Source organism: Gopherus evgoodei, chromosome 19, assembly GCF_007399415.2.
Source record: "Gopherus evgoodei ecotype Sinaloan lineage chromosome 19, rGopEvg1_v1.p, whole genome shotgun sequence".
Classification (NCBI taxonomy): domain Eukaryota; kingdom Metazoa; phylum Chordata; order Testudines; family Testudinidae; genus Gopherus; species Gopherus evgoodei.
In genome coordinates this window covers 21496861-21610554 of record NC_044340.1, presented here as the reverse complement: position 1 = coordinate 21610554, position 113694 = coordinate 21496861, and the positions used below count along the sequence as shown (strand labels likewise).

General features: G+C 51.5%; 6 protein-coding genes across 11 annotated transcripts; 5 read left to right on the top strand and 1 right to left on the bottom strand.

Annotated features, from left to right (window-relative positions):
* The first annotated feature begins 2177 nt into the window (after positions 1-2177).
* On the top strand, positions 2178-11625 carry LOC115637181 (T-cell surface glycoprotein CD3 gamma chain-like). Of its 2 annotated transcripts, none has more exons than XM_030538179.1 (6): positions 2178-2423; positions 4063-4092; positions 6736-6924; positions 7932-8063; positions 9137-9180; positions 11251-11625. In XM_030538179.1, exons 1-6 carry the CDS (start codon positions 2369-2371, stop codon positions 11311-11313), a joined length of 513 nt encoding a protein of 170 aa, XP_030394039.1. In that variant the 5' UTR covers positions 2178-2368; the 3' UTR covers positions 11314-11625. The 2 variants fall into 2 exon arrangements, with proteins under 2 accessions (XP_030394039.1, XP_030394040.1); XM_030538180.1 differs by having other exon boundaries at positions 2179-2423; positions 6739-6924.
* Positions 11626-15957: 4332 nt separating this feature from the next.
* CD3E (CD3e molecule) lies at positions 15958-28693 on the bottom strand. Of its 2 annotated transcripts, none has more exons than XM_030538177.1 (8): positions 28598-28693; positions 28365-28481; positions 26799-26822; positions 24800-24820; positions 20540-20746; positions 19330-19482; positions 18478-18524; positions 15958-18046 (listed from the first exon to the last, which is right to left on the bottom strand). In XM_030538177.1, the coding sequence occupies exons 2-8, from the start codon at positions 28411-28413 to the stop codon at positions 17990-17992; spliced, it is 558 nt and encodes a 185-aa protein (XP_030394037.1). In that variant the 5' UTR covers positions 28414-28481; positions 28598-28693; the 3' UTR covers positions 15958-17989. The 2 variants fall into 2 exon arrangements, with proteins under 2 accessions (XP_030394037.1, XP_030394038.1); XM_030538178.1 differs by having other exon boundaries at positions 20585-20746.
* A 10703-nt stretch (positions 28694-39396) lies between these two features.
* On the top strand, positions 39397-56219 carry MPZL2 (myelin protein zero like 2). The gene is made up of 6 exons (XM_030538604.1): positions 39397-39673; positions 48340-48506; positions 49707-49917; positions 50178-50325; positions 52728-52820; positions 53376-56219. Exons 1-5 carry the CDS (start codon positions 39577-39579, stop codon positions 52786-52788), a joined length of 684 nt encoding a protein of 227 aa, XP_030394464.1. The 5' UTR covers positions 39397-39576; the 3' UTR covers positions 52789-52820; positions 53376-56219.
* Positions 56220-60111: 3892 nt separating this feature from the next.
* Positions 60112-75212, top strand: LOC115637158 (myelin protein zero-like protein 3). Of its 2 annotated transcripts, none has more exons than XM_030538126.1 (6): positions 60112-60229; positions 64856-65022; positions 66706-66916; positions 68350-68515; positions 69257-69320; positions 71404-75212. In XM_030538126.1, the coding sequence occupies exons 1-6, from the start codon at positions 60127-60129 to the stop codon at positions 71428-71430; spliced, it is 738 nt and encodes a 245-aa protein (XP_030393986.1). In that variant the 5' UTR covers positions 60112-60126; the 3' UTR covers positions 71431-75212. The 2 variants fall into 2 exon arrangements, with proteins under 2 accessions (XP_030393986.1, XP_030393987.1); XM_030538127.1 differs by having other exon boundaries at positions 60151-60316.
* Positions 71529-98647, top strand: LOC115637157 (junctional adhesion molecule-like). Of its 3 annotated transcripts, none has more exons than XM_030538122.1 (9): positions 71536-71617; positions 76088-76288; positions 79113-79167; positions 81498-81661; positions 87999-88224; positions 88756-88894; positions 95605-95665; positions 97213-97308; positions 97697-98647. In XM_030538122.1, exons 3-9 carry the CDS (start codon positions 79119-79121, stop codon positions 97937-97939), a joined length of 978 nt encoding a protein of 325 aa, XP_030393982.1. In that variant the 5' UTR covers positions 71536-71617; positions 76088-76288; positions 79113-79118; the 3' UTR covers positions 97940-98647. The 3 variants fall into 3 exon arrangements, with proteins under 3 accessions (XP_030393983.1, XP_030393982.1, XP_030393984.1); XM_030538124.1 differs by having other exon boundaries at positions 71539-71617; positions 76111-76288; XM_030538123.1 differs by lacking the exon at positions 76088-76288 and having other exon boundaries at positions 71529-71617.
* A 4024-nt stretch (positions 98648-102671) lies between these two features.
* Positions 102672-110985, top strand: SCN2B (sodium voltage-gated channel beta subunit 2). Its single transcript, XM_030538260.1, has 4 exons — positions 102672-102919; positions 107498-107664; positions 109010-109220; positions 110364-110985. Exons 1-4 carry the CDS (start codon positions 102850-102852, stop codon positions 110561-110563), a joined length of 648 nt encoding a protein of 215 aa, XP_030394120.1. The 5' UTR covers positions 102672-102849; the 3' UTR covers positions 110564-110985.
* Positions 110986-113694: the final 2709 nt, after the last annotated feature.

Below are 113694 nucleotides of genomic sequence, written 5' to 3'. Positions count from 1 at the left end.
TGTGTTAGCATGGCAAATGTTGGGGGAGGTGGCAATAGAAAAATTCCAGAACAAGAGCTCAGTGTATCTCGAAAGCCTGTGCTTTTCATGGCTGTGAACTTGGTAGGACCCTAGTTATAAATCACTTTTCATCCAAAGGGCTTTGTGAACTCTCTATATCTGTCTGGTTATGGATCCCCGTATACACAGCACTAGGCACCTTGAGCTGTACTTCAACAAGGATAGCAGTTACCATTACAGTGTGGCAAGGTGTTGTTAATAATATCAAGTGGTAAGGTCCCTATCACTTAGGGCTAGATTTTTAAAGGTATTTAGGCAGCCATTGGAAATTAAGTGCTTAGGCACTTTTGAAAATCCCACTAGGTCCCTAGCTGCATCTTTAGGTGCCTAAATAGCTTTGCAAATCTGGTCCTTGGTTTTTACATTTCACCCAAATTAAGAAACTCAGTCCAGCATTCCCTAGTACTTTGCTGGATCAGTGGGTTCTCTATTAACTCAGGTACCACATACAGAGCTAATCACAAATCCGATATTCTATAGTGCATGGGTTTTCCTTTAACAGACTTGCTTCAAAGCACTGACCTCACACAGATTGTTTTAGCTTGTCAAAGCTGAGATCACCTGCACAAACTGATTATTTTTTTTAATAATTGTGTAGCAGCTGAAAAGGACATAGGGAAAGTCCCGTACAGCGCTTTCACAGAGTTCTCACTCTCTGGTTTAAAAATGATTCCCCACGAGGTGGAACTGTTTCAACATAAATCATTTCTAATAAAACACTGGCTTGGTTTGGAAATAAGTAGGTATTCTGTTCATTTGGAGACACAGACATGATGCCTGGGAATCACAGGAGCAGAGTGAGAAGAACCTGCACTTCAGTATTGTGTGTTTCTACTGGAGTCCTGCAGGGATTGTTTCTTATCAGTGACCTGAATGAAAACATAAAATCACTGATAAAGTCTGCAGATGAGACAACGATGGGGGAGTCATAAATAATGAAGAGGACAGGTCACTGATACATAGTAATTAGGATCTCTTGGTAAGCTGGTCACAAACAATATTTCCTCTGTATTTGGCACTGGTGTGACACTGCTGGAGTACTTTGTCCAGTTCTGGTGTCAACAATTCAAGAAGGATGTTGATAAATTGGAGAAGGGTCAGAGACAAACCATGGGAATATTAAAAGATTAGAAAACCTGGGGTGGCTTGCTCACAGATTGGAAGTACCTACAAGGGGAGCAAATATTGATAATGGGCTGCTCAATCAAGGAGACGAAGTTATAACAAGATCCAGCATGTGGGATTTGAAGCCAGACAAATTCGAACTGGGAATAAGATGTAATTTTGAATAGTGAAGGTCATTAACCATTAGAGCAACTTACCAAGGATCGTGGTGGATTCTCCATCACTGACCATTTTAAAATCAAGACTGGATGTTTTTCTGAAATCTATTCCAGTTCAAACAGTCATTATTTGGGGGGAAGTTACACAGGAGGTCAGAGTAAATGATCACAGTGATCCCATTTGGCCTATGAATCTATGGATATTCCTGCAAAGGGCTTTCTCGGGAATCACTGCTGAACCCAAAAGTGGGCGACGATAACATTAACGCAAACACGTTTGGTGGGAAATGGCTACACTAATCCTAAAGCCAAAGGACCAAGTTAATCATGTGCGTACGTAGATACCACCAAAACATTGTATGAGCTAGCTAGTGTGCATATGCACCATTCCCGAGTGCTGGATAGAGTAGGAACTGCTCCTGCTTGTCATAAGTTATACCCTTGCTTTTAACAGCAGTTCTCCTTTAGCTCCTTTCTAGTCTGTGCTTCTGGAGCAGCAGGACCTGAACTCTATCCCTGCTACAGATGAAAAAGTTGGAGTGGCTGAGCTGGGTATTAATCTTGAGTCCGAAGTGGCCACAGATTTTTTTTATAGTACTCTTATGTAATTCAGCTCATCCTATACTTGAGAAAATGCCGTTGGGTGTATTTGGACCTAAAGAAGTTAGCTGCAGTGTGGCTAATTGTCCTTCTTTGTTTTCAGTGGGGGAATCTTTTATTTGCAACTGAACACTATATTCTGATCTGTGTTGGCAGCAACTTTGGTGACCGCGAAACAACTTCGGTAACAACCCTGACGTCTTTAAGCTGACATTCTTAGTGGAAAGAAGACAGACGCTTCCACCCCTAGGCTTCCTGTTGCCAACATCTGAGAAGGCTCTTGATACTGGTTTCACATCTCTCTGCTGTTTAGAAAAGAGAGCTTTAATTATATATATATTTTTAAACTGAGTGAAGTACAGTAATTTTTCCTACACTAGTGAGGAAATAACTGCAGTTGCATTTTAGTGTTAAGGAAAAGGACCATGGGGAGACATGGGTATCTGGTCAGTTTAATAATGGTCGGATTTATCATCAAAGGTAAGATCTTCAATTCTGCATTATTAATAATTAATTACTATTTTATTACCATAATGCCCCAAATGTGTTCAGTGCTTTAAAGACATTGTAAGAAGACAGTCCCTGCCGTAAGGCGCTAAGAATCTGTAATACTAAACACAGACAAATAAATGGAGGGGGAAGGCATATAGCCAGATAGATAGGCAGGCAAAGCTGTGAGAGTTAGGGCTGGCACACATCTTGTTGGCTCCTTATTAAGAAATACATTCTTACCTGTATTATATAGATTTGGTTTTGAAAGTTGTTTTTTGGCTGGGAGACGGACTCAATAAGACCTAATGGGCCTTTTCCATTTCTACTGTATGTAGTTTCCATGAACATTAAGCTCACTCACAAAGTTTAAGGGGGGGAAAGACCATGTGGTGATATAGTTCAGTTTGGCAAGTAACTAAAACGTGACCACTTTAAATACTCTGTGAGACAAACTCAAATACTGTGACCAAGAATAATTGTTTGTAGCAGCCTTGTACCATACTGCGTTGTATCATTTTAGGTAAATAAGCCATACAATGTTTTAATCTGTTTTAATATTAGATAGTGTGTAAAGTTTGTAGAGCTCACTGGAAAGTGCATACATATAACAAAGGGAAGCAATCCTTTTTTCCCAAGTGTTCTTTGCCTAATGCAGCCTCAGTTCTCTTCAGATGTATTCTGTAGGTTTGTGATGTGTTTTGTTGGTGTTAATGGAACTCTGGGCCACATTGTGCCCTAAATGACACACTATTCCAGTCAGAGGAATTGCACAGAGTGTGCGTTGGGTATGTTTTGCCCCTTTGCGTTATCCGTTCTTGTTCATGGCTCTAAACTTGGGACACGATTGCTGAACGCACCCCAGAGGATGGTGAAATTTTAAGATTTAGCACCTCTGCTGAGTGCAGGTAAAGATTAAAGGTTATTTCAAATTAATTAGATTAATTAATATTTGTATCTTTGATTTGTGCAAAGTGTGTTTATATGTTTGAGTTTGAAGAGACATCTGTATTTTATTTCATTTGACTTATAGAATACATATGTTTGACTGGCTCTAAGTGCCCATACAAAGAGTAAAAACAAATAGTTCCTTATTGCCATATAAATAGATTTCCCCTACTCCAAAAAACCTTGGCATGCTCCTTCCAGTAAACCCAACCCTGGAAAAAAGTTTGAGTGGATTGCTGAGCCTTTACCCGCAATGATGAAGGAGTTGGTCTCCATTGTGCCGATTGGGTAGCGAGTTCTAGAATCACATTTTAAAACACAGCCAATGCATTTGGGTGACTCCGTTTTTGGGTGCCCAGTTTCAGCCAACCTGAGCCTGATTTAGTATCCACAGCTCCCATTAATTTCAATTGGAAGTGTGGGTACTCAGCACTGCTACAAATCAGGCCCGGGGGAGCTCAAATCAGACACTGAAAATCAGTGGCCACTTTTGAAAACGTTGGCCTTTATAACTAAATGGAATCAGGAACATAGGACTTTCCAGGCCTGGTCTGAGCAGGGTCCAGATCACCCTGTATCCTCTCTCTGAGACTGGCTGGTTTCTTCCTGTGTCCTGTCGTTATTCCTTGAAGCAGGAGGGTTTGTGGCACTTCTAAATTACATTTTTTCTTTTTCCCCTCAGGTGTGGTCATGCAGAGCTCTTCGCCTAAAGGTAAAAAACCCTGCAGAGCTCATTTAAACTCCTTTTTGGTCAAGGTTGGATAGAGGAGACATTTTGCTCTTGAAAGTCACAGAGGGTGGCTATTTCACCGATAACCGTGGCAGCCAGAATCTGCATCCCGTGTCTGTGTTAGAGGTCACTGGGGAGGGAGGGGGACTTGGAGGGAGCACAGGGGGTCATTGTTTATGCCCCGCTTGCTCTGGGGATAAACACAAGACTTCAGTCTCTGGGATGGTCACTGTTGTACCTTTCACCTGTGCAGCATGCTCACTTCTGTAGTAATCATTTTGAATAGCAGGGGATCGATTCACGTCCCAGGGAAAGAAAGCACGTTACAAGAGACATACATAATAAGGTCAGCCCATTATGGTGTCTTACTGGCTTGTATAGCGCCTGTTACAAGCCCAGCCTGTCTTACAGTAGGACCAACTGCACCTGGATTCACATTAGGCCCTATCCTGCCCCCCCAGTGACATTGATGGCATCACTCCTATTGGCTTCGCTGGAAGCAGGACTGGGCCCACGACTCTCAGCACTGCCTCCCTGAGGGTGGGTGCGGGGCAATACTAGGCAGCAGCTTAGAGCAGGGAAAGCAAATAACGGAAAAGACCCAGTTCCTCACTCACGGGATATGAGGCCTTGGAATCCAGTCCAGCGTGTGAATTGTCATCATGAGGCTGATGGACAAATCGCTCTCAGTTCTCTCCAGTGGGGAAACCAAGAACTGACAATTGGCCAAACTGGTCCAACGACAAATGTAAAGGTCTGGCTTCTGATCCCTGATCACCCCAGTGCGGATCAGTAATAGCACCACTGAAGTCAGCAAAGTTACTCCAGGGCAAAACTGATGCAAGTTAAATCAGAATCAGGCCCAACATTGTGGTAATCAGTGCAATTAACAGGAAAAGCACTGGACTGCAGAATGAAGCTGTTTGGGCCAGTTATGCCCCTGTTGCCATGTGAAAGATGAAGAGGAGAAACAGACCATTAAGGCCCTGACCCTGCAGTGAGCCCACTACATTCACACAGGACCTCATTGACTTCAAACACTGTAAACTCACTGAGGTGAATAAAGCTCCCTAGAGAAGTGAGATTTTTGAGTTGAAGCTGTCCCTTTAACTGCATGTCTAGTTTGCGGTTACCGTTTGATATTGCTTTGTTAGTAGCAATTGTATTCTTGTTATTCAATATTTGCTTTAATTGTTCGTGTAGTTCCTCAAAGCCTCTTTCTGAGCTCTTTTAAACATGAAATTGTCATTATTTTCTTTAAGCATGGATCTCCGGGCACAGAAAAGGGAGTGAACAGAGTCTCCACCCCAGGCAGTTTAATATCCATTAAGCTATTGATTAATAATTATTTTAGCAGTAAAATGTATTTCTCTCATAATAATTTAGAATATAATTGCAATCTTAATATAAGCGGTTAATGATACATATATAAATATAGAGACAGACCTCAAGACAGCCTGTCTTTGTGCAGTCAAGATTTTGCACCTCCAAATAATTATGGATGCGTTTTTGAACTGGTGACAATTGAGTGTGCAACTAGCAGACACCGAACTACCTGATTTATAAACCCAAACAGGTACAGGAATTAGACACCGAGACTGGAGGTGACTGAAAAATGAGGTGTGTGTGGGGGGGTGTAATCCAAATTCTCAGCTGTCTCTGTGTTGCCGAGGCTTTGCAGTATGAGCTGCACTGCTCTCATTGTCAGTGCTCAAACAACAACAATCTTCATTTTGTGTTCTGAAGCTGGGGAGTGACCCCCATGGGCTCGACCCTGCCCCCATGGGAAACACATTTTGTGATTTTTACAGTTTTCATTGTAATCAGTTTTCATTTAAATTTGCTCACCAGTTACAGAGCTGACCACAGAACTATCTTTCGCTAACCGGTTTGGCTGATCTCTCCACCATTTTTACTTGTTACAAAATTCCAGCCGCCATCACTAATTATTAATAGCCCGGAATCTGCAAACCCTGTCACTTACCATTCAGCCTGTGTATAGTGTGCAGGATCAGGGCCTCACATCCACAGCCAGGATTTACTGCAGGTTAAAGGATTCTGGGCCCAATTATTCTGTGCCAGAGTGAAAATCTCCCTGATAAAATGTCAGTTGCAGTATTATATTAATATAATATATAATTATATTAGATGCTGCTAATCAAGGACCTGCTCTTACAAATACTTCTTATGGATGTACAGCTTATTCTGAGCATCACTAGCTCCATACGGGTGAATAGGACTGCTCCCAGGAGTAGGCATTGTCCTAGGAGTTGTGCTGGCAGAATCAGGCCCAGAGTTATTTATTGCTAATAATTGACACACTATAACAACATGATTAATTATTAATATAATCAATGGTTATGTATATCTATATCTATCTAGCTATAAACTGAATTGTATTCCTGAATATTATACCTATCACTGTATTATCATGGATATTTTCTCAGTGAGAACACCTTTTATTCAGGGGTTTCTATGAGACGCCATCTCTGTCTCACTGGGAAATGGCTCCTTTCTAACTGCCTGTGTAAGAAACCTGAGTTCTGAGCCTCGGTTACTGATGACAACTCAGCCTCTGGGCTTCTTTGTATCTGTCACCTCCCAGCCTTCATTTTTGTTTTACATCAGTTATAAAGGTGGAAACACGTGGCCGTGACGTGGTCCTGACGTGCGGCTCAACTACAACAGACTGGCTGAAAGATGGAATTTCTATATTGGAAAACAGCACAGAGTTGAATTTGGGTGCAGAAGCGGACGACCCAAGAGGAGTTTATAAGTGCACTGATAGCGATTCTGTACAGGTGTATTTCCGAAGTACGTTCACCAGTCAGTTTGCCTCTGGTCTATAAAACTAGAGCTGGCTGGAATTTTTAATTCCAAACTTATTTTTTTTGATGAAAAATGGCCCTGTTCTGGAAATTAAAGTTTTTTTAAATGTTCTGTGAAACACAGCTGCCATTTCTCCATTGGCTCTCTGTAAAGCTGCAGCGGTGGCAGATGTGCGTGTTTCTTTGTTCCCAAATTTTCCCCACAGGCTGCGTGTCTTGTAAGCAACCATCCTGCATTGGCCCAGAAAGGGAGAGAGGAGGCTGGATGATCTGCCTGGGCTCTTCCACCTCTGAACTCGAACTTTCAGTGCTCAGACAGAAATCTCAGCACGCTCAGACTGGGACTGGTGGTGGCACGGGGACCCCAGTGTTCAAAGCTGGCCCCCGGGCAGCAGGCACTAAGATGTGCACTTATGCCTGGGCGGGTGCCTGTTTGCATGGGCGGTTCCTGGATCGCCGTGCACACATGCATGATTGCTGAGCTGACTCACTCCACACCCATTTTGCAGCTCATTCTGGGCTGGCCCTGTGGCTCATGAGGAGCTAGTGCTCTGCGCTGACGCACCAGAGACCCTGCTCCCTGCCCTATCCCAACTTTGCACTCCCACCACCAGTTGCTCTGAGCAGGCACCCTGGGCTGGGTGCACCGAGCCCTGCCTTGGTCGGGGAATGGGAGTTGCTGAGCAGTGACGGTTCTGTTTGGTCAGCGTTGCGTTGGTAGGCTCCCTTGGGGGTCCTGTCCAGTTGCCTTTGGCTGAGCGGGGCCTTGGAGGTGGGAGAGCAGAGTGACGTGTGTGTGTGTGTGTGTGTGTGTTAGGGGGGCTATATTTCTAACTGGGCGGCAAAGAGGCCTTGTAGGGGGAACAAAGAAATCCTCTGGGGCTCTCCTGCTGGCTTGCTTCCTGTGCCGCTGAGCTGGATGTGTAGGAGGTATTGTGGGTGGAGGGTTGTGTCCTGTTCTCAGTACTCTGTGTTGTGTCTGTGGCTTTGCAGTGTGCCAGAATTGCATTGAGCTGGATGCAGCCACCATCTCGGGGATTGTGGTAGCTGATGTCATCGCCACGGTTTTCCTGGCAATCGCTGTGTACTGCATCACCAGCCAAGAGAGTGGCCGTCACTTACGAGGTGAGACGGGGGAGGCCCCTCTGTGCAGCTCAGGGGAGGGGTTTCTCTGTTGCCCAGTGCAAGGACAGGGAGTGTCTGGTCATCTTCATTAACACCAGGATGAAGGATGGCTGGTCGGACAGCACTTGCTGCGCAGTATCCCTGGAGTCTTTCCATCACACTCACCCACATGATGCTGGGTTGGTGCCTGGAGCCCCTACGTGACACCTACATGCATGACTCAAGGACTGCATGTCAGCCCAGGGGGAGGGAGTGTGAGGGTGTCTGCATGTGTGATTGTGTGTCTGCATGTTGCTGTGGGAGACTGTCATCTGTGAGTGTGGGTATCTGCCTGAGCAAGAGGGTAGCAGCAGGAGACACTATTTTGCAGGACACCCACCTCTGGGCTGATTCTCTGTAACTTCTTCACAAATTCCCATAACTTTACAAACTGCATAGTCAGCATGTGAGAACACAGCCATACCTGGAGTGAAGGGCAGCAGCCAGCACGGAGTGCAGTTGGGGAGAGGTGAAATTTTGGGCAGAGACATCAGGGTAAACCTCAAGGGAATGCCTACATTTGGCTTTTGTGCAAATAGTTTCCCACCTTTGCTACTGGTAGCTTAGCTCTCCAATAGTCGGGACAGTGGGAGCCCTAGTGTAGACAGGGCTCCTGTAGCTCTCAGCATTTTAAGCACCATGTTATTGACCTAGTGACACCAGTAGATGTTGGTTCCTTCTTGACAACAGTGCCCCCATTGGCGGGGCTGAACCAGTGGCAGCAATAAGTGAAATTTTAGCAGAACAAGCCTAGTGTGACCAAAGCTCTATGCTTAGCAAAAGCAACATGTGTTCCCAGCTGTCCATAGAGAGCAGAGAGGGGCCCTGGGCCTGCTGCCCTGCACCTGGTGTCGCTGTTAGCACCCATGCCCAGGAAGTGTGGAGTGGGTGTGAAATGCTAGGACCCCGTGCTGTGCAGGTGTAAGTGGTGGTACAAGCTGCAGAGTGGGAAAGAGAAAATCACCACTTGGGGGCATTTGAAAATGCTGCCCTCCCACCAAGCTTCCCACTGACCTTTGCTTGATTTATTGTAGCTTCTGACCGACAGAACCTGATCGCCAATGAGCAGCTCTACCAGGTGAGTGACGAGTGGTCGCTGGGCCAGCCTTTCACAGCACTCAGAAATCTGGACTGCTGCATGGAGGCATCACTCAGGGCCTGGAGAGGCCCCAGGCCTTGCTAGTGATTTAGATCTGTACAGAACAGGTGTAGAACACTCCCACCAGGGTGAATGGAAGTGTGGGGGACCTGACTTGATGGTGCTGCACCCCCACTTTGCCCGGTGTAATGATCATCCTGGAGCAGCCAGCCCCAGTGTACATACTGCAGCTGCGATGCCCTGTGGCTGTGCCCCTTCCCACCTCCTGGCCTGCAGCTGGAACAGGGTGCCCGAGGCATTGGAACCAGACTGCAAACCCTGTGTGTGAGGGAAACCCCGCCAAGCCCGGGGTGCTCCTGCACCCCACAGCGCTGGCTGCTTTGGGATTTCCCCGATACCCAGGGAGTGCCTAGCTGGCTGCTTACGCCACAGTGACAACCTCCTGAGGGTTGAGCCCTAGATGCTCCTCCCTCACTCTCACACTTTCAGGCAGAGATTAAATACCTGCCTTCTAACCGAAGGAGGCTGATCTGTGCAGGGCACCTGCAGCAGTGAATGCAGGAGGGGCTAGAGCAGCAGTATGCTCCCAAGTGCCTGTCTAGGAGCATCACAGACACACCCAGGTACAGGCTCTCCCCAGACATATGTAGGGTACAGGTCCCCAGATGTGCACAAGCTGATTCATTTGCCCTGTAAGCAGGGTGGTTGGGGGGGAGGGATAGCTCAGTGGTTTGAGCATTGGCTTGTTAAACCCACGGTTGTGAGTTCAATCCTTGAGAGGACCACTTAGGGATCTAGGGCAAAAAATTGGTCCTGCTAGTGAAGGCAGGGGACTGGACTTGATGACCTTTCAAGGTCCCTTCCAGTTCTAGGAGATTGGTATATTTCCAGTTATTACCTTTAGAAAAAGGGAAAAAAAAAAGCAGGGTGGTTACCTGCTTCTGCCCTTCAGGGCTTAAAATAGCCCAGGAGAGGGCTGTGGCTGGGACAAGAAGCCTGGGCTGATTGGGGGAAAGTAGGCTCAGCTGGGGCCATGCCCCAATCAGGCCCAGCTGGCCCCTATAAAAGGCTGTGAGCCAGAGGCCCAGGCAGTCTTCCTGTGTCTTAGAGGGAGAAGGGCCTGGCTGCAGGGAGCAGGGCTGGGGAAAGGCAGAGGTGCTGGGGAGCTCCAGCCTGGAATGCCCCAGGCTGTGGCCTAGCATTGGGCTAATAGGTACTGGGGGTTGCAGAGGCAGTCCAGGGGTAGGCCAAGGCAGCAGATACAAACCCTCCTTGCCTGTGATGAATGGCTGATACTGCAGTCTGCCCCAGGGCGTGGGGCTAGATGATGATTGGAGTAGCCTGATACTGAGGTGAGGTGGGGATAGTGGGTGGGGGTTCCCCAGGGAGGGGAGACCCTGAGAGGAAGGGGTTACTGCCAGGGGGCAGCACCCCAGGTAAAGGGTCCTGGGTCCTGGGACGGACACGGGGGACCAAGAGGCAGCGGATCTCCAACCTGCAGAGGGTGCTCCAGAGGCTGGAGAGCTAATTCCCAGAACAGACCAGCAGGAGGCGCCGCAGGAGTGAGTCTGCAAGCTCACATGCTTGTATAATTTTATTTTGTTCCCCCCCTCCCCAAACTGGTGCCAGCTACTTTGCCCTAGCACTGCAGGAGAAAGCAGGGAAAGGCCAGAAACAGTAAGATGAACTAGCATATGGAGAGGTGAGCTGACCAGGTAATGGTGGGAAATGAGCACTGGCTGTCGTCCTTCTCCCGGCTGGTTCTGAGATGAGTAACTCTGCTCATCGGAATGTCCTGCTCACTGGGAACTCAGTGGCTGGGTTGTGATATGTGGGTGCAGGCAACATCTCCTCTGTTTTGAGGCTGCCTGTTTTGTACTGAAGCTTTGAATGCAGAGGATATGGGAGGATAAATGGGCACAGACAGCACCTATCAGAACCCCAGGCTCCCAGCTCCTGAGGTCAAGTACCACAGTGGTGGGTGAAGTGTGACCCTCAATAGCAGAGAAACACTTTAAAAAGCAGCCTTACTTTCTCCCTTCCTCCTAGCCCCTTGGTGAGCGGGACAATGAGCAGTACAGCCGCCTAGGAGTTACCAGGACCCGCAAATAACAACGGAGAGCACCTGTGACCCTTGGCCCTTTATCCTGTCTCTTTTCCACATGGGAACCAGCAATAATGGGGAATCCTGCTGCTTTTGAAGCAGTCCACAAAGCCTTCACGCTGCAGCTTGGTGCCAGAAACCACGGTGATGGGCGTCTCACTAATGTGTCTAAGAAATAGATGATCTCTGCTCGTGGGTGATCCTGGGCCCTGCTTGTCTGAAAACCCTAAGGGTGCTCTTAAAGCTCTCTGCTCTTTGTGATGCTTTTGCTTTGGCAATAAAGAGGCTTTGCCCGGGCTGCTGAGAAGAGCAGAATCCTATCTAGTTGTCCTTGTTCCAAGGTCACCATTGCAGGCAGGCCTGCAGCTGATGGAGGGTCCTGTCCGACATGACCCCATGTGATCAGTAATGGGCCCTTCCTGAGTGCAACAAGCCAAACTGGTGGGGGCTTCTGCCTGGCCCTGAGCCCACCCTGCTGGGTGTGGAGACTAGCTGCACTGTGCTAGCTGTTGGTTGTTTTTAACATTGTATGGGAGAAAAACACTGAGGCCAGGGGGCAGGGGCAGGGCAGAGACACCCAGCAACTATAAACTGCTTGCGAGTGCCTGTGGCAGGAAGGGTGGCATTGTGGCTCATCAAAGGCTGGAAGCCAGAGCCCAGGTTCCCATTCCTAGCGCTGGGAGAGCATGGGCAAGTCATTTACCTTTCATTTCTGTGCCTTAATCCACCGTGGGGCTGATGATATTGGCCCACCATGCTGGGGTTTAATCTTCATAAATCCTTGGGGAGGCAGGGAGGGGAGAAAGGCATGGTCACCCTTCCCCAGGCACCCACAACACAGCAGCGGCTTGTTCCACGCTGCTCTCCTAATGATACCCCTAGGCCTGCTCGTGCCCTGGCACAGCTCTTGTGAGTGTCAGTAACACCTGGGCCTCCTGCAGCATCTTCCGTCAGAGGGCTGCAAAGTCCAGGACAGCCTCTCCCCCTGTGAACTGGCTGGGCTCGGGGGGGGAGCTGTTTGTACCAAAATAGATGTGGTTTTACATGTGCTAGTTTCTGCTTTTAGCTGCCAAGGCCCAGAGGGCCAGTCCCTTCCCCCAGCATGCACCCACGCTGCGAGCCGGCCTGATCACTTGGTGGCAAACCATCAGCAGTAAACCTGGAGATGCTTTGCGTGGGGCGTGCTGCTGCTGGAGAGGGGCTGACACAAGCTCTCCCCAAGATCAGATACGGCTCTGCTCTGACCGAGGAGGAAATGGAAACAGCAAGAGCTCGGAGCAAAACAAGCTGCAGAGGAGCTGCTGGCTCACGAGGGGGGCAGGGCAGAGCACGCTCTAGCAGCAGCAGGCAGGGATGATGGTGCAAAGTAAGCCAAGTCCCCTCAACCCCCCTCCACCTTAGGGGCCACTGGGCAACCTGCTCCTCGCATTGCCCACAGAGGGTAACGCCTAGCCGGGCCCTTGTGCTTGTGTGACCAGAGGGGCGCTGCCAAAGGGACAAGCCACAACGCAGACTAAGCTCTTGGGGAGGGGGGCTGCCCCACTCCAGCCCTGCCTCTCAGGGGCGGCCCAGTTGTCAGTCTGCGATGGGGGGGGTCTCTTCCAAGCTGGAGCCCAGCTCTGCCCTCTGTGACCCTAAATAATAGTGCAGTGCTTCAGGTGGGCAAGGGCTGTAAGCCCCATTCTTCTGATAGGGAAACTGAGGGGTAGAGAGAGGCAGGGCTGACAGCAAGGCCACTGGGGTGTCAGAGCAGAAGGCAGGTGTTTGTCTCCCCTGCACCAGTCACAGGGAAACCCCTGCCCAGTGCCCCGTCTGGTTGAGCAGAGGCCTGTTTCCTGCATTCTGGCCTGACACTTTCTGTGGGCTGTGGTGAAGGGGTGGAATTGGCTGGGGTTTGGCTGGTCAGCGAGTGGAGGTGACTGATGGGCTGGTCAGTGCAGTATGAACCCACCGCAGTGCTTCCTCAGAGCAGGAGACAAGCAGGGCTGGCCTCAGCCCAGTACGAATGAGTCCAAAGTCAGTGTCCTGTGTGCACATTGTTAGATCCACCCCCTGGCTGGTTTGTATCCTCCCCCAGCACCGTCTGGGGACCCAGCTGGGGCAATTAGGTTCCTGAGCAGTGTGCCCCCTTAAGAGCTCTCCTGCTGTGCTGGAGCCAGTTGGAGTCTTGGGGATTTCTCTAGGATCCCAGGAGCAGATGCAGCAGGGAAAATCTGCCTGCCCGGAGCAGTTGTTTCACCTCTCGGTTGCCTGTTCTTGGGGAAGGTTCGTTGCTCTTGTGACACGATTACAGACTTCTGGCCAAAGGGTCAAGAGCCTGAGGCTAGAAAACAAAAGGTACCGAGTGATGGAGCAGAAAGCAGCTGAGTCCCAGCACCTGCACTCCCTCGACGTCTGTACGTGTTGGCCTTTGGAAAGCAGCCTGGAACATACGGGCCTCATGTTAGCAGGGCCTCTTCAACCATCAGCGCAGACAGTTCCTGTCCCACTTGCCACACCTGCAGTGTGGAAAGGACATGAGCAGGGGAGGGAATCATGCTGCCTGGTCGGGGAAATGCTAATGAATCATAAGTGCCTTTCTCCTCCTTCCCAAAAGCACCTGATGGGGTGTGAAGCAGGGAGAGGCAGATTCCTTGGCCCTCCTAGGAAAGTCTGGGAGGCCTGTGTCTCAGGATCTGAGGAGAGGGCTCCTTAATGTCCCAGGGGTTAGTTTTCTGCATGCCGGTACAATGCAGCATCTGGACTGACAAACATGCCTCCGCCATGCGATGCATTAGATGTAATCTGTGAAGTCTTTTCCATCTCTCCTGTTGGCTACAGTTACTGGAACACTGCTGCTCAGCACCAGCTTTGACTTCCCCAGGTCCCTGGGGTCCTCTCCTTCCAAAGGCCCTTGAATAGAACCGTCCGTTATTACAGTTCTTGATGTCTGGGCAGAAGGGGTGGCAAGTAACAGATGGGAGCAGCAAGCAGTTAAAAACCTCAGAAACCAGGTCACCCTCCCTGTGCGGGTCGCAGGCAGCTGTGAGTCGTGGTCTCCTCCTGGCTTTCTAAGAATTTGGGTGACACATTTTAGTGAGCACCAGAGAGCAGCTAGTTGTGTTAACATAGGCGCATTTCCTCCATGTTAATTCGGCTGTTCTAGGGTCACATAGCGGATCATGTAATTACTTGGCACCACACAGTGGTACGTGGGTAATTATGTGGAGCCACTAGAGCTAGTGTAGGAGACAGATATGAGACCAAAATGCCAGGAGTGAAGTGGTGTTATTGTGGGGTTAGTAGATGCAATTTACTAATAAGTGGCAGGATTCAAATGTTGGTCCCTAAGTTGGGGACCACATTCAGCTGCCCTGCTTGTGCCAGAGAAGGAGCAAAAATGGCCAAGGCAAAATCACAGCTCTTGAGACCATCCCATGCTTTGGGAAGAGACTTCGGTCACCCACTGCAGACCTGCTCTGTGTCTGTAACTTGTCCAGGAGTGAGCCTGGTCCTGCAGGGCATAGAGAAACCGTGCAGCTCTGAAAGGGTCAGCTCCCTTATTCGCTTCTTTATGGCACTGTGGTTTTCTCTGTGCAATTCTGGCCTTAGGAGGCATTATGCTGATGATGTTTGTAGGCACACGTGCAGCCAAGCGAGGAGACAGGGCTGTGTAGGTTTGTAGATAGCTGTGTGGAGACACTGCAGTGAGCTGACAAGTGGGGAGGATGATGGTTACTCATGCTGGCAGTGCTGGGGAAGGCAGTTTGAGCACATGGGTGTGGCTGGGAGCAGGACCTGGCCAGCTGTACATCCAGAGCAGCTGTTCCTGTCTGGGCTGTGCCATGAATCACATCCCTGGTCTGACCCCAGCCATGGCTATGCAGCTGCACCAGGGGGCTGAGGTCAATAACTCTGCTACTGCATTGACTTCAGTAGAGTGACACCCATTTATACCAGTGGTGAACCTGGCCCTGGGGGGTTTCATGGCTGTGCGGGGGTGGCTCTGTTTGGCTCTTGCTTGCAGACTCTCTCCTCTTGACATGTAGGGCTTGCAAGGTAAACCCAGCTGTGCCTGCCTCTGTAACCACATCCTCCAGGCCAAGCACACTGATCTGAGGCTCGAAACTGGCTGGGTGCTCACTCCTCGCTGTGCTGAGACCCCAGGGCTAAACCACAGCCCACCCCAGTTACTGCTGCTTCCTCTCCAGAGCGACATCTCCCCTCTGAGCAATAGAAAACTGACTCTGCTCAGCCTTGGGCTAAGCCAGACTCTGGTGTCTGCCCCAGCTGCCCATGTGGCTCTAGGGAAAAGGAAACAAGTCTGAATCCCACTCCCCACATTTACTGTCTTGCCACCTTCACAAAACTGGATCATTTTAACTCCACTGGCTTTTGAAAATGGCTTGTTAAATGGAGTGTAAGTGACCACAACCTTGTTATCTTGCCTCAGGCCTGATCTGCAGCCCCAGCTATTCCAGGCCAGCCCCCAGCTCTGCTGATGACATCCCTCCCCTAGCCTGGCCATTGCACTCCACTGTTTGCTGTCTGCCCCTCATCCCCTACCAGTGCACGTCAGCAGTGACCCCAGCAGCTTTTGCAGACCCAGGTCTTTCCTGCGCAGAGTCCTCTGAGCAACGATTGTGTGGAGAAAGAATGAATTGGAAACGCCCTCCAATGCAGATCCAGGGGCAGAGCCCTCTCAGTTTATTGGCTGCATAATGCACCTTTTAGAAATACGCATCATAAAAGTTCAAGCAGGCCTTTCTCAATACAGACAAACTCGCCATCTTGGTAACAGACACCATGGAGCCCGGACGCAGCCTGAGAGCCAGAGATGGAACAGGAGAGGGAGGGGGACAACAAGGAAGAGGGTTGGAGTGAGGTGAGCCAGATGACTCTCTCAGAGCAGGGGGTTTGTATAGCCCTTATGGGAAAGTCCTCGCACCATTACTAGAAAACACTCCTATTTCTAGATGCGGTTTTGGACCACGCTATAGAACTGAAGCAGGAATGGGGGTCCCTGCTATAGAATTCCACAGGCTGAGTAAAAACAAAAAACCATGGAAAGGGTCTCATTCTGTCTGCAGTTATCTATGGTTTGGGATAATTTCTACACAGCCGAATGGGTTTTGCTGCTCTTAAATTCTATAGGACTTCTCCAGAGGGAAAACATCCTGTGGTTGCACTGGGGGTCAGGAGCCCTGAGCTCAGTTCCCTATCTGGAAAATGGTGCCAGTCCTCTCACGCATCTCGTCCCCCTGAGACAGTGACGTCTCTGGGGAGGGACTACGTTCCTCAGCAGAACCCAGCCCAATGGGGCCTGGATCTTAACCAGGGCTTCCAAGTGCTACTGGAATTTAATAATCAGAGTTAAAGACTCAACCAGCCACTTAAGCGCCCTACTGGGGGGCTTACAGATGACACTTTGTTACAATGTCTAGAGAAGGCTTGGGGGAGAAGGGGCACGTGCTGAAGAGTCCACACGCCCAGCCTTCTATTTAGGTACTTTTCTGAGAGAACCACCGGGTCCTCCAGCAAAATCAGGTGGCTCCAGATGTCCATCGCTGATATTTAAATCCCCTCCTTCCAGGCTGTCTTTACCCATCCCAGAGATGCAAGAAAGGACTCAAGCCTATTTTCCTCTAGGCAGGTCTCCGGAAAGGGGTGTTGGGGCTGGGTGTGACCCCACAGCAAGGACAGGCATGCTGAGCATGGCTGGAAAGGGCAGCCGGAGCTGTGTTTTCAATGAACTGCTCTGTCAATGCTGAGACAGGACCAGGTGAGCAAGACTGACACTGCACCCGGGCCTGGAGCTCGCAGCATAGGCACTTACACCCCGAACGCTGGTGGTGGCCAGAAGAACACTGCAGAGCACAAACTGGACAGGGATGGTGCTGAAGGAGGAATATGGTGGATGTGCACTTGGCCACTTCTCCCCTTAACAGACCATAGTGACCATCGCATCTGCCTTTCGAGCCCCAGGGAACGTGGTGACAGAATCATTACTATCCTAGGCAGGGAAACGGTATCTAATGTAAAACCAGAGGAATAGGAGAGAGCCAGCCAAGCCCCAGTGCCCCGAGAGGGTCTTCCCTTTACTAGCACTATTTAACGCATCGGGGAAGCGGGTGAGTCTTTGTCCATGTGATACAGATGGGAGAGCTGAGGGGGAGGGACTTAGTCGTGGTCACAGAGGGACTCAGTGTCAGAGCTGGGGTCACAGCTCAGGTGTTCCTGGCTCCCAGGCAGGTGCTCAGGACACTGGACAATGTCTCTCCTTGCCCTGCGCAGGGAAGAGGCCATCTGAGTGTCAGGGTGAGATCAAGGGTGCTGGAGAGAGAAATCAAAATCATGTGACTGAAATAAATAAAACTGAAGAGTGAAAGGGTTTCCCCAGGAGTTTGGAAAGGGTGATCAGGAGAGCCCAGCCGTCCCAGGAGGAGCCCGAAAAGGAGAAAGCTACAATTATTTAATGGGGAAAACCTTTTTTTCTTGTTTCTTTAGTCAGTGTCTGTTCCCTGGGGTCAAATTGAAGGCAGGAAGGAGATGTCCAAGGAGGGGCAGCGTCTCCCATTGCAGCTGCTGGGCTGGTCCCCAGAATGTGCGGCTGCCCAGCACGGACTGCAGAGAATCTGTATCACATGGGACAGAAGCTGGGGGACTCTCAGCTGCTCTCCTCCACCCTGCCATCCGCAAGGCGATTCAGAAGCCCCTGGACTGCAGCCCGGCGTACACATCCCGCTGACCCTTCCGGATGGGCTGTGGGAACAGGAGCAGATGTGAGCAATAGGCTGTTGCGTTAACATAGCACAGTGACAGCACTTTGTACAACTGGGCTCTGTGCCAGGGCTGGGGCACCTCAGTGCCACCACCAGGTGTGACGTGGGCACAGGGAGCGTGCAGCTCTGGGTATGCACCCAGTACCCTGTATGCTGTGATGATCCTTCTGTTGATGACTCCTTGTCGTATGGATAAATAACTACCCTAGGAAGCCACATGGCCCTGCTCTCAGTCACTCCTTCCCCTCCACCCAGATGAAGCCTGGAGCTGAACAAAGCACCTGGTGGAAGGGGGCCAATGCTGTAATTTCTCAGCTCTCATCATCCACCAAGAAGACTGTGACCCCATTTCCAATAGTTCTGCAAAGACCAAGAGAAGAGAAGGAACCCGCCCCCCATGGTTCCCGTTACCTCATAGTCTGGGTTTGGCACAGGCGGGGGGCGCACCATCTTCGGGCCTGGAAGGCAAAGCAGGGAGAATGTTCAGGTGGAATACTACCATTCTTAGTGCAGACACAGAGCTTCGCAGGCATGACTCATCTCCGGGTCTGTTTCAGGAACAAATGGCACAAAACGTCCACCAATTTTGGGGACCCAAGTGAGACACCTCGGCCCTGAGCACCTGGCCTTCGTAGCACCCAGAATGCAGGACTGTCCTCTGAGATGCAGGGCTCCAGCCCCTGAATCAAATGATCCTCTGCCCAGGGTGCAAAATGCAGTGCTGTCAGCTCTTGGGAGTGTCGGTGATTTGTGGTGTATATCTCAGTGCCCCCACTGCGGGAATCAAGAGACTGCACAAGAATCTCAGCTTCCATTTTAAAATAAGGCAGTTTCCAGCAATCCTGGTTGCAGAGAAAGGCCTAAAAATTTGACCCAACTGACGGGCTCAGAGAGCAGAGACAAACCCCCCCATCTTTTTCATTTAAATAAAATGTTGTGATTTTAAAGCCAACTCCTTGAGGTTAGGGGCTGACTCGTGGTGTGAATGCTTGAAGGCAGCTGTGCTGTGATACCGGCAGGGAGGCAGCAGTGCAGCCCTTCCAGCCAGCCACACCCTTCCTTTGCCCTCTCATGGCTGCTTCACCGTAGCCTGTGGAAAGGGTGCTTTCAGCACAAAATGGCAGCTGCACCTTCCCCACATGAAGAGTGGTACGGCTTGTGGTAAGCAGCAGGAGAAGCCTGACGTGAGCTTGACCCCAGTGTTTTCCCCAGTTGCGGGCACTCAGCCACTTATTGATAGGAGAGATTCAAACCGGCTCTTACCTCTCGGATGAACTCCGGCGCTGCCACCCACTCGCCCCTTCCGGTTCTTACTGAAGTAATAGACCAGGATCAGCACCCCGAGGGTGATGAGGAGATCTGCGATGATGACCCCAGCCACTGTCAAGACATCCAGCTCCTCACAATTCCTGCACACTGCGGTGGGAAGGGACAGGGGCTCAGCGAGAGGGAGAATGGCAAAGTGGGGGAAAGGGGGACAGCTGGAGGTGGGAGTCACAAGTCCCAGCCCAGAGACACTGCTGGGTAAATGCCCCATGTTTGGTCTGCCCAGATCTCACCCACTTGCTTTGCATGGGTGGAGACTGCACATATCATGAGGGGGGCAAGAACAGTAAGCGGAGAAGTGAAGGGGGAAGAGAGAGACCTTTCTGTTCCCCCCTTCACATGCCTCACTCTGCCAACACTGATGGGATGGCTGGACCGGTCAGTGACTGAAATGTCCCCTGGTTTTTCTGCATGGCCCTTGGCAGCAGGGTGCAAACATCCCTGGGTTGTAACAGCTCGTTCCATGCTCCCTACCCACTCCTAGCCTTTCTGTCTCTGCCAGAAAGAGCACAGAGATTCTCAGGCTCTCCGAGCAGCTCCCCAGACCCCTGAGATAGTGCATGGGCTGCCGAGGGCTTTGTCAGAATGGAGGAGAATTGATTCAGTTTCCAAGGGGGACTAGGGAAGCCGGGCTGTGCCCTCTCCAAGCCTCTAGACCTGGAGTCTCCTGCCAAGATCCTGAAGATTCATGATTCTCTGAAACTCGAGAAAGGTCACTGGTCTTGGAGAGAGATAATAGTCTCACATTTATAAACCCTCTCCCATCCCAAAGCAGCTCCCAAGGTAGGTGTGTAAAGCGCCTTTGAAATGCAGCCACCTCTGGGGTGGAGGACACAGCAAGGGCAAAGCACGGCACACAACAGTGCAGAGAGGGGTAACTGAACCACACATCCCATGGCAAACACATACTTTTTTGAACAGGGCCCCATGGAATTTCAGTGCTCATGGGGGCCCAGCTGGACCTCAGAGCAGCTGAGTGTCAAAGTCAGTGCCAGCAATGCCCCTGAAAATCAGGCCTCTGCGTACGTTATGGCACGTGAATCTTCTGGGCAATAAGGTCACAGAGTTAATCACTAGCCTCTGTAGCCTCCCATGACATCTCATGTTCCTGCATATTCCCATGGAAGGCGCGCTCTCTCCCATTTACCTTTGGCCTTCAGGTGAAGTCTGGCGGAGTTTGGCCCGGACTTACACATATAGTCCCCATCATCCTTGGGACTCTTGTACTCCTCAATCACATAGACTTGGTCGCCACCTTTTTCCTGTTCCTCGCCTTTCTTCCATTTTATGCCTGAGCCTAATTGAAGGGGGCAGGTGATAGTCACCTTGGTCTTGGAGATCACCACCTCGAATGCTGCAAAGTGGGAAGAAAGGACAATGGAAACACAGGTATTCAGTGAAACCAGTGCTTAAAATGAGCAGGGCAAGGTGGGTCCCAGATGCAGCAAAAATATAACTAACAATGGAGCAGTGTCACGGAGGGGCTCACTTTGAGCACTGCCTTACCTGTCGGAGGGACTCTGGAAATGGGGTGGTTCGGTTAAATGTAAGAACTCTAACCTCGTTATCAGTTCGGGGGAGTTGTGGTGTATAACACTCTCCGCAGTCACAAGCAATAATGGGAAGTAGCTATAAAAGGCTTCAGGAGCTAAACACTGATCACCATTATTACGTAATCAATGAACTCACAAAGTTGAACTGGGAGTTGCCTCTCTTGTGCAGGAACACTTGTTTTGTCTGGGATTGGGATAGATGCCCCAATCTTTTCTCAGGCCACTTTAAGCACTGAATAAACCTTGCTGGAATCAGCTTCTGTACCAAATGACTGGAGGACAGCTAATGTGACACCAATTTTTAAAAAGGGCTCCAGAGGTGTCCCTGGCAATTACAAGCTGGTAAGCCTGACTTCAGTACTGGGCAAACGGGTTGAAACTATAGTAAAGAACAAAACTGTCAGACACACAAATGAACATAACCAAACTGTACCATAGAATCTCTATGGATAGTAATTCCATGCTCGAATAATAAGAATATAACGGTAGTGATATATTACCAACCACCTGACCAGGATGGTGCTAGTGACTGTGAAATGCTCAGGGAGATTAGAGAAGCTATTAAAATAAAAAACTCAATAATAATAATAATGGATGATTTCAACTATCCCCATATTGACTGGGTACATACAATCTCAGAATGGGATGAAGAGATAAAGTTTCTTGACACCTTAAATGACTGCTTCTTGGAGCAGCTAGTCCTGGAACTAAAAAGGGGAGAGGCAATTCTTGATTTAGTCCAAAGTGGACTAAGAGGTCAAAGAGGTGAATATAGCTGGACCACTTGGTGATAGTGACCACAATATAATTAAATTTAACATCCCTGTGGCTGGGAGAACACCACAGCAGCCCAACACTGTAGCAGTGAATTTCAGAAAGGGGAGCTACACAAAAATGAAGAGGTTAGTTAAACAGAAATTAAAAGGTACAGCACCAAAACTAAAATCCCTGCAAGCTGTGTGGAAAGTTTTTTAAAAGACACCATAATAGAGGCTCAACTTAAATGTATACCCCAAATTACAAAACATAGTAAGAGAACCAAAAAAGAGCCAACATGGCTAAAAAACAAAGTAAAAGAAGCAGTGAGAGGCAAAAAGGCATCCTTCAAATAGTGGAAGTTAAATCCTAGTGAGGACAATAGAAAGGATCATAAACTCTGGCAAATGAAGTGTAAAAATATAATTAGGAAGGCCAAAAAATAGTTTAAAGAACAGCTAGCCAAAGACTCAAAAAGTAATAGCCATATTTTTTTAAGTACATCAGGAGCAGGAAGCTGCTAAACAACCAGTGGGACCACTGGACGATCGAGATGCTAAAGGAGCACTCAGGGATAAGGCCATTGCAGAGAAACTAAATTAATTATTTTCATCGGTCTTCGTGGTTGAGGATATGAGGGAGAATCCCGCACCTGAGCCGTCCTTTGTAGGTGACAAATCTGAGGAACTGTCCCAGATTGAGGTGTCATTAGAGGACGTTTTGGAACAAACTGATAAACAAAACAGTAATAAGTCTCCAGGATCAGATGGTATTCACCCAAGAGTTCTGAAGGAACTCAAAGGTGAAATTGCAGAACTACTAACTGTCATCTGTAGCCTATCATTTAAATCACCTTCTGTACCATATGACTGGCAGATAGCTAATATGACACCAGTTTTTAAAAAGGGCTCCAGAGGTGATCCTGGCAATTACAGGTGGGTAAGCCCAACTTCAGTACTGGGCAAACTGGTTGAAACTATAGTAAAGAACAAAATTGTCAGACATATAGATGAACATAATTTGTTGGGCAATAGTCAGCATGGTTTTAGTAAAGGGAAATCATGCCTCACTAATCTACTAGAATTCTTTGAGGGGGTCAACAAGCATGTGGACAAGGGGATCTCTCAAAACTGAGTGACTGGGCAACAAAATGGCAGATGAAATTCAATGTTGATATATGCAAAGTAATGCACATCAGAAAACATAATCCCAACTATATGCATAAAATGATGAAGTCTAAATTAGCTGTTACCACTCAAGAAAGAGATCTAGGAGTCGTGGATAGTTCTCTGAAAAGATCCACTCAATGCGCAGAGGCTGTCAAAAAAATGAACAGAATGTTGGGAATCATTAAGAAAGGGATAGATAATAAGACAGAAAATATCATATTGTCTCTATACAAATCCATAGTACGTCCACATCTTGAATACTGCATGCAGATGTGGTTGCCCCATCTCAAAAAAGATATTTTGGACTTGGAAAAAGGTTCAGAAAAGGGCAACAAAAATGAGTAGGAGTATGGAACTGCTTCTGTATGAAGAGAGATTAACAAGACTGGAACTTTTCAGTTTGGAAAAGAGACGACTAAGGGAGGATATGATAGAGGTCTATAAAATCATGACAGGTGGGGAGAAAGTAAATAAGGAAGTGTTATTTACTCCTTCTCATAACACAAGAATGAGGGGTCACCGAATGAAATCAAGAGGCAGCAAGTTTAAAACAAACAACAGGAAGTATTTTTTCACACAACGCACAGTCAGCCTGTGGAACTCCTTGCCAGAGGATGTTTTGAAGTCCAAGACTATAACATGGTTCAAAAAAAAGAACTAGATAAGTTCATGGAGAATAGGTCCATCCATGGCTATTAGCCAGAATAGGCAGGGAGGGTGTCCCTAGCCTCTGTTTGCCAGAAGCTGGGAGTGGGAGACAAGGGTTGGATCACTTGATAATTGCCCTGTTCTGTTAATTACCTTTGAAGCACCTGACATTGGCCACTGTCAGAGGACAGGATACTAAGCTAGATGGCCCTTTGGTCTGACCCAGTCTGGCCATTCTTATGTAAAGGAAACCACCTTTTCTAGCTCACTGGCCAATCAGAATGCAGATTTCAGAAGCATGCACACTGGGTGGGATGGCTCTGATGAGTGAAAATGGACTGTGGGTGGGGCATAGGTAAATGGGGGTGAGGAGACTGTTTGCCCATAAGGGATAGCTCAGTGGTTTGAGCCCTAGCCTGCTAAACCCAGGGTTGTGAGTTCAATCCTTGAGGGGGCAATTTGGGGACTTAGTTGGGAATGGGTCCTGTTTTGAGGAGAGGGTTGGACTAGATGACCTCCTGAGGTCTCTTCCAATCCTGGTATTCTATGACTGGAATTAGATGGAGAAAAATTAAAGTTAGAGAGAGTGAGTGTGACTGATGCCCCAGGGGCAAAATGCAAACAGAAAGCAGGGAAATAATTCAACCCATCCAAGTCACCTGTGAGGCTGTTCTTAGACTGTGAGCTAGTCAGGGCAGGGACTGTTGTCCTATGCCTATGTGCTGAGCACAGCCCCAGAGGGTCCTGCTCCCAAATATGGCCTGGGTGCCACCCCAATGCCACTATTATATAGTATGATACCTAGCTCTGTCCTCGGTCGCTCTCAAAGTGCTTTATTCCCCACGTTACGGGTGGGGAAACTCAGTAACTGTTGTTAATACAGTAATAAGACTCCCCGACTGACTGCAAAGGGAGCCAGCTGGAAACATGTGCAGGTATAAAGTTTTCTGGATCTGTATTTTTAAACAGAAGAAGTAAAGACATTCTCTATGACCCAACACACAGAGAGGCTGCCACGCAGGTGGGGCTGGGTCAGCACCCACTGGAATCAATGGAAAGACTCCCATTGGCTTCCCTGGGTTCTGGGTTAGGCCCAGATGCACACTTGCACATTCACACTCATATGGGCGCTCAGACAAATGGGCATATGCTCTTAGTGGTTAAAGACGCCCCAGTTTTTAAATTCCCTCTGAGTGGTTAGAAATGGCAGGATCAATCTTAGCAGTAGCAATTTTGAGATGTTTATTATGCTAAAAACATTGATGGTAAAAATCAACTTACGGTTCTCTTCCAAACTGTACTCTGCAAAAAAGAAAACAACAAAAGCTATTAGCAAATCTACCTCTCTCTGCTTGGTTCCTCTGTTTAAAAATATCCTTTCCCCTATGGTTAACAATCTGCCTGGAGGGAGTAAACACAAAACACGAATCAATAATAACGCTGCTTTGAAAGCCAAGCGCCTGGGGGCCGTGCAGGCATTGGAAAACCATCACCACAGCATTCATGTTTTAACCCATGTTATCAAACTTCCCAGTCCTAGAAACATAGACAAAGAGGGGATGGGGATGAAGGCAGGAAATGGTGTTGGAGGCTAAAAACCCTTCAAAAACTGAGGAGCTACTCTGAAGACTGGGCACTTGTTCTAATTCCCCTGCCCCTGCCTCCAGGTCTGTAATTCCTTCCGTCCTTTGTGGCCCCCTAGTCTTTGATTTTGTAACAAAAATGGAAACTTTCTCTCTTTCCCCTAACATCAGGTGGTTCTTACACTGTTCCCTTTGTACCCCAAATCACAGTGTCAGAACACCAGGGTGGCACTGTTTATTTTAGCTGGCCATACACCACTGATCAATCCTGTTTCTCCATGTGCCTCTCCGGTCTCTGCAGGTACCCGATCCTGCTTGGATGGCACTAAAAATGGTTACTTGATAATTCATATTGCTGATTTTTCAAGTCAGTGTAAATAGCACCAGTGAATTGAAAGCGGATATTTCCAGTCCTGTAACAGTCACCAAACTGAAATGCATCTCCTTGCAGCTTAGCCCTCCCTTGTGAGAACTTTTGAACCGCACCACTCTTGGGGGATGCTTTAGAAATGCGGAGGTGGCTAGAGCAGATTAGCGAGGCAAAGGTATTTTCAACCAAAGCTCCGTCCCCCCAGCTGTCCTTTTCAAAGTGCAAGACAGAAATGAGGTGCCTGGGTTTGCTGTGATCTGGTTCATTGCAAGGTGTAAATGTAATGGCACAGCTACTGTGCAGCGTGGAGAGAGAGCCTGCTGGGGCCTGGGCCCTGAGCCTGCCACGAGAACTGCAGGGCTCTGCGAGGTTCTATGGCTTTGCCTGTTGCAGGATCAGGGCCTGGGGTTAGAAATGGTTTTGTTTAACTCTGTAGAGCAATGTGTGAGCATGCGGCACTCCACTGAAATCCCAAAAGCTACAGCCACGTTAAAACATGCTAGAGAGGGGCTCAGAATCAGACCCACAGTCTGTACCAGAGACACAAGACAAAAGAAAGTTGCAAAAGCTAATAAAGGAAAGATCTGTGTTCCCATCTGTGATTACCCTGCCCTGGTGTATGGTCTTAGACAGCACTTGCTTTGCAGAGGCTGGGAGCTCACACTCACCAAAACTACAGAGATGGAATCCCACAGACAAAGGCTTTTATTTGAGGGGAAGCTGATCAGCTGCTTTATCCCCACACAGAACGTTGTTTTAGAGAAAGGGAATAAATACTTGTGCAGTAACACAAACCAATTGTGACCCTGCTCCTAAATATGGCCTGGGTGCCACCCCAATGCCACTATTATATAATATGATACCTAGCTTGTTCCTCGGTCGCTCTCAAAGTGCTTCACCCAGATCAGAATCAGTATCCCCACGTTACAGGTGGGGAAACCAAGTAACTGTTGTAAACTGCAAAGGGAGCCAGGTGGAACCATGTGCAGGTATAAAGTTTCTTAGATCTGTACTTTTAAAAATAAGAAGTAAAGACATTCTCTATGACCCAACACACAGAGAGACAGACATGCAGGTGTGGCTGGGTCAGCACCCACTGGAATCAATGGAAAGGCTCCCATTGGCTTCCCTGGGTTCTGGGTTAGGCCCAGACGCACACTCACACTCATACGGGCGCTCAGACAAATGGGCATATGCTCTTAGTGGTTAAAGATGCCCCAGTTTTTAAATTCCCTCTGGGCGGTTAGAAATGGCAGGATCAATCTTAGCAGCAGCACTTCTGAAATGTTTATAATGGTTAAAAACATTGATGGTAAAATCAACTTACGGTTCTCCTGTGCCATGGTGTCAGCTGGAAAAGGAAAACAACAAAAGCTATTAGCAAATCTACCTCTCTCTGCTTGGTTCCTCTGTTTAAAAATATCCTTTCCCCTATGATTAACAATCTGTCTGTAGGGAGTAAACACAAAACACTATTCAATAATAACACTGCTTTGAAAGCCAAATGCCTGGGGGCCGTGCAGGCATTGGAAAACCGTCACCACAGCATTCATGTTTTAACCCATGTTATCAAACTTCCCAATCCTAGAAACATAGACAAAGAGGGGATGGGGATGAAGGCAGGAAATGGTGTTGAAGGCTAAAAACCCTTCAAAAACTGAGGAGCTACTCTGAAGACTGGGCACTTGTTCTAATTCTCCTGCCCCTGCCTCCAGGTCTGTAATTCCTTCCGTCCATTGTGGCCCCCTAGTCTTTGATTTTGTAACAAAAATGGAAACTTTCTCTCTTTCCCCTAACGTTAGGTGATTCTTACACTGTTCCCTTTGTACCCCAAATCACAGTGTCAGAACACCAGGGTGGCACTGTTTATTTTAGCTGGCCATACACCACTGATCAATCCCGTTTCTCCATGTGCTTCTCTGGTCTCTGCAGGTACCCGATCCTGCTTGGATGGCACTAATAATGGTTACTTGATAATTCATATTGCTGATTTTTCAAGTCAGTGTAAACAGCACCAAAGAATTGATAGGGGATATTTCCAGTCCTATAACAGTCCCAAGGTGATAGGGTGTTTTATCCCTGCACAGAACTTTGTTTTAGACAGGGGGAATAAATATAGGTGCAGTAACACAAACAGACCATGGCCAAAGAAAACCCGAACTCTTTCAGCTTACATCAAAGCCAGCAACTGGCATTTGCCGCTCACAGGCAGAGTGGCTGCAGAGTTTATTTTTAAATTTCTTTTGCCCATTTCTCTATGGGCATATCGATCATGGGATAACGCTTACACACGCTTTGCCTTTCATCTGGGTGCCTTTGCACATACTAATCAGTTAACCCTGACAATACTATGGGGATGGCATTATCCCTGCTTTACCCATTGTGAAGCTGAGATCTAGAGAGTGAAGCAATGGGCCCAAAAACACACGGTGATTTAATGTAACAGCAAGCAATAGAATAGGGGAGTCCAGATTCCAGAGCACTCTGCTGCCCAAAGCACTGCCCCTCCTGTACCCTTCACCAGCCTGTTCAGACCATTGGGGAGGGCTTTGGAGGTTACTGAATTTGCTGATAAATAACAAGGATCTTCTCAGCAACTGACTTCTCTTTTAAAAAAGAATATGGAATGAAGTGCCTCAATTCCCTCTCTCTCAACTGCTCTGATTCTGCAGGGTGATTCCTGCTCCGCTGCCCCTCATGTCACTGCCAGTGGGGGTACATTTCTCATCAGCAAATGGCAACTTCAGTTTTACTGTAAGTCTTTGTGGCTGTGTGAGAACACCTGGCTGCCGGTGCACCGCAATGTCCATCGGCACACGCCAATACCCTCCTTGCCTGAACGCTTGGGGGTCACTTTTCTGATACCTGGTGGTCTCTAACCAGCTGTACTCACCCACACAGAGCAGGAGCCCCAAAACTGGCAGGGCAACCTCTAGCTTCATCCTGGCGGTCCCCCAACTCACTCTCTTTTCTGTCCTTTCCAATCAGATTGGCATCACCCAGTCTGGCTCTGCAAAAAGAAAGAACCCAGGCGCTTTCAAGTTTCTGTTTACGAGAAGGAGGCCTGGGATTGTTTCCCAGAATTGCATCTAACAATCGGTTCAGTGGCGCACAGAGGAGACTCACTGTTTCCAGCATAACATGCAAGCGGCTCAGAGAGACAGCAAATATCTATGATAAAACAACCCCCTGCCAGGAAGTGCAGAGGCTCAAGATGCCTGCATTTCCGAGCGTCACTGCGAACACGAGGGGGTTGCTGGTGCTGCAAGCACCTCGGTGACTCTCAGGCCAGCCCAGGGAGTGTCCTGGAGAGAGCAGCACACACAACCTGGCCCCAGCAGATTTGCTTTCAGAATCTCCCATCATTTTTAAACAATATTTTCTGAGTTAAGTTCAAAATGTTACAGTTAATTTAGCAAAGTGATGGCAACAAACATAACCACTAGACAGACTGCAAGAAATGCAACAGCCAGCGGCAGACAAAGACACCTTGTGCAACGAGCATAAAATAGCCTGTAAGCTCTTCAGGGCAGGGACTGCCTCTGCCAAAGCTAGGGGTTTGCACAGTGCCTAGCACTTTGATTCCCGCCCCTTGGCGCTATTGTAAAACAAAACATCAACAACAATAGGGACAATAATACAAAGAAACAGGTGTTCAAGTGCTGTGGTGACGAGTGGGGTACGAGAGAGAAACCTCAGTAAAGGGGAGCTGAGTAACATGCCTGGAACCAACAGACCAGAACAAAATTAAATGGAGTAACTCACTAATTCTGTGGCTTTGGTGCTGGGTTTACGCTGCTCGAGGCCCCTCTGCCAGCCTGGGTGCCAGCTGTTATGGTGCTTTTGTCTTAGGGAAGCCACTAGGGACTGCATTGCAGCCACCAATTTTATTTCTCACCAGACACCAAGGAGCCATGTGGTGGTTTCCAGTCACTGCAGGCCTGGTTTGGAACCATCTTTGTCTCACAGCCCATGTGTCAGCTTCTCACCCTGACATCTCTGGGCTCCTTCCACGCTACCCCTGTGAGTAGAACGTTCTCCCTGTGCGCACTGGAGAGGCCACTACTACCCTCCACACAATTTGCTGCTAGGAATGACAAGCTAGAGGAATGACCTGAGAATACTTTATGCACCTGCTTGAAAATACACAGACATATTTGTTACCATAACCATATATATGCCTTCCCAAGTCCTGTCTTTTGGCCAGTCTGTCTCTAGACAGCACGCTCTCTGGAGCAAGGATTCTGCCTTTAAAGAACCCAGTGTATGGTGGCCCATGCCAGAGGTAAATAAATAGCTAGTTATAATGCTTAGTTGTGATGGGGTGGGGCAGGGCTCTGTGTCCATTTCCCAATCTCCTGGCCTGCTGGCTCATTACAGAATGAACGGAAAGTTCAGCATGAGCTGGAGATGGTGGCTCTTCTCCCTCTAGTGGTAGAATTTGTGACGAATAGAGCGGCAGCTCCTGGCCAGGAGCAGAAAAGCAACAAACTTGGGCCCTGATCATGCATAGCATAGGGATGTAGATAGGGTGACCAGGTAGCAAATGTCAAAAATCAGGGTAGGAGGTGGGGGGTAATAGGTGTCTATAGAAGAGAAAGACCCCAAAATTTGGACTGTCCCTATAAAATCGGGACATCTGGTCACCCTAGGTGTAGCTAACTTTTTTATTTGGGGGCTAGAGTTAAACAATTCATATACTAATAGCTCCTGAATAGTGCTGCAAAGAGCAGCTTTCTACCAGATTACATTTGTTCATTTTTAATGAAGTGAGATAAAGGAACTTCTGTTCCAAACACACAGTGTTTCCTTTAGTTACTAGTGCAATCCCGAAATCGGTTCTGGTTTTTAGCCCCCTCAAGTCCCTGTTGTCTATGCACATGATTCAGCTGGATCCCCTAGTGACAGCCCTGTGGCACCTGGGGCAGGACAGGGGAAGGGGTTAAGCATCTGATCTTGGGTTGCCAACCCTCCAGGATTGTCCGGCAGTCTCCAGGAGTCAAAGATTAATCTTTGATTAAAGATCATGTCAGGTGATGAAACCTCCAGGAATACGTCCAACCAAACTTGGCAACCCTAATCAGATCAGACCCTCAGTGTCTCCTCGCTCCAGCTGCCAATAACCCTGCCCATGGAAGCAGAGTGTCCCCCCACCCAAAGAAGTGAGACTGGAGAACAGCATTGAGCCAGCTAAGAGTGAAATGTCCTGGCTGATGCTTTAAATGAAGCTTCCCCAAGTGCATCCATTTATCCGGTGCTGATAAAATTATTACTGATGAACGATCACACACAGGGGGAGGAGAGCACTGCATTCAGTAGACATTGTCCCTAGGCAGGGTTCAGGGGCTCAGCCTCAGGAAGGGGGAATTCCACTGGGTTATTTAACATGCATCAATTGTTTTATTAACTGTAAAGAGGCTCCTCTTCCATATGCAACAGCTCTGGCTTTGGTCCCTGTGACAGTCTAGGACTCAGGAGCGTCAAGACTGGAATTGCCAATCTACTCCAAAGAGGGACTTGTTTGACTGTTTTGCTCATTGTCTCATTTTCACGCAAGCGGCTCGGTGTGGGATTTCAAAGCAAACCTGTATTTTCATTTGGTATTTAAACTTCTCTTGCAAACCTGAATTTATATTTGCCCATTTCCAGTAACATTCATTTTTCCTGTATACAGGGCCAAACAGCACCAGCACAATGCAAATGGAAGCGGGTGTTGGGATAAACCTCTTCTCCTGTGAAATCTGCCAAGGGCAGCTGGGACTTCAGTTTGTAAAATCTTATCCAAAAGACCGCCCGCCCCCCCACGTTAAAGAGCCTGGAAGCTGATTTATGGTCTGCCTGGGAGGGATAGAGCCAAGCGAACAAAGCCAGCATTGGAAGCTGTGGTTTTGGGGAAGCTGAGATGTCTACTGTCATCCCCTCCACCATGCTGCTATGCAGGGTGGACGGCTTGAATTGTCTTTTGAAAAAAATCCCCATAGGTGGAAGCTGCATTTAAATGGATATACTGGGTTTTATCATCAGTGTAAGAGCCACACAATTCCACCGGGGGGGTGCCTACCTCTTCAACATCCTCTCCTCTCCCCTGTAGCCTGCTAGGGCCCTGGGAACTCACTTTCTTTCCAAATTTGGACATCCCCCGGGAGCCCCCTGGAGCTGAGTTCTCCTCCTCCAAGGGCTGGGGAGAGGCCAATCCTCAGGGTATGTGACAGTACAACAGCAGAACTGCAGGGATGCAGCCGCGCCCACTGTAGTACTACAGTGTAGATGCTTCCTACAGCAAAGGAAGGGTTTCTCCGTCACTCTAGTAAATCCACTGTAGCTAGGTTGACTGAAGAATTCTTTCCTTGACTGAGCTGTGACTACGCCGGGGGGGAGGTTGAAATTGGTCACAGTTCTGAGCAATGTAGCTAGGCTGCCCTAAGTTGTAGGTGAAGCCCAGGCCTTCTAAGCTGACCTTATCACCTTGACATTTCCCCTCCTTGTTAACACTGTAGCAGCTACACCTTTGGAGGCGTTACTGAGGGCAAGAAGCCGACATCTTTATGTGTCCCCAGGACCTGCTCTGAACAGAGTTACACGGTACAGGTCTTCAAACATTAGCACTCTCTCTGGCTGCCCCTGGTGGAGCTGCATGGGTGCTGTGAGGGTGCAAGGAGATTGTATGGAAAAGGCTAGTGTAGACACACCTTTAATGGCCACGGAAGCCAGACCAGGGGATGTATCATATCATCAGGGGCACAGAGACCAGTTCATAATCTCCTCTTGCAGCCCGTTCCTGTATCTGGCTTTGCTCCTCCTCCCAGCAGATATGCCCAGGCTCCAGCCCCTGCTGGCTGGGGAAATCCAGCTTAGATTCTTCTCTTATTCTGGAAATTCAATATTTAAAGGCTTCAGGTAACTATGACTATATTGGACATGAACTACATGTAATTAAATGCTATTTGTAGCTAGTGGAAATTTTATTTATATCATCTTCTTTCAAAAGAGCATTCAGGGCTTCTCTTTAACCAGCAGTGCCTGGGGCGTGGTCCTGATCAGACATGCCGAGCCAGCGAAGGGTTAGACAGGAGACATTGCAGATTAAGAACTGACTCTTCCCGTAAGCTTCCAGCCAGGCCCGGCTGCCCCCATTGGCCCAGGGCGGCTGTCTGTGATACTATACTGTGAATTGCCTCTATTGCGAGTACAGACAGGTGAGCTAAACTCCTGGCTTTCAGCCCCTCTGGACACTGCGCAGGCCAGGGGAGGCTCCATGTTTTTTGCTGCCCCAAGCACGGCAGTCAGGCGGCCTTCGGCGGTGCGCCTGTGGGCGGTCCGCGGTCATGTGGATTCGGTGGCGTTTCTGCAGGTGGTCTGCCAGTCCCGCAGCTTCGGTGGGCCCACTGCCGAATTGCCGCCGAAACCGTGGGACTGGCAGACCTCTCGCAGGCATGCTACCAAAGGCCACCTGACTGCCACCCTCACGGTAACTGGCAGGCCGCCCCCCGCGGCTTTCGCTCCCTGCGGCTTCTGCCCCAGGCACACGCTTGCGCTGGTGCAGGCTGTTGGAGGTTAATAAGAGTACTGCAAGAGTCAGAGTTTAAGGCCAGAAGGAACCACCAGATCATCTAGTCTGACCTCCTGTACGTCACAGGCCACCAGTACCACCCGCACGCTGAACCCAACAGCTGAAACGAGAACAAGGTATTACAGCCCTCAGGAAAAGAGACTATTACGTGCCACAGGCAGAGAACAGGAGGGACTGAAGTGCACCAGTGCCCAAGGCCTCTGCAATGGCAGGGAAATGGGATACACACAGATAATCCTGGCAAGTGACCCGCATCCACACTCTGCAGAAGAAGGCGAATACCCCCCACCCCCAAGGTGCTTGTCAATCTGACCGAGGGGAAAATTTCTTCCTGACCCCTGTTATAAGGATCAGTTAGACCCTGAGCATGTGAGCGGGAACCAGCCATCTGAACACCTGACAGAGGATGCTCAACGCCACCTCAGAGCCCCGGCCCTCCCTGATCTATATCCTACCTCCAGCCATGGCCACCCTTGATGCATCAGAGGAAGGAGATAAAACTAACAACAATATCCAGAATATAGTGGAGGTGGGGGGAAATCCTTTCCTGACCCTTGCAGGTGGCCAGCTGAAGCCCTGAAGCATGAGCTTTTAGGCACATAAGACATAAACTGGAAGTAAGCCCCAGGACTCCTGAGTCCCACCCTGACCACCACAAGGAAACCTGTCATACAATCACACTCATAAATTTGTCCATCTCTTTCTTAAAACTAATCCAGTTGTTTCCCACAACAGCTCCTACTGGGAGGCAATCCAGAACCTGACCTCTCTGATAGTAAGAAACCTTATAATTTCCAGCCTGCATTTGTTCATGGCCAGTTTATATCCATTTTGTTTCTGTACCAGCGCTGTCCTTTAGCTTAAATAGCTCTCAGTCTCTCTGATATTCACCTCCCTAATGTATTTATAGAGAGCAATCACATCCTCTCTGAGCCTTTTTTCTAGGCCAAACAAGCTGAGCTCTTCCAGGCTCCTCTCATAAGACAGGCCCTCCATTCCCCTCATCATCCTTGTAGCTCTTCTTCACACCGGTTCTAGTTTAAATTCTTCTTTCTTGAGCATGGGTGATCAGCACTGTGTGCAGGACTCCAGGTGAGGTCTCACCAGTCCTTGTGCAATGATATGAATACTTTTCTAGCTCTACTGGAAGTGCCTCACCTGATACAGCCTCGCATCACATTTGCCTTTTTCAAAGACACCTCACACTGGTGGCTCATAGCCATCCTGGCATTGACCTTGTGATGGGGTGTGTACCGCGCTCAGGCCCTGAAGCCCTGAATTGGCCTGAGAGGCCAATTAATGTACCTGGTTGGAGAGAGCACTTAACTGATGGTGAAGCCCAGCTGAGGAGGGGCTGGGTCATAGTCATTATATAGCTAGGAAGTTTGCAGTAGGAAGGAGCTGTATGATGAGGCTGCTGCATCCATAATCAGCCAAAGACAAAGACAGGGGTTGCAGTCACTCTATGGGGAACAGAAGAGGTGGAAGCAGCCTAGGGAGGTACCAAGGAGTCAGGAGGAGACTTTAACTGCCAGCTATAGGGTCCCTGGGATGGACCTCAGTGTAGAGGGAGGGTGTGAGCTCCCCTGCCAGCCTCTGAGGCATGTGGGGTGAAACCCAGGGTAGTAAGGGGTGTGAGACCCATGAGACAGAGACAGGACTTGCTGTAAAGTTATTGGACTAGAGCTTGTTTGGCCTCTTTGTTAGACTGAAGTGTGATCTACAAAGGGCCAAGTTGTGGGAAGAGAGGCCACGGCAATGATGGAGAGACGGTCAGCAGGGGGTGCCATACAGTGAGGCAGCTGCTATGCCCCTCCTGGCCCCAAGGAGACTCTCTGGCGGTGAGCAAGCCCCTTTACACGCGCACCCCTCCACTGTCACTTCCCGCTGACGAGCCCCCAGCAATTCTTACAGTCACGCCCCAAATGCCTGACCTTGTGCTTTGTACTATTGAATTGCATCCCATTTCTGCCCTCCAGACTTCCCACTGCAATATGCTGATCCTCCTCTGATCCTCCCACCGTGGTATGGTCAGCAAACTTTGTTAGCACGTGCCCACTTCTTGTGCTGAGGCCATGAACGCAAATATTGAATCAGCTGGGTCCTGACACCGTTCCTTGAGGAACTGCCCCAGTAACCCTCTCCAGTCTGATCATTCACCTTTCAGCACAACCCACTGCCCTTGTCCCTTTACGGTTCTTGTACTGATGGTCTCTGACAGACGGGGTGGGCTAGGGGTGTGTGAGTGTCAGTTGACAGGGTCAAAGGCTGGCAGCGAAAGGACACGCTACTGTCAGTCATTAGGCCCAGATTGTCAAAGGTCACTGATTCTGGGAGCCTAGCTTGAGACCTCCTTGGGCTTGGCTGTCAGAGGTGCTGTGCACCCACAGCTCCCATTAATCTCAGCTGGAGCTGTGGGCGCTCAGCACCTGACAGGTGGCACCCCAGACCAGTGTCTGCTTTGGAACTGGAAAAAGCTATATGGATGCTATTTATTAAGGGATAATGAGCCCTGTTGGACTCTGGGGCGGGAAGCAACTCACAATAGAATGAGGAAGAGAACCCCAGAGTCCTGCTTTACAATTCCCTGCTTTCATCACAAGACCCTGCTCCCATTTGAAAATTATTCATGTGGCTGATCCCATGTGGAGTTCCTCGGTCCTGCGCTTGCTAAGTGAGCAAAGAGACACACTCTAGCACTGGAAATGTATGGCTGAGTCCCACCTGCCTCTCAGGAAATACAGGAAGAGCAGGGCCTTGACTTTCATGGTCTGCAGAAAAGGTTAATTAATGTTGGGGCTCTTGTGCTTCTCCCACAAAGTGTGAATGAAACACTTAAGGGCTGGCCAAGGAGGGATTCTGCCCAGGAACAGAAGCTGAGAGGGGGTGAGGAGCGGGTTAATCATCTGCCATTGTCCAGCCTTCTCTGAAGGCTCTTAGTTGGGTTTGAAATTCAGTCTCTTAACTAGTCATTGTCTCATAATCTGCCTTGCACTCTTTATCTGTGGGACATGTCCTGCCTGCTGGAGACCTGCCTGGACACAGTGCCAGGATTTCCCTACTCTGTTTTAAAGGACCTTTAATGTCTCAGTCAAAGGCAGTGGAGTCCAGTTGCTTCAAGGAGCAGGGAACCAGGAATGAGGATTCCTGGGCTCTGTTCCCAGCCATGGGAGGGCAGCAGCGCTGACTTTTTTGAGCAGGAGCTGATGGGTTATCTGCATGGACATTAAAGATTCCACTGGGCAGTATTCATAAGAAGAGAAGGGGTCTTGCACCAGGATCCTAGGTCAAAACATCTCATCCTTCCCACTGCGGTGTTCCTAGCTGCTTCACCACACCCCAGAGGTGGCTGCATTTCTGTAGTGCTGTCTTTATAGGGTTTGTAAAGTGCTTGGATGTAAGGTGCTATAGAAATATGACCCAGGACTCATAATCAAGGGGCTAGTATGTTTTTCTTTTTCTAGAAAGAAAAAGCTAGAAAAAGCTAAATTTCCAGGGACATGGTGCAAAAGCATCAATTCCCAAAGGGAGCGTGGCCTCTAAGAGACATTGTCACGGATTGTCTTATGCTGTCCACACCGTGGTTCTGTTCCTGCCCTGCCCAGTGCTCCTCCCTGCCTATGTGAACCCAAACATCTACACTGAACCACTACCCTGGGATCCCCATGGGTCAGCACCCTCCAAAACGGGAAGCCAGAGTGTCTGTGGAATAGGAGCGGACTAGCTGCCTCTGCCTGGCAAAAGTGAAGGGTTAAACTGCTGCAAGTTCAGGCCTGAGTTCAAGCCACATTCCTCTGCACAGTAATTCTAGACCAACCTGTAGAGGTATCGGGAGCCTAGGTGCTGGGGGTTCTGCAGAACAAACATGAAGGATAATGACTGACCCCGTCTGGCACATCCTATCCTATGAGGTGTCCTGCAGTAATCAGCTAATCCACTAGGTTGGTGGCTCCAGGTTGGGGCTGGGCAGCAGGTGTGTTCAGTTTCCCCTGCTGCTGCCTAGCTGTGAATTGATGACTTGGGTCTGGAAGAACAAACTTGCATGCACATGGGTAAAGCTGGGCCTCTTCCTATGCCCTGGCACACACTTCCTCACACCAGGGAGGGCTATGCAACATCTATCAAATTTCCTCTTCTGGCACAACACTCTGGGCACACCTGTGAGGCCCTGCATGGGAGCTGCTGAGGAGAGCCATACATGTACCTGAGACAGACACAGATCTGGAAGGACTCCTCGGGACTGCACCTCAAACAGCAGGTGGGGGCACAGCCTGCCCTCTCTGACCCAGTAGTGAGCAGAGCATGTTTAGGATCATAAATAACCCTTGGCACTAATATAGCATCTTTCCTCCAGGGATCTCCAAGCATTTCACAAATAGTAATCAACTCCCACAATCCCCAGAGGCAAGTCAACATGATCTCCCATTGTAGAGGGGAAATTCAGGCACGGAGGAGGGGAGTTGCTTCCCAAGGGCATACCCTGAGCTGCAGTGCAGGAAATAGGACCCAGGAGTTTTAGTGCTTGGCCCCTTGCTCTAAGCAGTAGATGTACTCTCCATAGTGCATTGGAGCTAGGGAAAGGGTTTCCCTGTTGCCGGTTGTCATCTTTCCTGCCCTGTTTCTGCTCATGCTCATTTTCATTTCACCTTCTCCAAGGCCTTGCAGAAACTTTCCCCCAGCTTTGCAGCTCATTATAAAATCACTGCTCTGTATTTCACTTGAGTTCTCTTGAAAATGACTCCCTTTCCACTTCCTATGGCAAACAGGAGCCAAGTCATTTTCATGGACCCTTTGCCTTCCAGCTTGCTTCTGCCCAAAACGCTCCTGTGTGCTCTGTCGCAGGACATAACTCGTAACTGTTGTGTGTGTGATGCACCTATTCAGCCACACACCATCTTCAGCACATTTTCTGACAGTGACCTAAACTGAGTGTTTGCACTGCAGCAAGGATGGTGGCAGGAAACAAATGTCCCATCATGCAAACAAACGAAAAACCACCAATAAATGTGGTTTGTAGAAGTGAGAGAAATGGAGAGAATATTCTCAGAATAGCAACTGAGGGAAAGTCTGGTGACATGCTGTGCAGAGTGGACTGGACAGGGGGTCTTTGAACTAGAAATGTACTGTGCTTCAGGACTGAGGACCTCTAGATCAGCTATGCTGTTGGTCTGCAGAGAGCAGGCTGGGCACATGATGCTGGGATTCTCCCTATGTTTCCAGATGTTCAGTTTCATAAAAGGTTTAGTCATTTCCAGCAAGGATGCTTGGGGATGGTGATGGGGAGGAGTCCCCAAGAGAACCTCTTGATGAGGTGGCTCCTACTATGGAAAAATCTGAATGCCCCTGCTCCAGCCCTCTCATTATCAACCTGCCTAGTCTCCTGTCTCCTGCCTCTAGTTCTGTCCTTTCAGGGAATGACTACGTTATGGCACAGGCACCAGGTGGGCAAGGTTTCCCTCATGCTGCCTCTGGCCAGAGCACTGAGCTAAAGGGGCTCCCCCTTGGAGCAAGAGGGGAGTTTGGTCTCATGGTCCATTCAGTCCTGTGCCTGTCAGCAAGTCAGTGCCAGTCGTGACTGAGATTTTCGCCTGCCGTATGGAGGATTGGGCACTGGGAACTGGACTGAGACATCCAATTGACTTCTCGCAGGCTGTAGAACATCAAACAGTAACAACATCTGGTCCCAACCGCTGTGAGTTGGAAAGTGATTTACATTCCTCTAATACTGACAAGGAGGGAATTAGTGTTTGTGTCAGTCACGCTTCTTTGAGATGTTGCTGGGGAAAAAATCTCTTCCTGTTACCTTGTGGTGTTTGTTGAGTGCCAGGGAAGGATGCCAGAGCCCTGTCCATGCAAGCCCTGGGCTGGGGTGGTTTGGAAAACGGTGTAATCTCTGGTTTAATGAGAACACTTTTGGCTAAGGAGCTCAAAGCCCTTTACAGACATTAATGAACTCAGCTTCACAGCCCCTAGTACAAAAGTTTGAGAACCAGAGGCCTAGCGGGATGGGTACACATAGACCCATTTTGTAGAGGGACCCAATCCCTCTGAGCAAAAGGAACAGTGGCAGGTCTTGTGGGGCTCTGTATTGCTGCCATGGACACTGCACCCTGTATATTGACTCTGCTTTGCCAGGGACACGCTCTCCTGCTCTATGCTGTATGTAAATATCCTGGGCCAGACTTTCTTCTAGGAGCAATCTGCCTAAAAAAACAAAATAAACAAAACAACAACCAAAAAAAAAAAATAGAGGGCTGGTTCCCAGTGGGAGGAGGAGGGAAGCTGGGCGGAGTGATGATTGCTACACAGAGGGGAAAGGAAAATCCGCCTGGTTTGTGCACAGAGGTGTGGTGTCTCCACTTTTAGTTCCCAGGCTGGGTCCACTCTGAGAGTGACTCAGGCAGGAGCAGCACCCCGTGTTGAGAGCCTGCCCTGGCAGGGAGGGAAGGGCAGGGCAAGGAGTTCTCGCTAGTGGCGTGTCTGGCTGTAGGACTCCTGGGAGCTCCCTTCTCCCCTGGTTTGGAGAAGTTCTCTTATGTCCCTGCTCAGTCTCTGGACTATGGACTTGCCTCCCCCTGTGCATGGCCCCAGCTGGATGGGGGCTGTGCTCTTCCTTGGAGGACAGCTCCTAGGTAAGGAATTATGCGGGCATTTCCCCCCTTGGCCTCAGCTGCCTCCTTTGCTTTACCTTCCTGTTCTTCCGGTTCCCTCCCTCCTAAAGCCAGTGCTTGTAGAATTCTGGCATTTCTTTCCGTGGCTGAGTGTCTTTTTGGCTGATTTTGCTGAGAGCTACATGGAGTGACTGTGCATATGGACACAGGTCCTGGACAAACAGATTCAGGTGTGTTCCAGCTAGAGACGGAGGCCTGAGCATTCTGAGATTGGGTTACGTGCTCTTTCCTCTCCTCTGGCCTCTCAGTCCCTGCTCCAGCCAGGACAGAGGACTTTACTCTTGAATTGGCTGCTTTTACCACTTTTGTTAAAAAGAGGATTAAAGAGGCAGGTCAGGTTTCAGATCCACTGCAGCAATGTAAATCTGGAATACATACCCTGACTTCAGTGGAATTTTACAGGGTTTACATTTGCATAAGAGATCCAGAATTTGGTCCATAGACCCCACGTGGTCTTACATTGCTTCTGTCACTTCACTTCCAGCATGCGTGCATGCACACAGGCTTTTCTGTGATCTGTTGTGAAAAACATTTACACTTACAGACAAAGTTTGTACTAAGGTGTTTTTTCAAAATGGTGGTTTTCACTTTGATGTGAAAGCTGATCTTTGCCAAAAAGAGATTTTCAAATGCAAAACCATGAACAAATATTTGAGGTGTTCCTTCTTTTGAATGAGGTCCTGATTTCAAGAAGATGAACATCACTGTGAAATGGCATGGGATTTTTTAGGCAATTGAGTGAGGAGGATGCCAAGAGCACAGATTCCAGGGTTTTGAATTACATGCTGGATATTTCAGAGCCTCAGCAGATACTGCCGAATATGGTAGCATAGAGGGTAACAGGAAATAAGCCCATAAGGCAAGGTGAGTCTGGGTGATCAGCTGCAGGTAAAGGCAGCTGCTGTGTGAAGCCCGCCGTGTTGTACTGTATGGGTATTCCGGATGAGTAACACCTCTTTCCCTCAGCTCTAGTCTCGCCCATCTCCCATCTCTGGCCATTTTCCCATGCTGCCCACTTTGGGGGGAGGAGTCTCTGTTCCTCCTCACAAGCCACAGTCTGCCCTCACTCAAACCCTCTTCTTCCAAGGTGCCCATAACAAGAGTGTATAATTGTTACGTAAAGATGTAAAGCAAACTCACCCCCCATCCCCCTGCCCTGGACTTCTGGTTTCCCCAGCATGTCACAGCATTGCCAACCACATGCATGTCAGGCCTTGGGGAGAACCATGAGATGTAAAGATCAGAAGTGTGGGGTGCTTTTACCTGCCTTCTGGTGCTGAGGCAGAAGGGATCGTGTTTGTCAGGCTTCTCTGTGAAACCACAAGGGCTGGAAAGTTTTTTTGTCAATGAAAGCCGAGATTTTCAGGTAATAACCTGATTCCAACAGTTGGGCCTTTTCCAGAAAACAAAACAAAACGTATAATGAGCCTTGAAATAACATTTCCAGAGTTGGCAGCACCATGTCCTGCCTGCTCAGGATCTGTCCTTTGTGTTCTCCGGGGCAGGGACTGACTTTCTTTGTACGCTGTGCAGGGCAGAGCATAGTGTTGGCACTACATGAATTAAGATGGGAGTAACAATGTCCGCACAGTTCTCTCACATTTCCCCCTGTGCTGTGTGCCCAAGTGATGGGATACATTGGAGGCGAGGGGGTTGATGTCAGCCTTAACTCAGAGTTTCCTGATTGGTTTTATTGGTGTCACTGTGCTGTCAGGGAGGTGTATTTATGAAAGGGGTCTATTACAGGAGTGGGTGGGTGAGATTCACGGCCTGCAATATGCAGGAGGTGTTTGAGTGACCAGTCACTAAAGTCCTCTCTCCATGGGCCAAAAATGGTGGTTTTTTGCTTTTTCAGTTGTTCAGCTAAACCTATTGCGCTAACTCAAGTGAAATCTCCCTTAACACCTCTATTGACATAGCTTAACCCTTTTAGCTTGATTCTAGCAACTAGCTTGATTAGATTCTGATATCACACTGGTGTAAATTAGAAGTAATGTCACTTGGGCCTGGTCTACGCTTAAAGGTTAGGTCAGCATAGCTCCAGTGCTCCAGGCTACAGAAAAATTCACATCTCTGAGCACTGTGCAATACAGACCTAACCCCGCTGTAGATGTGGCTAGGTCATGAATGGGGTGGAGAAAGTGAATAGGAAAGTGTTCTTTACCCCTTCACATAACACAAGAACATGCGGTCATGCTATGAAATGAATAGGCAGCAGGCTGAAAACAAACATAAGGAAGTACTAATTCACACAATGCACAGTCAACCTGTGGAACTCCTTGCTGTGGGATGTTGTGAAGGCAAAAATATAACTGAGTTCAAAGAAGAATTACATAATATCAATGAGGATCATTTTATCGATGGCTACTAGCCAAGATGGTCAGGGTCACAGTCCCACACTCCAGGTGTCCCTAAGCCTCTGACTGCTAAAAGCTGGGACTGAACAACAGGGGTTGGATCACTTAATAATTGCTCTGTTCTGTTCATTCCCTTTGAAGCATCTGACACTGGCCACTGTTGGAAGACCAGATAGTAGGTTAAATGGACCATTGGTTGGATCCAATATGGCCTTTCTTATGTTCTTTGTCACGGAGTCCCCGGGCGATGCTCCAGAACTGCTCCCCACCAAGCCAGTCAGGACTTTGGGGAGCCTCCTTTCCCTTGGAGCAGACTTGTTCAGGGCAAGAAGCTCACACGTCTTCACCTCCTGGGTCTCTCCTTGGAGCATTCAGCATCCTCTGCCCCTCCGTGCGCTTCCCACAGCGAGTCCACCCCAGCGGGGTCCTGGGGAAGCCACCGGGTTCTGCACCCCCACTTTGCAGTCAGACGTGACTCTCAGCCAGCCAGTAAAACAGAGATTTATTCGATGACAGGAACAGGGTCTAAAACAGAGCTTGTAGATACAGCGAACCGGACCCCTCGGCTGGGTCCATTCTGGGGGGCAGTGAGCCAGACCCCCAGGTCTGCCCTCCACCCTCGACCCCAGCCAGCTCCAGACTAACACCCCTCCCTCAGCCCCTCCTCTCTGCTCAGCCCCTTTCCCGGGCCAGGAGGTCACCTGATCCCTTTGTCTCCAACACCTTCAGCTGGCACCTTTGCAGGGGAGGGGCCCAGGCCATCAGTTGCTAGGAGACAGAGGGTCAGGCATTTAGGTGCACTGGCCATTGCTCTGCCAGATACTTAAGAACTGCCATGGGGACACTGAGGCACCAACACAGTGTTCAGAGAAAACATTAAGAACTTTCCCAGTTCGTCACATCTCTCCCCCCTTCGAGACCGAACTGAGCGAGGTCACTCCAGCCAGTGACCTGGGGAAGTTCGAACCCACCAAGGTTCCCATGGATGCCCCAGCATCTCTCCCATCCCTTGGTCTCAGTTACACCAGGACAGTCCAGTCTTACGCCCTCCCTTAGGTCGGGTGTGCTTGATGGCACTTGCAGGCCGCATGTGGGAACGTTTATGCAGCCCACACCCTTTGCCACCCCAGTACCCCTGGGCTTCAAGCTGGGATTGGGTCTTTTCCCAGCCCTCTGGTCTGTGATTCGGGCTCCCTTGGTTAAGAGCCCCCATCTTGGCCTTTGCCAGCTCTGGGCTTGGGCAGCCGCTTCCCACTTTGTGGCCCAGACACAACACCTCTGCCGTCCCCCCTTGCACTTTCCAGCTTTTACCGTCAGTCCCACCTCCTTGAGGCAGCCCAGCCCCCTCTTCACCTGGGACACCTGTTCCTCCCAGGTCTGGCTAAAGATGCACATGTTATCAGTGTCTGCCAGGGCCAAGTTCTCCATCCCTCTCAGCTTGTCTAGAATCTCCCCAGGCCTAGGCATGGGGTCGGCATCGGACACTGTGATGGCTTTAAGCTTCTGATAGCCCCCATAAAACCAGATCATCCTGTCTCGCTTGGGGATCAGCCCCACGGGTGAGGCCCATGGGCTGTAAAATGGCTGGATCCCATCTAAAGCCAGCATATCCCTGACCTCTCTCTCCAGGTTCAGGGGTCCCCTCACTCTCCTCCCATCCAGCAGCTCGAAAGGGAAGAACCCTGTGGATTCCTGGGGCACCACCAGCTGTCTCCCGATTCCCCCCAGTTCTACTTCCCCTTGGGGAGCCCATTCCCGGTACAGGAATCCCGTCTCTTGCAGGACTCTGTCCCTGCAGCCTTCCCCAAGGGGGTTTGCAGCGCTGTGGCCAGCAAGTTCCCTCAGCTTCTCCAAGGAGGGATTCCTCTGCAGCTCAGTCTGGGATTCAGCAGCTGGGGCAGGGAGTGGGACCTGCTCCCTCTCGCTGGCTGGGCCTGGGGTCACAGCCCCCCTGAGCCCTGTCCCTGGTAGCTCCCTCCCTGCTGTGTAATCACTTCCCAGCAGCACGTCTGGACCAGGCAAACCTGTTTGGCAGCTGACCTGCCCTGCCTGGGTGTCCCCCACTCAGCTGGGGTCTCAGCTCCCCCCATGCTCAGCGCTGCCCTTGCTGTCCCACTGGGGGCAGGCAGCGATCTCTCTGCTCTGGTCACAGCATCAGAGCCAGCGTGAGCCCCCTCTCCGGTGTGCAGGGGGGCGGGGAGCATCTCTCCCTCCCACTCAGCCCCAGGGGGCTGGTTACAGGTAGGCAGGTATCCTGAGCCCAGCAGCCCCTCCCCCCTGCCAGCCAGGTTATTTGCATTTTCACTGACCATTTCCATACTAGCCAATTGGTTCCCTGGATTTGAATTCAAACCCTCGGCCGTTGCAGGAGCGGGGCTTGGATCCTGTCCCATGGGGAGACAGTCACCCCCCAACAGGGCCTCCCAGCCGATATCCTGGAAAACCCCAACCACCAGCCAGCCCGACACCCCCTGGGTCTGCACAGGGATCTGGGCCATAGGCAGGGCGAGGGGCCTCACCCCAGGGAACTTCACCCAGGTCCCCCAGTCCCTCAGCATCTGGGGCTGCACCACCACAGTTCTCTCTGTCCCAGGGTCTCGCCCTCGCAGGCGTGTTTCCCCACTGACCCCTGGGCAGCCCCCTATGTCTCTCTGCTCCACCATCACCAGTCCACGCTGCTGCTGCTTCTCCTGCAGCTTTTCCTCGGGCTCTTGCTCTCTCTCATGGTCCTCTCGCTCTCTTGGGCTCTGCTCCCATCCCATCCGTCTCCAGTCTCCTGATGGGGAACCCAATCGTGAAGACCCTCGTCTGATTGGGGACCAGACTCCCGGGGATGCCTGGCTGATGCTCCAGCTGCTCTCAGATCCTCTTGTAGCCCCATCTGGGCCAGGAATCTGCTCCTCAGAGCGGTGCTTCTCCTCCAACTGCACGATTAACTGTGCCTTGGTGAATTTCCCCATGCGTAATCCTCTCTTTGTGCACAGGATCACAATGTCCTTCTCAAGGAGATGGTGATAGACCATCACTTCACCGTTCCCAAGTGGCTCTGGACTCACAGGCCTGTCTGTGTGCTCTTGGCTCCCCCATGGTTTCCAGGAAGAACCCCTGGTGTGCCAGCCCTTCTCGTGATCACCACCTCTTTGCCAGGGTCGAGCTGCAGACTCCTCCGCCCCTGGGACTGCTCCTGCAATCCCCCGGGGAACCCTGCTACTGCAAAGATCCTTCTCTCTCCCAACGTCCAGCGGCAAGCTCCTCCGCCCCTGAGACTGCTCGCTGCAGTCCTCAGGGGGACCCCGTTACTCCAACAGTCCTTCTCGCTGGTCACACACTCCCAGAGGTTAACTGCCCCCTGAAACCGTCCCTCTCTGAGCCTTCAGCACGCCTGGTCCTCATTATCCCTCCTTTGTTTTACTGCTCCCCAGTCACTTACTGCAAGCAGCGCCATTCACGGGGTGCAGTACATCCCACCGCTGCCACCAGTTGTCACGGAGTCCCCGGGCGATGCTCCAGAACTGCTCCCCACCAAGCCAGTCAGGACTTTGGGGAGCCTCCTTTCCCTTGGAGCAGACTTGTTCAGGGCAAGAAGCTCACACGTCTTCACCTCCTGGGTCTCTCCTTGGAGCATTCAGCATCCTCTGCCCCTCCGTGCGCTTCCCACAGCGAGTCCACCCCAGCGGGGTCCTGGGGAAGCCACCGGGTTCTGCACCCCCACTTCGCAGTCAGACGTGACTCTCAGCCAGCCAGTAAAACAGAGGTTTATTCAATGACAGGAACAGGGTCTAAAACAGAGCTTGTAGATACAGCGAACCGGACCCCTCGGCTGGGTCCATTCTGGGGGGCAGTGAGCCAGACCCCCAGGTCTGCCCTCCACCCTCGACCCCAGCCAGCTCCAGACTAACAACCCCTCCCTCAGCCCCTCCTCTCTGCTCAGCCCCTTTCCCGGGCCAGGAGGTCACCTGATCCCTTTGTCTCCAACACCTTCAGCTGGCACCTTTGCAGGGGAGGGGCCCAGGCCATCAGTTGCTAGGAGACAGAGGGTCAGGCATTTAGGTGCACTGGCCATTGCTCTGCCAGATACTTAAGAACTGCCATGGGGACACTGAGGCACCAACACCGTGTTCAGAGAAAACATTAAGAACTTTCCCAGTTCGTCACACTTAGGTAAGCGGAAGAATTCTTCTGTTGACTTAGCTACCGCTGCCTGGAGAGGTGGATATCCTAGAATGATGGAAAACACTCCTGTCATTGTAGGAGGTGCCTCCTACAATGTCGCTGCAGTGCTGTAGCTGTGGAGCGGTAGTTCATGTAGTGTAGACATAGTGAGGCTGCGTCTACACCACAAACATTACAGTGGCACAGCTGCTGTAGTGCGGACAGTTGCTACAGCAATGGAAGAGGTTTTCTGTCACTATACTGACACCATCCCCTTGAGATGCAGTAGCAAGGTCAATGGAAGAATTCTTCTGTAGACCTTCTTTTAAAATGTCTGTCATGGAATTGCAGTGCTGTATATTGCTGCTCTGCAATCAGATGCTATGCACACACAGAAGTCTCTCTGACTTTAGGCACTGCTGGGCAAGCACTGTTGTCTATAAATGTGGAAAAAGGGATCATTTCCAGTGCTCTCAACTACAGCAGCCCATGCTTCTTCAGTACAAAGCACTCGGGGCCCAAAGCCATGTCTGGAGCAAGCTCTCCTGCATTCCCGTAGAGAAGTGCCGCTAAGCCCTACCCAAGGACAGAGGGAACACGTCCACCCTGAAGTCATCCTTGTGCAGTGTTTGTGTATCAGCTGATTAAGTCTGTGAAGCACTTTGGGATCCTTCAGGTTCCATACATGCAAGATCGTTGTCAATTAAATCTATCCCTTGCGATTCTTGGTGTAATTTATTAACAGGAGCTGATAGGGCAGGCACTAGCTCAGACTGAGTGGATAAGGCTTCTGGTTTTTGGTTTTAACTGATAAACTTTGATAAAAGACCCCTGACACACACAGAATGAAATTGGTGTTTATTCACAAATATGGAAACACACTGGAAATGGTTACCTGTATCTAGGGGTGGTTACTTGTATCTACTTGTATTACTTGTTACTTGTATTAATGGGCAGCAGGTTTAAAACAAATAAAAGGAAGTTCTTCTTCATGTAGCGCACAGTCAACCTGTGGAACTCCTTGCCTGAGGAGATTGTGAAGGCTGGCACTGTAATAGGGTTTAAAAGAGAACTAGATAAATTAATGGAGGTTAAGTCCATTAATGGCTATTAGCCAGGATGGGTAAGGAATGGTCCCTAGCCTCTGTTTGTCAGATGGTGGAGCTAGATGGCAGGAGAGAGATCACTTGATCATTACCTGTTAGGTTCACTTCCTCTGGGACGCCTGGCATTGGTCACAGTTGGTACACAGGATACTGGGCAGGATCAGGGCCGGTACTACCATTAAGGCGAACTAGGCGGTTGCCTAGGGTGCCAAGATTTGGGGGTACCACAAAGTGGTGCCCCCAATTTTTTTTACAGTGGTTCCTCCCCTAGCGCGTGGTCGCTGCTCCAATTTTTCCTGCCTCCCAGGCTTGCAGCACCAATCAGCTGTTTGGTACCGCAAGCCTGGGAGGAGAATTAGAGCGGGGCAGCGTGCTCGGGGAGGATGCGGAGCAGAGGTGAGCTGGGGTAGGGAGGTGCTTCACGGCTCCCGGGGGAGAGGAAGCCTCAGGGCAGGGGGGGAGCTGCCGCGGCAGTGGGGGTGCCTCAGGATGGAGGGGGAAGGGGTGAGCTGCTGCAGGGCTGGAGGAGGTGGGGGGGACGCAAGGCAGAAGTTTCACCTAGGGAGCGAAACTTCCTTGCACCGGCCCTGAGCAGGGTGGACCTTTGGTCTGACCCAGTACAGCCATTCTTATGTGAGGGCTCGTCTACACAATAGGGTAGTGCGCTCTACACAGGTGTGCTTCCTAAAGAACATTAATGTGTTGCACATCATTAGATCCTGCCAGGGCACACTAAAGGTTTCCTAGTGTGCTTTAATGTAGTGCTGTTTAACTGTATTAAATTAAAGTGCACTAGGGAACATTACAAAGATTACTCGTTATAGTATATACACACTAAGAGAGCCCTGAAACCCCTCCCCCCTAATTTTTGGACATCTACATAAAACCCAAATTGCTAAAAATACCTCCCCCCCCCATGACAGAAGCCCTGAGTGTGGACCAGAAAGAGTGAGGTGCTATCTTATAGACTGTAGCTGCTTTTTTAAATGTCCATCCCCTGTTTTCCCTGCAGCACTCTGGCCTGTGGCAGCTGTGGACGTTCACACTTCCAGGGAAGTGGAGGCTCTGAATGGGACCAATGTGCGCTTAAAATGCACCTTTTCCAGCTCCAGCCCTGTTAGCCAGAGAGTGACGGTGACCTGGAACTTCCAGCCCCAGGGAACGAACTCTCCTGAGTCTGTAAGTGGGACCTTTATGCTCCAGTTGAGCGATAAGGTATTGCTCAAACAAGCCTCTCCCCATGCATAGAATTTGCTGCAATGGGAGTGTAACTAACAATAGAGGGTGTGAGTGTGGGCGGGGACTACAGATTAGCAGAGGCATGTGGGGTAGGTGACTGTGACTAACCCCCTCTGCGGTGAATTTTGGTTTCAGGTCCTATCTTTGCTGGCCATCTAACCTAGCTGGAGGAACCATTTTTAGGTCGTTCCGGCGTGTATGGTTAAACGCCGGGGGCCAAGTGCAACTGCACCTGCTCATATCACAGCCTGATTTGGTCCTGTGTCCCTGCCAAAGTCACAGGTCTGGCTTGTGACTTTGCCTGGCCCACAGTGGGAGGGGAAGTACATCAGGAAGGGCCATGGTTCAATGCACGTAACACAGCTTCAGCACTGGTGTTAGGAGAGTGCCAGCCTGAACCTGGTGTGCCCCAGGAGGGATCCCCCCCCCCAGGGGTCAGATGGTCTCTGAGCTCTGCTGGGAGCGACTGACGCAGCACAGCTCCTGCCTGCCTGAGCCACACACCTTCTCCAGCCTGTGCTACCTTGGGGCCTTGCTGGCTCCCTACAGGCCCCTGGTGGATGTGAAGTTGCAGCTGCTTTCAGAGGTGAGAAAATGGGGTCAGGGTGCAGGGCATCTGCAGCCATGGTGAAGGAGATATCAACAGGGGAGGGAGAATTTAAGGGGGACGTGTCCCCTCAGTCCCATCCCACCATCAGGGCTGGTTCAAGAGTTTTTGCCTCCCCAAGCATCCCCCCTGCCCCCCTCCCCCAAAAAGCCGTGATCTGTGGGTACTCTGCCACCACCGCTTCAGTCTTCAGCGGCTGGTTCTTCACTCCAAGAGGGAGTGAGGACTTGCCGCTGAAGATCCAGACGTGTCGCTCCTTCCCCGTGGCTGCCCCAAGCACCTGCTTGCTGGGCTGGTGCCTGGAGCTGGCCCTGCCCACCATGCTTGTCTAGGCTCCTTTGCGTGGCTGCTTTCCATCCATGCTGCCTCTCTTGCTCCCCAGCCTGAGATGGAGACACCGGGATCCCTGTCCTGCTTTGAGCACTTGCAGAATGGGCTTGAGCACAATTCCAGACAGGCAGGTTCCTCCTCCACAGGGCAGGCGCCGCCTCACGCTGCACAGTAACGATGAAGCTTCCTCTATGACCCTGTAGGTGCTCTACTACCATGAGGAACCCTATCCCCCAACCAGTGGGCGGTTTAAAGAGCGAGTTACTTGGGATGGGAACATTGACCGGAATGATGCTTCCATCGTCGTCTGGAACTTGAATCCCACTGACAATGGGACGTTCACTTGCCAGGTGAAGAACCCGCCAGATGTTGATGGCACGATTGGCGAAATCCAGCTCCGTGTTGTGCAGCAAGGTATGTGGCCTGGGGCACTGTCGTGGTCAATATGAAGATAGCTGTACAGGGAACTGCACAAGTGGATGATCTCCCCCCATGTATGGGGGAATGCACGAAGGGAAAGGGATTACCAGGGAGAGGTACCAGGAAAGTAAATTAATGCGATAAGGGATGTGGGTGAGGAAGGACTGAACTCGGGAGTTCCCGACTCCCAGCCCTCTGTTAAGTCCCCTCCCAACCAAACCCCCCTCTCTTTCACCTGTTTCTCTTCTGTGCAGTGCATTTCTCGGAAATCCACATCCTGGCTCTGGTCATAGGGTCTGCCTGTGCTCTGATGATCATTGTGGTGATAATGGTAGTTGTCTGGCGACACTATCAGAACAGACGAGGGCAAGAGAAGAGCACTGAGATGGTGGAGACAGAACTGTAAGGACAGAGGCTTCTGGGAAACTTCAAAATATCTTCATAGGGGTCTGGCCGGTGCCTAGCATGGGGCAGCCAAGAGTCTCTAGTGCAAAACCTACCATCAGCCGGCAATAATGGACCCCTTTGTTGGGAGTCACACCAGGGACTCACAGAGTAAATGAGCTCCTCTTACCCCTGGAGGGGGTCCATCAAGTCAGGATAGAAGCCAGCTGTGGAGGTTTCTGTGTGGGGGAAGCGTGCTCTGCGTGTTCTAAGGATAAGCACAGCGCCATTGAGTAGTGGCTGATGCAGAGGATATGTCCTGTGTAATTAGGAGAAACACTAGCTTCTATTTGCTAAACCAAGGGGTACGTCAAATACTCATTACTTTCTGATCAAGTGTAACTACAGCTCTGAATGAATTTAACTAGCTTGTTTGCTAGAAGGGAACAGGAAAGCTTTACAGCGACTTAGAACCAGGGGCGACTCTAGACATTTCGCCGACCCAAGCAGGGTGGCATGCCGCGGGGGGCGCTCTGCCGTCACCAGGAGGGTGGCAGGCGGCTTCAGTGGACCTCCTGCAGGCGTGCCTGTGGAGGGTCCGCTGGTCCCGCAGCTTCGGTGGTCCACCAAAGCTGCGGGACCAGCCTGCGAGAGGTCCACCGGAGCCGCCTGCCACGCTCCCGGAGACCGGCAGAGCGCCCCCCGCGGCATGCCGCCTCCAAGCACGTGCTTGGCGTGCTGGGGCCTGGAGCCGCCCCTGCTTAGAACAGAACAGCTACAGGTTGGTAGGAAGGGTCAGTTTCAGAATGCTGTGAAAATGAGCTGGTGGCCACAGCATTTGCTTGTCTCATGGCTATCAAGATATTCTGTAGTTAAAGGTTTCAGGGCTTGGCTACACTCGAAACTCCAAAGCGCTGCCACGGGAGCACTCTTGCGGCAGCACTTTGAAGTGCGATTGTGGTCACGGCGCCAGCGCTGGGAGAGAGCTCTCCCTGCGCTGCAGGTACTCCACCTCCCCGAGGGGATTAGCTTACAGCTCTGGGGCACTGTTTACACTGGCGCTTTACAGCGCTGTAACTTGCTGCACGCAGGGGGGTGTTTTTTTCACACCCCTGAGGGAGAAAATTGCAGCGCTGTAAAGCACCAGTGTAGCCAAGGCCTCAGAGTGGGAGCCGTGTTCATCTGTATCAGCAAAAACAACGAGGAGTCCTTTTCATGTGCTATAATATATATTCTGCTTACTATATTTTTCACTCCATGCATCTGAAGAAGTGGGTTTTAGCCCATGAAAGCTTATGCCCAAATACATTTGTTAATCTCTAAGGTGCCACAAGGATTCCTCATTGTTTCTGTAGTTAAAGGCATTGCAGCCGGGTGATGTGTTTGGGGTTTAGTGAGCAGTTTGCAGGAGGACCAGAGTGAAGGCTGAATGCAGAACAGACAATGTTACGGGTAGTGGCATTAAAAGACTTTATCACAATGGAGCCATTGTCCAAAAGGTTTAGATGGTGAAAGTGGGGCAGTGATTGGGACCATGTCTAACCAGTTGTGATTGAGCTACTGTGCAATTTACAGGAACATACAGCTATGCTGTAGCCTAAACACATGTAACCAACTAATGTAATGAACTTGCCATGCAAATAAAGGAGCCTACAGGAAACCATGTCTTCTAGTATATAGAGTTAATGTACCCTGTGCACTCCCCGGCTGGCTAGCCAGCTGGGGCACCTGGGCAGATGCGTTGGGAACAAATTTGGGGCACCAGTGGAGATTAGTGTTGTTTTGTATCTCCAGGAGTTGTTGACTGCATCCCCGCTATTCACCTCCATCCCTCTGGGTGGGTCATGTAGTGCTACGACTGGTATTTTCTTTTCCAGCCAAACACAAGCTGGTGTTTAGCAGAGTGCAAACGGGTCAAAGATACATCAAGAGGGCTGCTGTGCTGACAGTGGGACTGAGGGATGAGTGTCACCTATGCAGGGATACCTCTGGGAAAGGGGTCACAGCCAATTAAAATCCAAATGATAGATTTTCCCTTCTGCCCTAGTGCAGACCCCAGGAGCTGTCTGTGGACCTTCCACTTAACAGGCTTATTGACAGGGAGTCTAGTTTTCAGTGATAAAAACCCCAGAATTCTCCTATTTAAAAAAAATATAAAAATCCATATTTTTCTGTGCTTAAAATTAAATGCCCTGGGCAGCGGGGCTCCTGCTGTCACTTCACTAAAATTTAATTAATAGTTTTTATTTTTTTTAAATGCAAAAAATAAAGATTGTTTTAAAAACAAACAAACAAACCAACCAAACTTCATGTTTTTCCAAGGCAAATGTATTTCTAGAATCTCTTCTTATTACCTCCTTGTGACTCAGAACCCAGGGCAGCTGGGCAGGGGGTCTGATGGCTGCTTTTGGCTTTTCTAGAACAGAAAAGGAGAAGCTGAAGAGTACAGAAGAGAAGGTAGCTGTCCCGTTAGAAGATTAAGGCTCTCTGACTAAAGAGTACATACAGTGCAGGTAAGTGCTTTCCAACAGCTTTCTGACCTGCTGCAGGTTTTGAAGAGGGTTTTTTTATGTGACTGTTCCATGACCTGTGTGAAATGAGTGGGTAAGTCTCAGGTAAGTTCCTAGCAGACAGGTCATGGTATCCACATTATAAAAACTGCTACTGCCGTAGTCACCGTTAGTACTGAATGGCTTCCTCGTTGGCAGCCTCAGAGACAGAGCAAGGACTGAATGGGCCATGGAGACAGAACTTCCCTCTCACCCCTACAGGAGGTTTCTCCCGGTCAGGGTTGATGCTCATTGGTAAGGAAGCTTGAACAGTTGCTACCCAGTATGTAGCTGTTTTGTGGATAAATAAGAGTGCCATTTTCATCTATGCTTTAAATTCACTTTGCCGTCCTTGTTTTGAGGCCATAACAGGAAGAACATTCCTGCTGCTACTAATAGGCTCTGCTAGTGCATTCATACATCATTTTACCTTCCCACTTCTTGATATTGTCATCTGCCTTCATTATTTTAAGGCCCAAGAATGTTGTAGTAATATGTTGTCTTTTTTCCTTCCCGTAGCTTCTCCCCTGCAGAAGTTTCAGAAGCAGGTGGCTAATCTTGTGATTTCGGATATTAGAACAAAGCTGAATTACAGATGTCTGATGCTGCAACTGTGGTATCCCTGTTCACCTTAACATTTGTGCCACGGCAAGATGGTGAGATTAAAATAAGTGTGAGATCTTATTTCCTTCCATTGAAACAATGCATGGGAAATTTGGCCTATCAACAGAGAAGTTGTCTTTGGTCTTCAGTCCAGATGTAGCCATTTGGAGAAATATACGTCCTTTGCAAAATTTCATTTGATTCACTCTGTTGAAGAAACAAAATCCCAAGAGGACTATAAGAAATTCAAAGATTCAGGAACAGATTTTTTCAAAATTCTCGTCTTGGCCTGTGGAAGAACTTTGGAAAAAATGCCTTTAATTTTTTTGAACTGTTTTTTACTGTTTTTCCTCCCTCCCTTATAAAACAACCCCCTCGCCCCCCACCATATTTGTAGAACAGAAAAGGGAGGGGGGAAGAATGATAGCCACTCTGAATAAAAATGGGCAATGGTTAACCCATTCCCATTGCAAACTGTCTGTGCTTGCCACACTCTTATTGGTTCTTGCTTTAATTCTTACCTTTGGTTTGCACTATTTTTTCTCTCTCAGAGAAGCTCTTTAAATCTTTCTAAACAGAAGACTGATGAGACGGTTTGAACACAGGGACAGCTTAATGCGAGAACGGGGTTTTGATCCCGTTGTTACGCAACGTGGAAGGTGTTCCAGGTTTGGACCCGTGTGCCGTTTCTTTGGCTGGAATTGTGTTTAGAAGGGGATGCATTTTTCAGTTTGACTTTTGTTTGACATTTTAGGTGACTTAGTGTGTCTGAAAGTGACAGACTGAGAAGCCTGCCTATTATCAGCTGCAGTGTGGGCAGATTCTATGGTGGTCTCTGACCATTCCTATTCTACTGATGCACCAAAATCCTGACTTCCCTTTGCTGATTTAGACCTGCCCCCCCTCCCCATTTCTATTGATTCACCTCAGTCCTGACCTTCAGCACCCCCTGTTGTTTCCCAGGACCTAGGCACAGTTTGCAGATGCCCTTCAACTTTGGCTTGCAACGGTCACTTCTGTTCCAGCCTAGAGTTTCTCCTAAATAAACACTACCAGCTGTGCCTAATCACAGTACAGTTTTATTTCATATCAAAGTTCAATGGCTTAGTTCCATTGTATCAAGATTCTGGGAGGTCCAAAGCAGCACTGATACCTCTCAGTGAGGCAAGTAGCTTCCTTTTAGATATGCAAATTCTGCACAAGGAATTTGTCTCAATGCTAATTACTGCTCCAGGTTACTAGTAGCGCACCTTCTTACTAAATCTGTGGTGAGCACATCAGATTCAGTGCTGCTGCAAATCTCAATTTAAAATAAAGAACACAAATCAATACCTCAGAGCTCTTTCTGTATTTAATTGGCAATAACTCAAAATATGAGCTTGTTTGTTTAACAAGTATTTTTGTTTTTATGGCCCTGCCTGTGAAATGCTTACTATATTATCTCAGTTCGTTTGTTTTCTTTTCTTATCATGGGTATCATTCATAAATTTGTTTTGTGGACATTCAGAAGCTATGACAGTATAACTACCACAATGTAAGACTAGGGAAACTGCAAACCAGCCTATCCTCAACACAATTGTTCTGGTTTTTGACACAATGGATTAGGTGCCCCCATATCATGACAATGAGTAATTATTTTGATAAAAGAGGAGTTTAACATACACCCCTAAGTGACTGAATGATAACATTTTGTTGCAGTATAAGTATGCTTGTGTGCAGCACAATGCTGTGGCACTGGACTGTGTATAAGGAGCAGCAACTAATACAGAAATTAATTGCCAACAGCTTCTTCCTGCTGTAGCTGCTGTTCTTCTCTCAGATCTTATACCCTTTCAGGTGCAGACACATATGCCCTCATTGAAAAACTCTAAATTGGAACTGGGATCCACATACAATTACAGCAGGATTCCAAGGAGGAACATTCCAAAGCGGTCCTGCAAAGCTCCCATTGACTTCAATAAAAGAAAGATTGGAGCAGTTGGGGAAGGAGCATATTTGTACAGTGTCCAGTCTCACTTCAAACTAAAAACAAAACATTGGAAACAAGACATTAATATAGGTAAACCCAGTTTATCCAAACTCTCCAAATTTCACTTGACCCAAAATTTGTTTCTGTCCTCCAAAGCCCAAAATCATTTAGAGAATCTAGTGCAAGTCACAGCTGTGGAATCTGTGCTGTTACTATTTTGAATCTTCAAATGAACTGGCTGCAGATTAAATTGAATTATCAGACACTGCTGTGCTGTGGAAACCCATATCCTATAGTCCAACATACCATCTGTAATCAGCTACCCATTTTAGTAGCAATTTTTAGAGCAGTATTCCTTCATTCTGTGTTTCATAGTTTCTCTACTTCCGCTTCTGCAAACATAATTGTCTAATTCTGCATGTCAATTTCAAGGCCCTGATGCTGCCAGCTGTTCTGCTTGGGCAGACCCCTTCAATAGAGAGGAGACCCATTTACTTCAACAGGTTTCTGGTTGGGTGCAGGAGTCTGCTCACATGGAACAACTTATAGGATCAAGACTCATGGGAAGTATCTAGATGATGTGCATGAGCATTTTTATACTAGTCAAACAGCTGCTTAGTTATAGACAAGTTTGATATTTTAATTTTTTTTGCTGTAAAACTTGTTTCAGCACAGAGAAACTACAGTAAGTAAGGGGCTGTGTCCCATCTGTGCAGACAGATATTCTTTTGTACTGTAACTTATTTTAAATGAGCTTTTCAAGTCATTGTATGTAAATTATCCATTTTTAGCATTAAAGCATGTCCTACTTGCCTGTTGTTTTTTAATTGAAAAACTAGGTTTACTGCACAAGTTCATTATGGCAAGAAAACGATAGATGTCACAATACATAGTGGAGAGACAAAGTGGTCAGATAAATATATTTTATTGGACCAACCTCTGTTGGTGAGAGAGACAAGAGTCCAATAAAAGATTACCTCACCCACCTTGTCTCTCTAATATCTTGGGACCAACATGCTACAATTACACTACATAGTGCATATGTTTAGTATGAACTTTCCACAATGCCGGAAGAAGGCGTTTTTTTTTACAAGACTCTACTATAAATAGACCTTTAACTGAATTATTTTCTTTGGGAGACTGGACTAGTTAACTGTGCAGAGCACTGACATGCAGGAGTCCCTGGGTTGCTTGCTTGTAGGAGGCAGAAATGCATTAATTTCCTTTGGAAGGGAGCACTTTGCTTTGCTCAGTAATGATCCCTTTCGTAAGTGGTGATTGTGATCGGCACCTGGGGCCGCCATACCAGACTGGGCTGTCCCCATCAGACTTTGTGAGACCCTGGCTACAATTCTTGACAGTTGTGACATTTTCCAGAGCTTAGTTGAAAGTTGATGGCCAAGGGTCTTTGAGCATCTCTCAACTACTTCCTGTGTTTATTTCCATGTGCTGACTTGCACAGTGCCTCCTATATCAGGACCAGCTTCTTATCCACTAAGTAACCTTCCTCAGACCCCTTTGTATAATACGCTTATTTTGCAGGGCCTTCCTGCTGATATCCAGTCCTGCCAGAGTGCATTCATTAGGTCTTCCTGCAACTGATGGGCTGAAAAAGGCACAAACTAAGACTCTTGGACTGGGTTCTAGAACAAGTCTATAACAAGGTGGTTCTGAAGGAAGGGTGGCTTGAGGCATGAGATTAGAAAGCTACTGATCCACAAATACTTAAATAAATTGAACTCCCAAGGGAAGGTGGTGCAGTGTTAGGGCAAACAAGTCTTCAAAATAGTATTGTAAGGCCTAGGCAAATTAAGTGATTATCAACACATGTGGAATCTAACTACCTACCTTGCTTAATTTCAGAATCCAGCTAGTGCTATTTTATTTGATGAGTGGGGAAGGTAGATGCTACAGATACATTTCTCCTTATCTTCCCTCCCTACTCATATGCCCTGCCTCCTGGCAAATCTTTCTCTAGAATCTAGCTGTAAAACTCCAGTGTTTGCAAAGACTAGGTTACTTGTGAGGGATGCCTGAGCACATTTATTTTGCTGTCTTTGACTGCCATCTCATGGAAGTAAGTAAATCCAGAGTCATCTTTAAAGAAATACTGTTTGCCTTTCATCTCACTGTATCCATTTCAATCCAACATTCCTTTCCTGTCCTACCCACCTTACTAGTTGCACTACAAACTGGTTTATCCTAGATGCTTTCTCATTTGAATCATAGCTACACGCTGTCCAGCATATAATAATTTCCTCTGCTGAGGACCCAAACTAATTTAAAACTTTATGTCCCTAGTTTTGAGAACACCAGCTGCACCTCAGAATATATTTATGCACAGAGAAAGGCATGGTTTATTGTACACGGTTGCCACTTGTTTTGTGCTTGTGAGAGGCTCAAAAATCAGCTTTGGAGGCCTATGAAAACACATCATATTGTGACACTACATTGCCAGATGATGACATTTTGATGCAGTGATGTCATTAATGAAACCAGGCAATGAGGTTTTTGAGACAATGCAGTCAATGCCCCCACCTCATGATGGTGAGAAAGCATTGGATAAAAGAAAAGTATTAACGCACTAACCTAAGGGTATGTCTACACTACGAAATCAGGTCAATTTTATAGAAGTCGATTTTTAGAAATTGATTTTATACAGTCAATTGCATATGTCCACACTAAGCTCATTAAGCTGGCAGAGTGCATCCTCGCTACTGTGGCTAGCATTGACTGTGGGTAGCTATCCCACAGTTCCCGCAGTCTCCACCACCCATTGGAATCCTGGGTTAAGCTCCCAACGCTTGATGGAGCAAAAACATTGTCACGGGTGGTTTTGCGTACATGTTGTCAGTCGCCCCTCCCTCCATGAAAGCAATGGCAGACAATCGTTTTGTGCCTTTTTTCCTGGGTTACCCATGCGGATGCCATACCACAGCAAGCATGAGCAAGTGCAGAATGGTGGCAGAATGTGCCTTTGGACATTTAAAAACTTGCTGGCACTGTTGGTCAGATCTTGGTGCAACCAACATTCCCATTGTTATTGCTGCTTGCTATGTGCTCCATAATATCTGTGAGAGTAAGGAGGAGACGTTTATGGTGGGGTGGGACGTTGTAGCAAATCACTTGGTGTCCGATTTTGAGCAGCCACACACCAGTGCGATTAGAAGAGCTCAGCAAGACGCACTCTGCATCAGAGTGGCTTTGAAAACCAGTTTCATGATTGGTCAGGCTTTGATATGACAGTTGTGTGTGTTTCTCCTTGATGCAAACCTGTCCCCTTTGTTGATTTTAATTCCCTGTAAGCCAACTACCCTCCCCCTTCAAAATAAAGTAACTATTGTTTTGAAACCATGCATTCTTTCTTTATTAATTAAAAAAAAATGAGATAGTGGACAAGGTAGCCCGGGTGGGGTGGGAGAGGAGGGAAGGCCAATGCCACATTGGTTATTGTAGCCACACTAAAAATTAAACTGCTTGAATGACAGCCTTCTGTTGCTTGGGCCATCCTCTGGAGTGGAGTGGCTGGGTACCCAGAGCCTCCCCCCGCCCGTGTTCTTGGGTGTCTGGGTGAGGAGGCTGTGGAACATGGGGAAGAGAGTAGGTGCTTATACAGCAGGGGTCTGTGCTCTTGTTGGCTTTCCTGCAGCTCCAACAGACGCTTCTTCATGCCCGTTTGCTCCCCGCAACAGATGCTTCATCACGTCCATTGGCCTCAGCATTGTGTCCTGCCTCTGCTCTTCGCGCTCACTTAATTCTTTCCTGGCCTCTGCCACTGAATGCCTCCGTGCATTAAGCTGTGCCCTATCAGTGTGGGAGGACTGGATGAGCTCGGAAAACATGTCAGCGCAAGTACATTTTTTTGCCTTCTAATCTGCAATAACCTCAGGGAGGGAGATGATAGGGGGAGTGTAGAGACATTCTATGCTCTAAGATCCTGGGGGGACTGCATGGTCACCTGTGCTGCTGAGTTCGCCACGCTGACCAAACAGGAAACTAAATTAAAAAGTTCCCGGGGCTTTTCCTGGGTACCTGGCTAGTCCATCGAAGTTCAAAGTGCTGTCCAGAGCGATCACAATGGAGCACTCTGGGATAGCTCCTGGAGGCCAATACAGTCGATTTGCGTCTGCACGATCCCAAATTCGACCCAGCAAGGTCGATTTTAGCGCTACTCCCCTTGCTGGGGAGGAGTACAGAAGTCGATTTTAATTGCCTGTTAGGTCGATGGAACGGGGTTGCTTGTGTAGCTGCGTTCATTATAAAATTGACCTAACCCGGCTAAATTCGACCGAGCCCTGTAGTGTAGACCAGAGCTAAGTCACTGAACGAGAAGCTTTGGTTGCAACATAATGATTGTGTACAGCACAAAGACCTCATGGCGTGGGGCTGGGGGCTGGGGATTTAACGGCATGGCACTGGACAATGATGTTGTGAGGCAATGTTGTGTTACGTCTGGAGATGTCCCCCCGCCGCCCCGAACTTCAGGCTACTTGGCTGGGGGCAGCTGGCCCCAGTCTCTACCAGGGACCAGCTCTGGGTGTCTGCGCACATGCCCCGAGGCGTGACGATGTCCTGCTGGGGGGAGGGAGCCCCTGGGCAGCACTATCGGGGGCTTGCACGTGGCTGGTGCTGCTGCCCCCCCCGCAAAGAGCCGGTGCTGGGTAAGGAGGCGCCAGAGCTGGGGCCAGGCCCGTTGCCATGGAAACCCCCTGGGCGGCCATCTTGGGTCTGCACGCCCGGCCCTTCGGGGCGCCTAACTTCCGGTTTGGCCTCACCTGGGCCTTGCCCTCCCTTCCGCCAGGTAGGCCCGTGCTGGCTGCGCCGTAAGCACCGCGAGCGGCTGCCGGGATGCGGGGCTGGGCGGCTGGCGGCCTCCTGCTTCTGTACGGTGAGCGCGGGCCGGGGTCGAGGCCTCAGCTTCCGGCCCGGGGGGTGTCTGCGGGGCTGGGGCAGGAGGACCGGGGCTGGGGCTGGGGGGGGCTGGGGGTGGGGCTGTGGGGCCATAGGGAACTGGGGGTGGATGGGGGCTGGGGGTGGGGCTGTGGGGCTGTGGGGCCATAGGGAAGTGGGGGTGGATGGGGGTTATTGGGGAACTGGGGGTGGGGCTGTGGGGCCATAGGGAACTGGGGGTGGATGGGGGCTATGGGGAACTGGGAGCGGGGCTGTGGGGCCATAGGGAACTGGGGGTGGGGCTGTGGGGCCATAGGGAACTGGGGGTGGATGGGGGCTATGGGGAACTGGGAGCGGGGCTGTGGGGCCATAGGGAACTGGGGGTGGATGGGGGCTATGGGGAACTGGGGTGGGGCTGTGGGGCCATAGGGAACTGGGGGTGGGGCTGTGGGGCCATAGGGAACTGGGGGTGGATGGGGGCTATGGGGAACTGGGAGCGGGGCTGTGGGGCCATAGGGAACTGGGGGTGGATGGGGGCTATGGGGAACTGGGGTGGGGCTGTGGGGCCATAGGGAAGTGGGGGTGGATGGGGGTTATTGGGGAACTGGGGGTGGGGCTGTGGGGCCATAGGGAACTGGGGGTGGATGGGGGCTATGGGGAACTGGGAGCGGGGCTGTGGGGCCATAGGGAACTGGGGGTGGGGCTGTGGGGCCATAGGGAACTGGGGGTGGATGGGGGCTATGGGGAACTGGGAGCGGGGCTGTGGGGCCATAGGGAACTGGGGGTGGATGGGGGCTATGGGGAACTGGGGTGGGGCTGTGGGGCCATAGGGAACTGGGGGTGGATGGGGGCTATGGGGAACTGGGGGTGGGGCTGTGGGGCCATAGGGAACTGGGGGTGGATGGGGGTTATTGGGGAACTGGGGGTGGGGCTGTGGGGCCATAGGGAACTGGGAGTGGATGGGGGTTATTGGGAACTGGGGGTGGGGCTGTGGGGCCATAGGGAACTGGGGGTGGATGGGGGCTATGGGGTACTGGGGGTGGGGCTGTGGGGCCATAGGGAACTGGGGGTGGATGGGGGCTATGGGGAACTGGGGGTGGGGCTGTGGGGCCATAGGGAACTGGGGGTGGATGGGGGCTATGGGGAACTGGGGTGGGGCTGTGGGGCCATAGGGAACTGGGGGTGGATGGGGGCTATGGGGAACTGGGGGTGGGGCTGTGGGGCCATAGGGAACTGGGGGTGGATGGGGGTTATTGGGGAACTGGGGGTGGGGCTGTGGGGCCATAGGGAACTGGGGGTGGATGGGGGCTATGGGGAACTGGGGGTGGGGCTGTGGGGCTATGGGGAACTGGGGGTGGGGCTGTGGGGCCATAGGGAACTGGGGGTGGGGCTGTGGGGCCATAGGGAACTGGGGGTGGATGGGGGCTATGGGGAACTGGGGGTGGGGCTGTGGGGCCATAGGGAACTGGGGGTGGATGGGGGCTATGGGGAACTGGGGGTGGGGCTGTGGGGCCATAGGGAACTGGGGGTGGATGGGGGCTATGGGGAACTGGGGTGGGGCTGTGGGGCCATAGGGAACTGGGGGTGGATGGGGGCTATGGGGAACTGGGGTGGGGCTGTGGGGCCGTGGGGCCATAGGGAACTGGGGGTGGATGGGGGCTATGGGGAACTGGGGGTGGGGCTGTGGGGCCATAGGGAACTGGGGGTGGATGGGGGCTATGGGGAACTGGGGGTGGGGCTGTGGGGCCATAGGGAACTGGGGGTGGATGGGGGTTATTGGGGAACTGGGGGTGGGGCTGTGGGGCCATAGGGAACTGGGGGTGGATGGGGGCTATGGGGAACTGGGGGTGGGGCTGTGGGGCCATAGGGAACTGGGGGTGTATGGGGGCTATGGGGAACTGGGGGTGGGGCTGTGGGGCCATAGGGAACTGGGGGTGGGGCTGGGGGTGGATGGGGGTCCAGAGGCACTGGGGGGTGATTTGGGGAGCTGGAGGGGACTGAGGGGCTGGGGGTAGATGGGGGCCCAGAGGAACTGGGGGTGGGTCTGTGAGGTTGCAGGTGATTGGTGCCATAGGGAAGTGTGGGTGATTCTGGGGTTGGGGGTGATTGGGGATCTGGGGGTGACTCTGTGGGGTTGGGGGGTGATTGGGGAACTGGGGGTGACTGTAGGGCTGATGGGACCCTGGGGAACTGGGGGTGACTCAGTGGGGCTGGGGGTGGATGAGGGTCCAGAGGAACTGAGGGTGACTTTGTGGGATTGGGGGTGTTGGGGGGTGGATGAGGAGTCGGGGGACCAGGAGTGAGTCTGTGAGATTGGGGATGATGGGGTGGAACTGGGGAGGTCTGTAGGACTGGGGGTTGTGGATGGAGGGCCATGGTGACCTGTGGGGTTGGGTGTGTATCTGGTGGTCCAGGTTGGAGGTGGAAAGACCAGACATGGGGGCAGGGGCCGGACTGGTGGGACAGATGAAGAAGGAGGTTTGGTTGAGGGATGCAGGAATTAGGGAGGGATGTGTCTGTGGGATTAATTGAAAGAGGATTATATGTGGGGTTGGCAGAATGTTTAGGGGCAGCTGATGGAGGGTATGTCTGTGGTTTGTACTTTTAGGGGAGCTGTTTTAGGGGGTTCTGTTTTGGTGGAGGGTGTGACTAGTCCCCCCCCCCAGTGTTTTATGGACAGAGAGGGTTTGGGGGCAGTTAAAGAGAAGAGGGAGACATTTGGGGTGGGGAGTGTAAGTAGCTTCAGATGGGGTGTCCCAGAAGTGATTGAGTAACAGTGACCCAGCTGCACCCCAGCAAGCTTTCTGAGTCACCCGAACACACCAGTTTCCAGCTCGGATCCATCAGCAGTAGGTGGCGGGGAGTGAGGGCCTTGCATCAGGTGCAGTCTTAGCATTTGAAATGGTGCATAAGGGCCGTTGAAATGTCCAGACTTTGTCTAGGGAGCAGAGCCTCCCCTGATGCCTGTGTTTGGGCCCTTGCTCTAGACACTCCATCATTTAGAGGTATTTGTAGCAATAGAAATGGATATGGGGTTGGGGAGCGCTAGAATGGGAGTCAGGCCATCTGGGTTCAATCCTTGACTCTGTCAATGGCTTGTTTGGGCAAATCACTTCACCTGTCTGGGCCTCAGTTTCCTCATCTGTAAACTGTGCCGAGTGATTCCCATTCACCTTTGTAAAGCTCTTAGAGATGTTTGCATGAAAAGTACTATATGGTGTAAGTGTTAATTTTTAGTGTCTTCTGATGACTCGTTACTACTTCACACAACAGTCACCCTGTGGAACTCATCACTGGGAATGTTGCCAAAAATATAAGAGGATTAAAAAAAGAACTAGATAAATTCATGGAGGATAGGTCCATCGATGGCTATTAGCCTGGATGGTCAGGGATGCAACCCTGTGCTCTGAGTGTCCCTAGCCTCTGAGTGCTAAATCTGGGAGTAGAGGACGGGGAATGGATCACTTGATGATGGCTTGTTCTGTTCATTCCCTCTGAAGTACCTGGCATTGGCCACTGTCAGAAGACAGGATACTGGGCTGCATGGACCATCAGTCTGAGCCAGTATGGCCATTCTTATCTTCTTACTATGTTTTTATGATGATGAAACAAATCCCTTTTTGAGTCCTTTGATAAACTCACTGGCCAGTGGTTTTTCCCCATCAGACTTTGTGAGACCCTGGCTACAATTCTTGACAGTTGTGACTTTTTCCCACCTTCCTTCGCTCTACAGTTAGGCAGTTGGGCTAAGACTTGTTTACATTTGTGGAAAAAATACTGTAATTTGTTTTCAAGTCTCTGTATTTTGTATTTATTACTGCACAACGCTTCTGTAATGCCATAAACTTATATAGCACTTTACAAACTTAAAAAGAAGCATGTTTTCAGCACCAAAGAACTTACAAAATAAAGAAGACAGGCATGAGCAAACGCAGAACAGAACTTCAGAGAGGGACTGTATGTTGATTTATTAATGAGAAGAAGAGCTCTGAAGTTGGCTCTTTTGACCTTCTCTCTGGTCTAGTTGTGTTCGATTGCCTACTCTTGGACTTGTTTGTCCCCGTAACTGGGTAATGGAGGACTTTGGCAGTGACCTCCAAACAAATACCCTGTTTGTGAGCTAAACATGAAACAGTGCTGAATTCCTGCCACCATTAGAGGAATCCCCGTGTCTGCATTCCCTGCATTTCTTGGAGTTGGGTGGGTTCAAGGGATGAGATAGATGTATGTACAGATTCAGACAGCCATCAGTTATATAAAGTAATAATTGGAGATATACCAATCTCCTAGAACTGGAAGGGACCTCAAAAGGTCATCGAGTCCAGCCCCCTGCCTTCACTAGCAGGACCAATTTTTGCCCCAGATCCTTAAGTGGCCCCCTCAAGGCCTGAGCTCAAACCCTGGGTTTAGCAGGCCAATGCTCAAACCACTGAGCTATCCCTCACCCCAGTTCTTCACTGGGGTGGCTTTGCTATCTCACTTGTGTCCCTTACAAAAATTCCCATCTAATCTTTCTCTTTGGGGCTTGTTTCATCAGGTGTCTGCAATGCTCTTTCATTGGAAATTAACGTGGATCCTGAAGTACAAGCTTTTGTTGATGAGCAGGTTACCCTGAAATGCACATTCAGATCCTTCTCTCCCATAACTCAGAAGCTGACTGTAGACTGGACTTACCAGCCCCTCACAGGTGGTCGTATGGAGACAGTAAGTGCTTGCAGAGAGTGTCCCAAAGAATTTTTCTTGCAGCTGGCAGAACTCTGTGGGAAGGTTGAAGATCCTGTGGCATTTTGTGTAAAAAGTCAGTGTTCGTGTCAGTGTGCTTTTCTGCTGTGTGGTGAGCTCTTCGGTTGTCACCCTCCACTCCAGGGGTGGCTACATTTCAGTGCTGCTGTATATACATAGGTTGAATTTCTTTAAAATCCTTTGGGCTGAATGGTACCATGTAAATGCAAAGTATTATAACCCTGAGAGATGACTGTCCCATTGCAAACTAGACATCCATATAAATGCACTGGGGATCACGTGGTTTGGAAAGCTCCCCATGCAGAACATACCGTGGCAGCTTTGCCATATGGCAGAATGCAGGTATAATTTATCTTAGAGTGGCAGTGGTGTGTGTGGAGAGCCAGTCTGCAGGCACTGATGATGACAGATGGTCCTAAAGGATTTATGGGCTCTTACCAGTTGTTGTTGGCAGTGGTATGAAATCCAGTCACAGGTGCATAGATGTAAAATACATTCATAAATGGCTCATTCTCTGTGTAAATCATCAGCGATTTCCTCTGCTCAGCTGAGGTTGAGCTCCTGGGAATGGTAGGTTGCAGCTGGAAGGAAGTGGTGGTGTCTGTGTGAAATAGGCTCTGGTAAGTCCCCTGTTGCCAGCTAGCAGGAGTGAACTGAAGGGAAGTTAACACTATTTTGTGAACTAAAGTCAGATCTGCTGAGCTGCAGCATTCAGTTATGCCATGCCTGTGACAGGGTTCCAGTGCTTTTACAGGGAGCTGGGGAGGGAACACTACAATTCCGGACTGGCACTGCCAGATGACCAAGGAACTGATTGCATGTGGTGTATTTGTAGCTGTGACCTGCAGAAGAGCTCTATGTGGCTCGAAAGCTTGTGTCTCTCACCACTGACAGTTGGTTCAGTAAAAGATTACCTCACCCACCTTGTTGCTTTGACTGATTATCTTGAAAAGCTGTCTGTCTAAGGTATTACCATAGTGTCTCACAGTCTTAATGTATTTATACCCACAACACCCCCGGGAGGCAGTGATGTGCTATTATCCCTCCTTGATAGATAGGAAACTGAGGCAGAGAATAACTAAGCGACTTGCCCACGGTCACATAGTCGCAGGATAGTACCCTAACCTCCAGAGCAGTGGTTCTCAACCTATTTACCGTTGTGGGCCGCATATGCAGCTTTCTGTGTGTTATGTGAGCCACATCCACACACACTATATATTACTTGTACGGCCCTGAGGCTGTTACATGGGCCACAGCTGTGTGCTGATTGGGCTGTAAGCGGGCTGCAGGTCGAGAGCCGCTGCACCAGAGCAACCTCTTCTGTCTTAGATCCTCCATGGCCAGAAAGATGATGGTGACTGTGATGCGAGCCCTGGAGACTGGTGGGCAAGAAGGGAGATCCTCGGGGAGACCCTGACATGCATTTCCACCCTCTTTTTCCCCCTTGGTAAAAATATAAAAAAGATCCGAAAAGCTGATGCAATGGTGCCCAGTGTTGTAGGTTTGTGAGCCCTTGGTGTATCTGAGGTGGGATGCCTGTGAAAGGGTGGTTCTTTCTCATTCCGTTACTTTCCTAAAGGAGTTTTTTTCTCTCTCTTTTTTGGAGAATGACTTACTGGAACAATTATTGTCTTCCCCCTTCAGATTTTTCATTATCAGTCTATTGCATACCCAGCTGTAGTGGGAACATTCAGAGACAGAATTTCATGGGTTGGGAATGTTGCCAAGGGTGATGCCTCCATTGCTATCCAAAACCCGATGATGAATGACAATGGGACGTTCACCTGTGCCGTGAAGAATCCCCCAGATGTGCACCACAACATCCCCCAGACCAAGCTGACAGTCACACACAGGGGTAAGTCTCTAGCATGGCAATATTCTCCCTATATATTTATCATGAGTGAATTCCTGTTTTGCCAGAAATCTTTGGAGTCTAAGCACCAGATCTAGTGTCTAGCTTTCCTTGAACTACAGGTTTAAATGCAACCAGGGCATCAGCTCAGCCCCTCTCCTTTCCAGTTAGATAAATTGAGATCCATGAGGTTTGGTGTGTGTGCTTTTGGTGAAAACTTAAGGTTGTGTCTGTCCTGCATAGAGACAGAAGATGCCAACAGCATTTTCCTAAGAGCAGGCATCTACTCTGGTGTCTGTTTTAGGAGTTCAGATCATCCCAAACTTCACTGGGGGTCAGCTCATGTATAGTGGAACAGGAGGTGATGGGCGTCCCTGAGCAGAGGCTCAGTACGCAAGATTGGCAGTCCCGGGTTCCCACCTAAGAGGGTACAGCATTAATCAGATAGCATTGCTGGGAGCTGATATCTTAACAATGACTTGACATTTCACAGACATTAACGAATAGCTGCCTTAGGCCTTGGCTACACTCACACTTTACAGCGCTGCAACTGGGGTGTGAAAAAACACCCCCCTGAGCGCTGCAAGATACAGTGCTGTAAAGCGTCAGTGTATTCAGGGCAGCATCGCTGGGAGCGCGGCTCCCAGCGCTGCACGCTACACCCGTAAGGGATGTGGTTTACATGCAGCGCTGGGAGAGCTCTCTCCCAGCGCTGCCGCTCTGACTACACTCACACTTCAAAGCGCTGCCACGGCAGTGCTCCCGCAGCGCTGCTGGGGCAGCGCTTTGAAATTCCAAATGTAGCCATACCCTTAGACAAATGCCTCATCTACCCTGTATGAAAGAGCAGTCCCTGGGCTTCCAGATTGGGTGTGTCCATCAGTTTGATGTGATCCCCTCTCACTTAGCTTTGAATGTGCTGCTCTCAGGCTAGGTCTACACTACACAGCTTTTACACAGCAATTGTGTTGCTACAGCTGGGCTGCTAAAAGTCACACCGTGTACCTGCTGTTTTTTTGCTCTCCGGCTGACAAAAAACTTCTAATCCCACTGAACAGGGTTAGCTTTGTCTGCAGAAAAGTGCTGTTCACACCAGTGCTTGTCATTGGCAAAACTTTTGTCTTTCGGGGATGTGTTGTTTTTTTTTAACACCTCTGAAAGACAAAAGTTTTGTCATTCAGTTGCCATTGTAGACATAGCCTAAGTTGTGCTCCTTCACTGCAGCCAGATAGATTTAATTTTTGTCCTCCCCTCCATGGGAGGAGTCTTGTTCTGAATTTGAGTTCCCTGACAGGACTTTGTCACAAGTTCCTTTAACCCCAGCAAGCCCTGTGCTTTTTATAAAAATGGCCTGGATGCTGTGTGCTGGATTAATATTTGCTATAGAGATGAAACAAAGCCATATTCTACTGCTATTCTCTCTGTCTCTCCTGCAGGCTTTTCTTTCCAGCTAACTTCAGCAGTGTTGCTGTCCATCTTAGTGTTCCTCCCCTCTGCCATTGTGGTCATTCTGCTGCTGGTGAGGATGGGAAGGAAATTTGGAGTCCTAAAGCATAGAAAAAAATCTGGCTATAAGAAATCATCCATTGAAGTCTCTGATAAGTAAGTTTTACATTGAACCTAATCCCCATTTCTCCTCTGGTCTGGGGTTGTGGGTGGGTTTTTTCTGTCCTCCACATCTCATAACCCACAACATCTGGGGTTCTGTCAGTGAGACTTCATTGTCAATGAGCACAAGTCAGTTGGTAGTCAGTCTCTGAAAACACCTTGTGGGAATGTAACTGAGTGAAATGCGTGCCGTACATCCTCTTTGTGGGGCAGTTGAGCTACACTGTTGTTGGGATAGAGAGCCTTTCACCTCCATCGCCAGACTTAATCCAGTCCAGGTCAGTAAGCCCTGTGGAGGGTCTCAGTCCAAATGTCTGTATCACAAAACCCCACTATTCTAATGTTAACTGGCTCCCTTGTAAATACACCACTTTGTTCTTCTGGGATGTCAAGTCAGAATTAAATTCACAATCTTTTTAACTAAAATATTTTGGTTAATAGCTGCTGAAATTTTCCAGCCAAACCGAAATTTCTGTGGTTAATAGTGTGATGAAAAGACAGCTGGAGGAGTTTGCATGGCAAACCTAAATCAAATGGCCAAACCTTTGAAATAAGGAGCCTAACATTCTGGTCTTCCGCTTTGCTTGTTAAAACGTAATTACAGAGAAGGCATTTCTGATGAATTAGTGAAAGGGACTGGGAAAGTGACCTGTGTGTTAGAAAACAGTCCCAGTCTCGGGGCTGTATTGGAGCATGAGCGGGAGACACGTTGACCTAACACTGCTCTTTCTGCAGGCCTGAGGACACTGAGCAGGGCACCTGCCTGGGGAGGATGGGCACGTGGTGTTTGCAGTGTGTGGTAAGTGCAAGTAAACCTTCTTGTAAGTGTTTGTATCGTTGTTAGCTCTCATAGGAGTGAGGGCTGAGAGCAGTAGCTATAGCCAGGGATAGTGCCCAAGAGCTCGGTGTGAGCTCCTCACAGAGCTCAGCTGATGCCTCTTAGTGCTTTCCATGTCTGGTCTTTTTGGGTAGAAAGTGCTGTATTATTGGGTGCGTGTGATTAGCTTGAGACCCACCAAATTCATTTCACATGAGACTTAATCCAGATCAAACACCAGGTTTCCAGTGGGGAAAAGCCAGTGTGTTAACCTCTTAACTCACTCAGCTGCAGAGACTGTGGTGAGTCTCTTTACTCCAAAGGTGGAGCAGGGTTAGTAGGCTGTCTCTGCTGGGAAAGCAGTGCGGAGAGGGAGAGGCTGGAGACAGAAACGCATACCTGCATTTTACTTTCTTCCAAAGGTGGTAGCATGGAGACTTGAGTTAGCTTGGGTATTTTTGACTAGAAATCTCCATACTCATGCTGTTCTGGTCACAACAGAACCCTGTTTAAACTCTCTAATTTCTGTGCTTCTATTTCTTCTATTTCTGTTCACCTGCTGTCACCCCATCACCAACCTCTTCTAGCACCTGAAGTGGCTTTGGTGTTAAACTTACTGTACTGGAATGTCTAAACTCTCCTTCCACCCTCTGCACTTGCCTTGTTGGAAAGCATATCCAAGCTTCCCCGTGCTGCATTGAACAAGCACAGCCAAAGGCACGTTACATCCCAGTACATGTACCCTGATGTGCGTGATTAGAGGGAGCATTCTCATCATGTCCTTCCCAGTGTGCTACAGGGCTGGGGAATAAACCTACAACCCTCACTGCCATGTCTCTGTCTCATGTAGTTGCCTAATCTGCTTCACTTACCATGAGTCAAACCAGGGGCACATGGGAAGAAAGCAGAAAGTTTTTGTTTTTTGAAAAAAGTTGGTGTTGATGTGGGAGATGGAGGCTATTGCAGATGATGGATGAAGTAGTAGAGAAGGTTCCCTCGCACACAGTGGTGAGATTGTGGGCAGGGACTGAACTGAAGCAGATGGTATTTGCTGGAGGCAGCAGGCAAAGGAATAGAGACAGATGGGATCAAATGTGTAGAGTTTTAAAACAAGGAAGGATTAATCTGATAGTTTCCTCTGATCGCTCAGTAAAGTTTAGTTAGGTTGATTTAATCCTGTTAATTTCATGTTGAATGTTTCGTCAGTCATTTGAGACATTGTTCTTCGCTGACAATGGAATATTTAGCACTCTAGGAGGAGCCTTGTCTCAGTGATGCTGATGTAGCAGCATGTGGCGCTGCTGTGACGTGTTTTTCTTTTCATCTTTAAATACATCATAAAAATATTTTCAGTTGTAAAATCAGTTGCACACAGCAAAACCAAGGAAGCTGCTTGGACTTGGATCATGAAAGGGGTGGGAAACCAGTGGAGGTGTTTGTTCGTGTCTCTTATTCTGTCAGAGCAATGACCTGAGGTCACCATAAGGTGAGAGTGCCTGATTATCATGGTCACTAAGGTGAGATATTGAGGATCTGAAGGCATGGGGTTGCTAGGAGCAGAGGCAGACTTTAGCAGTAGGATTTAGATGCATTAACAGTGCTGTGTGGCTGCCCACAAGCCTGTTCGCAGGCATGCTGAGTGCACGTGCTTTTCTTTTAAATGCACCAGGCTGGGGGCTCTCCAGTCTCGTGTGGAGATTTTACAGGAAGGAAATGGCTGCTTGAGCTGTTCTGGGTCAGTTCTCTGTAGGGAGTGGTGCTTTCAAAGGAAGGGAGTGTTCGGGGGTTGGTGTGGCAGGTGCCTTGTGCTTAAGGTTTGGCTGTTATTCCTCTTAAACCTGCTCCACGTGAATTTCTTGCAGTGCCAGTGTAACTGGGCTCCTCAGTGACATGCCAGAAGGATTGGACTGCAGACTTGGCAGGACTGCTGGCCTTTTCAAAATGAGCAGCTTCTGGGAAACACTTAATCTCTTGTCTGAACTGGCCCAACTCATGTCTGGGCTGAGCATCTGAATTGTTTCAGGTCTTCATGCATAATCTCGCTCTCCCAATGCTTTCTGTCCAGGACACAGATGATGAGGAACCGTACTGATGGAAGGCCAAAGCTGCAAATGAAGGGAGAATGTGCAGTATTGAAAATCCCTTCCAGAAGGCCACAAGAATCCCTGGATACCCAGTGGCTCTTGGCGCGTTGGGAGAAGAATTCTGAGATGAGAGAATCAACCATTATTCAGCCATAGGAATGATGATTTTAAAATCTTGTTATTTATTGAAAAAAAGTAAGTCTCTTGTATGCAAAACCCACTTGGCAATATCTTAAGGCAGAGGCAGATGAACCTGAAATATAGCTTTCAATTTAATGAAACCACAGTGCTTCCAGTTAAACAAACTCATTCTCTCCTAACCATTGACTCAGCACATTCTCTGGTGTAGAGTTTGTATCTGTCGGATTGTTCCCTATATCACATGGCTGTCTTCCAGTTGCCTTAAGTTTAAATTATCTAAAGCACAGGCTGGTTAGGAGGGAGAGGTAGTGCTTTAAGTAGGTGGTCTTGAAACACATCTAGTGAAAGTGTCTTGTGTTACACTGGTGCATCCTTGCTGAAGTGTTACACCAGCATGACTGAGGGCTGGATTTGGCCCACTGGGCAAAGGACATATCTGAGTGTGGGCTAAAAGGAGTTTGCTGCTTTTTCATTGCTTCCTGGTATCACCTGCCTTATAATGATGAGATACCCAGCTTGTGCCTCCCATCCTTTCAGTTAGTTTTAAAAAGCTGCCAGCTGCATTGTAATGAAACCCTGGTATTATTTGCTTTGAATCTTCATTACCCAGCAGTCTGCGGCCCCAGATAATTCTGTGCCTAGAATGAAGTTCTTTGTAAACAATGAAGTGTGACTAATTTGCTGCCCTTTCCCCTCTAATAATGGCAAATAGTGGCTAGGGTGCCCCCCGCTCTGTCTGCCTGGACCATCATCTCAGGGCAATGTCTAGGGGAAGAACCCTTTGGGCTCTATTGTAAAAACCACCCAATTCCTCCCCTTTTCATAGGCTCAGACGTTGAGAAAGCAGCTCAACAAAATTCTGCTGAGTGGGCTTCAAAATGGCAAAACTGGCCATTACTAATGCTGCAGTGGCTGACTCTGTTGTGCTGAGCAAGGCAGACAGCATCTGCATGAACTGAACATTGTTAGCTGTCACATGTGACACACTGTATTTTCTCTTCTACAAGTGTTACGGAGCTGAGAGTGGGGGAGAATGGTGCAGAGAGTTTCACTGGTCCATACAGTGAAATGCCTCCATGTGTAACTGCCTTCATCATAGACAGGCCAGGAGGTGTCTAGCGAGTCGTGTGAGATTCATGGGCGGATAGAGGAAGCTACCGAGAGGCTCTGAAGTTGCAGAATGAGGTGTACAGTGCATCAGTGTATTAGCAAATACTAAAGCACATTACAGAGGGAGGGCTGCTTGGCTGGGTAATCACTCAACACTTCAAGGGGAGAAAATTCTCCTGACTTTTCCTCCACTCACAGCTCCAACAATAAATATTGTGAGGACAGAGGTGCTATGCTCAAAGTATTGTCTCCTGTTTTAGTTCTGACCTGTCTGTGTAGTGAGCAGTAGAGTCCTGTGGGACAAGGAGCAGTGTGGATAACATACGAGGCTCGGTATTCTTATGTTTCCAGGACCGGCTGAGCAATACTTAAAACTTACTGCCATCTCAGGAAGTCCATTCTGTAGCTTCATGGGATTCCCAGTACAGCTCCCAGACTGACCAACAGAGGCAGGAGTCTTCCTGCGTGCTTCCCCTCTGCAGGGACTGCACCGCAGAACACAACTCTGATGTTGCCTTTGCAACTCTTAAGTTTCTGGGTGCCCCTTCTGCTTCTGTGCAAGTCTGGGAGTGTTACCAGAGTTACAGTGTTACAGAGTTGTATCTTGTCCTAGTCCAGTCTTTGTTTTTCGACTGAAAAGTAGCTTGCCTCGTTCTGGCAGTCCTCCTGTGCCTCTGATTGCCTGCATTTACACAACAGCAGGCAGGTGTAAAGATCCCAGTCTCCCGTTAAATGAGAGTGTTGTAAAGAGCCTTGTCCCACCTGCTATGACCCGCTGGGCTGGGGCCTGGCAGAGTTGCCATAATACCCTGCAGCTCAAAACTTGCTGTAACTCCAGGAGTGAGTTTGAACTTTTACGTGTGCAAGTGCTGAATGGGGAATTACGAAGCTGCCAGCAGGCTGGCCATCTAACTGCTGCCCCGTGGTCTGCAAGGGGTGGAGTATCTTTCACCAACCCTGCCCAATAAAGAAGAGAGAGGAGAGGGGAAGCAATGACATTCATCACCGCTATCCCACTTGCTTTCTCCATGTGGCATTAGCTGGCTGATCCCTTTTGCTGTAGATGCGCTGCTGTGTCATGGCCAAGATATCATTTTGTTTCATTCCAGGCCACGTTTTTCTTTCTTTGGCTAGAAATAGGCAGACACGTGGCTGGGTTTTAAGAGGAGCTTGTGAAACTATCTGGCCTGACTGATCGCTCTGAGCTTAAGAAAGATTCATGCTATGATGGGAAATGTGCGCGGGAGCAGATTTAAATAGAAGAGAGACCACATACTCCAATCCCCATCCACAAACTCTGGCATGGGTGTCTCATTGTCAGCATGGTGCTATGTGTCCTATCAATGGGATGTAAGCTGTAGTGCCATATGAATCTGACTGTCTAGTCCAGAGGCTGTCTCTTTAATAGAAACATGGTATTCAGGGCCGACTGCTGGTAGCTGTCTTGACCACAACGCACAATGATAAGAATTTTCCCCTTCCACAGCTAAAGGGTTTTTATAAGTTTGCACTTACTGGTGACGCAGTGACTGTCGAAGCCAAAAGTTACTGGCAGGTTAGAGGGAACTGGTTTTATGGTCTGGGCAGTAGCTAACTGCTCAGTGCTTTGCAGAAATAACCTCAGGTTTCTACAGAACTTTTCACTCCAAGGGAGGCCAAAGCATTTACAAACAGTGGCAAATCCTGTGCTCGATTATGCTGGTACAAAGTGATACTAACTTCCGGAAGCTCGTGGCTTTGCTCTGAATTTAGAATGTGTGTCAGAGTAAAATTTGGCTTTTACTTGGTCAGCTATGTGGAAATCCAGCTCTGGATGGATCACACCAGCAGTGTAACAGCATCCGTGTAGGGAAAGAAGTGAAGCAGGATATATGCTTGCGACGCATGGCCAGAAAGGGTTAAAAATCCTGCAAAATAAATGACTCAAAAGACAGGTGGGGAGATAATGTTTGTGTTTTTATGTATTTACATATGTATAAGTAGGATCAAGATGTAATCAACAGTCCCTGTCTCTGCTGTACTCTGATAGTTCAGAAGTCAAAAGAACATCCTATCATTTAAATAAATTGTAAACACAGGATATCTCTGTGTTCATCTCTTTGAAATGTATAGAAAATAATCTGTGAATGGTGGAGGAACAAGCAAATGGCCTTATGTTAATTCTACAGCTAAGTACTGGTGACGGACCTCCTTCAAAGTCATGCTAATTATCTTTTGAACTCCAACTTGTCAAAAGACATGAAATTGTATAAAGATCCTTAGGTCCTGATTCTGTCATCTCAGATCTGCTTAGGCTTCATCAGGGGAAGTTTGAGGCACAAGATTGAGGTCCAAATTGTGCTGGTATGCCCCGAATATCATATTTGGACATTGAACTATAATCTGTGAACTATTTCTGAAAGAACTCTTTGCAGCTTCAAAGCTCACCATCTCTGCTATGAATCTGAACCTCAGTGAATTGAGCTCATGTCTGTATGCATATTGAACTTCTAACTAGATTTCTCTCTTTTTTAATAAAGTTTAGTTTAATTAATAAGAATGGGCTGTAGCATGTATTTGGGTAAGATTTGGAATATTCATTAACCTGGGAGGTAGTGTGTCCCATCCTTTGGGATTGGTAGACCCCTTTTTTTTATATGAGGAAATAAGATTTACAGAAATGTTTACCATACTTAACATATGTACCTGGATGGAGGCCTGAGGGAACTGTGTTGTGTGAACTTCTGAGTAACCAGTAAGGTAATAAAGAATCTGGTTTGTGCTGGCTTGGTAAATCTAAGTTTTGGAATATCCACCTGCTTTATGCGGATTGTCTGCCCCATTCTTTGCAGTTCCCCCTAATTGAGTGACCACAGTTGGCTCCTTGCTAGGACCCTGATGACAATGCTGTTGAAATTGGGAGTTACGGTGGGGAAGGTAATTGTCAACAGAGCAGATAACTCTGTATGCCAAGTATCCTGCCTTTCCATTCAGAATCCAAACAGTAAAGTTAGTGGCATGACATCAAACACATGACTTCATAAAAGCTAGCATTTAAATAGCGGCTTCTTGGCACAAAGACATAAGCTGGGCTATACTACTCCTACAGTGACCGTATGCGTTGGGGTTCTGAGCCTCATCCCTCCTTGAGCTGGTTATTTTATAACTTACTTTGTCCCAGGAGCTCAGGCTAAGAGTGAGGGAAGGCCAGGGAGCTGAATTTTGAGACTCTGTGACCCCATTTAGGAGGACATGTATAGTAGATTTGATTGGAGCGGTCTGTTGTGATTAAAAGTTTGGGGTTCAGGCACCTTCTAAGTCTGTGATTAGCAGCTTTTCCCATGGTAATGTGAGTGCCGTGTGTATCTACAAGTATCTTTCTACAATCCTCTTCTTCTTTGTTCACCAAAACCCTGTCTGCCTTCTGATTGTTAGCACCTTCCCCTTTTAATGTAAAGCGACCATCTCCCTGCGAATGGGACAAATGAAAGATCTGAAACAGACTACGTTGTAAATCCTGCACGTGCAGCCTCAAGCATCTGATTCGCTTAGGCCATTGTAGAGGCTCTGTAGGTCTGTGAATTAGTCAGCAGAGAACACTTCGCGTGAGAAGCTGGAGGTCTGCTGCAAACTCTGGTGAGTGTCTGAATAATTTGTATTCATTTTCTTTCTGAGAGCAGAGCTGGGGAATGTTTAAATGCTCTGAGCTCAGCTACCTAGCCACTGAAAGCTCCCAATGCTCAATAGCAGGGGAACAGAAGGGCACTGTTGGTTCCAAATCCATTGAGTTACGGTTCTCGCAAGGGACAATTATACCATGGAAGGATGGTGATATCTTAGTGTCATAATATACTTGACAGAACCTCAATGAGCTAACTCCATTGTCACTTGCAACACACCGAGCACCTGCTGCCAGATATGCTTTGCGGAAATACTTAAAGTGAGTCAGTGATGGGACTCTGAGTAATAAGATGATAAACACATGGAGGATTTGGTGATGCTAAGAGTCAGATTCTCCAGTGAACTCAGTGGTTGGGGGCCTGTGAGGTGCTGAGATGTTTTGAAACTCTGGCCATACGTGTCATGATAGGAGCGGCTGGATAGTGAGGACTTATGGAATCTTGCCCCCTATTTAAGTGCCTAACTGGAAATGCTGTTCTGACAATCTAGCCCCACATGAGAATTAGGAGGAGCTTGACCAGCCTGCCCTGGGAATGCTGCAGCCAGGGATTTTGGAGCTGTGTCCATGGAGCTTTGCTTTGTTTATCATACGTATGTACAACATATGCTCCAAGCAAGCCCTGAGTGCAGGCTAGACCTTTCAGGCAGAACTGTAATGGGCAGATTCTAAATACTTAATTGTTTTTACAAACATTTCTTTACTGACAAGCACAAGCAAGGAGAATTACAGAGGTCCTTGCTACTGCTAGCTGGACTTTGATTCTACAAACACAGAGGGCAATGTAAGGCAGGGTCCATTTTATACCATTGTATTTAGCCAAGCACTCGAGCAGCTTGGAAAGTCTTCATTTCTCAATCTCAAAAATAAATTTGCATCCATGGCAGCTGGTGATGGCTCTGGATTCCATTCCGGGAGTTGCAGGGGCTTTATCAGTTTCCACAGAGCTGTGCAACTGCAATTGCACGAGGAAAAGAAATCTGCAGCCCTATCTGTCTGTGAGAAGAGATGAAATCCTTTGTAGTGAGGATCCCCAGACTTGGTGTGGAATTTTCCTCTCCCAACTGGTTTTATAATATCCCAACATTTTATCATTTCAGACCATTCCATAGTACATGCATCCAGCCAGCACACTCTTACATCCCCAGGTGTGTGCCATCCATTTTCACTGTTTACTGTTGTTTGGGTGTTCAGCTCTGCAGAGCACAAAGGAGACAGTCTCTGCCTCATGGAACTTGCCATCTAAATACCCTAGACTGGTCACTCATTGCTTCCTACTGCGCCAGTGCTGAAAGCAGTGATTTTCATTCTCAGAGTGGTCAGGAATAAATATGATTTTACTTTGAACCAACTGCACGAGGCAGGTTTACTCTAGCTCCTTTTCATTATCATCCTTGTTTCTTGGGGATTGATAAACCCCTTCTCAAAATTGTATTGAAATTTGTTTTAGGGGCACTGGCTTCTCCAGGGCTGCAGGAATGAGAGACAGACAGAAAGGCAGAAGAGTTTCTAAATAAAAAACAGGATGATTTAGTGGTGACAGTTTTTAGAGTAACAAAATTCTCTCACAAAAGACTGTGCTTGTGTTGTATGTGTATAGTTTTCTACTCTTCCTATTGCCAGCTTTGGATTCAGCAGTGACACTTGTGTATTTCAGACTGGAGGATTTTTTCCCAAGAACTTCTTGTTCTTAAAGAGTTGATCATCAGATGCTGAGCAAAAGCACAGCTCTGAGTATACCTGCATTCATTCAGCTTTTCGCTTTGCTTGGAACACAGTGTCACACTGAATGGTTCTTCCACTGATTTGTTGCTGTAAATACAGAGCTAATTCTGTCTGGTGCAGAAATGCAGCTGGAACAAACTTTCAGTTATTATTACAATTTTTTATTCATTTAGTGAAAAATGGGACATTGCAAGTATCCCAAAAGCAGCTCTTCTTGTAGAGGTTTCCACTCTTTGAAATCCAGCCCTTGTTGCTAGTGGCTAAAGGTGCTACTGTATGATCTGACTGCCCTGAGGGGGGCTCAGACTTTTCCAGAGCGCACTTTCACAGGGAGATTGTCTGAAGATTAAGGCATCTGGATTGTTAATATCAGCATAAACACTTACTTCCTATCGCCTGCCTCAGCATCTGTGAATGAACCCAACCTAACCACCTCCCATTTCTACAGAAACCTTAGGCCTCAAACCAAGCTCACAGTTGATTACACAAAAGGAAATTTTTAAACCAGAGCATGAGCTCGCGTCAACTTCCCCTTCACGTAGCTCAGAGTTGTCTCAAACCAGAAATGTTATCAGACAGCTGCCTCTTGGTTTTCAAAGAGTGTTGTAATGGCCAGGACTGGATGGATTGATTAAACCAAAACCCTGAGGCTCTGAGGGAGTATAGGTCAAATCCATCTCAGTGTAAGCAAAGGAATTATCAGTCCAGCAACCCAGTCCATCTCTGAATCACCTTCTTGTGGGAGATAGAAATGCATGTGAGTGTGACATAATTACTGGACAGTGATGGAGGGAACTGCTCCCTGAAGGTGGGAGCTCTGTTCTCTGGGGTTTCACTAGGGTTGACTCCAGCCCTGCCTGTTACCTGAAGGGAGTTTGTACCAACGCAATAGCACAGTCACCAGAAAGTCCCCTGCCACCTGGCCCTTGTTTTGCCATGGTTTGGGTGTGCATCTTGTTTAAAGCTTGGGCCAAGGCTGTGACTAAGGTGCTGTGCATCCCCTGGGGAGAGCAGGGCCCCATGCAGCCTGTGTTAACTTCTCTCTCCCCTTTTTAGAGCGAAATGAGAATGGTACCTGCCCTGACTCTCATGTGGATACTGATGTCACTGGGTAAGCAGAGATCCTGCTTTTGCCTCCCTTGCCTGCATCCCTGGAAACACTGCCTGCTTTCCCCTCCCTTTGCTTAGAGACCCACCATCCCTCCTCCACAAGACGTTACCGAAGTGTTCAGCTCATGACAGTGGATTTCAGAGCCTAGGCCACCCACTGTGAGGGAGCTCATGGGTTTGGGAGCCTGGAACTCTTCTTGGCCTGCTGCTGAGTCAGCGTGGCCTGGGGCAAGTCACATCTCCAGCTTGCGCTTTGTGCCAGTGTAGACCAGGACACGTGGACGCAGTTCTATTCGTTTCCTCTGCCAGGGTTCTCCAGCAGCCTCCTGAGCAATAGCTGTGTCACTGCTTGTGCAAACAAGCCGTGGACACAGCCAGCTGGGTGTGATGCAGTAGGGACCGTCTGTGTGGGGAGTGGGAGAGCAGGGGAGGACTTTAGGGGATGGACGATGCCAGCGCCTGTAACCTGAGCTAGGTAAGGGAGGGGAAAGGTCAACACCTTGGCCCGGGAAGGGGAACAAAGGAAGGGAGTGGCAGGAGGGAAGCAGTTTGAGTTTGGGCTTGGGGCTGTGTGGGCGGAATTCAGGGTATCCTAGCTAGGATCCAAGCACCCTGAAAGCCCAGAAGGACTCGAGGGAGGGGTCCTGACTGTGCCTGCAAGCCCTGCTGTAACCTGTGTTCCTGTTGTCCAATAAACCTTCTGTTTTACTGGCTGGCTAAGAGTCACTGTGGGTCCCAGGAAGAGGGGTGCAGGGCCGGACTCCCCCACACTCCGTGACACTGGGTCATTGCTTCAGGGCCAGGGGTGGGGAAGGAAAGGGAAGGGCTGTGAGAACTGACATTCACGCACTAAATGCAGCCCATGCCCCGGTGCTATGCCAGCCTGAGGGTGCTGGAATGACCCTCCCCACAAGGATGCAAGGCCAGTCCGGTGGTCAAGGCACTAGTTTAAGACCAAGGGACCTGGGGTCAAATCCCTGCTCTGCCACAGACTTCCTATGTGATCTTGGGTCAGTCACTTAGTCTCTGTGTCAGTTTCCCATCTGCACAATGGAGATAATAGCCCTGCCCTGCCGCCCCGGGGGGCTGAGAGGGGAACTGCGTTAGAGTGCGAGTGCTCAGATACTCTGGTGATAGGCAGTGATACACGAAAACCATTCATGAGGAGCCAGAGCCTTCTGCTTCAAAAGAGCACCATAGCTGGGGTTTGTGTGAGGAGCGTTCCCCCACTTCCTATTCCGTGCAGATGTGCCTCCACCAACAGGAAGTGAGGCCGGGATTCCCCTGCTGGGAGAACTGGCACTGTGGGGCTGCACTGCCCTTCTTAGCCAGAACATCTGGACTGGCAGCGCTAAGGCTGCCGCTGTGGAGCAGAGCGAAGCGGCCTTGTCCTGTCTCAGCTGGCACAAGCCCAGTGTGAATCTTGGGGTGCAGTTTTTGACAAGCCCTCCACCCCTAGGACTTGGTAAAAGGGATCTTCCCCTGTTGTGGTGCCAGGGCAGCAGTGCTAGGGGCTCACAGCCATGACCCTGTCCTGAGGAATGGCTGGGCCAGAAGCATTTAGCTTGTCTTGGCTGCACCACTGGCCCCTGCCATGGAGGGTACGAGGCGTGAATAGGAAGCATGGCCCTAGGGGAGACCATGCCCATAAGGGGGGGCAATAGCAGACCTAGCATTTGACCCTCAGCTCTGCCCACCGCCCAGAGGCCAGGTTAGCAGCAGCCCATCACGACATCACCCTGGCTTCAGGCTGTGGAGGGACAAGGCCCCAGTCTGGGCGTAACAAGCTGTGACGTGTGGAAAGCAGTGGGTCTGCATGTGACGTTGCTTCTAGGCCTTCAAAATGCCCCTCACCTCCACTGACCTGGTCCGAGGGCTCCCTCGCCGGTGCTGCTGGGAGAGCAGAGAAGGAAAGCCCGCTCTGCTGGCTCTGATGTCACGGTCGGGAGGCTCTGTGACTCTACCAGCAGTCTGGGGACACTTGGCCCCAGGGCTGGTTCTGGCAGTGGAACAGCTGCATGGACCCTCCCTCTGGCAGGAAGAAGCTGCCCTGGCTCCTCGTGTCTTGGTGTTTTGTGAAGGAGCTGGTTCAGGGGCTGAACATTTTGGGCAGTCGGAGGGTGGGGGAGGGCCCTGCCTGTGTGAACGGAGCAGGGTCTGCCAGGCTGGATGTGTGTGGGGGGGTTTGGTTTCTTTGGGTTGGAAGGGATGTCTCAAGGATCAGCAGGCCCCTGGCAGGCCCAGGTGGATCTAGGTAGCACTGCTATTCTCTGCACCATGCTGGATTCTTCAGTTCCAGGCTCATCCCTCTTTCTTCCTTGGTGCCTGCAGAGAATGGTGGGGTGTTGGCTGGCCTGGTCATCACTCGCCCCGAGCTGAAGGCTCGCCTAGGGGACTCTGTCCTGCTGGAATGTTTATTCCAAAGCCTGGTGCCAGGGGACTGGAACGTGACCAAAGTGGACTGGCTACATATGCCAGAAAACAGTACTCAGGTGGTGAGTCCAATCACTGGGAAGGGCCCAGGGTAGCACCACAGGTCCAGGGCAAATGGGCCGCCTGGGGGCAGAGATAGTGTTCAGCAGGGTTGGCTTTAGGCCAATTCCACCAATTCCCCCGAATTGGGTCCCGTGCCCAGTGAGAATCCCTTCCCTGGCTAGAGGTGCCTTTTTAATTTTTACTTACCTGGCGGTGCTTTGGGTCTTCAGCAGGCACTTCAGCGGCGGGTCCTTCACTCTCTCCAGGTCTTAGATGGCACTTCAGTGTTGGGTCCTTCGTTTACTCTGGGTCTTGGGCGACACTTTGGCAGTGGGTCCTTCAGTGCCGCTGAAGACCTGGAGCGAGTGAAGGACCCGCCGCCAAAGACTGAGAGCATCGCCCGGTGAATACAATCCCCATGTGTTTTTTTTACTTTTTTTTTTTTTTTTTGGTCATTAATGCCAGCGCCCCGTTGAAACTGTTTGAATTAGGCCCCGCACTTCCTAAAGCCGGCCCTAACCTTAGGAACCCTAATGCTAGGGTGGGAAGCCCTACCCATAGGAACCCTAACCCTAGCTCCAAGTGCCCTACCCTTAGAAACCCTAACCCTAGCTCCAAGTGCCCTTCCCATAGGAAACGTAACCCTAGCTCCAACTGCCCTATCCTTAGGAACCCTAACCCTAGGGCAGGAAGCCCTACCCATAGGAACCCTAACCCTAGCTCCAAGAGCCCTACTCTTACTAACCTTAACCCTAGGGCTGAAAGCCCTACCCATAGGAACCCTAACCCTAGCTCCAAGTGCCCTACCCCTAGGAACTCTAACCCTAGGGTGGGAAGACCTACCCATAGGAAACCTAACCCTAGCTCCAAGTGCCTTACCCATAGGAAGCCTAACCCTAGCTCCAACTGCCCTACCCATAGGAATCCTAACCCTAGGCCTGCGTGCCCTACCCATAGGAACCCTAACCCTAGTTCCAAGTGCCCTGCTCTTAGGAACGCTAACCTTAGGGCGGGAAGCCGAACCCTAATGCTAGCTCCAAGTGTCCTACCCATAGGAACCCTAAGCCTAGCTCCAAGTGCCCTACCCATAGAAACCCTAACCCTAGAGTGGGAAGCCCTACCCATAGGAACCCTAACCGTAGCTCCAGTGCCCTACTCATAGGAACCCTAACCCTAGCTCCAAGTGCCCTACCCTTAGGAACCCTAACCTTAGGGCGTGAAGCTGAACCCTAATGCTAGCTCCAAGTGCCCTACCCATAGGAACTCTAACCCTAGGGCGAGAAGCCCTACCCATAGGAACCCTAACCTGGGCTGGAAGCCCTACTCATAGGAACACAAACCCTAGCTCCAAGTGCCCTTTCCATAGAAACCCTAACCCTAGAGTGGGAAGCCCTACCCATAGGAACCCTAACCCTAGCTCCAAGTGCCCTATCCATAGGAACCCTAACCCTAGGGTGGGATGCCCTACCCTTAGGAGCCCTAACCCTAGGGCGGGGCGCCCTACCCATAGGAACCCTAACCCTAGCTCCAAGAGCCCTACCCTTAGTAACCTTAACCCGAGGGTGGGAAGCCGTATCCTTGGGAACCCTAACCCTAGCTCCAAGTGCCCTACCCTTAGGAACCCTAACCCTAGGGCAGGAAGCCCTACCCATAGGAATCCTAACCCTAGGGCGGGAAGCCCTATCCATAGGAACCCTAACCCTAGCTCCAAGTGCTCTACTCTTACGAACCAGCACTAGCTCCAAGTGCCCTACCCTTAGGAACCCTAACGCTAGGGCGGGAAGCCCTCCCCATAGGACCCCTAACTCTAGCTCCAAGTGCCCTACCCTTAGGAACTCTAACCCTAGGGCGCGAAGCCTTACCCATAGGAACCTTAACCCTAGCTCCAAGTGTCCTATCCACAGGAACCTAAATCCTAGCTCCATGAGCCCTACCCTTACAAACGCTAACTCTATGGCGGGAAGCCCTACCCACAGGAACCCTAACCCTAGCTCCAAGTGCCCTATCCATAGGAACCCTAACCCAAGGGCAGGGTGCCCTTCCCATAGGAACTCTAACCCTAGCTCCAAGAACCCTACCCTTAGTAACCTTAACCCTAGGGCGAGAAGCCCTACCCATAGAAACCCTAACACTAGCTCCAAGTGCCCTTCCCATAGGAACCCTAACCTTAGCTCCAAGTGCCCTACTCTTAGGAACTCTAAACCTGAGGCGGGAAGCCCTATCCATAGAAACCCTAACCGTAGCTCCAGATGTCCTACCCTTATGAACCCTAACCCTACGGCAAGAAGACTACCTACAGGAACCCTAACCCTAGCTCCAAGTGCCCTACCCTTAGGAACCCTAACCCTAGCTCCAAGTGCCCTGCCCATAGGAAGGCTAACCCTAGCTCCAAGTGCCCTACCCTTAGGTACCCCAACCTTAGGACGGCATGACTTACTCATTGGAAAACTAAAGCTAGAGCCATGTGCCCTACCCACAGGAACCCTAACCCTAGGTCCAAGTTCCCTACCCATAGGAACCCTAAGCCTAGCTCCAAGTACCGTATCCGTAGCAACCCTAACCCTAGCTCGAAGTGCTCTACCCTTAGGTACCCGAACCTTCGGGTGGCAAGCTGTACCCATAGGAACCCTAACCCTACCTCCAAGTGCCCGACCCTTAGGTGCCCTAACTTTAGGAGAGGAAGCCCTACCCATAGGAACCCTAACACTAGCTCCAAGTGCCCTACCCATAGGAACCCTAACCCTAGGGCGGGGTGCCCTTCCCATAGGAACCCTAACCCTACCTCCAAGTGCCCGACCCTTAGACACCCTAACCTTAGGGGGGGAAGCCCAACCCATAGGAACCCTAATGCTCGATCCCAGTGTCCTACCTATAGGTACCCTAACCCTACCTCCAAGTGCCCTACCCTTAGGAACCCTAACCCTAGGGCAGGAAGTCTTACCCATAGGAACCCAAACCACAGCTCCAAGTGCCCTTCCCATAGAAACCCTAATCCTAAGGTGGGAAGCCGTACTCATAAGAATCGTAATCCTAGCTCCAAATGCCCTACCCTTAGAAACCCTAAACCTAGCTCCAAGTGACCTACCCTTAGGTACCCTAACCTTAGGGGGGGAAGCCCTACCCATAGGACCCCTAATCCTAGCTCTAAGTGCCCCACCCATAGGATCCCTAACCCTTGCTCCAAGTGCCCCTCGCATAGGACCCCAAACTCTAGCTCCAAGTGCCCGACCCTTAGGTGCCCTAACTTTAGGAGAGGAAGCCCTACCCATTGGAACACTAACGCTAGATCCAATTCCCCTTTCCTTAGGAACCCTAACCCTAGCTCCAAGTGCCCTACCCATAGGAACCCTAACCCTAGGGCGGGGTGCCCTTCCCATATGAACCCTAACCCTAGGGCAGGAAGCCCTACCCATAGGAACCCAAACCACAGCTCCAAGTGCCCTAACCTTAGGAACCCTAACTCTAGGGCGGTAAGCCCTACACATATGAACCCTAACCCTAGCTCTAAGAAACCTACCGTTAGGTACCCTAACCTTAGGGCGGAAAGCCATACCCATAGGAATCCTAGCCCTAGCTCAAAGTGCCCTACCCATAGGAACCCTAACCCTAGCACCAAGTTCCCTACACTTAGGAACCCTAACACTAGGGTACGAAGCCCTACCCATGGGAACCATAACCGTAGCTCCAAGTGCCGTACCCTTAGGAACTCTAGTCCTAGGGCGGGAAGCCCTATCCATAGAAACCCTAACCCTAGCTCCAAGTGCCCTACCGTTATGATCCTTAACCCTTGGACGGTAAGCCCTACCCATACGAACCCTTACCCTAGCTCCAAGCACCCTACCCTTAGGTACCCTAAACTTAGGACGGCAAGCTGTATCCATAGGAACTCTAAACCTAGCTCCAAGTGCCCTGGCCTTAGGAACCGTTACCCTAGTGTGGGGTGCCCTACTCATAGGAACCCTAACCCTGGCTCCAAGTGTCCTACCGATAGGTACCCTAACTTTTGGGCCGCAAGCCAAACCCATCGGAATCCTAACCCTAGCACCAAATGCCATACCCTTAGGAACCCTAACCTTAGGACGGGACGCCCTTCCCATAGGAACCCTAACCCTAGCACCAAGTGCCCTACCCTTAGGAACCCTAACCCTAGCGTGGGAAGCCCCACCTATAGGAACCCTAACTCTAGCTCCAAGTGCCCTACCCATAGAAACCCTAACCCTAGGACGGGAAGCCCTATCCATAGGAACCCTAACCCAGCTCCAGGTGCTCTAGCCTAGGAACCCTACCCCTAGAATCAAGTGCCCTATCCATAGAAATCCTAACCCTAACTTCAAGTGCCTTACCCTTTGGTACCCTAACCTTAGCTCGGGACGCCTTACACAATAGAAACCTAAAGCTAGCTACAAGTACCCTACCGATAGGAACCCTAACCCTAAGTTCAAGTGTCCTACCCATAGGAACACTAACCCTAGCTCCAAGTGCCCTACCCTTACGAACGCTAACCCTAGGGCGGGAAGCCCTACCCACAGGAACTCTAACCCCAGCTCCAAGTGCTCTACCCACAGGAACCTTAACCCTAGCTCAAAGTGCCCTACCCAGACGAACCCTAACGCTAGAGCGGGAAGCCCTACCCACAGGAATCCTAACCCTAGCTCCAAGTGCCTTACCCATAGGAACCCTAACCCTAGCCCGAAGTGCCCTACCCATAGGAACCCTAACCTTAGCTGCAAGCGCCTTACCCATTGGAACCTTAACCCCAGGGTGTGGCACCCTTCCCAAAGGAACCCTAACTCCAAGTACCCTACCCTTAGGTACCCTATGCTTAGGGCGGCAAGCCGTACCCACAGGAACCCTAACCCTAGAGCAAAGTGCCCTATCCATAGGAACCCTAACCCTAGGGCGGGAAGCCCTACCTATAGGAATCCTAACCCTAGCTCCAAGTGCCCTACCCTTAGGAATCCTAACCCTGAGGCGGAGCGTCCTACCCATAGGAATCCTAACCCTAGCTCCAAGTGCCCTACCCTTAGATACCCTAACCTTAGGGCGGCAAGCCGTACCCATAGGTATCCTAATCCTAGCACCAAGTGCCCTACCCTTAAGAACCCTAACCCTAGGGTGGGAAGCCCTACCCATACGAACCCTAACCCTAGCACCAAGTGCCCTACCCTTAGGAACCCTAACGCTAGGGTGGGAAGATCTACCCGGAGGAACCCGAACCCTAGCTCCAAGTGCCCTACCCATAAGAACTCTAAACCTAGGGCGGGGCGTCCTTCCCGTAGGAACCTTAACCCTAGCTCCTAGTGCCCTACCTGTAGGAACCCTAACCCTAGGGCGGGAAGCCCTGCTCGTTGGAACCCTAACCCTAGGACGGGAAGCCCCACCCATAGGAACCCTGACCTTAACTCCAGGTGCCCTACCCTTAGGAGCCCTGGGAACCCTAATCCTAGCTGCAAGTTCCCTGCCTATAGGAACCCTAACCCTAGCTCTAAGTGGCCTACCCTTAGGCAGGGCCCGCTTTAGCCCTATTCCACCAATTCCCTCGAATTGGGCCCTGTGCCTAAGAGGGCCCCGTGCCCAGTGAGAATCTCTTCTGTGACTAGAGGCGCTTTTTGAATTTTTAATCACCTGGCAGCGCTTTAGTTCTTCAGCAGCACTTCAGTGGCAGTTCTTTGTGTCTCTCCGGTTCTAGACAGCACTTCAGCGGCGGGTCCTTCGCTTACTCTGGGTCTTCGGCGACACTTCGGCAGCGGGTCCTTCAATGCCGCTGAAGACCTGGAGCGAGTGAAGGACCCACCGCTGAAGTGCCTCCAAAGACTGAGAGCACAGCCCGGGTAATACAAGCCCCATGTGTTTTTTTACATTTTTTTTTTAAGTCATCCCTGCCAGGGCCCTGTTGAAACTGTTTCTCTTGGGCCCTGCACTTCCTAAAGCCGGCCCTGGTGTTCAGAACATGCAGCTCAGAGAGAGCAGCGATCTCTAAGGGAGCTGGAAATCCAACTCCGCCCGGGGTGGGGAGAAGGCTGTTACCAGCCGACAGCTCTGCTGAGGTCGCTGAGTGAGGCGATTTTGATGCACCTCAGCCCAGTCCCTAGGTGCTCAAGTCACAGAATCCACCGTATCAGCTGGGACTGACTGACTCCTTGTTGGGCCTTTCAGCAGAGAGCCAGCGGGGCCTAGGCTGTGCTAGTGCTCACCCGGCAGAGCGTCCTGCCAGAGCAGGACCAGGCAGAGGGGTGAGGGGCTGGGCGGAGCAGCAGACGGGGAGGATATTCAAGGAACTCAGTTCACCCTTGGGAGTGTCTTGGCATCCAGTCACATGACACCCTTGGTCACATGAGGACCCATGTCCCCTTGCAGGAGGAGATGGTCTTTTACTGCTACAGTAACCACAGCGTTCCCGTGGGACGCTTCAGGCCCCGAGTGCAGTGGTTGGGGGATGTGGCCCGCAAGGACGGCTCTGTGAGGCTGCAGGATGTACGGGCAGACGACAGCGGGACGTACACCTGTGAGATCCGGGTGCTTGGGCGGAGCAGCATCTTCAAAAACTACACCGTGCTGCACGTGGCCTCTGCGAGACGGAGAGGTATGCGCCCTCCATTGCCAGCTTAGGCCTCCCCTTGGCTATCGGTCTATTTCACAGCAGCCTCCCCTTTACCCGAGCCAAGTGCCTCCCTGCCCTGCCATCTCTAGTGCCAGCTACTCCTGTCTGGCCTGGCCCCAGGATGGGGCTGGGTTGGCTTGAGGGCCCCGTGGTCATGCCGTCTGCAGCCCTATGCAGTCACAATGATGTGCAAGCAGAAGTGTGGTTCTGGCTCACCAGGGCAGCTTTGCCACCAAGTGTGAGAAGTGGGGCAGAAATCCCGGGTTTAGGAAGCCCCTAGGCTCTGTGCTGTGCTCCCTGGGGATGGATCTCTGCCCCAGTCCTGTGGGAACTCACCAATCTGTTACAAAGGGGAGGAGACAGCCACCTCCCCTGGATGCCTTTGGGGGTGATGTGCCTCTTCCCAGGTTTTGGGCATCCGTCAGCATGGGCTGGGCAGAGACTAATTCCTGATGGCTAGTGTGCTGGGGTAGAGACATCGCTAACCCAGGTGCATGTGTCTCTCACCCCAAGGGTCTGGATTTGCAGGGGCCCAGTACTCTGAGAGCACCGGTAGCAGTGGCTGGGGGGCCATTCTGGGCTATGTCTGTTCGACCATCTTCCTGGCCCTCTTGTTGGGACTGGGGCTGAAGAAGTTTCTCCAGAAGCAGAGGTAACAGGCCCTGGCTCCAGGGCCACAGGCCAGGACAGGAGAGGGGGACGCTGGTGGGATGTTGGTGAATTTCAGCACCTGGGGAATCCTGGCCTGTGACAGCTTGGGGTGGCCACACACAGTATCCTCTTGTCACGGAGTGACGGGGAGTCCGACCCTGCACCCCTCTTCCTGGGACTCACAGTGACTCTCAGCCAGCCAGTAAAACAGAAGGTTTATTGGACAACAGGAATGCAGGTTACAGCAGAGCTTGTTGGCACAGTCAGGACCCCTCAATCGAGTCCTTCTGGGGGTTCAGGGTGCTTGGATCCCAGCTTAGGATACCCTGACTTCCCACCACCCAGCCCAAAACCGAAACTGAAACTAACTCCCTCCAGCCGGCCCCTTCCTTTGTCTAGCTTCCCAGGCAAAAGTCTTGACCTCTCCTCCCCCCTGCCTAGCTCAGGTTACAGGCTTAGGTATTGTCCATCCCCTAAAGTCCTCCCCTGCTCTCCCATCTCCCATGCAGACAGCCCCTACTCCATCACATCTCTCCCAGCTTTGAGACTGAACTGAGCGGGATCACTCTGCCCAGTGACCTGGGGAAGTTCAGGGCCCCCTCTCCGGGACAACGCGTCCGCTATCAGTTTGGCACTTCCCTTCACATGGACCACGTCCATGTCATAGTCCTGCAGGAGCAGGCTCCACCTCAGGAGCTTGGCGTTGGCTCCTTTCATCTGGTGCAGCCAGGTCAGGGGAGAGTGGTCGGTGTACACGGTGAAGTGTCGCCCAAAGAGATATGGCTCCAGTTTCTTAAGGGCCCACACCATGGCCAGGCATTCCTTCTCGATGGCCGCGTAGTTCTGCTCCCGGGATAGCAACTTCTTGCTCAGGTACACGATGGGGTGTCTCTCCCCCTTTTCATCCTCCTGCATTAACACCGCCCCTAGTCCCGTGTCTGAGGTGTCAGTGAACACCATAAAGGGCATGTCAAAATCTGGGTTTGCCAGAACTGGGCCACTAACCAGAGCCTCCTTCAGTGCCCGGAGAGCCTCCTGGCACTGCTCGGTCCAAATCACCTTGTCTGGCTTCCCCTTTTTGCACAGTTCAGTGATTGGGCCGGCTATGGCACTAAAGTGGGGCACGAACCTTCGATAGTACCCCGCCATCCCAATAAAGGCCTGGACCTGCTTTTTGGTTTGGGGAGCAGGCCAGTCTCTGATCACCTCCACCTTGGCTGGTTCCGGCTTCAGGCAGCCGCTCCCCACCCGATGGCCCAGGTAAGATACTTCAGCCATCCCCACCTTGCACTTCTCAGCCTTTACTGTTAACCCAGCCTTTCGGAGTCGGTCCAGGACTTGTTTAACCTGGGACATGTGGTCCTCCCAGGTCTGGCTGAAGACGCAGATGTCGTCAATATACGCCACGGCAAAACTCTCCATCCCCCTCAGTAGCTGATCCACCAGGCGCTGGAAGGTGGCCGGTGCTCCCTTGAGGCCGAAGGGCAGGGTCAGAAACTCATAGAGCCCCAGAGGGGTGATAAAGGCCGATTTCAGCCTGGCATCTGCATCCAGCGGCACTTGCCAGTAGCCTTTGGTAAGATCCATAGTGGTGAGGTACCGAGCACCTCCCAGCTTGTCTAGGAGCTCATCAGGCCTAGGCATGGGGTAGGCATCAGATACGGTGATGGCATTGAGCTTTCGATAGTCCACACAGAACCGGATTGACCCATCCTTCTTGGGGACTAGCACCACTGGCGAGGCCCAAGGGCTGGAAGACAGCTGGATCACCCCCAAAGCCAGCATGTCCCTGACCTTTCTTTCTAGGTCCTGGGCAGTTTTCCCGGTGACCCGAAAAGGGGAGCATCTTATAGGGGGATGTGACCCAGTCTGCACCCGGTGGACAGTCAAATTAGTGCGTCCAGGCTGGTTGGAAAACAGCTGTAGGTATAGATGCAGCACCCCCCTGATCTCAGCGTGCTGGGCTGGGGTCAGCTGATCAGAGAGGGGAATCGCCTCCGGGGGGAACCAGCTTTTGTCCCAGGGAATAGATCCACTAAAGGGTCATCTCCCTGCTTCTCCCAATGTCCACACACGGCCAACACCACATTCCCCCTGTCATAGTATGGCTTCATCATATTCACATGGTACACCCGACGGTGATGTGCCCGGTTCGACAGCTCCATCACATAGTTTACCTCATTTAGTTGCTTGATAACCTTGAAGTGCCCTTCCCAGGCTGCCTGGAGTTTGTTTTTCCTCACGGGGATGAGAACCATCACCTGAACCCCAGTGGCGAAGGCACGGGCCCGCGCCATGCGGTCATACCAGACCTTCTGCTTCCTCTGGGCTCGGGCCAGATTCTCCCTGGGCAGGCCCATGAGCTTGGCAAGTCTTTCCCGGAAGGTCAGGACATACTCCACCACTGATTTTCCATCGGGAGTGGCCTTCCCCTCCCATTCATCTCTCATCAGGTCTAGGGGCCCCCTTATCCGCCTTCCATACAACAGTTCGAAAGGCGAAAACCCGGTAGATTCCTGGGGTACCTCCTTGTATGCGAACAGCAGGTGAGGTAAGTACTTGTCCCAGTCCTGAGGGTGCTGGTTCATAAATGTTTTTAGCATCATCTTCAGCGTCCCGTTGAACCTTTCCACCAGCCCATTGGACTGGGGGTGATATGCTGAGGCCCAGTTATGCCGGACCCCACATTCTTCCCACAAACACCGGAGCAGGGCCGACATGAAGTTGGACCCCTGGTCCATTAAGACTTCCTTGGGGAACCCCACCCGGCTGAAAATTGTCAGCAGCGCATCTGCCACTGTGTCCGCTTCGATAGAGGACAAGGCCACCGCCTCGGGGTAGCGAGTGGCGAAATCTACCACCACCAGGATGTATTTCTTTCCCGACCGGGTCGCCTTGCTGAGAGGTCCCAATATGTCCATGGCCACCTTCTGGAAAAGTTCTTCTAAGATGGGTAAAGGCCTCAAAGCCGCTTTCCCCTTGTCATGGGCCTTCCCCACCCTCTGGCAGGGGTCACAGGATTGGCAGTACTGTCGGACATGGGTAAAGACCCCAGGCCAGTAAAAGTTCTGTAGCAGCCTCTGCCTGGTGCGCCGGATTCCCTGGTGCCCTGCGAGAGGGATGTCATGGGCCAGGTACAGCAGCTTGTGGGGAAACTTCTGGGGAACCACCAGCTGCCTCCTGATCCCCCATGACTCTACTTCCCCTGGGGGAGCCCATTCTCGGTACAGGAACCCCTTCTCCCACAGGAACCTCTCCTTGCAACCTCTCCTCATGGTCTGTACTGCACTGAGGTTAGACTGGTCCCTGGGCTTCCACAAGGAGGGATCTTTCTGCAACTCGGCCTGGAACTCAGCAGCTGGGACAGGATGGGGACCTGCTCTCTCTCGTTGGCTGGGTCTGAGGCCGCAGCCTCTCTGAGCCGTGTCCCTGGGCGTTCCCTCCCCACCAGGTTAGGGTCCTGCGCCTCGGGCACAGTACCTTCCCCGTTGTCGGGGTGCAGTGTCCTTCGCTGACTCTGACTTCGGGTCATGACCACGGCACCCCTGGCATTACTTGGCCAGTCCTCGAGGTCCCCTCCCATTAACATGTCTGTGGGCAAATGTGGGTGTACCCCCACAACCTTGGGGCCCTCCTTGGCCCCCCACTTCAGGTGTACCCTTGCCACGAGCACCTTGAATGGGGTCCCGCCCATGCCCATCAGGGTCAGGTAGGGGTCGGGCACCATCCGATCTGAGGCCACCACTTTGGGCCGGGCCAGCGTCACCTCTGCGCCCGTATCCCAGTACCCAGTGACCTTCCTCCCATCTACCTCCAGGGAAACAATGCACTCTTTCCGGAGGGGCAGCCCTGCGCCCACTCTGTAAACCAAAAACCGGAGCCTGGAGCATCCAGCCCCCCAGAGGAGCTGACCTGGGGACCTCCTCCCTCCTTCACAGGTTGTACACTGCTAGTCCCCCTTTCCTGGGAATGTTGCCCCTCACCCGACTGGGTCTTTACCCAGTCAACCCTCTGCGAGTTGGGTCTGCTCGGTCTGTCCCTGAGCTTGGGGCACTGGGCCCATATGTGGCTTTGTTGGCCACAGCGATAGCAGCCCATGTCTCGTGGGTCCCCTTGAGTGGGTCGGATGGACCTGACGCTGGATGTTCCCCTTTGGTGGGGGTTCTCCATAGGCCCCCACTGGGAGGTCCTATGGTGACTCTCTCTCTGTGTTGAGGGAGGCCTGCTCCTTTGAGACTCCTCCCTGTTATCCCCTGCCCGATTGTCCACAAATTGGTCGGCCAGCTGGCCTGCATGCTGTGGGTTCTCCGGCTTCTGGTCCATCAACCACAGCCTCAGGTCGGATGGGCACTGCTTGTACAGGTGCTCCAGTATGAATAGGTCAAGCAGGTCCTCTAGTTTGGGCCCTAGCTGTCCACTTGCGGGCATACCCCTGCGCCCGGTTGACCAGTTGTAGGTATGTGACCTCATGGGTTTTATGCTGACTCCAGAACCTCTGCCGGTACATCTCAGGAGTCAGCCCAAACTCGCGGAGCAGGGCCTGTTTGAACAGTTCGTAGTCCCCTGCCTCCGCCCCTTTCAGTCGGCTGTACACCTCCACGGCTGTGGAGTCCAGTAAGGGGGTGAGAACTGCGATCCTGTCTGCAGGGTCAACCCTGTGCAGCTCGCAGGCATTCTCAAAGGCCGTCAGGAAGGTATCTATGTCCTCCCCCTCCTTACGCCGGGGCAGCAAGTGCTTATCAAAGCTCTTTGTAGGCTTGGGTCCCCCCTCACTCACCGCAGCCAGGGCCCCACTGCTCGCCAACTGGGCCAGCTCCAGCTCATGTTTACGCTGGTTCTCCTCATGTTTACACTGTTTCTCCTTCTCCTCCCGCTCATGTTCACGCTGTTTTGCCTTCTCCTCCAGCTCTTTCCTCTTTAACTCAAATTCCTCCCGTTTCAGCTCCCTTTCGTATTCCAGCCACATCCGCTCCATGGATGCCGAGCGTTGCCGGGAGGATCCCCTGCTGGGGGGTGAGCTTCGCTGGGCAGATCCCCTGCTGGCTGGGTGTGTCACGGTGCCCTCGGTATACACTGGGCTCCTCCCCGCCCTTCCCCTACGCCTAGGAAGGGGGGGTCTCGGGAAGCCCTCGTCCGCCGGCTGACCACTCCCAGTGGGGACAGACACTGGTGCCTGCGCTGCATCTGCCCGGCTGCTTCCCTCAGAGACAGGGCTCCATTCATTCGTGCGGTCTCCCTGCTCCAGCTGGGCAATCAGCTGGTCCTTGCTGAGCCTCCCTGGGTGCAGCCCCCTCTGCTTGCACAGCTCCACCAGGTCACACTTGCGCCGCTTGGCATACATCTTCCTGCTGGCCATTCACAGGCCGGGGTGCTTGCCGCTCCCCACGGTTTCCAGGGGGACCCCTAGTGCACCAGCCCTTCGTGAGGTCACCACCTCTCTGCTTGCATAGCTCCAGCAAGTCACACTTGCGCCGCTTGGCATACATCTTCCTGCTGGGCGCTCACAGGCCGGGGTGCTCGCCGCTCCCCACGGTTTCCAGGGGGACCCCTAGTGCACCAGCCCTTCTTGAGGTCACCACCTCTCTGCCAGGGTCGAGCTGCAGACTCCTCCTTCTCACTGGGCACACACTCCCAGGGGTTAATCACCCCTACAATCGTTCCTTCGTTTTACTGCTGCCCAGTCACTTACTGCAGGAAGCGCCGTCGACGGGGTGCAGTATATCCCACTCCTGCCACCAGTTGTCACGGAGTGAGGGGGAGTCCAACCCTGCACCCCTCTTCCTGGGACTCTCAGTGACTCTCAGCCAGCCAGTAAAACAGAAGGTTTATTGGACAACAGGAACACAGGTTACAGCAGAGCTTGCAGGCACAGTCAGGACCCCTCCACCGAGTCCATCTGGGCTTTCAGGGTGCTTGGATCCCAGCTTAGGATACCCTGACTTCCCACCACCCAGCCCAAAACCGAAACTGAAACTAACTCCTTCCAGCTGGCCCCTTCCTTTGTCTAGCTTCCCGGGGAAAAGCATTGACCTCTCCTCCCCCCCGCCTAGCTCAGGTTACAGGCTCAGGTATTGTCCATCCCCTAAAGTCCTCCCCTGCTCTCCCATCTCCCATGCAGACAGCCCCTACTCCATCACATCTCTGCTGCCCCCTGGTCCTTTCCCGGTCCCTGCCGGTTCTGGGAGCGGTCCTGGCAGGGAGGGTGGGGGAGTGTCCTCTTCTCGACACGTCTGATCCCACATTGCCCCAGTTTGACAGACAGATCTCCTGTCTGGTAGGGACGGAAGGCAGAGTGCTGGGGTCCCAAATATTCTGGCCCATGTGCCCCTGCATGGCCCAGATGGAGGGGGAGGAGCTGCACCCCGGGCTGGAGTACTCCTGTGCACCACAGGTTGCAGCAAGGCCAAGGTGTATGAGGTAGATGCAAGGCCAGTCACTCAGAGTGAGAGTCCCTCTGCACCTGAGCATGGGCAGAGCCCCACACTCACCGGTATGGAATGGCTGAGCAGTGGACTTGGCCTTTCCTTGCTCCTTTCTGTCGCCAGGGATTCCTGACCAACGGGAAGGCCAGAGTGTCAGGGGAAATGCAGACAGAGCCTGGCACTAGCTCTGGAATTAACACCCTCAGGTATGGAGGGGAGGGGTGGAGATGATGGCTCCTGGGGGAGCCTGCACAGCTCTTCACTTGCATGCAATTGATATTCCTTCCAGACCTATGGAGAGCGTGCTCCTGTCGAGGAGTCGGAATGACTGCAGCCAGGATAAAGCAGAGGTGAGAGCTCAGTCTCTCCTTGCCAAGCTGAGTGGAGCTAATGTTGCCAGACCCTGTAACGGGGAAATGCCAGAATCCAGGGGATATTCCTGGAATAAAAGGAGGATTTGGGACAGCCGAGCTGCTATCCAGCCTGCCCCAGGCACTGAATGCGCCTGTTCACACACGCCTAGGGCCAGAAAGGAAAGCCTGGCATTTGTTTTGCTGTATCATTGGCCTAGGGTAGGAGGTGATTGGAATTAACCCCAGATAATTCCATCCTGCGTGACTCCTAATTAGGAGATAATGTTCATGGAGCAGAGTGAGCTAATGGGCTCCTGCTGCTCTCTAAATGCCTAGGCAAAGGCGAGAGCTTTGTTTTCAGGTGTGTGGCCTGTGACAATGTTCTGTCCCAGCTACTTTATTGCTGTTGCAGCCCAGGACTGATGTAGGATTTATCGTGGTATCGGAGGGATGTGGGAGAAGAGCTGCTATGTTCTGGAGCAGACGACGGTGTGCGATATAACTAGTGGAAGGGCAGTGCAGTAAGCTAGCGGTTAGGCCAGGGCAATGGGAACCAGGGCTCTGGAATTCTAGTTCCACTTTAGACACCTTGGCAAGTCACTTCACTTCTGTGCCTCAGTTTCCCTGTCTTCAAAACGGGGATCATGATCCTGCCTTAACATGCATGGGGCTTTGTTAATGAATGTTTTCAAAGTGCTTTGATGTCCTCAGATGACAAGCACCAGAGAAGGGTAAAGTGTTCTTGTGGCCTTAAAAGTACAGAGGCCCTGACCTCCCACAGCTGAATAGACTTCAGTGGGCAGTGGGGACTTTGCATTCCCAGGATTTGTGGGGATCTGTTGTCCCATTAGGAATAAACAGGCCCTTTACTTTGTCTAACAGTATATCTATTTGTTCAGCTTTCATCAGAGGATGCAAGGTTTTTTTGACACTAGGTACTATGAAGTCAAGAAATTTAGTATGAATCCCAGCAAGCACAAGAGTCGCCTCTGCAGTGACACTAGCTAGGATAAGCTGATCAACCCGCTCAATCCTCATGCTTCAGAGTATGAGCTGCTCACTGGAGTCAGGAAGGTGTTTCCCCCAGAGGAGAGGACTGCCCCATTGGATGTGTTATGGGGGCTTTACACAGCTCCCTCTGCAGCAGCTGGTGGTGGTGGTGGTTGTCACAAGTTAGTGGGCATCAGTCTGCCCAGGCTGGGGACTCCACTGGCCAGCATGCACTTTATTTACTGTAATGTAGGTTACCCGGGTGGCTACTTTGATACAGCTGTGTTGGTAAGTGCCCCCCCCTCGCCCAGCATGTCTGAGTGGGTGGGGAGGGGAGCATGCTGAGGAGTTTGGAGCAGAGCTGGGCCCTCCGATGAGCTATTCAGCATTTGTCTATCATCCTGCCCACCCGAAGCTGGGAACTCTCAAAACAGAGGCTGCCTGGTCCTGCTCTGGAGAGCTCACCAGCTGAAATGAACCTCTGGAAATACTCTCTGGAACGGGCATGTCACAGGCCACACAATGCCTGAGTCTCTTTCTGATCTTCCTGGCAGGAAGGCATTTACTCCCTCATACCCTGTGCTGAGATGCCGCAGGCTGGGCAGGAGGCAGAGCTGTGGAGCAGAACCGACGTGACCTACATTACCATGGTGAGCTCTGTGTCAGGAGGTCCAAGCAGCTGGGGCAGGAGAAGGGACCAGGGTCTCCTCAAAACACAGGGCCTGCCATGCACTGGCATGACCCCACTTATATCAATAGCAGGACACAGCGTGGGCAGTTAGCCTCCAGCCCAGTGGTGAGGTCCTAGCCCACATATTTGGAGGTGATGGGGGATTGGGGATGTAATACCAAGGGTGACTTCTGAATGCACACTCAATAGAACTCTCTATGTAAGGCAGGATCTACTCTCTCTGCAAGGTAAAGCAAACGGGGACGTGACCAATGTTGTGGGTTGATCCAACTTCTTAGTATAGCTCAGGCCTAACATAGCCCTCTGGCTCTGACAGCGCTGATGGCTTTGCACCTTGTCCACTACAGCACCCCTCTGCCGCTTTCCATGGGGCGGGCACTGCTCTGCTGGAGAACAACGTGTACGTCCAGCTGCAGAGGAAGAAGATCCCAGTGGAATGGCTGGATGAGGGGAGACTGGGCACTGAAGGAGTCCAAGAAAGCAAGAAAACCTGTGAAAAGTCCAACTGGCCAGAGGAGGAATTCCCTTGTACCTGGGATGGGGGGAAAGCACCTCTGAGCCCAGTCTGGTATGACAGCCAGGGACATTGACCTCCCGCAGGGACAAACTCTACCCACTCCGTCAGCGTGCCGCAGGGCTGCCTCTCAGCCTGTACAAGGCATGGGCCATACCACTCTCGCTGTCTGGGTTACAATCTATTTGTGCTGTGGCAGCACCTGCCAGCCCACACCAGGATCGGGCCCCATTGTGCCCAGCGTTGTGTAGACTTGCTGCTCATTGAGGACATTTTCGAAAGGGTCACTTCACGCTCTGATGGGGCTGCTACTGCGCCATGAGCCCAGCATGGCCTGGCTTGCGCACAGGGCAGTGGGAGGACACTCCTTGCTAACTGGGGTGGGCCAGGAGTGGGGCACAGGAGGGCAGTGAAGGTAAATGGACTTTGCTTTGGTTTCACCCTCATTCTGCGGGCGGGACAGTGCTCTGTGGCAGAGCTTCCACTCTCCGGCTGGGATATTGGCCGCTGCCATCAAAACCCAGTGAGAGAGAACTCCAAGGAGAGTCCCCCCTCCAGACAGGGTGGAGGGGGTGATCAGATATTGGGTGCCCTGCAGCTGCCTGGGCTGGCCTGCTGCATGGGCACCGAGCGGGCTCTGGGCTGCCCACCTGGCACCTTCCGTGAGAGCCGCCTGGGAAATAAGCAAGCTGACGTCCTGGGGAAATCGTTCAGTTGAACTGTAGCAACCCCAGTGCTGTGTGTGTATAAACAGATGTCCAGCACCACCCCCTGCATGTGTTTGTGTCTCCATCTATACACTTGCAATGACTAGGAATATTCTAGATCCGTAACACCAGGGCTGGGGGCTTTTACTCTCTTCTACCTGGACAAAATCTGCATCTGAGGTTCCAAGTTGCTGGCAAACAACGGGACTGATTCAGCCCCTTATTTCTGAGCGGGTTGGCGCCCTGCCCTGCCTTGGTCTCTTTCTTTGCGCTGGGGCTAGAACCCTTCCCCCAGAGCACAGCCTCTGGCTCAGCCTCTGCTGGGGCCAGCTCTCCTGCCAGGCTCTATCTACAGCTGTTTGACACCTCCACGTGCAGTGATCTGAGATGGGCTTGCTCCATTCCTGGAAAGGATGGGGGACCACTCCCTGCTCCTAGCCTGAGCACTTGCACATGGGCCAATGCAGCAAAAGTTGTTCTTTGCTGCAGTCGTTTGTTTCACATTGCCACCCCACTCGTTTTTTGTTGGTGAGGCAGGCTAACCAGCTTGAGTGGCTTAAAAATATGCCAACAAATTTTTATTGAAGTTGAAACAAATATAAGGCTGAAAATAATGACTAAGGGCCTGTTATGTCAGAGCTAACAGTGCCCCAGCCAGGAATGCCTGGGGCTATTCAGTGTAGCTGGGAGATGTCATGCTACACAAGCAATAGACCTGCTTAGTGATAGAATATATAACAATCCTGTACTTTAATGGACCGTCTGATACTTCAGGTGCCTTCTCTCTGGCAGGGTCACGAGGCCCTTTACAAACTATATGCAGTGCTCAGTGTGTGTATGTGTGTGTGTGTGCACGCTTCCCTGTTCGTGTCCCACAGTTCTGCTAACCTAATTCCAGGGCGAGTCTCATGCTATTTGGTGTGTCTTGAAGTCCCAGCTCTGGGAGTCCTGTTGCTGTGTGAGAATCTCAGCTTTTGTTTAACAAGAGAGACACTTCTAGCCCTCATGGTTGCAAGGAAAAGCTTGAAAATGTGACCCAAGTGCAACCTAAAGGCTTAGACATTTGAAGGCAAAGAAAGCAAAACCCAACCCCAAATCTCACAACTTTTAAGCCAATCTCATGATTTTGGGGGTCCGATTTGTGATTTTCGACTGCCTGGGCCTGGCACCATTGGCCGATGGTGCCAGCGTGTCAGTTCATGGCAGTTTCCCTGCCTGCCTAGCTGAGCAATGGACTGTTGCCGGCATAAGGGCAAGGAAGGAGGTGCTGAGCACAGCTGAGAGCCTAATCCTGCACGAGTGCTGCTGTCCGCCAAGTCCTGCCTGGCAGGAGGGAACAGGGAGCTGAGCACCTCGCTAGCCTGACGAGGAGCCTGCTCCTCAGACACGTGTGCTCCCTGTCCTCTTTTATTCCCTGAGCTACTGTGAGTAAACGACTGACCATGCAAGTGGTTGGACCTCTCCCCTGCTCAGTGAAGCTGGCCTCTGCTCGGATGGCCTTAACTTGTTCCCCTTTTTGACCCAGCATGGTTCGGGGGGGTGTAGTAGAGAACACATGGGCTCACCCTCCCACATCCAGGGGACCAGCACCCCTGTGCTCCCTACTGCACAGGGATCAACACCACCACGCGAACTGGAGGTTAATGCTGTCCACAGAGCAAAGGCCACATGCTTGCATCTCACAGGCTGGTTTGCATGTCACAGTTGGGACATGCTGTCTGCAGCGATTCCCATGCCCTGGCTTCTCTCAACACATGCATTCCACGGATGATGTGTGAACTCTCCCCAGCTTCTTAAAACCCTTTCCTGTGTTGCTGTAGCTAGAGCCCCTTTCAGTTCAGAGGCACAGAAGGGGAGTAGCCAGGTGATACACAAGTGATACACTGCTGGGGGGCTGCCCAGCAAGCCTCACTCATCCACTGAGTGCCTGGGATTCACCAAGCTGGGCCCGCACGTTAGGGAATGTGTTCTGTGGGAGTGTTCCCTCCGCTCCCCGGCTGACGAGCCAAAGTGCAGGGCATTACTTGTGGGTCCTGCAGCATCAATTCCCTCCCCATCTGTACTCATTTGCCCCTGGGCGTTAGATTAGATCTCATTCCCTCATCCCACCCATCAGTGAATTCATGCTGGTGAAAAACCAAGGGGCTGGCCGGATGAGCTACTTCCAGGTATGGTGGGGGCAGGTGCTGGGTGAATGTCCCTATGCTGCTCCCTACTGAGGGAGTGAATGTCCCAGTGGAGCACCAAGGCCCTAGAGAGCCCATCAGCCTGTTTGAGGTCAAGGTGCAGAGTCAGTCTGGGACATGCCCAATGGCATGAGCCATGGAGTAGCTGGGAACATCTTGTAGCCATTCAGGTCGGATGCTCGCCCTGCTCCTGAGCTCTCACTGCCTGCCCCCTCTGCACCGACTGGGAAGAACAGCTGTGAGTGTCATGCTGTCTGGGATGGGGGAAGTGAGCGCGCACCATTTGCTGCACCAGAGCTGTTCTCAGAGGCCACATGGAGCTGCGCATTCCCTCTGTCTGGGCTGAGCCTGGTCTCGGCACCGCCTGGCGTCTGCTGCACATGGAGAGCCAGGGAAGGCTGTGCTCTGCAGGAGAGGCCGGCCAGAGATGGGCAAGCTCCATCCACGGGGCTGGAGGAGAATTCTGCCCCCAGAGCCGAGGAGAGGGGCTCATCGCTGCATGACCTGTCAGTGGGGCAGCCCCAGCCAGGTGTGGCTGATGCTCCCCGGGGTGGGGGATGAACAGAGTTCAGATGTGGGCTCGGGCTACAGGAAACGTGACGCAGGTGACATGCACCTAACTGACCGGTTAAAGCAGAAGCCCTACGCAGGCGAGGCCCAGGGCTGTAATAGCAAGGGGGCTGCTAGTCAGCACTGAGGCACGGGCAGAGCCGTGTGCGGCTAGCTTGCATGTTAATAGCAGCGTTGTTTCTCTGGCCAGGCTACATTTTCCCCAGCGCTCTGCAGAACAGGGCTCTGAGTCCCAGGCTGGGTCCTGGCTGAGGGAGGGGAGCTGAGTTCCCATCTGTGTTTCAGCACCGCCATTTCAGTCTCCACTAGGCCGTGAGAGATTTTCCTGGCATGTCTTCATGCCAGTGGGCGACGATTGCAGCGCTCATGTTCCTCTCCAGCCCTTAGAGAAGGGAACTGCATTAGCCCCGGAACTTTCTTCCAGGAAAGCTGCCCCTACTTCCAGCTCCTAGTAAGAGCCCGCACCGCGGCTCTGCGCTGGAGATGGCTGCATTGCCTTGGCTGGCTGGGAGGGCCCGGTGTCTGGTGGGTTACTGACTCCTGGGACAGCAGTGCTCAGGGAATTGGCAGCGGGGTGGTGTGATGTTAAGGAGGGTGGGTGGTGGTTTGCAGCTAGGGCCTGGATACCACAGCCTCATAATGGGGAAGGGAAGCCCCAGCCTGGCCCTGACCCAGCCCGAGCCCGGGACAGCATTTGCCCTACCAGGGCATCTTCTCCTCACCCCACTACCAAGCAGCTGTTATTCCAAAGCTCTGGCATTCCCCAGGAAAGCGTGATTGGCAATCAGCCCCTTGCCCATCTCCTGCCTCCAACTCAACACACCTGCGCAAGGTCTAGCAGGAAGTAACTCTGCTGTAGGGTAGCCAGGCGGGGCTTGGAAAGCTACGAGGTAACACCCAAGTTAACAGAGCTGGCACAATGTACGGAGTGGTGGGCAGGCCGGCTGGGGGTTAAACCGAGCCAGAACACAGGCCCCATCGCCCAGGTATGTGCTTAGTTAAGGTGCTAGTCACCAGAGCGCAGTGGGAGTCTCTGTAGGAGGAATAAACCCTGCAGAGTTCTTAGGCGGGAAGGTGAAGAGAGACTAACCGTTTGCAGTAATACAGCCCTTCCTGCCCTCCCCACAGGCACGAACTGGCTCACGAAGAAACCCACTCTGCTCTTTGATAAGGTGGCAATTTTAAATAGGATCAGGCGCCAGAACCACCTCCCTGAGTGCAGAGCAGGAGAGAAGCTGAGAGCATGTTCCTTTGCTTCTGAAGAAATTTTGATGCCCTCCCATGTCCTTTGATGAAATCCACCAACCATAAAATTTACTGCCCTTTTTTTTTTTTTTTTTTTTTTTTAAATAGCAGCAACCCTCCAGCCGGCCATATTGGAGGTTGGGAAATAAAGCAGCTCTAAAATTATGTGTGTCTTGGAAATAACCCAGTGCACTTGAAAAAAACAAAGCCAAACAACAGCAACAAAAACCAGCCACAACAAACACCACAACCTTCACCCTACACAAAGGTCCTTGAAAATGAGCAAGGAGCCTTGGGTTCTCCGGCCCACCTTGTGCCTCACTGCGCTCAGCCTGCTTGTCTCTCTGGGTAAGTGTCTATTGCACATCTTGCATGCAGGCATCCTACAGGGACCCAGCAGTCCACAGCTGGGGAGCACCATCCTCATTAATGCAGCTTCATCACCCCCAAACATACTCTGGGGGAAGTGGCCTGGTGGGAGCGCGAGGGACGTGGGGCTGGCTGCTGCTGGCGTGAGAACTGGGGACAGAGGGGCTAATGTGCAGGTTCTGTTGACATTACCGATGAGAAAGTAACCTTTTTTAAAAGTAGGCTCCGTGGCTGTGCCTGCATCTCTGAGCTAGCCTGCGTGGCTCTCTGCATCTCGCCAAGGCTGCCTGCTGTAGGTGGGGTAGCACCTGGCGCAGGTGGAATGGCTGGGGATGTTGCTTCTTTGCTCAGATCTGGCACGTTGAAAAGCAAAGAGTCTAACGTGTGTGGTGTGTGTTCTAATGCAATCGAGGGGCTGCCCCTTGTTTTGTTGGCTGCTGATGGGGAGCCGGGTGTGCAGCATGTTGGGCTGTTGGGCTCCGTTCCTTGCTTTTCTGCCCTGCCATGGAGCCAGGAATGTGTGTCAGCAGCTTTTTGTTTGTATTGATTCCCTGCAGGCAGGAGACAGTCAGATTAAAACATAAGTAGTGTTGGGGTGTGGGGGGGGTGGCGCTGTGCTTTCAGACACTTCGGGACATGGAGGAGAAAAATGACAGCAACTCCCCATCTTCAGCTACTAGGAATCCTGCCTGTCGTTTGCTTTGGAGAGGCTGCATATAATGCTACCCCCAAAACTGGGAGAAAGGGGTGTAAGGGGACAGGGCATGTGGGGCAGGGTGGAGATCCAGGAAGGACGCAGTCTACAGCTAGCAGCAGCAGGGACTCAATGGACCCCGCATTAGCAGGTCTTCCGGCAGTGCCCATCAGCCCTGGGGAAGGAGCCCATGTTGCATGCTTTGATGTTTGCATGGAGAGGAATAGATGTATTTACACTGAGGAACTGACTGTGCCACGTGGTGTCCCCTGTATCCTCTCCCAGGAGCCCTTAGCTGTGACACTGTCAGACCTCAGCCAGGTGACTAGCATGGATGTCGCAACCCCCTCTGACTTCACCGAGAGAGCCCCCAGGGAGGCTGCATGGCGTCGTCTTTCCCACAGTCCCAGGGGGTCCCTGGGGGTCGTGCCTCTGAGAACCCCATGGCCTGACGTGCCCACAGACCTGTGGGGCAGGTCTCCGTGTCCCAGCAGGGCAGGTCACCCTCAGGGTTATCGGACAAGGAAAGGCACCAGCCAGTCTCAGTTTAGGATTTTCCAACTCCCTTACTGAGCTTGTCACCATCGTTTAGTGACAGTGTTGACAGGCTGGTCAGAGCGTCGGGCTGGGCCCGCATGAGCTGAGTCTGCAGCCATGACCTGGCCAGAGCCTGCAGCACTGAATGCGCCTGGCAAGGTTTTTTCTGACTGAGCCTAAGCCCATGTTGCAAACACTGCCCAAGCCCCAGTGCTGGCGGTGCTGACCAGGTCAGCTCAGCGCGCCACCCTAGAGCAGAGTGGGGTGGAAGCCTGTCTGACAACTGCCGCAGTAGCTGGAGTGGTGCAGGATGCTCTGTTCTCAGGTGCATACTTTACTATCTCCAGCTTCTCCCTCCAAATCAACATGAATCCCCTGGGCCTGGTGCTAAGGATTCTTTCCTCCCTCCCTCTCTCCAAGAGGCTGGGCTGAGGCTTTTCCCACAGCCTGGCATTCAGCCAGCAGGAATCACTCCCCAGGGCACACCTACTGCCCGGGCTGGCTTTCGCCAGCACTCACCATGGTGCTCTCTGAGCATCCCTCTGGCAGCACGGCCTGTCGCAGCAGCCCTGACCTGGACTGGCCCAGGCTGGATTTGTACATGGTGTGTGCTGTAGGGTATTTAGTTATGGAACTGCTATGGCTTCATTTTTTGTGTGCAGCACCTTTAAATCTTTAAAAGCAGCATCTGAAGAAGCAGGAACAGTTTCCAAAGGCATGGGCACAGAGGAGACTCCCCGCCCCATGGCGCTCAGCTCTTTCTGATCTCCCCTTCGTTGCAATCTGTCAGCTCTAGGGCTGCTCTTCATATGTGGGATTGAGGTGTTAGGGCTTAGGTTTGGATCTCACTTTTCCAAGCTCTGTTCGAAGGAGTGGCTCAGCCCTCCCCAGAGCAGTAACCTGGAAGGATGCTACAGGGCTGCTGATTTGGTATCTCATAATGATCAAATGTGCTCAGCTTACAAGACAAAAGATTTCCTAGCTGCCACTGCTGCAAACCCAGCTGTGCGTCTGCCTCTTCCCCAGCACCAGAAACTAACAGGCAGGGAGCAAATTAGCTGGCTCAGTTACCACCAGCGTCTCGGTCAGCAGGTTCCCGCCACACGGTTTCAAGCCGAAGCCAAGAGGGTCCTGCATTGTCAGACAGGCCCTGCTCAGCTAGGCCAGCCAGCTGTCTGCTACGCACATGCAGCCCGCTCCCATGAATCCTGGCCTGGTTCTGGGTTCCAAGGACGACTCCTAGCCACACTGCCCTGGCCCCCTGTATGAGGTCAGGCCCGCGTGCTATGGCAGCCCATAGGGGGGTGGTGATGGGGCTGGGCGCAGAGACCCAGCTTTCCGTGGGGCTGAGCAGTGCAGTTCCCTGCCGCCAAGCACAGCCCAGGAGGGCCAAAGCGCATTGGCAGAAATGCCTGGCAGAAGCCTTCGGCTGCAGGTGCTGAGCAGCTCCTGTCCTGCACCAGCCATAAACGCAGTGAGTCAGACCCTCCTGATGGGGCTGTGTCCTGGGGGAAGGGGCCCCTGCTTCTGCTCGCACAGGGTTTCCAGCCCCTGACTGTGATGGGGCGCTGATCTGGCTGCCTGAAGCATTGCAAGTGGGGCGTGGGGGTTATGAATCTGGTGCTGGCTCGGCTGTGCTTGAGACTGGCATGCGTGTCAGTCTCCATAGAGCAGGGCTCTGCAGCGCCGGGCCAGGCTCCAGGCTGCAGCAGGGAAGGGGAACTTGGGCCTGGTGGCCCATTCAGTCCTGGGCCTCTGCTGAGTGGGTTGGGGGTGCGTTTCTGTGACCCAGATGCTGAATCAGGACCCACCTGCTCATTCCACCAAACTCCTGCCATTGTGCACTGCATGGGGGTGCGCTGCCCAGTGGGGAGAGGCCCCCCACCTTTAGTTCCTTGGCCCCTTTCCTGCAGCCTCTTACCCTCTGCTTAACTTCTCAGTGTTCATGTAGCTTGTCCCGGTGGGGAACTGCCAGCTGGGCTCTGCTGCACAGCACAGCTGGGCTCACCCCCCAACCAGAGCTGAGAACAGCAGGGACCACAGCAGAGAGAGGGGGACCCACGTGGTCCCAGAGCCATCAGCTCTCGGGTTTCCCAGGACAGCCGGGACCTGTGGGCGCTCTGGAGAATCCTGCCCTTACAGGCCTGGCAGGGGGAGCAGGGGAGAATCAGAAAGGAGGAGTGAGTGAGCAGAAGAGAGACACGCAGATCTGGCCCTGCTGTGAGCAGCATGAGCCACTGTGGTCTCTGCTCTCCCTAGTTCTGGATTTGGCCAACAGAGTGGGTGGGAGCCAGGGTGGGGCTTGGCGAGGCGCTTGGGGTGAAGGGCGCAGGGAGAGGGGGATGTATGGGGAGTGGGAGGCAGAGGGAGTGCCATGCCGTGCTGCCCCAGGGCTGTGTGTGTTAATCTCTCCATTTCTGCACTGCAGTGTGGACTCCACTGCAAAAACCAGCTCTGTCCTCCTTTGCCTGTAGGAGCAGCTGGCAGCTTGGCTGCTTTCTTCCAGCCGGAGAGTGTTGCTAAAACACCAGCTAAGGGGGAAAATAAAGTGAATCTGCATTTTGCCCGCAGAGGCCAGTGCTGGCAGGGGCTGGTCACTCCCCCAGTGCATCCTGCTGGGAATGAAATCTGATGAGCGCAGCCATAAATTTCCCCAGCAGATGTGGCATTGAGCCCTCCACAGCTGATGCTGCATCCAGGCCTCTGCATAGCAAACTTGATTTAAGCGGCCGTGAAGAGCATTCAACTGCAGTCAGTGCTGAGTGGGGACGGGCCAGGAGAGATCACAAGGCCTGCAGTGCAGTCAGCAGGCAGGGGGGCAGTGGAGCATGGGGCTGTGACAGGTTGCTAAACCAGGCAAGAGGCTTGTGTTCAAATCTCATGTAGATGGGTTATCCCACTATCCCATACACACAACCCTCTCTCTAGCCAGGGACTAAGGCAAATCCTTTCAGCTCAGCTCTCCCTAAGGGGCAGACAGGCCAGTCTGGGATCAAGCTGTGTCTGTCTTTTGTGTCCGAGGTAGCGGGTACGTTGCACCCTGCCGCTGGCGAGGGGGGAGCTGAGAGGTCAGTGCACTGCTGTGGGCTGATTAGCGTCCCTTGGAAAAGCCCCTTTTCCTATGACCGTGTCCGGAGTGCCACAGCAGCCATGATGTGTATGTCCTGTGTACCTGCCGGTCTCTCTGCCCCCTGGACAGCTCCACCAGCAGGCCAGGCCCACAGCCCCCAAGGGGTGGAACTGACATTAGCGCTTGCAATGTTCTGTATTTGTTCACTTCTTCCTTCCTTCTCCTCCCTCCTGTTTCATTCCTGTCCCTTCACCAGCGCCCTGTGGGCTGGGCATGGAGATCACGGCGCAACCTACCATCAGTGCTTTGAATGGCTCTTCCGTGCGCCTCTCCTGCACCTTCAACTCCTGCTATAAAGTGGAGAACAAACAGTTCTCCCTGAACTGGACTTACCAGGAATGTGAGAACTGCAGCGAGGAGCTGGTGAGTACCTCCTGCAGTCCAGCCCTGAACCATCAAACAGCATGAGCCAGGCCCGCCCTAAAATCACAAGACTGGCTTGAAATCATCAGGTTTACCAAAGTACTAACTTGGGGCTCTCGTCCGCTTTCAGAGCCAGCAGGGTCTCATTTTCAAACTTTTCTGTGCTCCAGGCGAGCTGGGAACTTCCCACCTTAACAAAAGGGAAAGAAAGCTGAGATTCTCCTGCCCCCGCGACTCTGGGAGCGGGGCTTTAAGGAAAACCCCGAATGTCAATTGGCTTGTTATAAAATGTCAAGAGTTGGTGACCCAGATTCGAGTCCCACAACCCTGTTTATGGTCCCGCTGCTGACTGGGACTCGCTCTGAGGCTGTCTCAGTGTGTGCTCAGGGGAAGCTCCAGCTGCAGTACTCTGTCCGGTGTAGACACTGTCTGCGCTGACGGGAGGCTCTCTCCCCAAGAGGCAGCAGCCAGGTTGATGGAATAATTCTGTCGCCCTAGTGCTGTCTACACCAGGGTCGGGTTGGTGTAGCTACGTCTCTCGGGGGGAAGGGGCAGGAATTTTCACACTGCTTAGAGATGTAGCTATGCCAATGTCAGTTCATAGTGTAGTACAGGCCTGAGTGAGGACTGAACAGATAGAGAGCAAGGCCCCAGGCTTTGGTCCTGAGAGCGTTCCCTGGGGGTGAAGAGGAAGGAAGGAGACACTGAGTGGGAGAAGGTATGGGAGGATGGGGATCACTGACCCAACGCTGGGTCTAGGCAGGTACCCAGATCCCACTCCCATGTGAGTAGTAAAGCCCCCTGTGTCCAGAAGGAATGTCCCATTTCCTGGGATGTGGCCACTGCTCAGGCCAGCCGCAGGTGAGACTAACTGGAAACGAGGCAGGAGAGGGTTGTAGGCCAGAGATGAAGGATTCTTTCCAGGTGCTGAGTGACTGGCTGGACCCTTGGGTTTGCTTAAACTTTCCTGCTACGGTTGGGGCAAAGCCCAGGCAGGAGACAGTCATGAGTGACCAATGCCCTGGCCCTGGCTGGCAGCCTAGCTCCCAATGCCCTGGCACAGGGTGGCCACTCTCAGCTTGTGATACCAAAGGGATCTCTCCCGTTCCCGCTGGCAGGCCCAAGACGCTGTAGCTCTCGGGGGAGCTGTGTGATTGTCCGAGGGCAGGGTGATCCCAGCGAGGCCGAGGAGCTGAGCTCTGAGCGGCGGGTGCCTCAGGGAATGGAGGCGAGGTGCTGTGGTCTCTGACTGGCCCCCTGGGTCTGGCCAGCTGAGCTCTGTGGTCACCAGCATGGGTGTAGCACCCGCTGCATTCTCACTGCCCCGCCCTCCATCTCTGCCCAGTTCCTGCAGTTCCGGATGAAGATCGTGCACTGGCGGCTGGATCGCTTCGGGAACAGGGTGGAGTTCACCGGAAACCCCAGCAAGAATGACGTGTCCTTCACCCTCCACCAGGTGCAGCTGGAGGACGAGGGCACCTACAACTGCTACGTGATGAACCCCCCCGACAGGCACCGGGGCCACGCCCGCATCTTCCTGAAGGTGGTCACCGAAGGTGGGTGCGCAGCAGGCTCAGCCCGGCTCGGCAGCAGAGGGCTGCTGGGTGGGGGGACAGACGGGGAGGGAGCTGCTGTTTTATATTGAACGATGGTGGAGACAGCAGAGGCAAGAGCTGACACAGTGTAGGCAGCTGCTCTGACCCACGCTGCCCTGCCCCTCCGTCCAAGCCCACATCCTGCGCCCGCTCCAGCTCTCCAGGCTGACGTGGGCGGGGATGGTTCAGTGGGGACTTGGGCTCATCTGGCTGGTGTCTGTCACCAAGGGGGCCAGGAAGTGACCCCCGGCCTTTCCTGCCCACGGGCTGAGCTGCCTTCTGCCACTCCCTGCCTGTCTCCGGGGTGGTGTGACAGGTCAGGGCATGTTTCTGTCCCTTGGGGACTTGGCCCTGCCATGGTCCCAGAGCCAGGCTCCTCACCGGGCCAGGGGCGATGACAGAAGGAGGCGGGCTCCGAGGCTGCCTGTAGTTCCCCTTCTCTGTCTGGATTAGCGTGGACATAGGCACAAATCAGCGTCCGCGGTGCCCCAGTTCCTGCCCAGCCCCAGGGAGCTCTCTGCAGCAGCTGGATGACGCATTCACAGGGGATGGGGGCAGGCGCAGGATGTCAGCCGGCTTGAGCGAAGGGCTGGGACCCCTGAGTCCTGGTCTGGGCTCTGACACTGACTCCTGCGGTGAGGGGCAAGGTGGGGATCGCCTGGCTCTGTGGAGCCTGAGGATCTGCAGCCTGCTTGGGCAGCACTGTCCCTCCTCAGACAGTTACTGCAGGGGGTCTCCAGTCAAGGAAACTACCCCTGCCCCTTCCAGCATCAGCTGGCTGTGGGGATGGTCCCAGTGCGCCCTCCCCCCACAGGCCCAGGGGCAATGCCAGCCGTGACCCATGTGATTTACGTGGCTCTGTAGGGGCTTGTCCTCCCATCTCCAGGCCATGCCTCTCAGCACATCCCACTCCCACCCATGGCCTGTCTATGTGTGGGGCCCTGCACGCCTTTTCTCCCATCAGACCCCACGTAAGGTAGGGCAGGGCCTGGATTTGCCAACGTGGTCCCATTGGTGCTGGCAGGAGCTGCCTGGTTTCCCTGTGGCTCAGACTCCCTCGTCCCCCGAGCCTCCCTCCTCACCTGCCCTGCTCTCTCTCTGCAGTGCCCCCGGAGCGCGACTCCACGGTGGCAGTTATCGTGGGGGCCTCAGTGGGGGGCTTCCTGGCCGTGGTGATCCTGGTGCTGGTAATCGTCAAGTGCGTGCGGAGGAAAAAGCAGCAGAAACTGAACACAGACGACCAGAAAACGGAGGAGGAAGGGAAGACAGATGGCGAAGGGAACCCCGAGGAGGGCACCAAGTAACGGCCCCCTCTCCTTCCCCCTGTACAGTGTGACCCCTTGTGTGCTTCTCCAGAAAACGGATTTCAGACTCCCCAGAATTGCTGAGCATCCCTCATCTGCGTAGCCAGCCCCAACCGCCAGGAATCCAGACTTCAGCAGGGCCTGGGGAGAAGACTGCTGTGCGCCTGGCCTGGGCTAGGGCTTAGCGGAGGTGGCCTGTCCACTGCACCAGACTACCGCCTGCTCCTGCCTTCCTCTCCCTAAGAGCCAGGAAGAGCCCTGAGTGCCAAGGTGCTGCCCAGGGTGGGGGCTGGAGCAATCCAGAGGCTGTGGCTGAGAGGGAGGGAGATGGAGCTGGGGAGTGGGAGGCAGGACCTCCCCTGAGCACCGTGGAAGCAGGGAGTGAGCAGTGGCTTTGGGGAGGGAGAGAGGGCTACAGCCTCTCAGCGTGATGGGCAATGGGGATGCGGGGGGGGGGGAGCTAGCAAGCCCTTCTGCCCTACGCCCTGGCGCTGGTGTGAGACCTTAGTGTGCTGGCCAGGGGATAGATTCCTGTGAAGGCCAGAGGGTTCTCCTGTGCCTTGTACTCATGGTAGAGCCTCGAGCACAGAGGACCCTTTTCTATGTCAAGTAATCCGATCGGTCTCCCTGGAACCGCTCGAGCTCCATCCTCACAGGCCAGTCTCCTCCCCAGGCCCTTCTCACCTGGTCCCATCCACAAAGGCACCAGGCTCCTATCTGAACATTGTAATGAGCATTAGCAGGGCATCAGTGTTATGGGAAGGCAGGGGGCACAGCGCCTCTGTTGGGCAGGGGGATGGGAAGGCAGGGGGCACAGCGCCTCTGTTGGGCAGGGGGGTGGGGGGTAGTGGGGGCAGCGCCTCTGTTGGGCAGGGAGACGGGAAGGCAGGGGACGCAGTGCCTCTGTTGGGCAGGGGGATGGGGAGTAGTGGGGGCAGCGCCTCTGTCGGGCAGGGGGACGGGAAGGCAGGGGGCACTGCGCCTCTGTTGGGCAGGGGGATGGGAAGGCAGGGGGCACAGCGCCTCTGTCGGGCAGGGGGACAGGAAGGCAGGGGACGCAGTGCCTCTGTTGGGCAGGGGGGTGGGGGGTAGTGGGGGCAGCGCCTCTGTCGGGCAGGGGGACGGGAAGGCAGGGGGCACAGCGCCTCTGTTGGGCAAGGGGGGTGGGGGGTAGTGGGGGCGTAGCACCTTTGTCGGGCAGGGGGACGGGAAGGCAGGGGACGCAGCGTCTTTGTCGGGCGGGGGGGTGGGGGGTAGTGGGGGCAGCGCCTCTGTCGGGCAGGGGGACGGGAAGGCAGGGGACGCAGCGTCTCTGTCGGGCGGGGGGGTGGGGGGTAGTGGGGGCAGCGCCTCTGTCGGGCAGGGGGACGGGAAGGCAGGGGGCGCAGCGCCTCTGTCGGGCGGGGGGGGTGGGGGGTAGTGGGGGCAGCGCCTCTGTCGGGCAGGGGGACGGGAAGGCAGGGGACATAGCACCTCTGTCGGGCTGGGGGGTGGGGGATCATGGGGGCGTAGCACCTCTGTCGGGCAGGGGGACGGGAAGGCAGGGGGCGCAGCGCCTCTGTTGGGCAGGGGGGTGGGGGGTAGTGGGGGCAGCTCCTCTGTCGGGCAGGGGGACGGGAAGGCAGGGGGCGCAGCACCTCTGTTGGGCAGGGGGGTGGGGGGTAGTGGGGGCAGCGCCTCTGTCGGGCAGGGGGATGGGAAGGCAGGGGGCGTAGCACCTCTGTCGGGCAGGGGGGTGGGGGATCGTGGGGGCGTAGCACCTCTGTCGGGCAGGGGGACGGGAAGGCAGGGGGCATAGCACCTCTGTCGGGCAGGGGGGTGGGGGATCGTGGGGGCGTAGCACCTCTGTCGGGCAGGGGGACGGGAAGGCAGGGGACGCAGTGCCTCTGTCGGGCAGGGGGGTGGGGGATCGTGGGGGTTTAGCACCTCTGTCGGGCAGGGGGACGGGAAGGCAGGGGGCATAGCACCTCTGTCGAGCAGAGGGGTGGGAAGTTGACAATTGGATGCAGGTCCCTGTATTTTCTAGCTGGTTGTTTTCTCATCCTTGGCGGGGATTGACACAATCTAAATTGTTGCCTCATCTCCATCCCGGCCAAGGCCCGTAAAGGAGAGCAGGGAAGTGTGGGTGGGGGACAGTTTGGCACATGCAGGATGATCCCAGGCACCCCTGCCATGAGGCCTTGGCATTGGGAGAGGCTTGTCCCCCCGGGACTCCTGAGCCAAGAGGACCCCTTGCTGCCTCCTCTTAGCCAGCACCTCCCTCTTGGAAGCAAGTGGACAACTCTGGGCAAATGCCAAGTCTGATTCTTGTGCCCCAGGAAATGAATTCTGAGCAAGCCTTGCCTTCCTGCCACACACTGGTGGGCGAAGAGCCACTGCCGAATTGCCAGGAATATAGTGACTGCAGCAGCCCCCTGCAGAGAGATTGTTCCGCAGCTAAGCAGAGCCATGGAAGCATTACAGACAGGGACCTCTGGGAGGGGGGGCTGTCCATTTCCTTCTCCTTTGCCCACCCCCCCAATATTGCAGATGTAACCCTGCACCTGGGTTCCCTCATAGGTGAACAGAGAATCTGGGCTGCCCCCCAGGGAGAGAGTGGGATTGCACCAGGGGTGTGATTGGAGACGAGTGTCCCGGGGCTGGGCACTGGTAGGGGTTTCGTGTTTTAAACATTCATGTGATAGGTGGGGTAGGGCCTGGCTTGGGTCCCTTAGGCTGTGAGTGCCAGAGCTGGCCACAGGGGACTTACCCCAGGGATACAGACATGACTACCTGGAGCCCCAGCGAAGCCTCTTTATGCACAGACCCTTCTGAGCACACTGCGCTGCGGCATGCTGGCCTGGGGCTGTTTTTGGTAGAGGGAGAAAGGCACCCATGCCAGGCTGCACAGGGGGCTGGGTTAACATCAGGTCTTGGAGAACAGGGGAGCCCTATCTTTGCCAGTGTTCATGCTTGTTACCAGCCCTTCACAGACCATCCAGCATCCCAAGGCCCGGCCCCTGACCCTGCAACTGATTTTCCATGGCCTGGATCCCAAGGGCCTGATTCTCTGCCCGTGCAAGGACTGGAAACAAAGCTGTCGGGCCCTGGGTTTGTTTCCCAGGAGGAAATACTGACCCATTTTGTTTGCA

Bases quoted from the DNA above. Each gene is read 5' to 3' on its own strand.
- LOC115637181 (XM_030538179.1), top strand. From the start codon at position 2,369: ATGGGGAGACATGGGTATCTGGTCAGTTTAATAATGGTCGGATTTATC. The intron at 8,064-9,136 runs GTGAGACGGGGG...GATTTATTGTAG, and splicing joins GAGTGGCCGTCACTTACGAG to CTTCTGACCGACAGAACCTG. The intron at 9,181-11,250 runs GTGAGTGACGAG...CCTTCCTCCTAG, and splicing joins CCAATGAGCAGCTCTACCAG to CCCCTTGGTGAGCGGGACAA.
- CD3E (XM_030538177.1), bottom strand. From the start codon at position 28,413: ATGAAGCTAGAGGTTGCCCTGCCAGTTTTGGGGCTCCTGCTCTGTGTG. The intron at 19,483-20,539 runs GTAAATGGGAGA...TTCCCACCGCAG, and splicing joins ACTTCACCTGAAGGCCAAAG to TGTGCAGGAATTGTGAGGAG. The intron at 18,047-18,477 runs GTAACGGGAACC...CTGTTCCCACAG, and splicing joins TGCCAAACCCAGACTATGAG to CCCATCCGGAAGGGTCAGCG.
- MPZL2 (XM_030538604.1), top strand. From the start codon at position 39,577: ATGTCCCTGCTCAGTCTCTGGACTATGGACTTGCCTCCCCCTGTGCAT. The intron at 39,674-48,339 runs GTAAGGAATTAT...TTTTCCCTGCAG, and splicing joins CCTTGGAGGACAGCTCCTAG to CACTCTGGCCTGTGGCAGCT. The intron at 49,918-50,177 runs GTATGTGGCCTG...TCTTCTGTGCAG, and splicing joins GCTCCGTGTTGTGCAGCAAG to TGCATTTCTCGGAAATCCAC.
- LOC115637158 (XM_030538126.1), top strand. From the start codon at position 60,127: ATGGAAACCCCCTGGGCGGCCATCTTGGGTCTGCACGCCCGGCCCTTC. The intron at 65,023-66,705 runs GTAAGTGCTTGC...TTCCCCCTTCAG, and splicing joins CAGGTGGTCGTATGGAGACA to ATTTTTCATTATCAGTCTAT. The intron at 68,516-69,256 runs GTAAGTTTTACA...CTCTTTCTGCAG, and splicing joins TCCATTGAAGTCTCTGATAA to GCCTGAGGACACTGAGCAGG.
- LOC115637157 (XM_030538123.1), top strand. From the start codon at position 79,119: ATGAGAATGGTACCTGCCCTGACTCTCATGTGGATACTGATGTCACTG. The intron at 88,225-88,755 runs GTATGCGCCCTC...TCTCACCCCAAG, and splicing joins GGCCTCTGCGAGACGGAGAG to GGTCTGGATTTGCAGGGGCC. The intron at 88,895-95,604 runs GTAACAGGCCCT...TATTCCTTCCAG, and splicing joins AAGTTTCTCCAGAAGCAGAG to ACCTATGGAGAGCGTGCTCC.
- SCN2B (XM_030538260.1), top strand. From the start codon at position 102,850: ATGAGCAAGGAGCCTTGGGTTCTCCGGCCCACCTTGTGCCTCACTGCG. The intron at 102,920-107,497 runs GTAAGTGTCTAT...TCCCTTCACCAG, and splicing joins CAGCCTGCTTGTCTCTCTGG to CGCCCTGTGGGCTGGGCATG. The intron at 107,665-109,009 runs GTGAGTACCTCC...ATCTCTGCCCAG, and splicing joins AGAACTGCAGCGAGGAGCTG to TTCCTGCAGTTCCGGATGAA.